This window comes from Abrus precatorius, unplaced genomic scaffold (assembly GCF_003935025.1).
Source record: "Abrus precatorius isolate BTA unplaced genomic scaffold, Abrus_2018 Scaffold6, whole genome shotgun sequence".
NCBI classification, from domain to species: Eukaryota; Viridiplantae; Streptophyta; class Magnoliopsida; order Fabales; family Fabaceae; genus Abrus; species Abrus precatorius.
In genome coordinates this window covers 12326365-12470543 of record NW_020874406.1, presented here as the reverse complement: position 1 = coordinate 12470543, position 144179 = coordinate 12326365, and the positions used below count along the sequence as shown (strand labels likewise).

The following is a 144179-nucleotide window of genomic DNA, read 5'->3' as shown; positions in this document are numbered from 1 at the left end:
ATTTATTATGTAAAAAATAATAGTTGTTAAAACGTCTCTAAAAAATATAATATTATTTTTTCCCTCAATCATTCTCTCTTTTCCATTTCTTCAACTAGTAAGAACCTGGTTGGGACCTTTGTAGCTAATGATCCTACTAGCAAGCCTACATTGGCCTTTCAATTTGGAGTATTTCTATTGCTTCCTTCTCCAATTTGAAGGGAAACTTACTAATGTTACTTCTTTTGGCATTTCCTTACTATAAAGGCATTAGGGTATGCAAATGTAATTGATTGTGAATATAATATACCTTTTATATTTGTGTGTGCTTTTAGTTGATTGGAAAAGCTAGCAATTTTTATTAATGCTTTAAATATAGTGAATCATGAAGACTTAGAGAGTAATGCACACATAGGTCAACATGTGAATGTTGTTGTTACTTTGTAAGATAGAAAATTCAAAAAACATTACTAAACTCTTAAAACATTTTTTGTGATAGAAGTCTCCATCTTTTGAAAGAATTTGTTGAAATGGATGACATTTAGATAAAAATAGTTTCCATATTGTTTAGGAGAACCAAAATTTGATGATTTTAGGGTTGACAAAATTGAAAATTGATGAACAAAACTGTATAATTAGAAAGATATCTAAAAGATCCAAAGAGAATATCTTACTCATTATTGTTGCAAAACATGATTCTCCCCTATTATTTCTTCACCAATTTCATTCAAATCAAACGTATCTTTCTCATATTCTCATCACTTTTTAGAACTCACTTAACCAATTCACCCATCAAACAAATTCTAACAAGAATGCAACAATTTTATTCATAGAAAAGATTTATTTCCAAAACTCTCTCTCTCTCTATGTGTGTCTTGTACCATCTAAGGGTTTGTTTGGGAATTTGGAGGGAGGGGGAAGGAGGTTAAACCCCTCCTTTGTTTAAATGTATAATATTGAGAGGGGAGGATGATGGAGTGTTTAATTATATAAATAATATTATGTTTTATATCTTTTATTTATATTTTTTATTTTTATTCAAAAAAATTAATAATTTTATTTTTATAATTTTTTTAAAAAAATTCATCACTTGAAAATTTAATATTTTTTTCTAAAAGAGTTAAAATCCTATTTATGAAAGAGTATTAGAGAGTGAAAGAGAGAAAAAAAAACTCCAAAATAGGGGAACTCAAAAAATAAGGGTTATGATGGTTTAGAAAAATTCTCAAAATCTTCTCTTCCTAATTAAGCAACTTTTAAACAATGATTAATCCCTCTTAACCCCTCACTTCCCCTCTCTTCTCTTCCTAAACACAACTCTCAAATATAACCTAAGGGACCACAAAGACAAAAATAGTAGAAGAACTTTTAATTATTTCTTCGTTAAAAGTACCCTTAACAAGAATGAATATGTACAAAACAATATAGTTAGATTTTATTGTGATATTGGAGAACTCGTGAATACATGTAAACTATTCGATGAAATTCTTCAACTGATCCAATACCACTATAGAATACCTCAAACACCCAAAACCAATCAATATAAAAGGTAGCACAAATTTTCATCGAAACTCAATTGCCATCAAGATCTAGCATTTACATTCCAAAACAATTTTTCAAGTTCTGATAAAATAAGAAGAGAAAATAAGTTCCTCGAAAATGGAAAAAGAATAAAAATGACACCTGCGTTGTTGGTTAGGAAGAGAAAATTAATAAGAAACACAAACCTTGGATGATTTGCTCCTACTTTTTGAAAGCTTTAAATTATGAAAAGATATTCCCCAACATAGTTGGCCAAGCAGCAGTCATTTCCGAGTTGGTTGATGAGATCAAAGCAGCATTAGAAGATCTCTTAAAAACCATTGTATTTGGTGGCAATTCATCATATAAGGTTTTAGGAATAGACATGCACAAATTTAGACCCAACGCTACCTTAGCTTTCTTCCACTTGCTTCCCATTCTTTTACCTTCAAACTCAAAAATATTGCAAACCCAGAAATTAAAAAACTTGTCCCACCAAATTCCATATCTCAAATGCTGAAAATCTTATGTGTTGGAGAGTGGTGGTGTTGGTAGGGATTGAGATTATGTTTTTGTGAAGTTGCAGAGGGTGAAAAAGAAGAAAGAATGACGTAAGAAAAGAGGTTAAAGAAGATGGACTAATTATTAATTTTTTAAAAATAATTTTTCATGGACTTTCTTGTAAATATTACTTTATAAATAATAAAATATTGAAAATAACAATCACATAATAATGATGAGTTGAACTTTTATTATTCAGCTCATCACTTAACAGAGGACAATTGACAATAAAGACTAATTCCAAACATTATAAAATATGAGAGACTAAATCATAATAATTTTTTTAAAAGACTATTTTCAAAAAATGTTATGTTTATAGGGACAAAAAATTAATTAAGCCAAAAACTCTAAAGTGTAATGTCAGTTAGCCTGATGAGTTTAGGTGTTAGCCAATTTTTTCCATTCCTTAAATATCTTTAGCTAGTAATCAAATTAGCTAATAACTAATTTTTTAGTGTTAACAAAAAATAAATGATTATAGCTAACACAAAGTTGGCATCTCAATTAATATTAGATTTAAGTTTATAAAATGCATGTGATATTCATATTAGAAGTTTGATCATCTTTAAAGCTAACTTTTTTCTTCCCCTACTCTGTTGCACCTTTAATGTAACAAAGAAAAATAAAATAAAATAATGATTCTAGTGAATCTTAATAACAATTAAGAATACAAATGTTTATGAAAATATCTATTGTATCAAAAGGGAATCATAAAAAAATGTATTTTGCCCATTCAATTAAAATATTTAATTTCACAAATGAATTGAGTATTCAACCCAAATTGTAACAAATTATATATTATGTCTAATTTTTTTTTTTGCTCTTAGTCTTTAAATAAAGAAATTACAAATTGCATTTCTAACCTCTTTTTACTCTTTATTGGAATAAAAAACATAAAGGTACAATTTCTGATTTTGTTAGAAATTTGTCTTATTAAATAATAATGAAGCATTTGTCAACTTTAAATTAATCCTTGTCATCAAGGCTAAACTGTAACACCCCTAAATATGGACTCAAATGGCTCATCTGAGTGTCTCACACCATCATGCACGAGGTAGCATATAATATTTCTATGCATGCTTGGTTTGGTAAACTACATGTGGTGGATAAGAGAATTAACGTGCATAACATATTTTTATTTTATAAAACATCTTGGAATTCTTACATAATCATTTAATACGGAATAATATTCTTTTCGATGCAGATACAACAACTGACACTTATGGTACATAAAGTATATCTCAAAATAGTTAATCATTCTATTTAGCCCTAAGACCAATTCTCACCCTATATATATATATATATGTGTGTGTGTGTGTGTGTGTGTGTGTGTGTGTGTGTGTGCACACACACACTCACACACGTATATATTCTATTTTTAATACTTGTAGAAGCAATGTTTACATATAGTTTACAAAGACATGTGATCCGTAACAAAATAAGTATTTTAGGTACACACCCACACTAAAAGTAAGCATTTTTATCCTCGTCTTTTCCTAAATTGTACTTTACTAGTTTGAAGATATTAGGTTTCAACATAATTCTTGTTAGTACATCAGCATGGTTTTTCCTTTTTCTATGAAAAGAAATCCCTTACATGTTCACCAGATGTGGTTGTACAATTTTTTTGTGTCAATGATTCTTCAGTTTATACACGGTTATCACACATTTTATTAAGACTATAATATACAATTCCTTTTGTTATTTACCTTTTTCAACTTTTACCAAAATTAAACGCATGCAGCTTCGTGTATTTATTAAGCTAAAACTTTGCCTTACATTTCCTTAGTTGTTCGTGTTTCTAATAATTATTTTATATTAAGATGAATCTTGGCACATACATTACCTACATATACCTAACTTATGATTTTAAAGTCATTAGGTGCACTCACATTTTCCTATTATACCTGATATAGTAAAACAAAATTTGTATACTTTCGTTACACATACATAGACTTAGATCAGTAACATCCAGAAACAACACCAGTATACATCAGTCCACTCATCATACATAAATTGAGTTAGTACATGTCACTCCTCAAAATTTTTATTCATACACATAGAAGTGAAGTTGGTATACATATGTAAGACTCAACTCCTTATCATAGATTTTTATTTGACATGCAGAGGTAGGAGTTATAACATATTAATTAATATTTATACATTAAATCCTTTATTCGTAATATGTCAAGTTCAGTTCAATATATATTAATTATCAGATACATCATGCAGAAGTAAAGTCTTCATGCACTTGATTTGTCTTAATTGTTAATTATATTTGGAGATTAACTTTAGAGTGTTTATTCCTATTTGGTAGACTTCCAATTTACGTTCTATTTACTATGCTAAGGACTATATCATAGAAAGAATATATCAAGTTTGGTGGTGTCAAACTTAAACAGACTCTAGTCAATAATGGACTCCCATTTACCTTGGTGAGTGAGGTAGTCCCTAGGTCCTTTTTCTTGAACTTGTCAGTATCAAAGTTCAAGATGTCTTAGTTCGTTGCATTCCTAGTTCAAAGGGGAGTCTATCAAAATCCTTTGAGTCAAAGTGGCCAAGAGCTAATATTTTTAAAAATTCAAAAACAGTCATGCACTTATGGAAGAAAATAGGAAAACTTTAGATTTGCACAATGTTTGTAAAATTAAGTGTGATGGATTCAAACGAAGTCCAAATCATGATTCGTAAATTTTGTTAGAAGGCTAAGATCCTGAGGATCAAAATCAGATTTTAAAAAATCCAATTTTATTGCACAAGAAGGTGCAGAAAAATCAACTTCATTTCTGTTCACGCAGGTTTCTAGTTTTACACCATTTTTGTAATTCATTTTGTAAGGTATTCAAACGAAGTCCAAAATTATTATAAAAATATGCGTTGGTTTGAAACAACTCTTTACAAAGGGTGTAAAATTTTTTGGTTTGAAACAATTCTTTACAGAGGGCGTAAAAATTATCTCTTTATATTGTTTCTGCAGAAAACGTAAAAATGAAGGTACTCATATATTTTACACGATTGAGGGGGCAAACAATGTCGGATCTGAACTTAAGATGCACCGTTGAAAAGATAATTTTGTAAGAAATATATAAGGATGTTGTATGTCAAGTTTAGAGACAAAAAAGATGGGAAAAATGACCTCCTTTGTTGTTGGAACAACAAAAACACTAAACAAAAAAGATATCTCATCGTTTTCATTATAACTTGTGAATTCAATATCCGTTTTGAGCGAAATCACTTGTGTTTGAAAGCTAATTCTGGGAGGGTTATAAAGAAATGTTTGGATACAAGTTTCAGAGACCATAAAAATGAAAATTAGTCTCTTTTGTCACTGCAACACAGAAAAATGCAGAATAAGAAAGGTTTTATTATTTTTCTTGTAACTTAATGATCCAGTGTCTGTTTTGGATGAAACAAGTTGGGCTGAAAAGATTTTTCACTTTCTGTATGCATGGAGAAGGAAGGGTTCAAGGTTCAAGGTTATGACTGTGGAAGGTGGTGATTTCCAGCACAAAGCTGCTGCAAAATGAAGAAAAAGTTGGAGAAATGAGAGAAACTGAGAGTGAGAGAGAGCTTGTGGAAGGGAGAATGTGGAATGAGGTGGAATGAAGTAGGAGAAAGTGAATGTGGAGCAGACACCTACATCATGCATGCACTTGGTGTTGCCACCTAATTAAATACCAAGTACAATGTGTAGTGCAAACAAGAAGACACATGCATCGTTTTCATGCATTAAACGAGTGGAGGGATCATATGTGTAACTTAGATACAAGGCCAGCTATACCCATTTCATGCACATTGTAGTGAAAAACGAGATTAAGAGAAAATGAGTGGGAGAATAAAAACCCATCTTGCATTCTATGCTATAGGAACTCACGTATACATATAATGGAAATGGAATCAACATTGCAAAGGAATAAAAGAACAAGGGGAAAATGGCATATCCAATTATGGGATAACAAAAATTCTCTCAAGTATCTTTTCGTCAAAGTTTAAGTTAATAATATGTACTAAAAGACATTTGCTAAATTAAAGTATAAATTTCTAATAAAAAGATAAGTTGAAAATTTTAATAAGTCTCTAGGTACGCCTTATAAACTTAAAAAGATCAAACTCATAAAACTAAGGATTCATAGAATTAAGGATGTTACATAAACTAACCTTAATATGAATAAAATACAATTAATTTCATTTTATTTTATTTATGTTAAATAGATAATAAAATATATAATTTGTTAAACAATGCATCAACTTACTCTTAATTTAGAGTGTCTTTCTAATAGTAAAAAGAGCACTGATTCATTAAATAATAAGAAATTAAAAAAGAGAACAAATATATAAAAAGTAAAAGAAATTTTTTTTGGCACAAGTGACTAGTTTTGGGAAGTGACAATTATGTAAATAAAAAAAAAGTTTGAGACTAAAATTTGCACACTTGAAAGTTAAAAGTGTGAAGAGATTTTCACTTCATTTATAAAGTTCTATTCAAACAATTGTATCCTTAAAAAAAACTATACATTTCATTTGAATCTTAAATCTTAATAGAGACATGAAAACTAGATAAAAAATATTAGTGTACTACATGTGATTGGTGGATTATTAACAATTTTGTAACGATGACAACAATAATTAAGTCTTATCACATTAGGCGAGACTAGCTATATGGATCACACAACGTCATTGTGCTTATTATTAATCAAAAGATCTTTTCTAATAACTTTTTTAAGGTTTATTTAAAACTTCCTCTACCCTTCCCTACTAAATTAAAAGTTATGTCATATATTATCTTCACTCGTACCTCCAAATGTCTTTTTTGTATGACACCAAATAATCTAAAACAATTTTCAATTGTATTTTTCACTATAGGAAATACTCAAACGTTCTCACATAAACAATTATTTCATATCATGTTCTTTTTTATGTGACTATTTATCTACCTTAATACTCTCATTTATCCTACTTTTTTTTTTGTATTATTTCTTTAAGGTCCAACATTCACTAGCATATAAAATAGTTAATTATATTGCGGTATGATAAAACTTCACTTTCAAGTTGATAGGTACTTTAACTCGTGATCCTACAATAATTAAACTAATTTTTTTCTTTTGTATTAGTAACAATACTAAGATGGTGAAACCTATAACTAGAAACATTAAGCAAAAGTGTTACACTAGCAAGGTGGATTGGTTGCTTGCGAAAATGAAGGATAAGACTTGGACAATTATAACATGAGTTTGCTTTTGAACTACAGTTCTAAAGGTGTGAAAAAATTTAATAATGGAGCTTGTATACTGTATTTGTTACATATACAAAAAGGAGAGAGAGATGTTGTCACGACCCCTTTTTAGAAAGGATCCATTACATACTAATACAATTTACCCCTGTATAAAATAACGAAATGTAAAAAGTCACAATTTAATCATACGATGAGGTCTTATAATAAAATTTGGATATACGTATATAATCATTCATTAACAATATTTACATCAGAGTTACTTGACATGGAGTTTCAAAAATACAAATCATAATTAAAAGTATATTTCTTAGAAAATTGTAGCTAAATAGTCTAGATCCATTGCTAAGATCTAGACTAACAAAATAAATGAAGCTACAATCCTCTCAAAAAGGCATGATGACTCCAAACATCCCTCAGTCAAACCTTCTAACATAGGAAGTGTAACATCCTAAAATTTTTAATCGTAAAATGCATATTTTATTTATAACAATTCAAGACAAAATGCTAATTTTTGCATATGATACGCCTTGTTATTACAAGTTAATAAAAGTCTTTTTATGAATAGATTTATTTATACAAATTTTTTTTCCAACTATGCCACATTAAAGGAAATAATAATAAATTTAAAGATCATAATAAACCAGAAATAATTCTTTCAAATCCAGATACTAAACATGCATTACGTATATCAAGTATAATAATTTACAATCTATTGTTAAAATATGTGAGACTTGAGATAATATTTACATGACCAAAATAATTACATCACAAAAATAATTTAAGTTGCAGAGCGGCCCCAAAATATGTCCTAACATTGAGGACTCGATGCTAGTCATTCCTATGCTAGCTCTCAATTTCTGCTAAATCCTCAGAGTCAAGATCATCATCTGATCTGAAATATAGATCCATTGAGTAAGCCATAACCTCAACCCTTGTGACTCGTTCACCAGTAACTCGAGTTGGCCATCCAAGATGGTTGTAACGCCTGAATTTTGTAATAATAATTTAATATATTAATATAAGTGTAGATGTGGATTTTCATGCATTTATATGTTTGATTTATGTATATGATGATGTATATATGTGTGTAATGACGTGGACATGTATGAATGTGTGAAAATGATTGTGAAGAGGTCTGTATAGTGTGGTTGAATTGTGATGTGGTTTGGTGATGTTGTAGCGAGAAGGCCTTGGGAGAAGAGCATGAAACTGTGTCGTTCTCGCTGCAGCGAGAGGATTCTTGCTGTAGTGAGAGGGTACTAGTAGAAAGGGGTGAAACTATTGCGTTCTCACTGTAGCGAGAGAGTCTCGTTGTAGTGAGATTCTGCAAAAGCCAAAGTGCAGTTTTCTCTGAGATTTTCGTTGTAGCGAGAAATGGTGTCACTACAGCTGTAGTGAAAGTGTCGTAACCAGAGGGGTATTTGAGGGGTTAGGGTTCGAGGAAACGGGTTATTTTACTTTTTCCTTCCCTTCTTTCGTGATTTTCTCAATCTCAAACCTTATTTCATCGATTAAATTACCTCCAAAGCCGTTTGGGAGTAAAATTGAAGGTTGAATTTACATTTGAGGCGTTTGAAGGAAGGTTTCATGGTTAGGGTTTTGGTTTCTCAACCCTATTCCTTGTTTTCTTGATTTTCCTTGATTCTCATGCGATTCTTTCATGTATTTAGGATGAAATTCATGTGGAGAGCCTCTTTATTATTAATTTCATATGTGGGTTTTCAATCCGAGGTAAGGAAGAACTCTACCTTATCTCATTTATGCTTTGAACTCTGTTAAATTGCCATGTATTGTAATGTGGTTGAGATAGAAGGTAGAGAATTGTGTGTTTGGATGGGATTGACTGACTGTGGTGAGATTGTGTAAAGTATAGTGTAATGGATGTTGAAAGATGTGTATGATGGATATGGATTGTGTTGGAAATGTTGTGTGTATGGAATGTGAAGTGAGTAAATGTGGGCATGTATATCGTGTATGAATATTAATACTGTGTGTGACTGAGAATATAGCTGAAAATATGTGTGAAAGACATGTTAAATGCAGTTGTGAATATGTTATGAATGGTTCAATGATACACTGGGGATGTGGAAGATGAGGCTGTAGAAATACCTTGGAAAAGAGAAGGTGGTGGTGGCACCAACAGTAAGCGTGGGTGTACCACAGGTCACATACTCTTCTCCTGACTCGTCCTCTGACTAACACCTTTATTGAGGGGCTCGTGATCGCACACGTTGTATCCATGAGGCGGGAGCTAACTAGCGACCATCCATGGTGTGAAACTGTGATCACAGTGCCACAATAAGCGCAGATGCGTGTGTGTGGATTGTTTGATGGTGCAGTGAACGCACCTGTATGTGGATTGGTATGAAATGCTGACAAGTGATGAATGTGTTAATTGATGCATGATTTGAATTTGGTAATGAATGTGTGTGATATGCGAAGGTGAGTCTCTGTGCTTGTGTGTGATAGTGTAGAGTACTCACCCTTAGGTTTATTTTTTAGGTGACTAAGACGATCAGCACCGGGCTCAGTGAAGGATAGATGAAAATGCTATAAAACTTAGGAATTTATTTTGAAAATTTGTTATATTAATTAAGTCCTGTAGCAATCATTGATACAAATTTGTAATCCATTTCTATTTCAAAATATTTTATTTAACTATGCTTTGGGAACCATCTGAATGAAAATTTTTAGTATTCTCAATTTTATGAAATTCATTTATTTAGAAAATTAAATTAAGGTGATGCAATGGTCGTTGTTGTGGTATGTAAATAGATATGTGAAGGCTGCTGGAATTTTTATAGTACCTCTATAGAAATACAAATATAAAGTATGATGTATCCTATTTATAAGAAAATCAAAAGGAATACTATAATATAGTTCCATCTTTAACATAATAATATTCTTAGGCACATCATCAACATGTACAACAAATTTAAAATGACATGTCCTCTGGTATTCATTAAATACATAGTTGAGTCTATTATTTACAGAACTGTCTATTAACCTAATTTTTTCCTAAGGTGCCGTCATACTGGTTTCCTAAAAATATTAGTAAGGATGAACGTCTATTTTATCATTTACAAATTATTACATCACATAATCATAATTGTAATATAAAGAAAACATATTCATTTTCATAACCCATTCACATTACACACATATTCATATATACACAACTCAACAATTTATTATACATTATCCCATTTCTCTTTCCAATACGCACTCCCAGTACACTGTGATCACAGATGTTGATGCCTCAAGTATTTTTTGAGCTTTTACTCAACTAAGTAAATAGTCACTGGTTAGCCCATGCCCATGGATACAAAATATATAATAGTTGAGCCCCTTAGCAAAGGTATAGTCAGGAAATAAGTGTAAGGTCATGTGATGCATTCACTTTCAGAAAGAGTGTATACATATACGCAAATGTAGCTCACCACTCTACGTTTCTCCTAGATTTTCCATCATTTTCAGACTCTACACTCTAGTGTATCTCTGTAACTATACACACTAGATCCAATCCACATTTGACACTTAAAGTCTTTATCAGAATTATTTCCTTTTTCACTTATAAGATCGTGCTTAGTAAAACATTTATAGACTAAGTTCATCCCATTCACACCATTAGAATATAATTTCATACCTCATGTTCTTCAAGCTAATATCATATGTTATCACAACCATAACTACTCATATACATATTTCATATAAACATATCGCAGTCAATCAATCCAGACCATCAAACATACATAACATATTTCAAACATATACTTTCAAAAAAATTTGTATATAATAGTGCTCCCTAATGAGCACAAAATAAACATTTTAATATAATGATAAAACAAAGTTCTCTTTACCTCAACTTGAGTTTGTGGAGAGATATTGATGAAGATTTGAGTTCAACTATGGAAGTTCTCTTGAGTATCAAAAGATATCTATGAGGAATGAGAAATATGAGGAATGAAAGGAGAAAATGAAGTTTAATCAAGAGAAACTTACTTGGAGTCATTTGAATTCAACGTCCAAGCTCGAATTTGAAGAATAATCAAAGTTTGAGTGAGTTTTATCTGAGTAAAGGAAGTGAGAGTTCAGAGAGATAGAATGAGAAGGGAACGTGAGGTCTAAAATGAAATAATTTTTTTATGCTGAAAATCTCTTAAATACCCCTCAGTCCCATGCGCTCTCGCTTAAGCGCGGAACAGTTTGTTTGAGCGACGGACTTCTCGTCTGGGCGAGCTCTATCTCGCCTGAGCGAGATGATATCCAGAGAATAAGACATTTTTCTTGTGAGTCTTCGCCTGAAGGACTCATCTTGCTTAAGCGAGATCTTAGCTCGCCTGAGCGAGATCACCCTCGCTTAGGCGAGGTGACAGTTGAGCTGGATTTATCCTATCTCACTTGAGCAAGAATCATCTCGCATGAGCGAGATTGTCTTGAAACCTTGTATTTTGGGCGCTTAGTCTCACTTGAGCAAGATTTGTCTCGCTTGAGCGAGACTCCCTACACCAGACTTCTTCGAAAAACTCCCATAATTCACTTCTAACACATTATAATCCTACTTAATATCAAACAAAGCATCATTTATTGAATAATGAAATAGAAGGTGTTATAGGAAGTAGGTGCCTTACCTGTCACACTTGCTTACTTACCACCGTATGATCAACATATCATACACATGCAAACACAGACAATTGCAAGGGTGAGTTTATACATAAAATAGTCATAATCATAATATTAATACAATTATCATATACTTACCTACACAACTTATTATATTAGCGATCTTCAGCAAGTCAATACGACAATTCAGCCCATTTAATGCAAATGCAATATTTCAGTTCCAACTAATTTCACAGCTTAAGTAATTCAGAAGGAACTATTTCTAGTTTGGGAGTGACTCATCCCAGTATCTAAATCTAGACACAGCACAACTCAACATTTTCTATCGTTACATGTCTAACCACCTAAACATGTAACTTGGCTCTAGAATGATAAAAATTAGCATAATGCAACACAACATTATATATATATATATACACACACACACACACACACACACTTAGTCTCAATAATACAGTCATATATTTTTGTTTAGTCTCAGCAACACAACTTTCTGTATTTACTCAGCCAGCATCAACACTTCAAATTTTTACCACAGCTATAACCGACGTAAAATATCAACACTTATCTATTTATTTCAACATTTAAGGTTCACAGTATGTGCCAAGTATTCATAATGTTTATTAAACATGTTCACATACATGTATTAACATAGCCATTTAACTTTCACAATTAGCCACTTAGACATTTGGTATTCTACCTTAGGGTTTGTTCATAACTCAATTTATTCTCAGTTAAACGACATTAGACATATAAATATCTCAGCATATGATAAGTGAATAAAGCCAGCTCAGGTAAGTCCCCTTTACCAGGAACTAGGTTCCTTAGATCGGACTCCACGTGAGTCCCAAGTAAATAAACAACACGTGAGGGCTTAGATCTTCTTACCATTAGGAAATAGAAACTTTATAGAAGAGAAGCCCAAGAAATAAGAAGTAGAGTTGGAGAACGAGATCCCAGGAACTCACCTAGATCCGCACTAAATAGAGGTTCTCACTTGCATCGAGAAGAAGTTCGGCCTTAAGAAGGTTTTCTCTAAGGGAAGAAGGTAAGAGAACAGAGAAAAAAATGAGAGGGGAAGGTTGTCTGGTGAGAAATGAATGTTTCTCTATGCTGTGGTTTCTTAAATACTCCTTTAGGTTCGCACATTCTTGCTTGAACAAGCCAACTCTCGCTTGAGTGAGCCTTGCTCTCACTTGGACAAGCTATATCTTGCCTGAGTAAGCAACACTCTCACTTGAGCGAGATTAGGCGGTCTAAAAAGCTACTTCTTTTTTCTGTGAGCGAGCTTCTCATTTCTCAGCGAGCAACACTCTCGCCTGGGTAAGGGGATAGTTGGAGTGGTCTTATCTGACCTCGCTTGAGCAAGAATGCTCCAGAATGCCCAATTCAACATGATTCAGTGTCACTTGAGTGACAACTACCTCGCCTGAGTGAGACACCCTGTCTCAAAATGAGGTAATACAAGTTTTGCTATAATTCTTAGATTCTCATTCACATATCACACATAATGATTGATCTCAAAGCCTCACAACTAATTATATCAAACATATCAACCTCTTATTCAGCAACTATGTAGCTCACACATACATAATCCAAGTCATTTCATACCGTTATTAACATACATCATCACATTCAAAATGCAACGACATCATGGTTAAATTATTACATCATCATCTTTAAAGGAAATATGTATCCATAAATACATGCCTACAGATGCAAAATTTTTTTTATATATTTTTAAATTTTCACTACATATGAAGGAAAATGGTAAAATAATATTTTTAAAAATTAAACTCTTTTCATATTTTTGAAACAATTTAAACATATTTTTCCAGAAAATAACTAAATCAAATATACCCTTAATTTTATTTTACTTTTTTGTGAGGAGAATATATGTAAATATTGGAATAAGGATACATGTTCCTTTTATTTGAGAACACCACACAAGAAAAATGAAATGTGAATATTAAGTAAGAAAAAATAAATAAATAAAAACTCAATTTTAAAGTTCAAACAAAATTTTCATTGAAAAGTCAACACAAATTTTAGTAAAAAAAAATATGAAAACTACATTTTTCTTAACTTTAGACAAAAGTTTATCTCTTATATATAACAAAACATGCTTAGAGTTTCTTATTAGAACATACGAAATAAAGTAAATTGTGTTAAACAAAAATTATTTATAAAATACATTTATAATAAAATTTAATATAATATATTAACTTAATATAAAAGTTATATTGTTTTAAAATAAAATAAAATATTATTTTTTACATTTCAAACATAATATTTATATAAAATTATCTATATGTTTAGGAGTTAAACACTGTACCAAACACAAGATTAACATAGTTACTAGACAACAACTTGTCTTAAAGATTGTTCACTCCCAATTATAACTATTATAGATTTTTCACCTTTTCTAAATTTTGGACAACTAATCAAGAATTATTAATATTAAATAGAAATTTTAAACAATTAATTAAAAGCATAAAAAAATTTATAATTTTTTAAATTATAATATTTTTTTTTAATTTGTATAACATTACACATAATTTAAAATTTGTATATAATTTTTTTTAAAAGATTACAAAATTTAATACAGTTTAATATATTGATGTTATTAATATTATAATTTTTAAGTAAAATTAATGTTTTCATCTTCTAATTTAAATGTCAATTTTAATTTTGTCTTTTAATTTTATTTTAATTTATTTCGATCATTTATCTTTTTAAAAACTTTCAAACAAGTCATCTCTGTTTAAAGTGTTAACTCTATTAATATTTTTTTTGTATTTTTTTTTTATTGTTTATTGTCTTTTTCCTCAAGTTAGGTATAATGTTTATCTTTTTTTTCTTAATGTTTCAAAACAAACACTCTATATGTGTTTCACCAACCTTTTTTCTTTGTGTTCATGTTGAAGCCTTTTGCAAATAATTTTTTTTAATGTTTCTAAACAAAAAATTCACAAGTGAGTTTTTTTTACTTTTAACTCCTCAATAAGTATACATTTAACATAGCTAAAGTCCATTATCAACTGATTTAATATAAATTTGTCTAACTAGTGGTGTTTATAGTGACAAAAAAAAAATAAATTTAAATACTTGATAGTAATCTCAAACGTCAGTGAAATTTGTACAACAAAAAGAGAAAAATGTGAGAAAAAAAAATTAAAATCTTGAAAAAGATGAGGAATAATGTATGGAAACTTGAAGAAGAAGATGATAAAAAATACACGAAACGCGACAAAAAATGGAGTTATTATTTTTAATAAAGAAAATTTATTAATTTTTTAAAGTTAATAAAGTAAAATAAAGTTAGAAGACAAAATTGAATTCAACCTTTTAAGTTATAGAAAAAATATTAATTTTGTTTAATGTTTAATAAAATATATTATATATAAATTTTTATTATATATAATGATGATTAGGTTAAATACGTTATAATGATAATAATAAATATTTTATAATATTAAATAAAATTAAATATAAAAATAAATTATCAATAAAACTACATTATGAAAATTTAGAATTTAAATTAATATTAAATTAAAAAAATATTTGATGTAAAAAATTGACACAAATAAAAAAAGTAAAATAATTTTAAAATTTTTGTTATTTAATTAAATTAAAAAATAGTTTCATTTGAAAATTTATAGTCACACATTCGATACACATTGATAAATTTATATCAAAATATTTTTAATAATAATAGCTATATAGTAACATCTTAAATATAGGAATAAAATAATGACATTTATAAACAAATTTTTTTCCTTGTGAAGGAAAGCAATTTAAGTAAAGTTACCATTTTACCCTTGGGTTGGGTTTGGCGAGTGACATGTGAAGTGACATTGACCCGTGTTTATATCTCTATCTGCATTGCCATTGCATTGACGAGGTGGTCAGAGTAATCGAGAATTGGAAATGGTGAATCGACGCTTCACTCAGGTGGCCACCAGCGACGATGAGGACGAAGCACCGCCTCAGCCGCGCACGCGAAAGAGGATGAAGCTTCTCGAAGAAGATAACGACAACGACAACGATAACGGTGACGAGACGAGGAAGGAAGGAGCGAAACCGGAACCGCCTCAGGTTCCAGATGACGCTAAACCCATTGGCGATCCCGTTAGGGTTTCGGGAAAAGGAAGAGGCAGAAAGAAGCACTTCGAATTCTTCGAGTTCGATGGCAATCAATATACTCTCGTGAGTTCTCTTTTCTCAACTCTTCGAAATTTGGGGATTTTAAGAACTCAAACTTGTTCACATTTTGCAGGAGGACCCTGTTCTTCTCGTTCCTGAGGATACATGTCAAAAGCCATATGTCGCAATTATTAAGGTACTCTATTCTATTCTATTTTCCCTTGTCAATTGCTATTGATTGTGTTGTAATTCGTGTTAGAGAATCAATCAATTCAATTGATTTATGATCGATAGACCTTTTTTTTATGCTGCATTGATGTTATTAAGGGTTTTTTTGCTTCCCCTTTTTCATGCAAGGGACTTGGTTATATTTTATGTTGTTCTGTTGTCAGGATATTACGCAGTCGAATAACAGCAGCTTAATGTTGACGGGGCAGTGGTTCTATCGCCCTGAAGAAGCTGAGAAAAAAGGTGGTGGAAACTGGCAATCGCGTGATACGAGGGAACTGTTTTATAGTTTCCACCGTGATGAGATTCCTGCTGAGTCTATTATGCACAAGTGTGTGGTGCATTTTGTTCCCATACACAAACAGCTTCCAGATCGTAAGCAGCATCCTGGGTTTATAGTACAGAAGGTGTATGACACTGTGGAAAGAAAGCTCTGGAGGCTAACCGATAAGGACTATGAGGATATTAAGCAGCGAGAAATTGATGAGCTTGTTCAGAAGACTCTGCAACGTATGGGTGAGCTACTTGACATTGAGCCTGAAGAAGCCCCTGCTGATGAGGAGGACCAAACGAAAAATAAAAAGGGCTTGAGGAGAAAGAGCGTTTCACCCCTTGATGTTTCTAGGGAGGAGGAAGAAACTCCTAGGATAGAACAACATCCAAAGCCTGAAACACCAGGGAGCTGTGGAAATAATACCTCAGAGCATTATCGTATATTGGTAGATTTCAATGCACTAACTGGAGATAACCATCGTGACAGATGGTTGGAGAGGTTGCTTCAACACATTAAGTACATGTGTAGTTCTAATGATAGCATAGGAAGAGGCAAAGGATTAGAAAATGGCAATTCTGATGAAATCAACTATGAAAGCAAGAATGGTAGTTCAGAATCAGTAAATGACTGTCAAGACAAGGGTCAGAAGGTGTGACCAACCTGTATTATTAGGCCATTTGCAACTAATCATTTCCTCTTTTTGTTTTCCCTATTTCTCTTTTTCTTAACGGATATATGAATTTATCTCACTCTCTTTCTCGCTCTGTCTCTTTCCCCACTCCACAGAGTTCCAAGTCTTTTATCTGGCCAGATGCTGCTGTTTCAGCTGTAGTTGCTCTGGAAAAAGCTTCGCATGATTCTCTCTCATCAGATTCAACGAAGTACAACCAAAAGTTGCGACAATTAGATTTTAATCTCAAGGTCTGAAGCTGGCCTTGCATATTTAGGTTATACGCTTGAGATATTTTTAATTCTTGCATTTGAGTCATCAAGAAACCTACATATTGCTGCTAAGTTCTAATGTGGGACTTTTAAACTTTGTATTGATCTTTGTCTATATTATCAATTAAAATTAATGTCTAGGAGGTTAAAAATCTGAAACAAATGTATTATAATTCTATTCAAATAAAGAAATAATAAATTGGAAGGTTGGATGATCATACTCGTGCACACTAAGTAATTTGTGGGTACAAAATGTACAATATGTCTGTTTATGTTTTTCTCCTTGATCGATATCTTCACTATTACCACAACAACCAATACTTTTGAGATATTTTTGGCTCGGGAAATCCATATCTTTGTTTATGTTTCTCTGCTGCAATAATAATGAATTGATTGTACCGTTGTGTGTTTTTTGTTCTTTGCAGAAAAATGCAGTGTTAGCACGCCGTCTATTAAATGGAGAGTTGGAACCTTCGAAAATATTAAATATGACACCGAATGAATTAAGGGTATGGTATCTGAAAAGCTTTAGTCTTTTAAAACAATTCAATTGAACTTTTAGGCTGTCTGCTTCTGATGAAATGATAAACTTGTTTCTTAGATTTTCTTCTATGTTCTAACTTCACCCAGAAGTAGCATCTTTTCCTTTTTCCATATCAGTCATTGGTCCAACCTTCTAAAGTAGTCTCCAGCATATTATGCCCATGTGACATATATTTATCCTAACAAAAGAAAAGAACACACTTCTTGCTTGGATTTTATCAAATTTAATCTGTTACAAAAAAAAAATCTTCATTTCTCATTATATACATGAAGCTGGAACATTTGCTTTCCTAGATGACTCTTTATTTTGAAAAAAAAAAAAGGAACATTTGGATCTTTAATAGGGTGAAATGGAAGATATTTTATCACCTTATCTTATGGGTGTAGTGTGTTGTAATTGATTGTAGATGAAATTCACATCATAATTTTTGCGCTCGTTCTGTTTGGACTTGCTTTTGTAGGATGACTCTACTGGTTAAAGGCATAGGGGTAGTGCGTATATTCTAAATAAAATTTTGGATAATTTACTTCTAGAAATGGCTCGGGCACTTATAAGAGTGCTTTAAAAAAATGTCTGATGTTTTAAAAAGCTATTTGTGCTGTGTCTTTTATTAATACATTGGCATGACGACACATCATAAAGCAACTATGAATTGAAGTACCGGTAACTTGTCATCAATTTCTAAAAGCTGCTTTTGAAAAGATTAAACTGGTTGTTGATGCTCGGTTTCAAATGGTCATATCCTTAATATATGAACTTCAGGAGGGTTTGACTGCTGAGGAAAAAACCAAGGAGGAACCTGCTGAGTCTCAGCACATGCAAGTAAATTTTCCTCACTACAATATTGTTACTTGTCAAGTTTTGTGAAGATATCTACTTACTTCAGCTTTCGCACTCTTGAAAAAGATGACAGATGCCCGCTGCTCAAAATGCATGGATTGTAAGGTGGGCTTGAGGGAGATTATCCAAGCTGGAAATAGCGACCGTTATCAGGTTTTCATCTTTTTTCACTATAGTCCCGAATTCCAAAGCTGTGCCCTGCACTTTAATGACTTGTCTTGATTGCCTGCTGCCTTTTCAGCTGGAATGTGTTGCTTGTGGTCACTCCTGGTATGCCTCCCGGGATGAGGTGTCTATGCCGACAATAGATGGATCAGATTCAAAGAGAAAAACATAGGCACAGCGCCTTAAGCCACTGCAAAATTTGATGTTCAGAAGATGCTAGTGAACCCCTTGTATCTGAAAATGCAGCCAATTACATCTATAAGAAAATTAGTTAATCTTATATCCCTGTTTTGGACTCCCAGAAATCATTTGACGAGTCTGGGAATGATGACGAGACATGCTGATTAGGTGGAATGTTCCATCTATCTATCCTGTCCCGTGTAGCGTTTAGTCGTAGCGAAAGTTTATGTATGGATTCTTCTCCTGTTCGATCATGCGCATACAAAAAGCGGTTGGTTTTGCGTAATTCTTTAAATAATTATTATATTTGCACACCAACTTTCTCACATTCATTTTTTATTTCTTTCTACTTTTTTAATTACATCATTAATCACACCATTTCCCATTTTTTCTTTATTAATTTTCACTGTCTTCTTTCCATCTAGCTCACACTTTAAAATAGGATGTAGTCAATCATTTTCCTTCTAATAATCTAACTGATATTACTTCGAACATCATAAAGGGTGGTGTTAATCATTGCAGTAAATTTCCAAACTTACTTTCAGTTTGAAAGCGTTAACTTATTTAGATAATTAACAAACAAAATAGAAGAAAGTAATCTACCTTTACTATAAAAGATATAAGAGTGACGCTTCTTTATTATTAATGTGAATCCATCGAAAACTTCCTTTGAAAATTATATCACGGACAATAAAAAATTGAAAATCGGTGTGATCAAGCGGCTGATTGCGCTCCTTCATTCGGCTTTCATGCACCCGGTTTTTTTTTTTTTCATGTGAGTAGATGCACCGTAATCGATGTTAAAAATATATTTTAAAAATATAACTATTCTATTTTGTTGTTGAAAATAATTATTCTTATCTATAGTGACACGATTAATTTGCTTCGAGTTTGGCAGTGAAACAAAATGTGTACGGCTGTAATCGTATCATTTCCCTCTCAAATCTCAAATATCCTTCATAAACCAAAACAGGATGCGACCGACCGACAGTATTCGAGTTCGTTTTGCCGCCCCGCCAATCCAAGCACATGCGAACCAATGTTTCGTTTCTTATGATATTGTCCTTGTCTACGTCCAAGCCATTTTACACCTCTGCCCCTTTCGCAATGCTTCCCAAAATTACTATAACACTTCACGAAGGGGCATCACTGTCAAGAAAAAATTAACCAAAACACTTTGTCAGCATCACAATATCAATCACTACCCTTTTTTCTAATAATTGGATGGTGGAGGGAGCGGGGACAGATCTGACTCAGAATTGGACAAAGCCTGATTATGTGTTCTTAATATCTTAATAATATCATATGCACAGCCTGATTTCTTTAAATTTGTCATAAAACCTTAAGATAATGAATTTGTTGTTGTTTCGGACATTCACCCTCGTAATAACTATTAAGATAAATAAGACATCCTTGAACTTCATTCACACCGTTGTTCCTTGTTGATGGCCTTATTTGTCGTTTCATATCCCTCGATTTTGTTCTGTTCTGTGCGGGTACCTGACACCGTGTCCACTGGTCCCACATGCTGATTGCTGAGTGAGACACAACTAAAGGTATATCATAAAGCAGAGAAAAGAGAAACACGCAGCATATGATTGTGCTTAAAAAGGAGAAGGACAGAGCTTTTTTTTTTTTTTATTTATTTTTTATTTTTTAAAGTAGAGACATGTACAGAAGATTATCAGCTAATGTTCCCCTCGTTCTCGTGTGTGAGAGAGTTCATTGCCTCTCTCTCTCTCTCTAGTTTCCGTTACTGTTTGTAACCACTTTTTGGCAGCATTTATAATGCTTTACTGCTTCTTCTTCACCTTCCCTCCCTCATTCTACTTTTCGTTCTGAATTTCCTACGCGCCAGCAAGGTTTGCTGTTTTCTTAGGTTATACTCTTACTTCGGATTGGAGTTGGAGACATTTGATGGTGTATTGACTCTGTTTGTTGTGTTTTTCTATTCTTCACTTCTCCAAGATCTACCTTCAGTACGCCCTTTTGCTTTTACTATCTCTTTTTTTTTACCTTTCAGTTTTCTACTGTTATGGTTTGGTATCAAAGTGAACATTATTGTTTTTAGAATGTTTTAGTTAACATGATCCTTGTAACCACCTTTCTTCTGGGCGTTATAGCGATCGCCCTGTGTTCTTTTACCCTTTTCTTTTGCAATTTTTTTGTGCTATAGATCATGTACAACTTTTTTTTTTGGATGTTGGGAATCAGAATCGTTATTTTCAAGTTTTTTCTGCAATTCAATCTCTACTTTTTAGATCACTGATGGGACGATTCCTTTCCAGTGATGGTTGTTTGCAATTGGCATTTCAAAATTTAACGGTTTAGAAAATTTGTAGATATCTGTCATTCTGTTGTACAGTGTAGGTGCCGTTTCCTACCGGCAATCCCCAATTTGTTTTGTGAAATATTCTCACGTTCTGCTTCAATTATGATTTTCTTCTAAAAATTTGGGAGCTGAACCATAATTGAATATAGTGTACAACCTTGTAAATCATTGCAGTATTATGATATTTCTATGCTGATAGGGAAGCTGAGCTAAATATAGGTAGATTAGTTGTAAAATTAAGTTTTAAAGATAGTTAAATGACAAATCAAATACAGCACTGTGTCAAATGCAATTGGATCTCTCTCTTTCAAAGTAATAATATATGTTTTTTATTTTATTTTCCATTTAATAGTTTTGCAGGGCTCTAGTTTGTGGATGGGACAAGAATTGAAGTTGGATCGAGATAACAAGTCTTCAGTGGGTCTCAGTCCCGATACTGTTCTTCCATCTCATCAATATTGTTTGAATGTGAAGAAGAGATATAAAAATGGGAAACCCACTGGGAAAGATGGTTTTTTGAAACTCAGAGAGTTTTGCTGATATAAAATTTCCTCGCTTTTCCAGTTTTTCACAGAAGAGCCTTCTATGTAAACCTCATGGAGTGGAAGGCAACATAGAAATCAGACAAGGTCCCATCTATCAAAGTTCAGAGCAGGTAACAAGTACAAAGAAAATGGGCATCGTGGGGAGAAGGAAAAAAATAGAAATTTCGTGTAGGAGTATTGACACCTCTTTTTCTGGTATTGTTGTTGATTCTCTGTGTGGTTCAGATGATGAAAGTCTAGATGAGAGACCTTCAGTAATATCTCAGGACTCAAATTTAGGTTCTCCATCTCCATCTGTTTCTGGTTCCTGGGCTTGTTTTGAGCACAATCCGTTAAATGGCTTTATTGAATTTTGCTTAGATTCAGATGTTTGGGATGAAAAATCTTGTGCATTAGAAGGAATTGGTTCTATAAATACAGAGATCAGAAGCGACGAGGTTGCTGGTTCACTACTTGATGATAATTTTCCTCTTCAAAAAGACACAGTTCATGGATTACAGAAATCACTCTATGCTATGGTTGAAATATCTCATGTTCACTCTCCATCAGAGAGTGACTGCTCATCAAGATCAAGGCCGAAAGCCAGACTCAACCCTATCAGGAAAAGGCTAAATCCATTCACAAAGTCAAAACCTTTTACAAGCCCAGTGAGTTGTGTGCTGGACACTAATGAGGTTAAATTAACTGGGACTAGAAACATTACAAGACACAAACCTTATAAGTCTTTGCTGAATGACTTCTCTAACACAGCAAAGCACTCTGACATTATTTCTGAGTTCATCAATAGAGATATCCTGTTTTCAGGTTTATCATGTTCACCTGTTCATCTTCACGGTATTCTCAAATTGAAAAATAAACAAGGACTGCCATTTTTTGAGTTTAAGGTAAAGTGCCCTGAAGAAGTCTTTGTGGCAAAGACATGGAAATCAGGAAATGCTTTCAACTGGGTGTATACCTTTCACTCAGTCGATAATAGAATGAAAAATACTGCCCCTGGCGTGGGAAGTGACAAAGACTTGTCAATGGAAGCACAGATGCTAGTTTCCTATAATGTATGTTCTGACTTAGAAAGTGGAATGTTTGGCAACTCTATGGTGGCAGAATTTGTGCTGTATGATCTTACACACTCAAGAAAAAGTGTTTCACCTGGAAAAATTTCTTACAGCGAGCAAGATTGTTCTAAATCTCTAAAAGCTTCCCGTGTAGGAAAAACTTTCATGCCAGATGAGACTTCAGCAGTTAAAAACATGCTTCTATCAGGCAATGCAGATATTGATAATTCAAATTCTTGTCCTTTGTCGACCTCAGAATTGCATTTGAACCTTGAAATTGCTGCCATCGTCTTGCAAATTCCGTTTCTCAGGAGAGAAAGCTTGAAATACAGAAGAGGGGATAGAACAAATACCGAAGCATATTCCAAACCAAGTCATCTCTTTTCAGCAGTAGAGAAGAGTAGAAAAAGCCATTGTGCCAGAAAAGTTTCGGAACACTTGAAGGTGGTACTACCAAGTGGCAACCATGGTTTGCCAAGTGCTGAAAGCCAGGGTCCCTCAAAATTACTTGATCGATGGAAACACGGTGGCGGTTGTGATTGTGGCGGCTGGGACATGGCCTGCCCCCTTATTCTTTTAGGCAATCCTAGTATTCAATTTGCTGAAGACCACCCTCTCATGGAGGAATGCCAAACATTGGAACTTTTCACTCAGGTAAAGCTTGTACTTCACACTAGTTCTCTAATTTACCTCTTTCAACTTTGGGCTGCTTTTCACATACAATGATCAAATACCATGGATTTGTTTATAGGGAAATAGTCATACCATTAGTTTTCTTTAGGTGATTTAAATCTTCTGAATTTATTTTTATTTTCTCTTCCCAAACAAAGATAGATGCTTATTCTAGAAAAGTTGCACAAGCTGGCGAAGAGTTATGGTGCCATGGTAGTTTGAACATTCTTCAATTTAGTGTGAAGAACTCTCTAATCTATTTTACTATTTGTGTCAAGCAACCATTTGATATTAGATAGAATGCATCCACCATAGGATAAAAAGCAAAAAGATACCAGCTCTATGCATGCATCAACATAAGATGTCAAATATGGTTGTGATTCCCATTGGAGCTTTCTCTGTTTCAATCAGTGTAGCAGTTTTAACACCTTCATTTATGAGATTTTGATTGTTTTTTATGGTGCATAGGGAGCCAAAGAAAGTACTCCTAGCTTTGGCATGAGGATAGTCGAAGAGGGGCAATATGCAGTTGATTTCCATGCACAATTATCCCCGTTACAAGCTTTCTCCATTTGTGTTGCCATTTTGCATGGCACCTCAGCCTTCAGCGGTGCAGGGAAGGAGAAAAAGCAACACTTGTCTCAGTGCAATTCATTGAAAATGCTTATTGAGGAGGAAGTAGAGCTTTTTATCAAATCACTCACAACACAAGAGAAGAAGACAGTGTCCAAGATTCAGAAGGGAATTCCTTCAACCTGTGTGTTAAACCCACCTTTTTCACCTATTGCACGAGTATAAAAGTGTAGTGTACCCCCTTATAAAGAAAAAAGAGTAGTGTAGGTAAGGATCATGCTTTGTAAGTTGTAAGACCAATTAGAACAAACATATCATTATTGTAATGGTATAATTAATGGGAAATTGATAAGAAAAGGTAATTGGAAAGAATTTTACTCTAGATTCCACATTTGCTGTCCTTTCCTTATGTGTTAAGTATTCAAAATGATGGAGAACATACTGGAAATTAGCCCCCGCGTATTGTTAAAAAATCATCATCGCCGTTGCCGGGGATCGAACCCGGGTCACCCGCGTGACAGGCGGGAATACTTACCACTATACTACAACGACAGCCGATGTCATATCTCAATGATAAAATGAACATAAAGCATTAAAGAATATATGAATAACCATATTGTTTTCAATATTAGAGTGTATATAAATATAAATTTGTTTCTATATGCTATAAATTGAATATATGTAGGATAATTTTTTTTTCAATACTAATATTCTGAACATTAGACTGTTACCCTTTCAAATTCAATCTCTAAAATTGCGTTTTCATGCCCTTCACGGACAGAGGAAGAGAAACCAAAACTAACTGTTGTTTTCTTGATAAATATATTAACTTTAATTGTTTTTTTTTATGTCAAGTTAATTACTTATATTTGTGTGCTAGACAACTATAATCACCCATTGACTAAAACTGTAATTATAATAATTTATAATACTACACCAAAGAATAGTGATGGATAGGATGCATCTATTTTGCACACGCCACCCTGAGCCGGCAGCTGTATGCTCTGAATCCACCAACCAGGTTGGACTTTGAGAATACAGTAAATACAAAATGAAGGATATAAATAAATTTGTCACTATATATTTTTTTACTATTTAGTTCACCGAGCACGCCATTAGCTATTTAACTTACAGAGAAATTATTTTATAATAACATTAAATTTATTTATTTATTTATTTATTTGGTAGAACTATGGTAGAGGTGTGGAGGAAAAAAAATATAAGATGAATGATGAAATAAAAAAGTAAGATATTAAAAATTTTACACAACGCTCGTGGCTCACCATTGCTTATTTTGTTCACTTTGTTTGTCCCCATTAAAAAAGTGCATGCGTATTTGTAAAGATAAGTGTAAGAACATGCCATGGGCATCACATTTTGTCTTGCATGAAGGCTTGTTCTCTAGTACGTTTTTTATCATGGTAGTTGGTACTCATCTACCCATCCTTACATCACGGCTTCACAAGTGAATGATCTCATCTTTAAGATCCAATTTCAAACCATTTATGTTCAACAAACTGAATGATATTGGTTTTGTCCAAATAAGGATCTTGGCAAGTTAAACTGAATGGTGTCAAACAAATTTTGAAGTATTGATTTGCGTCCAAAGAAGGAAATGCTGGCAGAGAACCTAAAGAAACAACTTGCTTTAGCAGTGAAAAGCATTAACTGGAACTATGCAATCTTCTGGTCTAACACAGATACACAACCACGGTACTAACACTCATTCATATTTGTGATTTTGTTCTTTGCCCTATCCCTATCAATTACTTGGGAGGATTTATCTGATATTACTGCTTATTAAGTCGTTGCTAAGGGGCCATGATATTCAAAATAAATTTTTTTCTGCCTGTTTTGTAGGGTCTTGAGATGGGGAGAAGGGTATTACAATGGAGGCATTAAGATCAAAAGGACAAATGAAACAATGGATGTCAATTCTGACCAAATAGGCTTGCAGAGGAGTGAGCAGCTTCGAAAGCTATATGCATCTCTCAAAAGTGCAGAAGTCAACTCACAAACGCAAAGACCTTCTGCTGTAATATCCCCTGAAGATCTCACAGATGCCGAGTGGTTTTACTTGGTTTGCATGTCCTTTGAATTCAACATTGGCCAAGGGTGAATTTTCTCTCATTTTTCCAACACACAAACATCTTCCCAAACTGGTGTGTGCATTAATCTTGGTCTTATCATTAAATATTTCTATGTATACTTAGATTACCAGGAAGAGCTTTAGCAAATGGCAAACCGATTTGGCTGTGCAATGCCCTTTCTGCTGATAGTAGAGTTTTTAGTCGTTCTCTCTTTGCAAAGGTAGAATTCTGTTTCTTGGCATGCCTTGTTCTCTTCTTCTTTGGGCTAAATGTCATTTATTACGTGCATTTTAGCTGTGTGGCTTGCTTGAAATGACCTTGTCTGAACAATCTCTTCTTTTTTCGGTTCTCTTTCCATAACCAATCACACTTGCAACAATGGTCCTCTCTCTTGATCAGAGTGCATCCATTCAGGTACCATTTCATTTTCCTTAACCTACCTATCTCTAATGCTATCAATGCACCGTGTAATTCATGTTTCCTTCGTCTTAACTTTCAGACAGTGGTGTGCTTTCCTTTTCTGGAAGGGGTCATGGAGCTAGGCACAATTGATTTTGTAAGCTTTCCCCTCGATTTTTAGCATAATATGGTTCTTATATTTGGCACTTCCCAAGTAATATTCACTAGAAAAAATTGCATTTGTTTTTTGTCAAGGTCTCAGAAGACCACAGTCTCATTCAATGGATCAGAAGTTCTTTCTTGGATATTCTAGATACCAGTGTTCCTGAAAGGTCGGGAGCTACTTTCAGTGCAAGAAATGACGAAGGTTTTGCTTGTGTAGCATTCAATCGTAATGCATTACAAGCCAATCGACCAGCACAAACATTCACTGCTAAAGGGACAATTGGTGGTGGCGCTTCTCAAGTGCAAAGCTGGCAAGTTTTGGGTGATGAATTGAGCAACTGTGGCCAAAACTCCATGAGTTCTAGTGGCTCTATATCTCAAGCTTTTGACAATCCTGACAAGATTACTTTTGTTACCAAGAGTGAAAATCCAACCAGCTACTGTGCAGAAGACCTTCAAGAAAGCAATGGCCCAAAAACAACTTCAGTGGATCTTCCCAGTGATGATCAACATTATCAGAGACTTCTTTCAGCCCTTCTAAAACACTCAGACCAGTTAAATATGGGGTTGCATTTTCAAAATGTTCACAGGGAATCAAGCTTTGTCATTTGGAACAGACAAGGATCAATGGATTGTCAAAGACCAAGAAGAGGAATACCACAGAAATTATTGAAGAAGGCATTGTTTGAAGTTCCTAGGATGCACGTGGATTGGCTACTTGAGGCTCAAGAAGAGAGAGATTATAGAGAGGGAATGAGACCGGAGGTAGATGAAATTGGCATGAACCACGTCCTTTCAGAAAGAAAGAGAAGAGCAGAACTAAATGAAAGGTTTTCAACTCTTAGATCAATGGTCCCTTCAACTACTAAGGTAATTTCTATTTCATTCATGATAGTTGTTCACTTGCATGCCATTTCTTATATTATAAGCATAAATTCCTACAGGATGACAAAATTTCAATACTAGATGATGCCATAAATTACCTAAGAAAGCTTGAGAAAAAGGTAAGGGAGTTGGAAGCTCAAAGGGTGCTAATAGATTTAGAAGCTAGAACTAAAAGAACACCACAAGATATGGTGGAAAGGACTTCTGATAATTACTGTAACAACAAATTTGATAGTAAAAAGAAGTCAGTGGTAAACAAGAGGAAGGCTTCTGACATTGATGAGAAAAGGCGAGGGATCAGTTCAAAAGCTCTTAAAAAAGCTTCAGCTAGTAATGTTACTATCTGCATGAGAGACAATGAAATTCTGATTGAAATGAATTGCCTTTGGAGAGAAAGAGTGTTGTTGAAAATTATGGAAGCAATCAATAGCCTTTGTTTAGATTGTCATTCGGTTCAATCATCAGAAGCTGATGGGAATCTTAATCTGACCATTAAATCTAAGGTAAGCACTTGGGTGTAAGCCCTTCTGATTTTTTGCTTTCAACAGAACATGACTCCCTAGAAATATTCTGTATGTCCCATTCTCTAGGGTGACACATTCATACATTCGGTACTCTCTTGCATGATCATTTCTGAAGCGTGACATATTGGTATTTTATCCTAAATTGAGTACACTTTTATTTGCAGTTTAGAGGACCAAATGTTGCATCAGCAAAAAGGATCAAACACACACTCCAAAAAGCGGCTTTGAAATGTTGAATCTAGTATTTCCTCAAAAACCATGTGAATGTTCAATTTAGTTCACGTAATAATTAAGAGGGTACATCTAGATTAAGTCACATGTTCCAGGTCTTGGACATTCTGTAAGAAGATTCTAATATAAGGATAATTTAGTTGTTGGACATATCATTACTTTCTACCTCACATAACACGAACTTCTCTCCAAGCAGTTCGAACATGCAAGGCTTATTTAACTTCACAATTCCTGAAATTCACGTAATTTCACCCAATTTACTTAATAACGCAACATTATGTTCATGTTTACACAAATTTCTCTCAATTTCTTATACAGATATACATATCAAGAAAAATTAAACATGTAAAAAAAAAAGTGACATTAAATATAATTCTGTTGAACTTTAAAAAATGGGAATATAATTTTCTTTTAACAATATCCAAGGTAACCTTTATACAATTAAAAAATGTTCATTCTTGAAACAAATAATTTTGTATTGTTGTTTTTTTCTCTCCCCATGAGCATACTTTTACAACTTAACAATTTTTAGTTCTCAAATTTCAGCTAAGAGTGGATCCATATTTATTAGTAAAATATTTTTTTAATGAATCAAGGTCTATTAGATCTGTCTGTCCCTGATCTCAACTATTAATAAATTCAAAATAATGCCTATTCCATGTTAAATTTCTCCTTTTCTTTTTATATTATTTTTTCTCTTCCAAACATTTGCTGCTCTTCTCCTGTATACTAAATTACGGCATGCTATCTTTTAAGTAATTCAATCTTCTTTTAACAACACATACTGGTTGAAATTACAAGGAACTTTGTTCTCCTTAAACAATATCTTAAACTTGAATTTTATGGATAAAAAAATAATAATGAGAGAGTTTCATCTTTTTAAACGGATCCACAATTCCACTGACTCAAATTAGCCTAAATTTAAATTGAGGAGTCATGTTTGTCAATGACATATTCATTATCTTTTATTTTTATATTACATTTTTATTTTACTAACATTAAACTGAATATTTTAAAATATGTTGCTTAAATTTAAAAAAATACAATTTTTTATACATGACGGGCGTGTCTTCTGAGGATTACAAAAGGCAACAGCAGTCTTCTTTGTCGCCGTGACTTTACCGCTTTATCTTTTCTACCTTTTCTTCCTTTTTTTTAAAATAATTATAACACATTTTTACGCTATTTTTGTCTTGACTCTCATCAATTATAATGCACGCATCCATATGACTCCATCACCAGTTCCCTCTGCAAATATTATTATTATTATATTATAATAATAGTAATATGCTTTTATTTCTTTATTTTATTCAATGGATCAAAATCGAGAGTTGATTGTTCCAAGACGCAGCAGCGAAAGCATTTCTTCATCTCTCTCCGTTTCAACTGCAAGTGGGTAATGGATTCATAAACCTTGTTCACACTGCATCCATGGCTTCGGAGAAGATATGCTGGATTCTTCTATCTTGTGCTGTAATTCTTCTTCTCCATCATGCTCCTTCCGTCATGGCTGGGGACATAGTTCATGACGATGATTCAACTCCCAAGAAGCCAGGTTGCGAGAACCAGTTCGTTTTGGTATACCCTCTCTACAAAGTTCACTTCTTTTTCTCTTTTCATTTCTGGGTTTCTCTCCTTTTCCTCATACTAGAAGCATGCTTATGATCATGTTCATGGAGCATCATGTTCTCTTCTTACTTGTCCAAAATTAGACATTTAAGATCAAAGTTTAGTTTCTGATTAATTAATAAGTCTCAAGTTCAATTCAAGCGGTGATTAACTCATTATTGTTATTATTGTAAGGTAAAAGTGCAAACTTGGGTCAATGGTGAAGAGGATGCTGAATTTGTTGGTGTGGGTGCCAGATTTGGCAGAACCATTGTGTCTAAAGAGAAAAATGCTCGGCACACGCGCCTTGTTCTTTCAGATCCACGGGATTGTTGCGGTCCACCAAGGAATAAGGTTCTTTCTTCTTATGTGACATATTGCAGTGTACTATGGTCACAAGTGTAGCAAAGTACTAAATGTTATCTAAACTGTCAGATTGTGGGAGATGTCATCATGGTGGATCGAGGCAACTGTACATTCACAAAAAAGGCTAATACTGCACAGGATGCTAATGCTTCAGCTATTCTCATCATAAATAACCAAAAAGGTAAAAATGATTTCCTTTGTTTTTGCCCTTATTTTGGGGGGTTTTGTTTTTTGGTAGTTGGAGGAGTTGAGTGGGTCATGTCTGGTACATACATTTTTATCTCCTTTTTCATGTCAAATTTGTTTTTGTTGTTTGCAGAACTTTACAAGATGGTTTGTGATCCTGATGAAACTGATTTAAACATACACATACCTGCTGTCATGCTACCACTAGATGCAGGTACAAGGCTGGAAAAAATGTTGACGACTACTTCATCTGGTGAGCTTTGTTTTCTTTCCATTTTCATTACTATCTCATATTTTGAGGACTTGCAATAGTCTCTATTTAATGCAGTTGGCTAAGTCATGGCCACAACATCTTTAATGCTCTGCGAAGATTCTTTAACTGCCATGTAACTCCTATTTTGTTTTTCATTATTTAATTGCAAATTTTTCCTAACAAAAATTGCCTTTTTGCAGTGTCTGTACAGCTATACTCACCGCTTAGACCTGCTGTTGACATAGCAGAAGTATTTCTTTGGCTGATGGCAGTTCTTACCATATTGTGTGCATCATATTGGTCAGCATGGAGGGCCCGAGAAGCAGCTATTGAACAGGATAAGCTATTAAAGGTCACTTTTTCCTATTCTTTTAGCATTTCCTCAAGCTTGATTCATATTTACTCTCGCAGTATGCTGTTGATCCTTATGTAACTTACAGTCAAATCTTATTTTTATAGGATGCTTCAGATGAAATTCCAAACATTACAGCTTCGGGTGTTAGTGGAGTTGTAAATATGAGTGCGAAAGCTGCAGTCCTTTTTGTTGTACTTGCTTCATGTTTCCTGTTTATGCTTTACAAACTGATGTCATCCTGGTTCATTGAGGTTTTGGTTGTTCTCTTCTGTATTGGTGGGATTGAGGTACTAACTTCAATTAAATCAGTCTAAAATTCTAAATTTTTTGCATCTGTGTGAAAAAAATCTTTTCAATATTTATGCAGATAAAATGAAGGCAGTAGGCATGAGTGCACACTATAACATCTTAGTTGCCATTGCTGAATTCAAATTCTGTGTCTTGTTCTTGCTGCATATCCTCTGCCAAGTTCTCTCTCTAACCATATTTTGTCTTGCATCTGCAGGGCTTGCAAACTTGCTTGGTTGCTCTGTTGTCTAGGTGTGGTATATTACCTTTAGTGAATGTATTACTATTTGGAAGTTATTATGAATTTTTGGTCTTAGTATAGACCGGGATTCTCTCCTGTTTTGGCGCGAACTGGACAGTCCAGTCAAGTAAAATTTTGCATTTTCGTTTAAGCGAAAATTTTTAGCTTAAGCGAAAATGCAAAATCAACGTGAGAGGACGTCCAGTTACGGGAGAGAATCCGGATCCTCTTAGTATACATCTAGTAAGATTGCCATTTACTATTTTTTGAAACAATTCCTGTTTACTTGAGAAGCTCATATAAGATCTAATGAGAGTTAACATACATTTTATGACAAAATAATAAACTATGTTGGATGGGTTATATGTTTGTGGTACAAGTGTACCCGTCGAATAGTAATAAAAGAGTTATCAAATTGAGTATTTGGAATATCGTCCCACAGAAATTGTTTTAATTACTAAGAATTTTAATTTAATTGTTTGAATTTAAATAGTGCGTGGAAAAAATCTAAGACTTAAACAAGAAAAAACATAGTTAAAAGAATATAAAATAGTGCAACTTTCGATGAGAGCTAATTGAGATAAACTTAGGACATATAATTTCACCTTTACACCTCATTATTTTCACTATTAGTTTTTTCCTATCTTTATTTTTCTATGATTGTTGATCACTCACTAAATCTTATTGACACACAATGGTCATGTAATATTAACATTCTTTTTTCTAAGCTATCACTCGTAATGATCATGTAAGGTAAAGAGAAAAAAAACATAAAGAATCAATGAGTTTTTTAGTTTAATAACGATTGAAAGAGAAAAATTAAGCTTGATTCACTTAATTCTTTATTTTATTTTTTTTTTATAGATTTATTAACTACATGTGGTACAGTCGCTTACAATCCAATTAATTATGATATGTTAAGGATGGTCAATTCTTAACATACAAATGTAAACTTACTAGGATAAAAATCAATCAATAAAGGAAACTACAATTGTCATTAACCGTAAAAATTATATAAATTGTGCATAAAATCCACGGTAGTGCTAATTATGAATTTAGCTACTCATAATAAAATAAACAAAAAAAAAAATTGTAAAAAAATCTATATCTATTTGAAGAGGGAAACAAACTAGGAAACCAAAGAGAAAGAGAAGAAAATAATTCCTATTTTCCAACTATGCTCTTAATCACTTGTTCAAACTTTGAAGGGATGTTCTTCATCTTTGCTAAGGATCTCTACTCCAAAGCACCTTCAAAACTGTTGAAATTCGGCTAGGCAAAAAGTTTTTCTAGTTGGGCCTCATTCTTCCTTAAATAGGGTTCTTAAAAACCGTTAAAATTATTTGAATTTGAATTATGTTTGGTCGTGCTAGATGGTATGCATGGCCAATGCTTGTTCACAAAGTACTCTCAGTGCTGCTTGTTAAGCAAGGTTATGCTTCCTTTTGCATGTGGCCTTGTTTCCATCAAATTTCATGTAATTGTGGCCATAATGCTTCCATACTATGTTGGTAATCTCTTTCATGCTAAATTGCCCAATCAAAAAAGAAATCAATAAAAAATTCCCATCAAATAGGGGTCAAGTGTATGAAATGAAGCTATAAAAACACTACAAAATATAGACTTATCATTACCCATTTTAATACATTTCAGCTTCATGCCTTGAGCATTGACATAAATATTTTGCCTTTTTCTAAATGCATATTTCATTAATTATTGTCGAATCTTAGACTAGAAATTCATAATGCTAGTATGTAACTCTGATATTGCTTTCACAATGAGAAGTTATTCTCAGTATTGATAAATTGTTTATGCTTACCCTTTCTAATATGTGCTTTTTTTGCTCATAATCTCCAATGAAATGTAGCTAAGCAATTGGTGAAACCTGTGACTGGGTTGATAGAAAAAATGAGCTGTAAAATCTGTAGTAGGAAATAAAACAGCCAAGGCTTATCTTCTCTTTCTTCATTTATTATTTACTTCTATGTGGAGGAATGCTTATAGTGCATTTCTTTCCCATATCTTCCATACCCCTGGGATTTGGTACTTTTCTTTAATGATTCTAAGATGATTTTAGCAAGCGAAAGCAAAGATGATGGACAAGGTTTGGAGAAGTCTGTCACTGTCCTTTTATTCTCCTGAAGACATGATGAAAAGTAATTATAATATTTTGCTGATACACATTATGACACAGCTGACTAAATGACTGAGAAAAGGGTTTTTTAGGTGTAACCTACATTCTTAGTATTTAAGACTTCATTGAACTTAATTTGATCTTTCATTTATTTTGTGAGAAAGTAATATAACATAAAATACGTGATAAACTGAATTGCTGTATGTTTTACTGACATGAGGTGTTTATAATCTTATTGCATTTTGATGTCTACAAATGGTATATAAATGTTTCAAATGATAGAGGATCAGGATGCTTTAATTACCTCATATTCTTGAAAATCATATCTATAAGGTATTCAGTCTCTTCTTTCTTCACATTTGAGTAATTTGGAAACCTGAAACGTTGAGGATGATGTGTTCTAGAATGTTTGAATTTTCACCCTTGCATCCTTTTATGTCCATTTTAATTGAAGTTGCCAATATGTTCCTCACTACCTCCATGATGTTGAGTAGTAGAAGAAACTTATTTTGTTTTCCTGTGCAGATGGTTCAAGAATGCTGGAGAGTCATACATTAAACTACCTTGCTTAGGAGCTATCTCATACCTGACTTTGGCTGTTTCTCCATTCTGCATTACATTTGCTGTTCTCTGGGCAGTTTATCGCAGTGAATCCTATGCCTGGATTGGTCAAGATATACTTGTAAGGATAATTTTTTCTCCAGTCCTAAATGCTTTTCCTCTCTTCTTCAAATATTTCATGTAGACACTAAGGTCTAAAGGAACTTGGCTTTTTTCTTTGTTACTTTTTAAAGAGAAAGAAGGTACACTTCTCATAATTTAGGTGTGCTTTATATGCATAAACTGTGCCATGGGATCCGTGTACCACCAGTATGTTCTAAAAGGAAATTCAACCACTTGTCAGGATTGTCAAGTGTGCTTTTGGTGAAGATTTTTTTTTTTGGACCCTTTTTTTTTTAATTTAACTATTTCATAATATTTTTTTGCACAACTGTACTAGAATAATAAACTTTGCTATTCCTAGATATCATATGAAAAATCTGTTTGTTTTTCATACTTAACAGAATAAGCTATCTGTCACTGCCCATTTAATCATTATTTCTTTTTCATTGGTTATTCTAACAGGGTATTGCACTGATAATCACAGTTCTACAGATTGTACATGTACCTAATCTTAAGGTAATTATTTGAGCTTACACTATCTTGTGCAGTGCTTTATGTCAACCATGTTAAAATAATTGAGTACTATTACTTCCCAATAGTAGCTTTTGTATGGAGCATTATATTTACTTCTATACCTGGAAGAGATGAAGTAGCAAAATATTCAATTTGTTTTGCTTATCTGGTCAACCATTGCGTATATTTTTCAACCCTATTTGTGCAGTGAACACTCAAATCTGTAATTTGTCATGTTAGAGTCTTTCTATATATATACTTGTGCTTTATGAAATGTTTCTTTATGAAAATTAAGATACTCATGTTATATGATTTGATTGTTTCATGAATTAGGTTGGTACAGTTCTCCTCAGCTGTGCATTCATTTACGACCTCTTTTGGGTGTTTGTCTCAACTAAGTTCTTCAATGAAAGCGTCATGATTGTGGTTAGTATTATACTTCATTCTAATTCATGACAATCCCTGGCACACCCTATGTATTTACTCATTTTAATTTTGTATATATCTTTTACTTTCTATAGGTAGCCCGAGGTGATCGAAGTGGAGAAGATGGAATTCCTATGTTACTGAAGTTCCCACGCATTTTTGATCCATGGGGTGGTTACAGCATTATAGGCTTTGGAGACATCCTTTTACCCGGAATGCTGGTGGCATTCTCACTCAGGTTTTATTGCCTCCCTCTTTTCTCCCTTGTCCCTTACTTAAGTAATGTCACCATTAAATTGTATTATTTTAGTAACAACAGTGCTCAAATTTTATGGATTAGAATTTTGCTTTGATCTGTTTTCAGGAATTTTACTTTGAGAGAATAATAACCTTAGAAACATGGGAGAGTAAAATAATTTTGGGTTCATAAAACAGCATTTTCCCAGTCCTTCTTGTAAATTGATTATTGCATTAAACCTTTTTCTAAAAGCAAAAAGCTTTTTGTTACTTTGTTGCAGTATACTTTCTAGGCAAGTTTTAGTTGATGAAAAAGCATTTCTGATCAATGGTATGCTTTGCAGGTACGATTGGCTGGCAAATAAGAACCTTGTCAGAGGATACTTCTTGTGGGCAATGTTTGCTTACGGCTTTGGTGAGAATAAACTCCCAGTAACCTTGTCTTCTACTGACTTCGATCAACCTGTTTTTTCAAATTATACAGTTTTTAATGACCAAAAACTGAGCATTTTTCTTTTATTATTTGATGTTGAAGTTACATGGTTGATTGAGCGATTACATATTATCCACATGACCTAACTTTTCCCTTATGTTGGTTAGGTCTTCTAATTACGTACGTGGCACTAAACTTAATGGATGGGCACGGCCAACCGGCACTACTATACATCGTTCCATTTACACTTGGTAGTTTTAATGATAAGATAATTTGTTGTCATTTTTATCAACAAAAAATAAAAAAGAAATTATCTAGGAATTTGCTGAAATAGTATTTACATAATTAAGTGCTGATGGTTTGACATAATGCAGGGACCTTGATGACATTGGGACGGAAGAGAGGAGATTTGAGGGAATTGTGGACAAGAGGAGAACCTGAAAGACCCTGCCCACATATCAGACTCCAACATAGTGGAGAATTAAGCCCTCAATGATATTTATTGTAATTGTAATTGTAATTTGCACCTGTTGTTATATATTTGGTGTATGTAATGCATGCCTTATATTCGGGAATTGGGACCAAAACCAACCTCACTGAGGCTTAGCATCATAATTTTATGTAACCTATCCCCCTTTAAACAAAGCAGGGGGCTCACATCTATAGAAATAGTCTAAATTTAATGTAGTTAGTTCAGAAAGTTCTTACATCATATAAATCTCTAATTATTCACTGTCATACTCTCCATGATTGTAAAATCTGCTTTGTTTGATGCTTTGGTGTATTGTATGACTAATGGTTTTGTACCTCAACTTTTCATTCATGGGTCATGCTCCTGATGTAAAAGAATGAAAAACACTAAAGCTTTTTTAAGTAATTATCATTTTTAAAGAAATATTTAAATTTTATTAAAAGAATGCAAGAACTTTTGCGAAAATAAATTTGTACACATAAACTTATTATTGGCATGTTTAAATTAACATTTTTTTAAACAAAAAATAATAGCAATACCCTCCTTGCAATTGGCTCAGAATTGTGAGTGAAGAAGAGGAGGGCATGACTGCTGCACGTGAGAGTCCACGCAGCACCGAATAGGGTATCCTATGAGGGTGAGCTGTTCGGCACAATTAAACTGGACTAGGCCCACCAAAGTTAGAATATTATTTACAGGGAAAATATTTCTTTAATGTATTTTTATAATTAGTTAAATTTTAAAAAATAATTAAAATAAATTTTAAAAAATTATTCATCAAAATATATTCCATAAAAATGTGTTACTGATATTTCTTTTATTCACAAAAGAAAAGAATAATATCTTCATGTTTCGTTATGGAAATGATTTAAAAGTTTGACTGATATAATTCGTATAATTTTAAACAATGTAACAACCTTTTTAAAGCATGTTAAAATTAAATTCATAGTTAAAACGTAGAAAGGATTAAAAAAATTCAAATGTATAAAATGAAGGTATCATCTGATTATGCTTTGAAAATAGTTTACAGTGTCAATGACATGCTGAAATAATTTTGAAAAAGAAATAGCTTATAAAAATTTCATATATTTTAGAGGCGAGACTAATCTTTTTAGACAAGATTGAATAATCAGCTAAAAATGAGGGACAAGAAAAACGAGGCATTTTTTTAGGGGCTGTAGCACAACAACGTTGTAAAGTGTTGCAACAGTTTGATTAGGGACGCCACGCCAGAAAGTAAAAGCCGTTACCCATGCCCATGTGCAATGCAATGGTACCACCTCACTTTCCCAACGGTCATCACCAAAGTTAAAGATCATACATCTTTGGGATAGTATCTATTAAACTCAGGTAAGTGTAAAGATTTATACCAAATTTTAATAGTATAAATTAAATAATTTAATGATTAAAAAATTATTTAAAAAATATGTAAAAAATAATAATATTATTAAATTATTTAATTTATACAGTTAAGATTTAGTGTTAGTATCAATAGATCCTATCTCATCTTCTTTATATTTATAATTATAATTTTTTTAATATTTAAAAATTAAAAATATTTATATTTTTTAAAAATAATTCATTAACTTCACTGTTAATATAAATTAATAATAATAATTATTTCACATGTGAGATAACATAAAATATACTTTTTAATTTATAAAATGCTTTAAAAATTATCTTTTTTTCTTGTAGTCCAAACAGATTATTTTTATACTAAAAATAATTATTAAATTTTTTTAAAAATTAAGAAAATATGATTTTTTTTTAAAAATTGGTAAAAAATTATAGATGACGTTTTACTAGTACTTTAAAAAAATTATTTTTTAAAAAATTGTCATTTGACTTTTAAAGTTTATAACTTTTTAGTTTTTTATTTTTAAATCTCAATAACTACGTTAAAAATCGTTGTTGACAATTTTTAAATATTAATTTTCTGTAATTTTTCAAAAATTTTATATTTTAGTATATATAATTTTTAAATATTTTATATTAAAAAAATTCAGTCCAAGCTGCTCATATTTTATTTTTTATAAATTATAAAATGGTTACACATAATGCAAATATAGATAGCGGAGTTACACAGTCAGTTTTGAATATCCAATAATTAATTTTTCTTACCTGACCCTCTCACTCCAACCTTCAAAATCACTTTCGCATTGTACAGATCAGCTTTTTTTTTTTTTATCCCCGAAACCCTGTGGTTGTAGGGTAAACTATTGAACCATAGTTCTCTACATAACAGGGAAGGATTGTAAAGTGTTAAAATTTATTTAAAATTACATTCAATTTCTCTCAAATTAATATTATTAAATAAATTTTAAAAATAGAAAGAAATTCTCTCAAACTAAACAGGTTGAAGTTTTTTGATGTTACGTTTTCCAAAAACAGATATAATGCCACTTGACAAAACCTTCCCTTGGAGTACACACATGTATATACATATAGACTGTAGTTTACGTACTGAGGTATCTCTTTATTCACATATTATTTACTCACTCAATTAACAATGCTAAGCAAAAACTCAAGCCACTAGAATGGAATGCTACCAAAAACAAAAAAAAGCCATTAGAATGGAATAGTTGAGGAGTTTGGATAATTTATATAAGGTTATGGGATTATGCTTCATTATCACTGTTGTATTTTTAGAAAAAAAATTACATCTGTCTCAGTTACCAAGGCTATTGAATCACTTTGCACAAGTTATTAACATAATTTGACTCCATGACAATTCAAGAACTTCCTCCTAACACGTATGGTATAGCTTTTTGTTCTTGCCTCTTTTTTTTAACATTGTTTATGAACTTATTCAGTGCGCGTGACTCTATTAACTTTATTTTTGGAACGAATCAAATGGCTCCAAACAGCTAATCACAAGGCATATAAAAAATAGAATATATTAAAACAATCATTTATAACTCCTTGTTTATCTGAGGAGGATAAGATAAGAACAACCTAAAGATACCAACCAGAACCTGTCAACATCCTCTCGCTCTTTCCAGAACAATCCCTCAATAAGAATGCAGTTATGTTTAACGTAAACATTATTTAATGAATAATTAACACTTTAACCTCCCCATTGTCTTGTTTTCAAATTCTAACAGGCCCTATCAAAAGCCAAAAAAAAAAAAAGGTTACACATTCTTAGCTCAAAAGAGAAATAAAAAGCAAAAGTTATCGTTGTTTGCCATCATTTGCCAGCGAAGCAAATAATACACTCGAGCTTTTTCTCACTTGCACTATAAAATGACCAATCTTGAAGACAGGAGTTATAGATAGGTGTTTTGAGTTGGCACTTAGGTGAAAAGAGAGAATGGAGAGAGAAGAAGATGTGAAGGTTGGAGCAAACAAATATTCAGAGAGGCAAGGGTTGGGCACAGGAACTCAGAGTGACAAGGACTACAAGGAAGCACCCCCAGCACCCTTGTTTGAGCCAGGGGAGTTAAAGTCATGGTCTTTTTACAGAGCTGGGATTGCAGAGTTCGTAGCCACCTTCTTGTTCCTCTATATCACAGTTTTAACTGTGATGGGTGTGAACAGATCACCCTCTAAGTGCTCCTCCGTTGGCATTCAAGGCATTGCTTGGGCTTTTGGTGGCATGATCTTTGCCCTCGTCTACTGCACAGCTGGAATATCAGGTTAACATTTTTATTCTTATTTTTCTTTCATTTGGAATTTGGAGTGTTAAACTAAGCAGAAATGTTACGTTATGCACAGGTGGGCACATAAATCCGGCAGTGACATTTGGATTGTTTTTGGCTAGGAAGCTGTCCCTGACAAGAGCGATATTCTACATTGTGATGCAATGTCTTGGAGCTATATGTGGTGCTGGTGTGGTGAAGGGCTTTGAGGGTAATGGTAGATATGAGATGTACAAAGGTGGAGCTAACTTTGTGAGTCATGGATACACCAAGGGTGATGGACTTGGAGCTGAAATCGTTGGTACTTTTATTCTTGTTTACACTGTCTTCTCCGCTACTGATGCCAAGAGAAAAGCTAGAGACTCTCACGTTCCGGTATATGTTCTATTCTTTCTTCTCACTTATGCTTTTTGTGGAGTATGATATGATGCATTAATGTGGTGTTGGCATGATATAATTGGTAGATTTTGGCCCCTCTTCCCATTGGGTTTGCTGTGTTCTTGGTCCACTTGGCCACCATTCCCATCACAGGAACTGGCATTAACCCAGCTAGGAGTCTTGGTGCTGCTATAATATACAACAGAGACCATGCTTGGGATGACCATGTATGTCCTTTCTCTTTTTCTTCTGCTTAAAATTTAATTTGTAGAATGACTTATTGAATATTTATTGTGGCTTACAGTGGATTTTCTGGGTTGGACCTTTCATTGGAGCTGCTCTTGCTGCTGTATACCATCAAATAGTTATCCGAGCAATTCCTTTCAAGACAAGGGGTTAACGATTACTCACTCCTTCCTTAGTTTTCAATTATCATATTACGGAATCTATTTTTTTAATCCATCGTGTGTGTAAATTATGACCTACGTATTTGCTACTTCTATTGTGTGAACTCAAAATGTGGATGGATTGTGGAGATTCTTCATCCTTTTATGCCTAGTGCTCGTGCCTTGTAGCTTTTATTTCCCAAATTTACATACACCATTACTAATTTATATTCAGTGATCGCACTAACCCGTCGCTAATTTGAAGCTAAAATTACTTAAAATTTATTGTTATATTTCGTCTCAAATAGCTTAGACATTACCATTGTAAATTGTTGCTCTTTTTTACAATATCTAACAACACACTAAAACGCAGCTAATCAATCCCTTGTAAAGAAATTAGCAAATCCATCGTAAAATAATTTGCCAAACTCAATTTCGTCTCTAATCGACAACAAATTTTGACGAATATTTTTTAAATTAAATGTTTTGCCATTAATCCTAATAAAGTTTATAAACACCAACCCCTCACTCAAATCATGTGTGTGTGTGTGATATTTTAACTTTTATGTTTAGTATTATCGTCTTACGTACCACAATTTATGTTAATAGCAGAATATTACAAAAAAAAAAAAAAACTTTTAAGTTGGAGTTCGAATTGTAATTGAGAGATTTTTTGGCTCTAAAAAAATTAATACTAATTAACTCTGAACCAAATTAAATGTTTACTCTAATGTTTTATAAAGGCCACGGGGTACAACCAGTGAGGGGTTCAGCAAAGGCGCGAGTCAAAATGAAAAGGCTGCAACACCCTGCAACTCTGGCAACCCCTGCAAACCATCTGATGGCCATGGCTCATTAATTCTATGCATCTCTCATGGAAGTGGAAATTTATTTTAAGAACGTTAAATAGGCGAAGAGATTTGAAACTTGTGAAAAAAGAAAAAAAAAATTTGATAAAAATAATAAATAAAAAGTATGAACAATAATTGTTATACATATATCTCTCGAAATAGCCATAAAAACAATTAATTATTCCTTCAAACATCGCAGGAGGAAAGTTGTTCCAACATTCGTACAACTTATAATTATATAACAAATGTTAGGAAACTTTTTTATTATAATAATAACATTTTTTTAATGAAATATTTTTTCAAAATATTTAAATTAATTTTAGAAGTTGATGCAAACATCGTCGTCATAATAATAATAATAATGGTTGTTACAGCATTAACAGCGATCGGCGGGGAAGCAAGGTGATTATAACAATCCAAGCAACGGGAGGAAAATATTGCTTAAATTCAACTTGAATTTAGTTCCTACCCATCTGTACAATAGATATTTTTGTTTTTACACTTGGGCCTTTGGCGCCACCACTATTTTCGGGCTAGAATGATCAAATACAAAGCCCAGTGGCAGCACCAAAGTTGTTAATGTACATTTTCCTGACATGCCAAAAAAGTTGTTATTCACAAGACTGAGGCTTGCATATCCTAGGGGATCCACTCTGTAGAAATGAGTATTTTGCACCATCTTTGTGGAGCCAAGGAATACCTACGCTATGGAATTCAAAATTAGTTTGACGCTTGAAAGTCATTCAAGGAGTACATACATGTTACTGCACTCCATGAGCCATTAGCTTCCAAACATTAGGATTAAGATTTAGGAATGAAATTTAGTCTTACATGATCCCTTAACAGCTGTTGTGACACACAATCAGCTACATATGACTTACCATCATAAAACTCGGTCGATAACCCCTGGACAAGCCTCCTATTATGGTTTCCAAGAGCATCATTATTAGATGGAACTATGTCCGGGCAAGCAAAAGTAGTTTGGAGAATCCCCCAAAGTGGGTCATGCTTTGGCTCCTGATAAGCATTGTTTGCATTTGAATAACGACTATTTTGAGGCCTGTGGATCACATTGACTCCTTCATATGAGAATGTCGGCTGCTTTGTTTGATGAAATGGGATTGCACCAGTGCCACCAGTGAGCGGTGTAGATGAACCAGATGCAGTATGAGGACTAGATATAGGAGATGGAGACATCCTTCCACTCATGCTGTGATCTAGATGGAAAAAGTGGGCTCCCAGTAGGAGACACAGGACGAGAGATGTTCCTTGGTGTATGGGCATTGCTGAAAATAAGTGATGGAAAAAAAATTAGCTCATTTGCTGTGACGTCAGAGACAATTCTCATGCCCATGTATGAATAAACAGTATGACCAGTTTTCCTCATGGACATGACATCAGTATCCTAATAGTCACTTTTCCAAGTTAAGAAAATGTTGAAGCTTAGTTATGAAAATACTTATATCAGGCGAGTAGTATTAAAAGCACTGCAGGTTCCTAACCTTATGCTCAAGTTTCCTTTAACAAAAGGGAACTAATGGCAATTTTGTAACATGATTTTAATAACTCGATTGATACAACAATCATCAGGGATGCAAGAGTTAGCACAAGAATGCATATACTGTGTGTACCCTCATATTGGCTTTATTTATGCATGTGATCTTTCTCATGCGTGAGGGTGTGCAATTTACAGTAGAGAGAGAGACAGAGAGAGACCTTGTTCCTGAACCAGCTCTTGAGCTTCTTGACAAATGTATGCTAGCCGCTACTGAATCTAAGCATAAATTATGTTTTGTAGGTCCAATGGCCTAAAAAAATGGTTAAACAGTAATAGTAAAGAATTCAAGAAATCTGTAAAAATTCACACAGAATAAAAAGGCAGGCAAACAAAACAACTATTAGTGTGCTTCCCATGAACACTTCCAGTTGCTTTTACCAGAGATCTCAAAGCATTTACAAAAGCAGGTTTAGCTTCTGAAGGATCAGCAGACAGAAAGGGTCTTTCCGGTGTGGCTTTTCTAACAAATGGATGCAGAAGAAGTTGAGCAGCAGAGGGACGATGTAGTGGATTCCTTTGCAAGCAAAGCTTGACAAAATCTTTTCCTTCTTCTGATAGATGATCTGGGATTGCAGGAAGTTCCTTGCTGTTTCCAATCTTAAACATAGCTGCAACCTAACATGTAGTGCAATTAAAGAAACAAAGATAAGCAATCAACATTCTGTACAAGAATGTGCTCCAACTAAAGAGATTCATATATTTGAATCAGAAAATAGATTTGAAATAAATATGAAATAGTATTCAGTCTTTTTTAGTCAGTCGTCAAAGTTCCCTAACCCCTTCATATTGACTCCAAGGTGGTTTTGTTGTCGCCATCTCCAAAACAGTGCAGCCAAGGCTCCATATATCAACAGCAAGATTACAACCATTAGAATTTTTTATAACCTAGACAATCAAAGCAGTGTCACAAACAAAAATATTACCTGAAAAGCATCAATAACAAAAAGTGCTAGTTAACAAGGAAACCATACTGACCTCAGGTGCCATCCAGTAAGGACTTCCTTTGAAAGATAATGGACAGGACTGCCCGCTTATCTGCAATTGGTTCCAATAGAAAAAGTTAGAAAACAGTATATGTAAGTTAAGTCACATTATCCAATGCCTTAGAGGCACTTCCTTTATCAACACAAAGATAAAAGTTGCATGGCATACACATCAAAATATCTTTTAAAGGCTCTTACATGCTTTGCCATACCAAAATCTGCCAATTTTACCCTCCCATTAGGATCCACCAATATGTTTGCTCCTTTAATGTCTCTGAGCAAAATCCAGCAATTAGACAAGAGGATAATTAGTTTACCAACAAATTCATAGTAAAGATGATAATTGAAACAGGACCTGAAAGAAGATAGTCAAATGATTATAATGCTCAACAAGACTTACCTATGGACAGTGTTCTTAGCATGTAAATATGCAAGACCTAACAAAATTTGCCGAGTATAATTACGAATAGCAATTTCACCAAGCTGGCCATATTGTTGAAGCAACTTATAGATTGACCCACCAGAGACATACTCCAAGTATATGTAAAGTTTGTCATCTACCTGTTTATTATAAAGAATCATAGAGCAGTTAAAACAATCTGATGTATCAACACATTTCTTAAAATTTTAAGAGTGGTGACTTCATTAAAAAATTTAAGTATTTCCCAAAACAGAGTAGCAATTATAGTTGCTGCCTTATTTGTAATGTGTAATTTCCTGAATTACAGTTGTTTGCATAAATTTGGAAACCCTAAAGCAAAAATAGTGTTACTTTGTTATTAGAATGATCCAATAAATATACCGTCTCAGATCCATAATATTGGACTATATTTGGATGCCTTAAGCGACTTAGCAATGCAATTTCCTGCAAGATGCAACAAGTATGAGTGAGTAAACATCTTCAGTCCACCCACACATAGACATAAAGAGAAAGAGTCTTTTACAACCAAATGGATTATCCATTTCTAACATTGTCCTCAATTTTTTTTTAAAAAAAAAAGGGGGAAAAGGTAATGGTGATTGGGAATATTAGGTCAATTCTTCACTTTGTAAATGAGACACGTGTGTAGGAAGTGTTTCACCTAATCTACAAAAACAAGCTTACTTGGCCAAGTTGTTGAGCACTTTCCCTTGATTTAGCATCATCTGAAAAAAGAGTTACCTCCTTCATTGCACACATCTCACCACTTTCACTGTGGATCAGAAGTTAAACTGAACTAGATTCAGATGTAAAAGTAGAAACCATTTAATGCAAGAAAATCATAGCCAACCCACACCTCAAGATATGAATATCAGAACAATTACAAATATCAAATTGGAATCATGGCCAGCATGACATTAATAGATTAAGCAGTGCAGAAGTCAAATAATACAACAAAATAAGCTAAAGTTAGGATTCTAAAATCATGAATACAAAAAATCATAATATCAATATGATCATAGGACCAACTGTAGAATATATATAAATATGTGCTTGGAATAACAGTTGCTAAATACCTGTTAAAACCAAGATATACATGCCCAAATGTCCCCTGTCCAAGCAGTTGTCCCTTTTTCCAGCATGAACCAGGGCTTGGTAGATTTTCTGCTATACCAGGACTACGAGGTGCTGAAGGAGTAGTAGTTGCAGTTGGAGAAAATGGACATGATTTAGTGATTGTTAATGAAGGAAGTGGTAATCGGTGAGTCTGTTGTTTTACATCATCACGACGTCTTGTGGGTGATTCTGTTGCAGCACCTCCAGCTTGTGGATGAAGAGGGGTGACAGCACCACTGTGTATCCTGGAACTGAAACCAGGGCTTGTCATTCCAGGACTGGGTATTGGAGAACACTCAGGGCTGCATCTGCTCTGTGGCCAACATATCTGCACTGACAAATCCCCACCAACTGAATTATGCCCAGAATTATGGCCTGAACCTGGACTAGAGCAGTGCCCAGAAGCTATATCTGGATACAACTTTCCTGTACAGAATCCAGGGTTCAAATCTTGCTCAGAACCAAATGTTCTCTGTGGACTTTTAGAAGGACTTGACATTGAACTATCTGGAGCACTCCATAAACCACCTGAACAAGCCATTTGCAGATTTGGCAGATGCAAAGCCCCTTTGAATGTGTTAGATAGAAGTTGATGATTGCACAATTGAAGAGCCGGTTTTGAGGATACTCTTGAGCTTTTTTGGACAGTAATATCTGATTGATCTTTATGCACCACCCTTTAGGGGAAGAGAAATAAACTTAATAAGAGAAGGAACAGAAATTAGGGGAAAGCATGAAAGGATTGAAACAAAAAAAATGCATGTAAACGGAAGTAAACCCACCTGGTTGTACTGTGAACAATAGCTCTGTTTCCATTTTCACAGTCAGATGCCAGAGGACTAAGGAAATGTGAGTCACATTGGTCATCATCACTATAAATAGAGCTGTCACTAGAAACTGATGCAGTGGCTATATCTTCCTCAGCATCTGTAGGTTCTCCCCTGTTAGAAACATGACCAGGTTTTGGTAGGGGGAAATATAGAGATGGCTTTGAGCCTCTGGTGTTTTCCAGTTTTGATGTTGCATTAATTCCAGAATTTGCTTGATTGATGGAGGGAAGGTGCATCCTGGGGAGTGGGAGTGGCTGAGCTTCAGGCCTTTCTGCAAAACTTTGACAGCGGGAGACATGTGTTGAGGGTGATGGTGATCTTGAAGGAACAAGGGACTTAGATCTCTTCTGTGATATAGTGTCACCACAATGTCTCCTAGACCCTCTTGATTTATTTAATTTCCTTTGTATTGCATCAATAATACTTTCCCTATTTTCTTTCCTCTTTCCCTCTTTGGATGAAGACTTTCCCCACCACAATGGCATCTCTTTGAGAAATCTCACAAAAAACACACAGAAATGACAGGAAATATCTACCAACTTGGGGTGCAAATTCACATTTGGCATTAAATAGCTGCCATATGTGCACCGCGGTTCATCCAATTGTCCACTGAAGAGTAATATTCTGTTCTACATTATAAAACATGAAGAGCAATGTGTAACACCATAAGAACCTGAACAGAAAGTTCCAATGTTAGTTTAATTCATAACCAAAATTAACATTTAATAAACAATTTTGAACGCATACAAGAGACAAGGTTGTGTGAAAATGACTGACATCACATAATTGATCATCAGTGTTCATAGGAACCTTTTTGTCCATTAAAAGTTCAGATTTAGCATTACTGCATGCATAAAGTGTAAGAACAACTTCAACAATCATTTTTAGGATAAGTACAAAATCAAATGAGGCACTGGACGCTTCAGTAGAAATAGGGAACGGATATAAAAAATTCCAATTATAAAGAAAAACTACATTAAAATTTACCATAGTAAGGGAAAATATCCATAATAGAATATTTACACATTCGATGGCAGATTATTATGCGCTTGCAGCAAAACATGATTATTAAGTAGGAAAAGTTCTTCTAAATGGTATCCTGATCAGAATTACCAAGAAAAAAGCACAGAAAGCATTAAAAATTAACTACTAAGAAAATAGCACATCACATGTTCTGGTTTGTGGCAATTATTGGATCTTAACAAAGGCCAATGTATGTTTAAATGCTTTCAGACTCTAAAGATAAGTCCAGGTAAAACCGTTAATGTTTCTCTAATTAAAAATTAGAACACACGTTGCTGAAATCATAACTAAAGACAACGCAGACATGTCATCCATGATAGTTTATTGATTTAGTCTACAATTAATGCTGCAAGTGTCAATTAAAAGCCTGGACACCAGTTCCATCCCTCCAGTGAACACATTAACTCCAACCAAAGCTGAATTTCAGTAAACCTTGTTCATTTTAAATTGAGCATACATACCAAAAGAAAAAGTGAATATGTGGAAAGAAGCATGCTCTATACTCTTGAATTTAAAAAATGACAAGACAATCAAAGGAACAGGTATTGGAAGATATGATTTAGCAAAAAAACAATTAGGCAGGACTTGCATTTAAACACAGTAGAAGCACATGTGAAGTTGGATGGTTCAGAAGGGGCATTACATAACTCTGCATTTGACACACTGTGTGATTTTACTGAGGCACTAATGAAATTCCAAACAGTAAACATAAGGGCAAAATTTCTTCCTGCCTCCTTCTTATGTACCCTAACTGTTAGAAGAGAACTGAAGCAAAATAGTCTCAATTGTTGACAACAAGTTTGTTGATTTGAAAAAAACAAAAATCTCAATTTTCTTCTTATGCGTTCTCTCTGCCCTGGAACTAGGACAACCAGCAGCAGCATTATATATGTACATGAAATTTTAAAGATGGAAATTAAAGAACCCAAAGATAAGGCCCTAAACTTAGGTCTACTTGCTCAAACAGTTCTCTTAGAGTGAAACAATTCGCATAATCAACCAATTTTATGAAGAAATTGCAAGCAACAGTAAATCTCCTTCAAATTCAACTGAATAATAAAGTACAATAGTTGCAATTCCTGTCTGAACTGTCAAGAAGTACACCAAAGAACATACTACAAAGTTTAAATTCTAAAAGAAGCATGCAACCATCACAGTTGGATGATGAACATATAGTGTTCAATTCAGTAGAAGAAGTGTAGAGTGTAGTCATATGGTAACTCACTGATAAAAGTCGACATTCTGGTGAAGAATCGAAGCAGAATGTGTCCCTTTGCCCGCGGGGACACAGTGAGAAGAAGCTGAAAAGACACACGGAGGAAAGGAATGGAAAGACTGGACCGCAACAGATACAAACTCTGAATGTCCTAAAGTGATGTTTTATCCAGTAATAAAGTGGCATAAAAGATCCTAGCCGTCCATTGAAATTTTGCAATACAATTCATGTGGCAAGTACTCTATTTATTTTATAAACTAAGATATTTCATTATCATCTTGCTTTTTTTTTTGTAATTAATCAACGTGTATTAATTTATGTAGTATGTCTTTTATTTTCTCTAAATAACATCTTAAATTCAAGTTTTGTATGTAAAAAAATTGTCAAAAAATTAATTCTACTATGATATAAATATTTTTAATTAAAAAATGTAAAATAAGTATGATTATAACTAGCTAAATAGTTTATAATTTTATTAACTCAATCTTAACAAAATTATAACCTTATCATGCAATTAAAATTTTTATTGTTGGAAGTTATAGTTATTAATTATTAATGTATAATAACCTTTTTTTCTAATATTTGTTATTTAACATGTAATGAAAATTTATATGTAATACATTTTTATTAAAAATATAAAAATTAATATATTCATAATATTAAATATTTTAATTTTTGAATATATTTTTTATTTTTTATTATGCTATCTTAAATATATATACTGATAAAATTGATAACTTTTATGTGCAATTCTTTATTTTTAAAAAATACTACTGCTAAGGTGTGCTTTTTTTAAGGCTATGGGTGTGTCTTTGAATATCTTAAATGTTAATCCATCTACAAAGATAGCAAACTTTCGTCTACAATCTATTTACTCTTATCTATTTCTATAAATTTATATAAGAATTTAATTAAAATATATTAATATAATTTTGTATTATTTAATCAATAATTATTATATTGGTTACAATTATTTTTTAAATGAAAAATTTAAAAATTTTATTTATAATGTATTTGTATTAGTTATCCGTGTAAATTTTACATGTACATCAAAATTTAAATATTTTTAATAAGTAAAATTAAATTAAATTATAAAAATTGATCAATAGTTCAATCAATTGTGAAATAATAAATATCAATTTTAATGTTATAAATAATAATTAATTATTACTGCTTGGCTGTACTCTTAGTATTTCCTTTCTCATTCTTTACATATGAAAAAAAGTAGTTTTATTTAGTTTGGATCAATTGATTAATAAAATTTTAATATTTTAATGTAAAATAAAATAAATAAAACTTTTAAAATTTCAAAATAAAAATTTAAGAGTCACTTAGGCATAAAAATATATATTAATATTTTATAATATTTGTTTGACTAACACAAATATATACACTAATAAACTGGTGCTGTTGTTTTAAACGAAATGATTTTAATTCGTGCTGGAATTTTGATTTTTGCTCTCACTCTCACATGGGTGCACATGCTCCCATCTACTACTCAAAAGAACCTTTCACACTAACACTTTTAAGTCAACAAATGGTCCTTGTGCTTGTCACCTATGCTCATATTTATTTATTTCAGAAGAAACACAATTCTTCAGTGAAAAACAGACCATCTAATCTCTCTCTCTCTCTCTCTCTCTCTCTCTCTCTCTCTCTCTATATATATATATATATATATATATATATATATATACTTATCAGAAAAATCAAAGAGTCTCACTAACATTTTCATCTTTTAATATAAACTTAGTTCTGTAACTCTTGCCATGTATAAATATTTTATTTTAAAACAAATATAAAATATTTAAATATATTATAAATATTGCAGATAAAAAATTGAAAATTTTGTGTAATTATAAAATTATTTAAATATAATATACTGATAAAAATTAGATTAATCAATTATCATGCATATTTCAACAAAAATATAATCTATATGTATCATATCGTGTTAAAAAAAATTTAACTGTAATATATATATATATATATATATATATATATATATATATATATAATTATTTATGAAAATTTTGAAGTTTATACAAAGTAATAAAGATAAATTTCTAAATATAAATATGAGTATTTAAAAAAAATTGAAAGTTTATATAAAGTAATAAAGATATTTTGTATAAATATAAAAATAAGTATTTGTGTAAAATCTAAAAATTTATAGGGAGTAGTAAAGAAAAGTTAAATAACAGCTTAAATTTTTAAAATTTAAAATAAAATTAACAAGAAATTAATAAAATCATTACAATAATAAAAAATAATAATATATGGTGAACGCAAATGAGAATAGCTTCATATAACATTTCATTTCTCAAACAATAGGTTTTGACTTATATTACATAGACTATATTTGTATTATAGAAGTTAATTTGAGTTTTAATATAATTATCTACTTTGTTGTTGTGGTTAAATTTGTTGTCTATTTTTTTATTTTATATAAACTTTTTAACTTTTACTGTAATGGTATGGTAATTTTGTTAGAATGAGTTTTTCACCCAACTCTGTTACAAATGACTATTTGTCTATTTTAAATTTGAGAAACTAGATTTGTCACATAATTGAATACTAAGAGTCATTTTAATTCGACCCAGACTTACATATTTTTTACATAGTTATATGTGTTTCTTTTAAATGAAGATATATGGGTATGGAGAAATACTCATAAATTTCAATAGAGATGGGTGTGAGTATGGGTACTTAAGTAACTATCCCGTCCCATACCTGCATATATTATTATTATTATTATGTTACTTATGTAAGGGAGACCTTAACCCAAAAGTCCATAATGAGAGAAAATTAGGGTTAATATTTTATATATTTGGCTAAGTCCTTTTTATAATCGTTGACAATTATATAATCATATGAGTTGTCCCACAATTTGTCCTATCGAGAGTTATGCTTTAGGAGTGTGACTTATAAACAAAAATCCTATCACTTCTCATAGAATTCAGAGATCTAGTTCAACAAATTTTATACAAACACAAGTTTTCAACAAGTAAGTCTAAAACTCTATTATAATTATTATTAGTATTTCTAATTTTTTTATTGTCCTAATTTCATATAATCTAATTTGAATAATTTTTTACTTACAATAGAGTAACTAAGAATTTAAGAAAATAAGAATTTAACCTACTTTTATTTTTTAGAAAGTTTTTGTGGATGCTTTTTTAAAATTTTGGTCAGGATAAAGATTTCACTATTTATTTTATATAATTTCATGTCTTACATTTTTAACTCAGTTCATAGTTCTTTGATAGGTCATATTCATTTTATTTTATAATACTATGTTTTCAAAAAAATTTCTATGCAAAATAAAAAGTTGAGAAATTTAATATAAATATTTGTGTTACTCAAATAAAAGAATGCATATTTAAAGATATAAAAATATATTTAATTAAATTTGTTTTATAAGATTAACATAAAAGTATATTTACCAATAAGTAAACCATAAAAGTAATTTTTTATATTTTTAATAAAAAAAATTATTTACTATTTTATGTCGTTTAACTAGACTAATAAAATTTAATTATTACATGGTTGATATAAGATTGACTTTGTTAGATTATTTTAATAATGTTATTATAGTAGTCTATATAACTTATAGCATAACTCTTATTAATGATTTAATGTGATAGTGGTTAAATATAAAATATAGAGTCATTGAGGGTATAATTGTAAATACAATTATAAGGAAACCCTCCCCTCTCCCTTCAGATAAAATAAAAGAGCGATTACCAAATAGAGGTCACTGTATTTCTCTATTTTCTATCACTTTCCCGATCTCTAAGTGTGCTCACGGTAAAGGCAAGAAAGAAACTTTCTCTCAACCATTCGAGAAGAGCTAAAAGAGGAAGGAAAAGTTAGAGAAAATAAAAAAAGTTCAACAACTTCAAAGAGAGAGATAACATCAAGTAACAATGGATTCAGGGTAGTGTTCTCTAAACTCTTAATTGTGCGAGAACCATGTATTGTATTGTGAGAACAACATAATTCAAGATCATATGGGAAATGATAATTTCATAATGGATTTATTAAATAGAAATTACATATGGAATAAGAAGATTCTAAAAGTTGGTATCAAAGCAAGATTGTGAATTTCGTTGATTCTCCATAAAAGATTAGTTCTCCATTAAAATTTTTCCCAAATTACATGAACCCTAGGTATTTTAGATGATGAATTGACATAATTTTGATGTTGAATAATTGTTTTGGGTTCAATAATTGAAAAACCTAGGGTTTTGGAAGCTAGAAACATAGGTTTTGAATCTATAATATGAGCAAGGCCATGTATCAGTGAGCAGGGCCATGCATTAAGAACAAACATAGCCATGCTTCAATGAAGCATGACTTTGCATAATGGAAGCAAGGCCATGCATTAGGAAGCATGACTGTGCATCAAGTATAAGCACGACCATGCTTCAGAAAGCAGGGCATGCATCAGAAATGAGCATGGTCATGCTTCATCGAAGCACGACCATGTATCAAGTAAAAGCACGACTATGCATAGTAATTTTATGGTAGAATAAAGAATATAATTCATAAAATTTATAGATCATTTTAGAATTATATCAAAGTGAATTTTACTCACCAAAGTGATTAAATTCTCAAATCAATTAATTCTAAATTGTATAATCATAATGGAAACCTCACAATTTAGTGCTCAATTTTAAGGGTAGCTTATTAGTCACCAAAGTAGACTGACTTTAAAAGTTTGTTTAAGCATTCAATTGTGTATTGTAAATTGTTCAAAATTATTTGATGCTATGTGGTAATATAAAGGGTGAACAATTTAGCTCATTAATTATAACGCTAAAAGATCACCTTAAGGTGGATCACTGCATATGATTAATGACATTAAGGAGACATGAATATACTTCATAATATGTTTGTATATCCAAAGATAACTTGCATATTGGTTTGAGTGACTGATTGTCAATTAAAGTTATTTATTTAGCATTATTATAGATAAATTGTGTATTTAGGCATTACCCAAAAGTAAACTTAGATACATAATTGATGACGGTTGGTTGTCTGAATTCATCAAGTTTATTCAAAGCATAAATATTTAAGCATGTGTTAAATAATTTAGTCCTTATGAGTACGTATGGCATGAGCAATGGTGTAGTCAAGTTCAATGGGCTCAATTATGATGATTGGGTTGAACAAGTTCGATTTCAGCTAGGTGTTATGGATTTAGACCTAGCAATTATTATGGAATAAGAGCTTGCAACCATTACAGAAACCAATACTGAAGAGGAAAAGACTCTTTGTGAGGCTTGAAAAAAGTCAAACAAGCTGACCTTGAGCTTGCTGAAAATGACTATAGTTGAAAATGTGAAGCCATTAATGCCAAAGACTGAAAATGTTAGGGAATTTATGGCAAAGGTAAAAAAAATATGCACAATCGGACATTACTGACAAGTCCGTTTCATGTACTCTATTAACTGAGCTGACTACTAAGAAGTTTGATTGGTCACAGCCTATTCATGACTATGTGACAGACATAATCAACCAAGCAGCAAAGTTGAAATCAATGGGCATGGAGGTAAAGAAATTCTTTCTAGTACAATTCATTTTAAACTCTCTCCCTCCCGAGTTTGGTTAGTTCCAGGTAAATTACAACACCATTAAGGATAAATGGAACATACAAGAAATTAAGGCCATGCTGGTTCAGGGGGAAGGGAGGCTGAAGAAGGTGAAAGAACACTTCATCCATCTCACATTTCATGAAGGGGCTAGTAGTAGCAAGGCTAAGCCAGATAAAAAGGACAACAAAGACAAGAAAGATAAGACCTTATTAAAGGTTCGTGAAGGCTGAATCCAAAAGGGTCAGAGGTGCTTCTTCTACAAGAAGACTGGTCACTTCAAGAAAGATTATCCAAAGAGAAAGATTTGGTTTGAAAGGAAAGGTATATATTATGTTTCAGTATGCTTTGAATCAAATCTTATTAAGGTACTTAAGAACACCTAGTGGTTAGATTCTGGTGCAACTACCCATGTATCACACGTAATGTAGGGATTTCTTTTGATCCAGCCTATAAGCGAAACTGAAAAGTTCTTGTATATGAGGAACAAAATGAAGGTACAGATAGAAGCAATAGGGACTTACAGATTGATCTTGCATACTGGTTGCTGCATAGATCTAGAAAAAGTGTCTTTATGTTCCTGAATGTGCTAGAAATTTGGTTTCTGTTGCAAAGTTGGACGAATTTGATTTTAATTTTAAGATTCAAAATGATATTTTTTCTTTGTATAAACACTCATACTATTTTGGATATGGTACATTAATTGATGGTTTATTACGTTTCAATCTTAATGTTAAATTTGCTGAATTTCTGTTTCATAGTGAGAATGTTGTTAGTAGTAATTTGAATGTGCGTAATGAAAACTCTGCTTTCTTGTGGCATCAAAGGTTAGGTCACATATCCAAAGAAAGAATGGTAAGGTTAATGAAAAGTGAAATTTTACCTCAATTGGATTTTGTTGACTGGGATGTATGTGTGGATTGTATTAAAGGAAAACAAACTAAACATATATCAAAGAATCCAGCCACAAGAAGCAGTCAACTCTTAGAGTTGATACACACTGATATTTGTGATCCATTTGACATCTCATCTTGGGATGGTGAAAGATATTTCATTACCTTTATTGATGACTACTCATATTATTGCTATCTGTATGTGTTGCATGAAAAATCTTAATCAGTGGATGTCTTACAGATGTTCATTGATGAGGTGGAAAGGTAACTAGATAGAAAGGTAAAAGTTGTGAGTTCAGATAGAGGTGGTGAATATTATGGAAAATCTGATGAAAGTGAACAATGTCTAGGTTCATTTGTGAAACTTCTAGAAAGTCGAGGCATATGTGCACAGTATACTATGCCTAGTACACCACAACAAAATGGTGTGGCTGAAAAGCGGAATCGTACTATTATGAAAATGGTTAGGAGTATGTTGAGTTACAGTTCTGTACCTATGTCTTTGTGGATGTACGCATTAAAGACCGCTGCGTATCTGCTTAACAGAGTTCCGAGTAAGGTAGTTCTAAAGACTCCTTATGAACTATGGTAAGGAAAGAAACCCAGTTTAAGACATCTTCATGTCTGGGGTTGTCCAGTAGAAGTAAGAGTGTATAATCCACATGAAAAGAAACTTAATGCTAGAACCATTAGTGGTTATTTCATTGGCTATCCTGAGAAATTAAAGAGATACAAATTCTACTGTCCTAACCATAGTATGAGAATAGTTGAGTCTGGAAATCCAAGGTTCATTGAAAATGGTCAATTTAGTGGGAGTGGTGAAACACGAAAGGTGAAAATTAAAGAGACACATGCAGAAACTTCTGTAGTTGGTATCTCTTTTCAAGTTGTTATTTCTCTCGTTGTATCACAGTCACACAACATAAAGAGACGACAATTTAATGTTCCAAACCCACAAGAACAACATATAAAGAATGAATCAGCTAACAATGCACAAGTCACAAACGAGCAAGAAGAAGGTGAACCACAAGAGATAACATTAAAGAGGTCTATAAGGAAGAAAAGGTCTGCTATTTCAAATGATTATGTGGTTTACTCACTTGAGCACGAATGTGACTTGAGTATTGATGAAGATCTGGTCTCTTTTAAGCAAGCTATGGAATGTAATAATTCTGAAAAGTGGTTGAATGCCATGAAAGAAGAGTTAAAATCAATGAGTGACAACAATGTATGAGATCTAGTCGAGTTGCCTGAAGGTTCAAAACGAGTCGGTTGCTGATAAGTCTGTAATTAGGCCCTATTTTACAACTCATATATTCATATTTGACCTTTAATTTATTTGGATTTTATACTAATTTATATATTAATTATATAGTTTGGTATAAAGAAGTTACAAATGGATTTTGGGTGCATTCTAGGCCCAAATTGATGGAAGATTAGAGCGTCGCAGCAATCAGTATGCCCAGACCTATTCAATAAGAACGGGGTGCTTCAAGCCCATGTATGGTCGTGTTAAAGGCCTTGCATGGGCATACTCATCTGCGGGCAACCCAATTATGAAGAATATTTAGGGTTTTTAAACCCTATTAAAAGGGAGACTTCAGGCATCGTAGCAACACCATTTTTTTACCTTGGCTTTTGCGCTGAAATACATCTTATCTCGTTTCTCTTGTACGGGAATCTTTGGCACACTCTTAGTGGGACTTGGAGCTTCAAGCGATCATATTTGAAGACCAGGAACACATCTCACACTCTAGTTTGCTATTTCTATTAATTATGGCTTTGTTTATGATTGTTTTAGGTCCTTTCTTTAGCATAAGTAACTAAGTCCATAGCTAGGACTATGAGAACTATTGTTCATGAATTTATGGAATTTTGACGTTTGAATCTAAATTTAATTTCTATTTCGTGATTAGATTTTATCCTATTGCGCTTTTCTCTTAATCTTAATTAATTATATCGTCAAGCGATTGTACTTCAGTTAATTAAGTGAATCAAACCAATCTTTCTCTTTTAATTGTTATTAAATTAACAAGTCCATAGGTTCCTTAAGTTTTCTTAAATTGATGTCTTACATGACCATTGAGGATGTTAATTTCGAGAAAAGAATATTAATATTACATGACCATTGAATATTAATAGTATTTATACGAATGATTAGTAATCACAAGGAAATCGGATTTAGAGTTGAACAGAAAAATAACATAAAGGATTGAATGAGAAAACTCATATGCTCTAAGTTTCTCTCCGATAAATTTATCCAAGACATGTATTGTATTCTTTGCTCTTAGTTTTATAATTGATTTTATAAATTCTTGTTTTAATTAATTTCGTATCTTTGAAGCTTAAACAATTGAATTAGGAAATTATTAGTAATTAAAAATCAATCCTTGTGGGACGATATTTCGGGAACTTAATTTAAGAACCCTTTATTACTTTTTAATGAGTACACTTGCCCTTCTGAACAATTGCAAGTGTGTTTTTAAGACCAAATGTGACTCAAAAGGCAATGTTAAGAGATATAAGGCTAGACTTGTTGCTAAAGGATACACTCAAAAGGATAATATAGACTATAAAGACACATTCTTTCTTGTTTCAAAGAATGACTCTTTAAGAATTATTATGGCTTTGGTGGCTCATTATGCCTTAAAGCTCCACCAAATGGATGTAAAGATCGCTTTTATGAATGGTGACTTGGAAGAAGAAGTTTATATGGATCAGCCAGATGGCTTCTTGACCACAGGTGAAGAAAGTCTAGTGTATAAGTTAGAGAAATCAATATATGGGTTGAAACAGGCTTCCAGACAATGGTATCTTAAGTTTAATGATACCATCACGCCATATGATTTTGTAGAGAACATTGTAGACCGAAGTATCTATATGAAGGTTAGTGGGAGCATGTTTATCATTTTAGTCCTGTATGTTGATGACATTCTTCTTATTACTAATGATGTTGGGATGTTGCATGATGTAAAAGAGTTTCTCTCTAAGAACTTTGAGATGAAAGATATGGGTGAGGCCTCCTATGTGATTGGAATAGAAATATTCCGTAATAGATCACAAGAATTATTACGATTGTCTCAGAAAGACTACATCAACAAAGTATTAGAGAGATTTAAAATGGAAAAATGCTTATCAAGGGTAGTTCCAATTCAAAAGAGAGACAAGTTTAGTGAAATGCAATGTTCCAAGAATGAGTTGGAACGGAAAGTAATGGAATCTATTCCCTATGCATCAATGGTTGGGAGTTTAATGTATGTTTAGACATACATTCGACCTGATATTAGTTTTGCTGTTGGAATGTTAAGCCGATATTAAAGTAATCCTAGAATGGACCACTGGAAGGCTGCAAAGAAAGTCCTTAGGTATTTACAATGCTCCAAAGACTACATGCTTGCTTATAGGAGATCTAGTCACTTGAAAGTGGTTGGCTACTCGGATTCAGACTATGTTGGATGTGTAGACTCAAGGAAATCGACCTTTGGCTACATTTTCTTGTTAGCTGAAGTTGTGATTTCATGGAAGAGCGGAAAAGAGTCCATTATTGCTACGTCTACCATGGAAGCAGAATTTGTGGCATGCTTTGAGGTCACTATTCATGCTTTGTGGCTGCGGAACTTTGTCGTAGGGCTTGGTATTATTGACAGTATAGAAAAGTTACTAAGAATGTATTGTGATAATTTTGTAGTCGTCTTTTTCTCTAAGAATGATAAGTATTCAAATGGAGCAAAGCATATGGGCTTAAAATACTTATCAGTGAAAGAAGAAGTGCGGAAACAAAAAGTGTCTATTGAGCATATTGGTGTGCTTAAAGTAAACGCAAGAAATGAACTTTCTCTCAACCATTCAAGAGGAGCTAAAGGAGGAAGGAAGAGTTTGGGAAAATAAAAAGGGTTCAACAACTTCAAAGAGAGAGGTAATATCAAGTAACAATGTATTCAGGTTAGTGTTCTCTAAACCCTTAATTGTGCGAGAACTATGTATTGTATTGTGATAACAACGTAATTCAAGCTTATATAGGAAATGGTAATTTCATAATAGATTTATTGAATAGAAATTACATAATGGAATAAGAAAATTCTAACAGACTTTTTTAAAAAAAATTATTTATATATGACACATACAAAATGTTTAGAAATTTAGTGATTAAAATTATGTGATATTATATTGACTTGGGTCAAATAAGATTTTTTATTTAAGTTCTTGCTTTGATATAGGTAATAACAAATGCAAAATGTATGTGGAGTAACTCCTTCAAAGGAATCTAAAAGTAGCTCTTCTCAAATTTTTTCCATTATTCCCACATAACTTGAAAATGTTCCTAAAAGTATACTTAATGATTCTGGACCGGGTGACAGTTCTAATATTAGAGGTCAATTTTAATCTCAGTCTGATACATTTCCTATTTCAATGGATGGAGATGATTGTGGTGCAACTGATGATGAAAAAAAAAAAACAAGAAGGATATTGGTTGTATGGAATCACTTTAAGAAAAAAGTTATTAATAGAGAAGAAAAAACTATATGCAATTATTGCAACAAGCAACTAATAGGTAGAAGATTAAATGAAACAAATCATTTGCATAAACACTTTCAAACTTGTAAGAGGAGGCCATATATGGATATAAGACAATCAATCTTGTTGCGAGAACAAAAGAAAATAGACAGATCATCCACTTATTTGAGTAATTATCACTTTGATCCAAAACAATCTAGAAGAAATCTTGCTTATATGATAATAATTCATGAGTATCCTTTCTATGATAGACCATTTGGGGGGGTTTAGAGCATATTCTTAAGGCCTTCAACCTTTATTCAAGGTTCCTAGTCAGAACAAAATAAAAGGTGACATTATCAAAATATATCAGAATGAAAAGTTGAAGACTATGGAACTCTTAGAGAAGATTGAAAGTAGAATTGCTTTAACAACAGACATAGGGACAACTAGCAATCAAAAGAAAGGGTTTATGGTTATCACAGCTCACTACATTACTGATGATTGGGATATGCAAAGTTGCATATCAAGGTATAATTTTGTGATCATTGTATGATATATTCATTTACTAATTATTTGCATATAATATTTTATATTATTTCAACGTTATATATATATATATAATTTATTTTTACATTAATAGGTTTGTATATGTGGAATGTCCACATATAGCAGAAGCTCTACCTAAAGTGTGGGTTGAATGCATGCTAGATTGAAATATTGATAGAAAGTTATTTACCATTACCTTGGATAATTATAGTACAAATGACTCTTTTATTAGTTTGTTACTAAACAAACTTGATTGTTCTTCTCTTATGCTTGAAGGTTAGTTGTTTAACATGAGGTGTTGTGCACATATTCTCAATTTAATTGTTCAAGATGGTTTAAATATTCTTAGAGATGACATAGAGAAGGTTATAAGTAGTGTTACTTTTTGGACAGCTACACCTACAAGAAAACAAACCTTTAAGGAAGCAGCACATCAAATCAAAGTTTTCATTACAAAGAAACTAGTACTTGATTGCAAAACAAGATGAAATTCTACTTATCACATGCTTGTTGTTGCATTGGCTTATAAAGATGTTTTTATTTGTTTGAAAACAAAAGAGCATATGTATACATGTATCCCTACAACAAATGACTGGAAAATTGCTTAAGAAATTTGTAGTAGGTTGGAAGTCTTTAATCACGTGACTGAGATATTTTCTGGGACACAATATCCTACAACAAATATTTTATTCCAATTAGTTTGTGAAATAAAGTTATTTATGCAACAATGGCAAATTTGTTCAATTGAGGCTATTAGAAATATGGCTACAAAAATGGTAGCCAAATTTGAGAAATATTGGTCTGTTATACATGGAATCATGAGAATTGCCATTTTCTTGGATCCAAGATATAAATTAAAGTTGTTAGAGTACTTCTTTCCCAAATTTTATGGAAGTTCATCTTCTTTTTAAATTAACAATGTGAAGAAATTATGCTACTTGTTGTTTGAAGATTATCAAGCTAAAGCTATGGGAATAGTAGAAAGTTCAGTTAAAAAGTCTAATGAGATGGAAATGAATTTGGATATACTTAATGTTAACAATTTTCTAAGTGATTATGATTCATTTGTTAATGATACAAATGATATGCAATCAAAGTCTGAGTTGGATATCTACTTGGAAGAGAAGGTATTACCTAGAAGTGCTAGTTTTGATATCATTGGGTGGTAGAAATCAAAATTGCTAAGGATATTTTGGTCATCCCAATTTCAACTGTTGCTTTACAGTCTTCTTTTAGTACATGAGGTAGATTATTGAATCCCCATCATTCTTAACTTCATGAGGATACTTTGGAAGCACTTGTGTACACAAGTTGGCTGAAACATGAAAAATGAAGGTACTGAATACTCTATTAATATATTTGTTTAATTAAATATTTTTGTTAATTTTAATTTGATAGCTTAATTATTATTTTTTTTATTATGTACTAGTATGTTTTAGTTTTTATTGGTATTGTTGGATCAAAGCAATATGTAAACCTAAAAGATAAACATTTGCAGTCATTTGGAGAGTCTAATTCTGATGAAGAGGTAAAATAACTTAATTATATTATTTTAACTTTACAATAAATAATTAACTAATGTTATTTTTTTTTAGGTCTTGTAGAGTAAGACTCTAAACTTTATGAGTTGGTTGCTTTATAAGATTTTAAAAATTATGTGTGCAATTTTGTTTTTGATTTTTAAGTACTTTGATTTAGAAAGTTGATGTATTAAGATACACTTAACACTTATGATCTTTAAATATTTATTTTTTATTTATGCTTAAACTTTGTTCGGTAAAATTATATAAGCATATTTTTTTATAAGTGGTTTTTTTTCTTAGACAATAACGGGTAATAGGGGTGGATATGTGTATATGAGTACTTGGTATATGTACGGGATTAAAAATACTATTCATACGGATATGAGACTGGATACAATTTTTTTTAAATCGCGAATATAGAGATGAATACTATAACACTCTACCCATACCCTATCCATTATAATCATAATTACATGAGTTTTATTTCTACCAATGTAATTTTCCAAAAAATCTGTGAAACACGATATTGATCTATGAATCAAATTAAAGTAGATCAATTTGAATTATAGATTTCAGTTTCAAAAATCATACGTTTAGAATAGTTGACAAAACTTTTTAAAATTGTGACATGATTTAATGCAATCTTAAGATTTTTTTAATCAAAATCTTTAGAAGTCCGAGACAATTCTGGGAAAGAAATCAAAATTTCAATACTTGAGATACTAGTTCATGACATATCCCAATAAAATATTGTTTAACTGAGACATAATTTCAAAAAATGAAAAATTTTCAGGATCAAATTAAATCAATAAAAAAAGCAATTAAAAGGACCGGATTAAAACTAAATTAAAGTTATTGAAAAGATGCTATTTTTATCTTTTTTTTAAAAAAAAACTTTGTGAGAAAATTAATACAACAAATTTAAACTAATCTATACTTTTATTATCTACGTGTTTATTTATTATAATAATTATTAGTATTTTTCTGTAACGGTTTGAAATTTTCATTTTAAAACGGTCTATTAGAAAAAAAAAAAAAAAAAACCTGGATCGTACGACAATTACTTACAGACTTGAGTTGTTTTATAAAATTTTAACACAGCTGAGTAATATTACAAAAAAAAAAAAAAACTTGATTATTTTTTCCAAAATGACTCTAAAATAAAATTAATTGTTTTATAAATATTATCTATATAAAAAGTATGAGAAGAGACGATGCCTAATCTAAAATAAAGAAAATCATTGTACTCAAATACGTATAAATTATAGGAGTAATGGGTTCAGTTTAATAAAAAAATATTTGAATTAATTAAAATATAATATACTGAGATGAGTCAATATGTTTTTTTTTTTTTGACATATAATTTAAACTCGACTATATTTAGTTTAAAAATTGGATCTATATAATTAAAAATGTTAAAATGACATATATAAAGTTTAAATTTTCAAATCAAATTATAAAAAGTTATCAATTTTTATATGAAATTTTTTTATTTTTATAAAATAATAATATCAATATTTTTTTTAATAAAATAGGCATAAAGTAAAAAAGTAAATATTTATTTCTTATTAATTTAAAATTAGTTAGATGAAATAAATATATGCTCAAATTCTCAATTTACTTGACACTTAATTTTATTAAACATTTTAATTCCATTAATTAACTTGTCAACTTTATTTTTTTTATAAATTTTAAAAAGTTAATTAACATTTTAGCTATGACTTAATTTTTTTTAATTAGTTGTGCTAAACACACCTCTCTCCTTTTCAAAATTAGACCCCTTTCAAACATCACATGTCTAATGGCCAGATCTAAGAATAACTATGTTTCCTTATTTTGACTTTAATATCAGCATACATCCTGAGAAAAAATAAAAAAAACTAAAAATTTGAGGAAATTTAATTTTAATATAGTGTTTTTTTGACATATTTACTGGAATATGAACTTTTCTATATAATTACAAAAGTATGATATTTGAAAAATCGCCAGAGACGATTTTTGCAATATCTTTTGAGCTTTTAATTTTGACTCTCCAATCTTTAATTTTGACTTTTTTTTCCAGGATAAAATAGGTACAAGCAAGCTTATGTAATTGGGTACAGGTGCTATGCAAAGCTAGTAAAATTGCAAGTGACGGGTTTTACTAACTCTCATCTGCAACTGAAAAATCGTGGGTAGTGATTTTTACCAACACAATAATACATTGTCCTGCAACTAAAAAATAGTGTATTGAAATATAGCGAATGGAGTTAGAATTATGCTTATAAATAGGAATTGCATCATGCTATATATGTGCGGATGAGAAAGGGAAATACGAAAAAAAAGAGAGGAAGGAGCTTACAGAAAAACAATATCAAAGAGGGGAATAAAATGGTTCAAGACGTGACTATGGAATTGCACAAACATATTTCACAACGTATTCGTACTCAAAATGTAAGTAAATATTTATTTTTTAATACATGCAATGTAATATAATAAAAAATTTTCTTAATTTTATTTGAGTTATTTATTTTTTAATTAATGTAATTTATTTTAAGTTTGTATAAAATAAAGATAATTATTTTATTCTAAGTAAACATAATAAAATTTATAAATTTTTAGTATTGGATAATTTTTATTATATTATTTACTTTTAATAAAAATTATTATCATTAAAAAATATATAATAAATTATTCGTACTAAGTGTTAATATTAGCCATTGTATAGTATTAAAATAATAATAATAATAATAATAATAATAATAATAATAATAATCATAATAATAATCATAATAGATGTAAAAATAAGTAAAGCATAATTTATATTAAAATAATAATAATATTATGTGCAGGTATAATTAAGTAGAAACATATCATTTTTTTAAAGTTAGTTTTTTTATATTTTGATATATATTAAATTCATAGATTATTGATAAATTACTGTTTTTAAATGTCAGGTAATGAGAGTATTACGACCACGTCACTTATCTATAATGCCATCTAGGCCTAAAATAAATGAGATTTTAGGAAATACTAGTTTTGATCGTATTGTACAATTATGTCAAATGCATATAAACAGTGGCCTTATAAATGCACTTGTTGAACGTTGGAGACCAGAAACACATACATTCCATCTTCCTTGTGGAGAATGCATAATAACATTAGAAGATGTTGCTATGTTGCTTGGACTGGGATGTAATGGTATAGCAGTTACTGGTTCTACTAATCCAAATACTTTGACATTGCAGAATATGTGTGAACAGTCGGCCCGAATCAAATGATGTTGAAGGTTCTGAAATAAGATTAAAGTGGATCACACAACACTTTAGTTGGCTTCCTGCTAATTCAGACATTAGGATAGCTCAACATGCTCGTGGATATGTACTTTCTTTATTGGGACATATTTTAATGCCAAACAAGAGCAACTCTATGGTATATGGAAAATTCTTACAATTGTTGGTAAATCTCTATGAAATTGGAATGTACAGCTGGGGTTTAGCATGCTTTGCTCTTCTGTATTGAGGTTTGGATCGTGGTTCACGACATGATGCTAAAGAAATTTATGGATGCATAATATTATTGCAGGTATGGGCATGGCACAGGCTCTTGTGGTTGGCTCCAATACCTGGTGAACTAGTAGTATTTCCACTTATACTCAGATGGAGACGTCTTCGATATCCAACCAAGACTCCATATAGGGATCTTGGAAATGTTAGACTAGCATTAGATAAAATGGCACTACATGATGTACTTGTTAATATATTTATACATTTCTTAACTATTTTTATACATGTTTGAAATTATTTATGAATAATAATTTTTGAAAATGCAGTTCATGTGGCGACCATATGAGGATAAAGTGATTGATGCCTTTGTTCCACATTATTTGAGAGAAGAACGTTTATTGTGGTCAACTGTAAGCCCGTTGATATGCTTTGAGGTTGTAGAGTGGCATGCAACTGACTGTGTGATGCGGCAATATGGACTTGCTCAACCTATTCCTCTCGCGCCCCAAAGTCCTGACGGAGTCCACAACAAAGATTTACGTGGATTAAGAGAACCAAAGGACTGGAGGTTGATACATGATGATTGGGTGATGATGTGGGAACAACGACATCAGCGTACATTACAAGGAATGGCAATTGACCAGTATTACCCGTTCAATGAGTATTGGAATTGGTACACATTGTATGCAATGAATTGATTATGGTTGTCTCCACAAATGGAACAGCCACCACCCCAGCAACAACAATTTTTGATAGATGAAGAGCTTATGTCCTCGCCACTGTCCGAGCATTAACAAGGGATTCCACCACCGTCAGTTCAACCAAATAAGGAGTTTTATTGGTCACCACACACAAACCAATGACATCCATTTGAATGGGATGAAGAACCCCCACAACAACAACCTTCATGAATGTCTATCAATAGAAGAGATAATCGTCGTGGGTCAACAAGCAATGAATCACGTCGAAGGAGATCAATTGATTGCAGTAGTGAAAGTGGGACATCTCGTGGGTTACTTTCTACATATGACTTTCTCATTGGGGATGCCAGACCTTCTCTTGACATTCTTGCATGCAACTTTGACCTTAATGAGAGCGCAACTGTGAATGAAGGGAACTATGATGATGAAGATGTTTATCGACCAGAACTTGTGACAACAGAGTGTGGTGGTACTTCTCAGCAAACATTTTCATTAGGTGAACAATATTATGAGCCAATCATGTCTTGGGAGATGACACAACAGCACAACATATGTACAAATACATCTGAAAATGTGGTACAAGCAGAACCTATAGTTGATGAGAGAGTTACACACGATGCCACCAATGATCAGGGTGTTGGGGATGACGGTCCTATCGAAGGAAGACAAAGGGAATTTTTTTCGCGCATGTTACGTCTCTTCACCTATGTCCCTGATAGATATAGCCCCTCATTAATCAAGAAGAAAAAGGGAAAATGATGTTTGTTTAATGTTTATGTTTATGTTTAATTTATGTTTTCATTATTGTCTTTATGTTTAAGCATGGAATGTTATTTATATTATGCAACTTTGTTTGTCAATAAAATATTTAATAAAGGAAGCTTTGTTTGTTAATTAAATATTATATGATTTATCATCTCTTACAGCAGATACTCTTTCAAAATATAACAAATATTGCATATGACCCTTAATACTGATTAAACAATACTACTTCATCTTACATGACGATAACAACTTAATCATCAAGAACAACAACAACAACATAAATTAAAACTACATAAAACAACAACATCAACCTTGCGAACTTGACCCAGGAGCATTTGGACATGTTCTTCTACTATGGCTTTCACCTCGGCAAAGAGTGCAACGTCGGGTTCTTCTCATCTCATGCCTATCCATTTCATTTAGAAAACGTGTTGATTTTAGACGACCTCTTGTTATGCGCTTTAAATTTGGGCTAGGAATCAGTTTTGAGCCTCTATATATCTGCCACGTACTTTCATTTCCAATGACTCCAAACTCCTTCTTATATACTTTGTACAACTCATTTATCTTGTAAACATCTTCGACATAACAACGTCAATCAATGTTTTGACTAGAGCAAGCAGCAATGACATGACGACATAGATATCTATCAGTCTGGATGTCACCACAAACACAATACCTTTGCCTGTGTTGGACTTTATATTCTTGATTGTTGTTTACATCTTGAACAAGAAAAGTCTCATTTCGTCTATCAAATACAGTAACACAAAGGTTTCTAGATGCTTGCTCATTTGATTGAAGTCGAGTCATCATAGCTTCAGAGAAAATATGTCCAGCCTTTTTTTTGCGCATATGCCTCACAACCTTTACGTGCAAATAACTCAGCCAATCGAAAGTAAGTTGCTCTAACCAGTGCTGTTATTAGAAGATTACGAGCGCTCTTTAATACTGAATTAATGCACTCAACAAGATTGGAGGTCATGTGACCCCATCAATGCCCACCGTCATATGCAAGAACCCACTTCTCTCGTGGAATTTCATTAAGTCAGTCTGTATATACCTCTCCACGTTGTCTCAACCGCTCATAATGAATATTAAATTTTGATTCAGTTCTTGAATAACCTGCATACCACAAACTCATTAATATAAGCATGTCAACAACATATAAAATTTATAATTCAATGTAAATATTATTGACAGAAGAATAATGTCAATTACTCATGCAGACGATAAGTTTATGCAAGTAAGGTGTCTTAAATATTCGCAAAAAATTAGCAGCAATATGCCTGATACAATACATGTGAAATGCCTTTGGAGGTTCCCATTGTCTGTTACTTCGTCTTATTGCTGTATTAATTAACTCGTGCCGATCAGAAATAATACCAACACCATCCTGCGTCACGACATGTTTGCGTAAATTCTCAAGGAAAAAATGCCAACCATCTGCAGTTTCTCATCGGCCAAATATTCTGATAGTCATCTTGTGCAACAGCTACCAATAAAGCCCCCTTGTATTTTTCATATAAATGTGTCCCATCAACCTGCACAAGTGGTTTGCAGTGTTTGAATGCTCGAATGCACGGAGAAAAACTCCAAAAAATATGACGTAATATTTGAATATTAGGAACCAACTCATCATTGCGATATGCTTTAACAGCATTCAATTGAACAATTGGCCCACGAACAGTGTCACACATCGCTACAGACCATTGCGGCAGGGCTTCATACGAGGCTTCCCACTCACCATACACTTTTTCAATTGCTTTTTGCTTTGTCATCCATGCTTTTCTATATGTTGTCGTATATCCAAATCGAACTTGAACTTCATTAATCACAAGTTCAGATTCTACCATTGGCTTAATACATTCTGCAATTGTGTCTGTATCCAACTTGCTATGATCCTACGAAATCCTAGCCCTCATACAAGTGTGTAGCCCATTATACTTCTTGATTTCCCAAAAATATTTGTTTTTCCTCAAGCTAGCCCGAACAATCCAATCACAATCTATGCCATAGCTTACACATTTACAGTAAAATGTATTTGGTTCAGACTCAAATACTTTATAGTCCACTCTTTTTGATATACTATAATGTTTAATTGTTCGTATAACATTTTCTCTGTCATTAAATTGCATTTCAACACACAATTCTCCTACTACCTCAGAATTACCTATCAAACACATAAATTTTAATTAAAAAAATTAATTTATTAAATTAAACATAAAATGATAAGGGTATAATTAAAATATTTCAAACATCACATACCTAAGTTAGCATATTCTGGAAATTCAGGTGCTTGCATACTTGTAAAATCTAACGCACGCATGAATAACGGCTCCTCAAACGGATGTTTGCCAATCATTGGACTTGATAAATAGGAGTCTTCATCAACTCCCTCATTTCTGATTCCTCATCATCACCATCTTCATCAAAGTCAGGGTCATCACTTTCAGTGCTATTTTGTTCCCATTCAATCTCTCTGTTGGTAACGATGCTCGCATAGGCTTCATCTTCCTCATCGCTACCTTCTGCATGTGTATTAGCTGTAATTTGTTTAAAAACAATATACAGCTCAATGGTAGGAGTTGGAGCCCGACGCTCATTATGTATTTGAAACATTTGTTGAATATCTTTGTCGGTTGTTATTACAACTCTTTGGTATTGCATGAAACCTCTAAAAATAGAAATCAGACACCTATACGTTATACTCTCTACTATTTTTGGAGTCTCCACTTCAATATATTGACAAAGCTAATATTTTAGTGCTTCATATGATATATTATAAGGAATATGCATACAAATTAGCTTCTCACGTATAAATCTCACACCTTCACATGTGTTTGTAATAATTTCACCATTAAAGTACACCACTATATTTGTACTCATTTCTTTCTTCAACTATAAAAAAAATGGTCAAATTTGACAAACAAAAAAATGCAAATAGCAGAAATGCAATAGAAAGCTTTAGAGAGTGGAGAGAATAGGATTACGGTGCAATTTATTACAAATAACAATGACTATATATAGAACGAGATTTTAAAAAACGTCACTGGCGATTTTACTTTTTAAAAATTGTCATAAATGATTTTTACTATAAATTTTTTTAAAAAACTTGCCCATGACAATTTTTGACTATTTTTTAATTTTTTTTTAAAACTCACCAGTGGCAATTTTTACCATCATATAACATTACTTTTTCTGACATTCAAAAATCGTCACTGGCAATTTTTTAATTTTCCTATATTTATGTAATTTTTTTCTAAAGTCCATATTATGGTAATTAAGTAAAAAAAATCCCATATAAAAAAAAAACCCAAAATCTGAGTTTTCCTTAAAAAGGGCACAAATTTATTGTAATATTAATGCATGAATATTAAATGTTTTTAACATACCCAAAAAGTAATGTTACAAAAGTGGAAAAAAGGGAATTCATGCACATTGTTTTCATCTTTGACAAATATTTTGGAAATATAACTGAGATAAATCCTTTTATGAAATGTTGATAAAGTAAAGTTTTTTTTGTTTTTTTTTCAGAATGACAATTTTAACTTTAAGATTCAAATTATTGACATTGGAAAATTTTTTTATACTCACGATTTAAGTTATTATATTTTTTGTTAATTTATAAAAATAAAATGATTCTGTAAATTATCTTTGTCACCAAAGAATCTTAAAATATTAGCATATTAGTATGAAGTTTATTTTTTTACAATAGGGCTTCGTTTTTTCTTTTTGGCAATTTAATATTACTTCAAATTTATTTGGTAGCAAAGGCCATTCACTAAAATCCTTTTCTTAGTAAAATTAAGGAAACCATACATAGTTTATGTATATTTTTAATTGCTAACATACGACTTATTTTAAATTGTATCACTGAAGTTGTATATAGAAATCATAACTCAGTAAACTACGACGAAATCATGTCTAATTATTGCAATTTACAATCAAGATTTAATTTTTTGTATTAACAAAATGGTAATCATAGCCCAAAAAATGGTAATCGTAAGTTACAACTTCTTACAGACTGTCTTATTTAATAAAAAATCACCAAATTGATTGAAAAATAAACAAAGTTACACAAAGGGAAATACTTACAAAGTAGTATTTTGAAATCTGTTTGATTTTAAACTGGATTCCACGGGACCAAATTTGCATGAAACTATTTAGCTAACCAATACCATTGTTTTCTCCTAGTTTCTTCGTTCTAATAACTCTGATGCTTTGACTGTGGTTCAATTCTAATAGAATATTAAAAATAATGGTACACATGTGTTAAACGACCCACGTTAAAAAAATTCAAAAATAATTTTTTTATTTAAAATTATAATATTTAGTATATTAATATATTAAATTAGTGATATTTTATTATTTTTAGTAAAAAATTAGTATATATAATATTTTGTTAGAATACAATTAAGGAAAAACTGTAAAAAGAAAACCACTAGAGAAGTACAGTTGCAGAAGCGGAAAAAGAAATGATAAAAGGGTGGCAGGGCAGAGAAAGGTTTGGTTCCTAAAGAGTTACAACCTCAAAACGTCAGTCACCATGTCACACATATTCTACAAAGTACAAAACCTCACGTTTTGCTTTTCACTATCTTAATCAAAGTTGCCTTTTAAGCACCCCTACATAGAAGAAAAACTTTTACTTTTAAACAACGGGAATGTAAATGCTGGCAAATTACACTGCTGAATATCTGCAAATTTAACAGTGGTATAAATGGTTGTGGAGCCTACTGCCACTCCAACCATACCCTACTCAGATCCCTTCTTTGGTCCCATTGCCTTCTTCCGACGGTGCTCCTTCCCCTTCAGACCACTTTCTCAGTCTTGCAGAAACACCCTCACACACAAATAAAAAGAAAGTCATAGGAAAAATAAAAAGCAAGTTGTTTGAGAAAGTCACAGGAATAATAATAGAAAGAGTGTGAAAGGGTGAGTTAAGAAAAGAGTGAGAGACAGGTTTCAGTTATATACTTACAAAAGAGCGTGCTTATCAAAAAACAGCTAGAGTTTCTGAACCTCCAAGACTTGTTCACTCCCCTTCTGATAAAAGGTACAAGCTTTTCCCTTAATTTTCAACGACTTTTTCCTTGTTCTTCTTTTCTGCAACTTCTGTATCTCAAATACTCTCTCACCCCATTATTACTCTCTTTACTATCCTTTGTCTCACTACTTTTCATCACTTTTCACTCAATACTCAATACTTGTGTTGTGTGTGATCCCTTTCATGCGTTGATTATATGTATATTGTATGCTACATACTATACATTTATACACTGTTCCGGGTAATCATGTTCTTTTTTAATTTTCATAGGTGGTTAGTGTGCCTGAGTTCGTTATTTCACTGTTGCTGTGCTTTTAAATTTGATTTGAGTTAATCGTTACGGCATGAAGCGATATTGATTTGTTAGAGGCACAACAGAGAATCTGCGGAACTGTGTTTCGCTTTGGTATCTTTGTAAGTATTCAGATCTGAAGCACAATCATGCAGTTTTATGTTTCTATGAATTCCCTCTTTCTCTCTCCTCCTTGTAATCCGAGATGGGGTTAACAATATAATTTTGTTCTTTATGATGATACCTTTTTCTTTGCTTTTGAATTACTTAGACACGAATTATGCATCAAGTAAGCAAAGTTTGTACCTCTCCTTCCCCCCAAAATTACTTTTTGTAAAGTAAGTATTCCGTTTTAGTTGAATCTCTTGCTTCCTACTAATGATTTTTGCTCTTTCTGAATTGACGATTTTTTCTCTCTCTCTTCTTTTTTCCTCGCGTGTGTGTAATTTTGAGATGTATAACTTAGACTATGATGCTACTATTACCATTTTTCTTTTTATATTATTTTAATTTGAACTACCATGAATATAACACGAAAAACATTCAGTTTTGCCTCATTTTTCCATACTGGTTATTGGAATTCATCTTGTGACTGACATGGATATGATCCAAACTTCAGAGAGGCTGTTCGTTCGAATCTTGTGAGTGCGTGCGGATTTGATATATCTCGTGATTGGGAATCATACCACTACAGGCATGGATATTCAAGAAGAGAACTCGGTGTTTGGGTCCTTGACAGCCATGACTACAAGGAACATGTCATCATCATCTTCTGTTTTCTTTTCAGCAAACCAGTCACCATTCTTCTCTCCAAGATCACCATCATCATGCCATTTATCAGAATCAACCAGACTTGATGCACCAAGTAACAGAATTCATTTAGATTTGGGTCCCCCTTGCACAAGTTCAGGGATTCCAGAACCAAAGTCACTAGTAAATGTTAGAAGTACCTTCTCAGATGTATCTGCATCTCCAGCTGGATATAATTCAGGTGATTTGCAGAAACTTGATCGTATATCTTCCTCATTTGGCATCTCAACTAGCAGCATATCTAGCTACTGCCATCACCATGAAAATGATTATTCTGGACAGAAAGAAAAGCAAATTAAGAAAGACAGAAACCATAGAACATCATCAACTCATGGTTCCACATCATTTTCTTCTCATAGACTGAGGAGTTGTGATGTTTTCATAGGATTACATGGCTGCAATCCCCCTTTACTGCGATTTGCTAAATGGCTTCGTGCTGAGTTAGAAATTCAAGGTATCAGTTGCTTTCTATCGGATAGAGCTCGATGTAGGAACTCTCGCAAGCTTGGCATTGCAGAGAGAGCCATGGATGCTGCTTCTTTTGGGATAGTAATTATAACAAGGAAGTCTTTCAAGAATCAATACACTATTGAGGAGCTGCAGTTTTTTTCTAGCAAGAAGAATTTGGTCCCAATATACTTTGATTTGAGTCCTGCTGATTGTCTTGTGAGGGATATAATTGAAAAGAGAGGTGAATTGTGGGAAAAACATGGAGGGGAGCTTTGGCTTTTGTATGAAGGGTTGGAACAAGAGTGGAAAGAGGCCATCCACGGCCTGTCTCGAGTTGATGAATGGAAATTGGAAGCACAGGATGGAAACTGGCGAGATTGCATACTGAAGGCTATCACATTGTTAGCAATGAGGTTAGGGAGGAGGAGTATTGCAGAGCGTTTGACAAAATGGAGAGAAAAAGTAGAGAAAGAAGAGTTTCCTTTCACTAGAAATGAGAATTTTATTGGCAGAAAGAAAGAACTTTCACAATTGGAATTTATACTTTTTGGTGATGTCACAGGAGATGCAGAGCAAGACTATATTGAACTTAAGGCCAGACCAAGGAGAAAGAGTGTGAGAATTGGTTGGGGGAAGGGTAATTTGATAGATGAAAGATGGAGGGAAAAATGTATGGGAAATGGCAGCAGGAAGGAAAAAGAACCAGTTGTGTGGAAGGAGTCAGAAAAAGAGATCGAAATGCAAGGTGCTGAATTTTCACATAGGCACAACCATCCAAGGCTCAAGCGTGGAAAATATAGTAAGAGGAAAAGGGGAAGGAAGATTTTGTATGGGAAAGGGATTGCTTGTGTTTCAGGGGATTCAGGAATTGGAAAAACAGAACTTGTTCTTGAATTTGCTTACAGATTTCATCAGAGGTACAAGATGGTTTTATGGATAGGAGGGGAAAGCAGATACATAAGGCAAAACTATCTAAATATCAGGTCCTTTTTAGAAGTTGACGTGGGAGTTGAGAATGGTTTGGAGAAAACCAGGATAAAAAGCTTTGAAGAGCAGGAAGTGGCTGCCATTTCTAGAGTTCGTAAAGAACTGATGAGAAACATTCCTTATCTTGTGATTATTGATAACTTGGAAAGTGAAAAAGATTGGTGGGATCACAAACTTGTGATGGATCTTCTCCCTCGTTTTGGGGGAGAGACCCATGTAATTATTACATCGCACCTTCCTTGCATCATGAACTTGGAACCTTTGAAACTTTCATACTTGTCTGGAGTTGAAGCAATGTCTTTAATGCTAGGTGGTGGCAAGGACTATCCAGTAGCAGAAATTGATGCTCTGAGAATTATTGAGGAGAAAGTTGGAAGGTTAACTCTAGGCCTTGCCATTGTCAGTGCAATTTTGTCTGAATTACCCATAACCCCAAGCAGGCTATTAGATACCATAAATAGAATGCCTTTGAAGGAGATTTCATGGAGTGGTAAAGAAGCTCACTCATTAAGGAAGAACACTTTCCTCCTGCAAATTTTTTATGTTTGTTTCTCCATTTTTGATCATGCAGATGGCCCTAGAAGCATGGCCACCAGAATGGTACTAGTAAGTGGATGGTTTGCACCTGGTGCCATTCCTGTTTCTTTATTGGCACTTGCTGCTCACAAGATACCAGAAAGATGTCAGGGAAAGAGTTTCTGGACAAAAATGTTGCAATTATTAACATGTGGATTCACATCCTCATATAACCAAAAATCAGAATTAGAAGCATCTTCATTGCTGCTAAGATTTAATATTGCAAGAAGTAGTACTAAGCAAGGGTGTATCCACATCAATGAGCTTGTCAAACTATATGCTCGGAAAAGAGAAGAGACTGGATCTGCACAAGCAATGATTCAAGCCATTATCAGTCATGGGTCAATATCACAAAATCTTGATCATTTATGGGCTGCATGTTTTCTATTATTTGGATTTGGTCATGATCCCGTGATTGTTGAGCTCAAGGTGTCTGAGCTTTTATATCTTGTTAAAAAGGTGGTCCTGCCTCTTGCAATTCACACATTCATTACATATTCTCGATGCACTGCGGCTCTTGAGCTTTTGCGCCTGTGCACCAATGCCTTGGAAGCTGCAGATCAAGCATTTGTTACCCCAGTTGACAAGTGGTTTGACAAATCACTTTGCTTGACATCCATCCAGACTAATGCTCAGTTGAATCCTTGCCTTTGGCAAGAGTTAGCTTTGTGTAGAGCCACTGTTCTTGAGACTAGGGCCAAGCTAATGCTAAGAGGTGCTCAATTTGACATAGGGGATGATCTCATTAGGAAGGCTGTTTTTATTAGGACTTCAATTTGTGGTGAAGATCATCCAGATACCATATCTGCTCGCGAAACATTAAGCAAACTTACTAGGCTTAATGCAAATGTCCAAATTCATGCTTCAACTTAGATTTTGTACCTTGTAAGGAAACTCTAGAATTATACAAAGATTTCTGATAAAACATATGCACACTATTTCATGGGACTTTCTACTGCATTTTTAAAAAGTTTAAATTAAATGCCTTCGGTTTTAAAAATTATTCTTTTTTGGTTATCTTCGCATGCTTAGTAGCATCCCTTGTAGAAATTCTCTAGTGATCTTTCTTTTTGTTTTTGATTTTGTAATTTCCCAATTCCTACTAATATTCTAATGAAACAAAGGATCAAATTGTTTGTTTTTACCGGAAGTCTGAGGCATTGATATGCTTCATCTGGAAAGTAATTTAAGGATCTATCACATTGATGCTACCATGTTGGGATTCTAGCTACTATTTGACAGGTGAGAGCATTTTCATATTTCTAATGCGTTATCCAGATGACAGCATTGATGAAATCTTCAATGTATAATTCTTTGGTTACCTTTGATATCCAGACAAGTATCTAATCCCTGTTATATGAGTTAAAATTTTATCTTATCTGATAAATTGCTACTATTAGTTCAGACTCAAAATACTTTGAAACAATGCTTTAAAGCTTCTTCTTTGCTGTATGGACTGTAGGTTTGTAACCTCGTCAGTTTCTTCATTTCTCTGTAATAATTAAATTTATATAAATAATTGGAACTACAATTCCGCTTGCTTTCCCATGACGACGTAACATTTACCAGCAATTATATAATTAAAGCCTCCATTCTATCGTCCATTTTGGTTATGCAATATACTGTGCTGTATTTATAGATATATACATCTATGATATATTTACTTAGCTTTGGTGGAGTGATGGATCAGGGTGTAGGTATGGAATTTTATACTAATTATTGTTTATTCATCCAAGCTAGATTAAGTTTAATCCCTTTCCCTCTATATGTTATTTAGGGGTTTATTTAATCATTGAATTTATTTTGGAAAGTGTCCAAAATTTTGACATGAGTCAATCGTGTTTCGCTAACTGCTAAACAATGATGAAGATACTGCTTATCCCCATGCATTCTCATCTCCAGTTGGTGGATATGTAACATCTTTGTTCTTGGAATTATGTATCGTTTAAAAACTGCTTCTCTTGCGATGGTGCTCCTTCGGATGTGCTATTTTGGATAAAGAAAAAAATATATCTTCTTTTGAAAAAGATTTACATATTTGGATCAACTTTTATTTTATTTTATTTAAATAAGATAATGCACTATAAAAATACAAATACTTTTTTAGATGGAGTTTTGTTTTGTTAATTTGACCTTCCGAAATGTAACTGAACGCAGCTGCTTAAGTTTTATTTTTGGATATGCTCACTTTATCTTTGGTCTATGTTCTTTGGATTACCGATATAGTTTTGATGCATTGAATTAATGGCAGACTTCAAATGAATGAAAAACTTTAAATTACAATGAACAAGTTGATTGTACTTATATTCAATAGTATGATATATCGTTCAGTGTACTCAGTTCCATTCACCTGGCCATAATCGTGATCATCATATTATTATATATAAACTAAATAGAATCCTACTTATAGTTTAACCAGATAGGAACAGTAAATGAGGATTACCACCGAAGACACGGAATCAGTTGGTACAAGATTATTTTAATTTAATTGGTAATTTATTTTTAATTTTAAATATGTAATTATACTAAATATTTAAAGAAAAAATTTAATATTCTACTTAATTTGAATAAGGTTATTTCTATTAAAATATATTTATAATAGAAAAAGTGAGCTAGTTAAAATATAACTTTCATAGCATTTTGAATAAATTATTTAAGGGTGTTTATGAATATGATTTTTTTATTACAATTTATATTTAAATTTAGATAAAATTAATATTTTTGTCTTTTAATTTTGAAATAGGTTTTGATTTCATTCTTCAACTATTTTTTTTATTTTTTATTTTTTATAAATATTTTAAATAAGTCTTTTTACGTCAAAATTGTTAACTCTATTAACATTTTCTTTTATGTATATTGTTTTGCATTGTTTATCATATTTTTTTTCTAAATATTCAATTGTATTTTATTTTTCTCAAAATGTTCCATAAATAATTGCATGGTTATTTCCTACATTTGCATCAGGTCACTGTCACTTGCGTTATTTAAACACAAAATATTTAGTCTCATTTTCATGATTTTTCATATCTCAGTCTTTACATATACTTGTAGCGCTTTTTGTGTGAAACTCTTCATTTTAAAAGTAGGTTTTCTTTTTGTAAGATCTTTCAATTACTAGATGTTTTTTACTTGTGCATATGCAACTAACAACCACTTGATTTCTTTCATTTTTCTAAAGTTATTTATCAATATGCATATACACTTTAATAAGTGTTGAATGCAGTGAAAAAGGATCCTGATCCTCTCCATTTAATTTGAGAACTAGATGTCTAATTTTATTTTTGTTATATTAATGTTATACATCTATTTTGCCAAACTTCTTAATGTGACACAAGGTATAATTGTATTTCAATATATGGAAATAATATAATGAGAAGGAGAAGGATCTTCTTACACAATGTAAGTTTAAAAACTCTTACACTCGATCTGAGTTTTTCATTTAACTTACATCTAACGGTTAGTAAAATAATAAATTATAACCTATTAGATGTAAGTAAAATAAAAAACTTAGATCGAGTGTAAGAGTTTTTAAATTTATACTAGTATAAGAAAACTCTGCCTTTAGTGAGAGTATTTTCCAATATTTTTATCTTCATATACATAATCTATGAATATAAAATTTTAGCAAAAACAATAGAAAAATGCATAAAATTAACATGACACATGAACAACATTATCAATACTAAAAGATCATAATTGAAACACTCAAAGTCAAAGACTTCAAATTAATAACAAATTCAGTTGAACACCTGTACTGTTGCCACAGTTTAAATGCTTTTATTGCAACAAAAAATTAGTTAGCCTTATCTAGAGCCAACATTGAGTTTCTTTAAATGTGATCCAAAGTCACTAGATAAACCTTTTTCAATATTTGTATTTTTTCAATGTTAATTTCAAGTACATCATTTATGATGTAAATAACATGTACAACTATAAAAAACCATAAAAATGAGACCAACTATTTTGTGCTTAGATGGTGCTGATTGATAGTAACATGATGCAAATATAGGAAATGACTATGCATATCATTTATGAAATATTGCATAAACCTAAGAAGAAAAGAAAAAGGAAGATTTGAGAAGAAAAAAAAACAATGAAGGATACAAAATAATATCCATGATAGAAAAGACAAAAAAATTAATGAAATTAATATTTTTAATAAAAAATAACTTATTTAAAATATTTGTAAAAGTTTGGGGATTAAAGTAAAAAAAAAATAGAATACGAATTTAAAACCTAACTTAAATTTGAAAAATATATATTAATTTTACCTTAAATTTATTTGACAGTTAAGATAAAAAAAATTAAGATATGATAAATTTATTTATTTTTTTGCATTTTATCTTATTCTTTTAGTATAAATTTTATTTTAATGTGACACTAGATTAAAAATAAACAGAATAACCTAATGTATTTAGTTTGTAATTTTGATGCATATTAAATGTAAAATAAGATAATAACTTTTTTTTTTATTATGCAACAATTTATAATTAAATGATAATATAATTTTTTTATATTATTAGTATAATTTGATTTAATTCTTATTTAAGTGGATAAAGGGGATAATTTGCTTAAATATGCCCCCACGCAGGATCGAACTACGGACCTTCAGTTTACAAGACTGACGCTCTACCACTGAGCTATAGGGGCTGATTGTTAAAGTTGTCGAATAAAGGCACCATATTTAAACATCAATGTTCAAGAATTTTTTATACAATCACGTAGAATATGATTTTCTCAATCATAGACTCTTAAATTTTAATAATTTCCTACACTTTTAAATTCTCTAGTTTAATAAATGAGAAATATTATTAGAAAAATACAGTTTATTTCAATAACTTTTACGTATCTAAATTTTTTTTTTTATTAGTTAGAAAATATTTTGATACACACATGAAATTCCTTCTAATCTTAAATAATAATTACAAGATCTTTCTCTAATATGGTTAAGGCATAAAAAATATTTTGTTAAAAAACGTGTAAATTCATTCACTTTCATGTTTTTTCTAATGCAACACAAAATATCTTTTCAATAAAATTTTACTATTTATTGATTCATTAATCAATGTCTTAAGAGTATTAATTAACAACATCCTATCTTTATTCATCAATTCCCTATATTATGGAAGAAGAATATAATTAAGATATTATATGTAAAAAAAATACATACACAATAAAAAGAGTTTAGTGCTAAGTTTGTTAATGAAAAACAATGACAACAATTTTTTTTTAAAATGTAAAATTCCTATCTTTTATCTTATAAAATCAAAAAATCAAAATAATTTTGAATAACTCAAACTGAATAAACTTTAAATAGAGATCAAAACCAAAACAAATGTTATACTTTCTTGGACCAAGTGTATAATTTAAGCCTAAAATGTAGAATGTACGACTAAGATAAATGTGCACTTTTCATTTGGGAATTAACGAGCAGTGTGCTAATGTTGTCGGGAGGAACTGGTTGACGTTGTAAACAAGAAATCAGGATTTAGCACAATACGTCGTCACTTCTGACATACAAGAGGACTAAGATACTCACATATCACGTCTAATCTATAATCTTAAGTGTGCGTTTGTTTTTGCATTATGGAGCTTTAAACATGCATTCATTCATAATGTTAGGTAAAGTAGCGTTGAGTTGTCCATATTCCAACTCATTATCAAACGCATGATAATTCATTAGATTATGAGTATTTGTCACTTATATATTATTTAGCTTCTTTATTTAAATTTAACGGGAGATTTTTTTTACTCAGATTTACTATCTCAACACTCTGTAACTAAAAGTCAATAACAGTGTTTATTCACTTATTTGCACATACTGTAAGATTAATACAGTGGACTTTTTCCTTTGTTTTTGTGTTTTGGCTAAAATTTAATAGTGGAGTTGAATTGAACTAAAAAAGAAGTGCGGCGCAGACACATTGAAACGTCACCAATTGCGTCTCTATCACAAAAACGTTAATACTTGAGAGAGAGCCCACGAGAACACTTCTGAATGATAACGAGTTGGTGAGGAATCTCTTGTGCATGCGAAGACCTAGGAAGATCTAGCACTTGACTCCTAGAACATTCCCTTTGTTTTTGCCTTTAACTTATGCAAATTGCATTTGATTATGAATTATGAATTCCATGTGCCAATAAAAAGCAATCATCATACATTTGCCAAAGAGCTTCCACAGCATTCGTGGAAGTGCTCCATTTTTATTTATTTTTTATTTCTAACATGGTCATCATTGATTTCAAATGTTCACACCTTAAACGACAACTTCCTCACAAAAACATAAAAACAAAAAGAGGTAATTAATGCGGACTGTGTTCCTGATAATGCAGAGAAAAACACTTGGATTGTTACTACAAGTCAACCCTACTTTTTATCATAGGAGATAAACGATTATTTACGCATTTGTTGCGGCCAAGTGACTATGGTGCGGCTGTTTGAAAGTTGTGCGTGTTTAGGACAAAACTTTATATATATATATATATATATGTAAGATAATTCTTCAAATTAAAAAAGGTTATATATCGAAAATCCTCTCCTAATTACTGCTCTAAATTTTTAACTTTACAGAAGGTTGCCATATATGAACTGACTTGTCCTGTTCATATGGCGTAAAGACGTTTTGTTATTGCTAATTGTTTGATGACCATGTTGCTGGATTCTTCACCCATTGGGCAAGATAAAAATGGGTAACTAAAGTTTTGATATATATATTTTTTCAGGATTACCCCAGACAAAAGTTCCATAATCAAAGGTACAAAACATCTTTTTTTGTGCGATGACATATTTTATAACTCTAGGCCAGTCCACTTAGGGCTTAGACCATGCCATCGTGTGTAAAAACAATTAAATATACATTTTCTTTCTGTTTGATTATCGTTAATCAAATCGCTAGAAAACTATTCCAAAGGAATAAGTACGAATCAAAAGGATTTTTGTTGGACTAAACAGCCAGCAGGACAGATCCATTGGACAACTTTCCTAAGCACTCATTTTCTCCTTTCGTCTGAAAAATTCCATCTTTGGGGGTCTCTGGTACAAGGCATGGCTAAAGGGAATACAGACTTTTCATCTTATATCTACTGCAATGCAATGATAGGATGTTGAAGTGGCTTTCAATATTCATTTTGGCTAGGCTGCTAGTCAAAAGTGGGTGTTTGGAATCAATTTGGGTTCTTATGATACTTTTTATTAACATTTTTTCTTTTTCTGCTCTGCCCATCTCCCTTTAATTTCGATCACTTTCTATTTAATAATAGAAAGCGTCGCAATGGAAGGCGATTTGAAAATTTTAATAAATGTGTGAAATAAATAATTTTAAAGCTTTGTATTTTTTTTTAAAGAAACTAACAGTAAAAGAAAGAAATCATAATTTAAGTGTATTGGGCGTGTCAATTAAGTTAATTTTTTTTACTTATTTTCTTAAGTTATAAATTTATTTAATAAACACTTTGATTTAGTAAGGTGTTTAATAAACAAAATTATTTCACTAGTTTAAGGATTATAAACAAGCAACTTCAACTAGCTTATAGTTAACAAAGCTATTAAAAAAGTTAGCTTAAAGGATATAAATCGTTAGTTGAAAATTTATGAGTTAGCTTATTGAATTAAAAATTAATTATTGAAATAATTGATAAATATAAAATAACATAAAAGATCACATATTTATATATACTTTCACATAAATTTTCAATATTATTTTATATAAATTTTCTATATATAATTTCAAAATAGTATTTGAATTTATAATTCATCATTCTTATTATTTTTAATATTTATATCTAATATTTTAATAAAAATTCTCTTTTATCTCATGCTAACAATACACTGTTTATTTTAATATATTTTCAATTGCATATTTTATTATTGTCTTTAAGTACTACATTATTTATTTAAAAAGTTACTTGATCATTAAATAAAAATAATTATCATTCAAAGTCAATTAAAAATTAATTTCATAAAATTATATTTTTATAATAAAATAAAAAATGTAAAAAAAAAGATAAATATTTTTTTTATATTTATTAATAAGTTAAATAAATAATTTTACTAATACTTTTAATTCAATAAATTAATCTAGTAGTTTTTTTTTCTTTCAACTAACTTATCAATTAAGGAAATAATTTTTGAATAAAAAAAAATAGGCGATAAAAGGTATTCCTTTGGTTTTGAAGTATATTTTTAAAATAGGCATACATGGGAAAAAAATAAAAGTATATAAAAAAGAATTCAATTAAAATATAATGATACCATAAAATTATTACATTATTATTTAACCATAAATTATTTCGTTATCGACAATTGTTAATTTTTGTAATAAATATTTTAAAACTTATATCTATGATAATTTTTTATTGGCTGATGATATAATTTTTTTATATTATATGAGAATAAAAGATACTATATTCATTTTTTATTTTAAATAATAAAAATGTACTAATTATTGTGAAATATATGCTTTGGAAAATATCTGTCTGTTTACATATAATGTTGGTGATGATAATACAACAAAATTGTACCAAAAAGATGCAAAACTTGATGAGGGTATGGAAATGGATATTATTAAAAAGAGGAAACATGCAATGTTTATATCATGATCAGAAGCATCTCTTTGTACTGCCACCTCCTTATATAAGAAGGGAATCTGTAAAAGCAGTCCAGTCCTGGTATCTATTATCTAGTCGTCTATGTTACATCTTCAAGATTTTTTTAGTTTTTTCTTTTCTTTTCTTTTTCTCACTTTTGAATATAAAGTTTTTCATCCTGCGGATAGCTGGAGTTCCCTTCCACTATTCACGTAAATATAGTGCCTTTGCGATTGTGAACATTAACCTTGCCAATCTTTGTTTCAACACATGCTACTTTGCTTTATGCTATCTTCGTGATAGTATATAGAATAAATTAAAAATCACAGCATAATATTCTATGCATCTTTTGGTTATGCCATTTTATATCTTTATTTAAATTATTTAAGTTAATCGTAGACAGAAAAAATAAAATCTTTTAAGATTTATTTGTGAGTTGAATTTTAAAGAGAAGAAGAGTAAAGAAAGAGACTTATGTCACGATCCCAGTTTGTGAGTTTTTAAATGATAATTTTTTTTTTATAAACTCTCAAAATTCTTTTGATCATAATTTTTTTTTTCAAAATAATTTTAAAAATTCTCCTTACTCTTTCTTTGTCTTTTTCTCTCTTATCTTTCATAGTCTTTGATTTTTCTCTCTTTTAATTACATCTTTTTAAGTTTTTACATTTTAAAAAAATTTATATTAACCCTTATTCTCTTTCTTTTTCATCTTCATCTCTTACATTTTAAATCCTTTATTTCTATTTGCCTGTGTGTTCTTAAACAAAACTTTACTCTTTTCTTCTCTATCATTTTAGAAAATCTATAAAGTTGTAAATATTTTCTTTAATTTATATTTAATCTTTAATAAATCATATTTAACTATGCTACACTTTCTAAAAGAGTTTCACTTTTTTTTTTATTAATGGTAGCTATATCAATATCGCTATATTTGAAAAAAATGAAAGAAATAATTAAGGTTAAGAAAGAGATTACAGAAAATAATTTTTTTTATAAAAGTAATTTTAAAAATTTCAGATAATTTGCTAAATTTAAAACTATCAATTAATTTTAACAAGCTTTTTAAGTTTGTATGAATCGGTTAAAATGACTTATTAAATGGAACAAAGAAAGTATTTGGTAACACACACTACTAATGGATTTAAAAAATTCAACTTGTTTCTAAGTCAAACATTAAAAATTTACATAAATCCTTAAATTTGTCTTATTAATTTGACAACAGATCGACAGAATAATATTTTTGAATGCAAAAGGTTTACACCGAATTTTAAGAATTACAAATATTAATTATTTTATTTCTTATGACGAACATCTGAATCCTTATAAAGAGGATTAAGCCTGAAATTTGTAATTATTAATAAAACATTATTTTTTATATTTCATTAAAAAGTTTATTATTTAGTATTTAATACCAAATATGTTTAGACATTTTTAATTGAGAAATTGTATTAGCACAAAAGTTTCGTATGAAATATTATACAACAGAAAGAGAAATAATATATATATTAGAAAAATTATTATATTAATTTATTACATAAATAAGTAATCTCATTTTAAATTAGAGTTTGCCCTAAAAATTCCATACTCAGCTCACTACTTATTTAAATTTTTCTAAAAGTAAAATACTTTACTGTCAATAAGGTGTATTAGATTATTAGTTAAGTACCATTATGGAGCTATAGGGTTGGAAGTTGTGTTTTGAAATCGAAGCTAACTATATAGTCCACTTTTTCTTGAGATTATTGTGTGCTAAATATAACTATGCCCAATGATTTGACAGCATAAAAATGTGTAAATATAAAATAGTGATTAACCGTCCTTTATCCTTGGAATTTATTTGACTATTGTTTGATTGGAAAAGATCGAGAAGTCCCACTTAACAAAATTGTTATCTTGAATTAATGCAATTATACTATATTTGCCACTTCAATAGAAAAGGAATTATTACTTTAAGTGGATGCTTTCCCTAAAATGTTAGGTATAAAGCCTCGGTTCCTGTTTCCAGGAAAGAACCAACGAGAATAGCATCCAACCAAGCCATCATATGCGTAGTGCAGTTGGTTCCCAAGTTTGATGCTTCACTCAAACGCTGTACTCTCAAATTTTTAATGTTGCTACTTGAGTTTTAGCACATTAATCTCAGTTTCTTATAGCCAATTTTCATTTATTCATCGTACGCCAAGTTGTACAAGCAATTGTTCATGTAGTAATTTAACCCATCAAGAGCAAAATTTTTAATGGCCTTTTGCAAGCAAATTGTGTAGATCAACTAGGAATGATTGTCCTCTTAAGTCAAGTTGGCGATTAAAACTACACTGTCACGGTAGCCAAATAAAGAAGCTATCTAATATATTCCATGCAATAAATTTAATAATATTTATGACAATTTAGAAGAACTTATGAATGGCTTATAGAAAATAGTTTATGAATTTTATAAATTATTTTCGACTTATTTTTATAAAATTTTTAGTATAATATTATATTTTTCCTTATGAATCGCTATTCTGACTGAAAAGTTCTCTCTGAAATGCCCAAATTAAATAAATTGTAAAAATTATTTATGACTTTCCGAGTATTTTGACGCATTTGATTTTACCTTTTTAACCTCGTCAAATATTAAATTTTATATTAGTTTTAATCTATTGACATGAATTAAGATCATTGAAGACTATGCATATCAAGGTCCAAATGTTTTATGATTGATCACATTTTATTTATTGAATCTTCAATGATCTTTGTTGATTTTATTTGAACAGTGTCATTCTAAAATGTAATGAGCTGAGCATTCCAACCTATAACGTCTACAAAAGGTACAACCTCTTAAATTAAATAGGACTCTCTAAACTTTGAAGAGAATATACAAATTGGCATCAATTATAACTTTTGGATTAAGCGAGGACAATATAAACATAGTTACATTTTACAAATTTATGGAAATACATTACCTGATAATTGAATATGATACATGGTTATATACATTGAACAAATGAAAACCAGCAATAGAAAAGAGAAATCGAAATCAAATACAACCAAGCAAAAAACTAAGTGGAGGCAACCTCCAACAACCCAACTAACGTTTGACTTTCATGGCATCTCATGATCTAAATATGGTGACTTTATTAATAACTTTAAAATAAAATGTTAAAATCGAAAAGCCTTTTTGTCGTTCTTTTTTTGCTTACAAAAGCTGTTTTGTAGTCAACAAGAAGTACCTATCAACGGTATCAGCCAAAACTTCATAAAAGGGTCTTCCAGAAAAGATGCTTCTGTCAAGAGACTCCAAAGACAAAGCTACCGAAACCGAGGTGCTACATAACTGTTTATGTTTCTACTTTAAGAATCTAACCCAGAGGCTCGTCATTTAACCCATCAATGAATTCAACCTACATAAGAATCTCCGAAATATCAAATTAACAATGTCTAATATTGCTTGAAATTTAAGAAGAGCATTTAATAAAATCACATTTACCCAGAACTCGTCTTCATATTCTTCTGTGGTTGCACATGGGGCTTTCGGAATTGGAATCTCGATGGTGTCGTCGTTACGTGCGAATCTGCCACGTATGCGTGTTCGATTGTCGGCTAGTGTCTTTCGGCATGCATACTGGTTGGTACCACAGAAAACAACAAAGCAGCCACATTCATATCTTTTTTCTTTTTTTCCGTTTATCTTTAATTATTTTTTCTTCTTAATCATTCATTCGTATATATTTGGCCAAAAATTCCGTGCTATCTTTATTCTTTTATAAACTAACACATCATTCTCATTCTTTTCCTTCAATTATTAGCAATAAAGAAATAGTGAAATAGCTAGTGCATGCTATTTTGTATTTTCTTTCTTTACCTTAATAATCTTGTTGAACTTCCTCTGGCTTCTCTTGGCTCTATATTTTGAGATTCTTTCTTTTCTTTCTTCGGCACTGTAACGCCCTACTTTGAAGTTTGCTTCCTCCAAAAAGGGGCTCTCCGTGTGAGACATATCCGTGGCTTTCATGTTCTGAACAAAAAGTAAATTAAAACAAAGTTTAATTAATATAAATAAAAATCAAGATGATAAATTAGGGTGCTATTAATATTATTGAACCTGCAAATCTCCTGTGCTGCACACCCTCCTCATTTCTCCACTGACGAAAGTGTTCTCAGGAGAGTTCAAAGCATGCCATTGAAAATTTGGGAAGTCCATGAGAGTGGGGAAACTAGGTTTCCCATCAAAAGAGTTACAGCTGAAGCTCCTTTGCATGCTGCCACTTTGAGAAATAATGTGCTGATTGAAGGTGTAATCCACACCCATTTGGCATTCCTCACTTATCACTTCAGGGCCATCAAAAGCAGCAAAATTTCTAGACTCACCCTTTATATTTGAGCCACTTGAGTGATTAGTCTGGTAGAGCAATTTGTTTTCGGGAGGAGAAAAAGAAAAGGGGTTCAGAGAATTGTCGAAACTCCCTAGAGGTACATCAATGGGAGAAGTGGTGAGAAATGGATCAGAGAAAAACACAAGTTGTCCACTGCCATCATCATAGTCAGGGCTTGAAAGTGTGTGGAAAGAAATATCTAAAGCATAGAGATGAGAAGACATTGAAACAGAGTTGAATAGAGTGTAGGTTTCTGAGAAGCTACGTTTCTGAATTGTTTAATGGAAGGCCTGCAGCAGCAACACAGTTCCAAACACTTGTCTCTGTCGCTCTGTTTTTAACGGCGTGGCAAAGGAAAATACAGAGAGTTCATGCTGCACTAGTTAATTAATTCGCTATATAAAGAAGTCATTTTTTCCGAATATTGCTCTTCTCATTTTTATATTCTCAAAACCCTCAAGTTGCCTCTTTTCAATGGTACCCTGTCCCAAAAATTTCCCTCAACTTTTCTACATGTCATTGTAGTGTTTATTTCAAATTTAATTTCTTTGTGGTTGTGTATCAATAAATTTTTTGGCAACTAATTTTATTATATTATGTTTTGTCCGACCTAAAGTAAATATGAAAGTTGAATTCAGTAATTAAGTACATATAAGAAGTGTTTGTTCGAAAAAATATTTATTAAAACAATATTTTTTTAAATTAGCTCAAAAAGATATTCAAAAATAAATATTTTTAAAAAATAAATTGAATTAAATATGTACTAAAAAATTATATGCAGGTATATGTGTGTGTATATATATATATATATATATATATATATAATCATTAATACATGACTTGAAGCACACCGTAATAGAATATTAAACTAGTGTAATCACAAAACTTAGTGGACGGGCCCAACCCAACTACCCAACATACTTGGAGCCTTGAACTCTTAATATTCTAAACTTGTTTTGTTAAATATAAATATTTTTTTTAATGAACCTTAAATATCATACTCGAAACACTAATAAGCCATTATTAGTATTTAAAAAATGTGTTTATCAAATTAAAGGACAATTACATAATATAAAAAACATTTAGCATTATTAAAACAAATTTAATCCTTAAAAATATTTTTATTTAAAAATACTTTCGTTTAAAAATATTTTAAAAATTGCTCGATTAATACTTATAAATCATATATAAAAAGTTAATTTCATCACATTTAAGGTATGATTATACTAACTTTTGAAGAATAAAAAAAATTATTTTTAGTTATAAAAAATTGAAAACAGCAAAGCAAAATTACAAATTTGATGATTAATTGTCATAAATTTAAGAAAATAGTTGATTTTAAAAATTTGGAAACAACGTGTTGAGCACACTAATCTCTTTAAAAAAAAACAAAGAAGGTGTTTTTGTATTTGACTTTATCGTAAGGTTTACTTCTAATGCGTCTTATCTATTACGACAATGATAACGAGTCAACAATAGGCCATCTGGTCGTGACTTCAAACTTGAAGGTTCAAAGTCGTCTTCGTTTATATCGTCGAAACCCTCTCTCATCTTTCCTTATATTCGTTATCATTGGATTTGGTCTCCATTGTAGTAGTTGTTGTTAAGGTTTTGATAATTCCTGAAGCAGTGGAAATGGCCTTGCAGCGGCACATAGAGAAGTTGCAGCTCCGCCAGAACTACCGCAATCTCTGGCACACTGATCTCTTAAGTACCATTCAGGCCGATACTCCTTGTAAGCTGTAACTTCGTAATGCTTTCTCATTACACACACACACAAACACTCTCATTGTTTCTAAATTTTTATTTATGTGCAGATTGTTGCTTTGCGTTGTGGTGGTAAGTCTTCTCTACCTTTCTGCCTGCAATTTTTCTATCTTTGATCAACGTTGACTTCCATTGACTCCTGATCATTGAATTTCCTCACTCTTTTTAAATTCCATTTGATATTTTGAGATATATAAAATTATATTTGTAAGTGCCTTAGTGTATGTCTCTTCTACTATGCAGTTGAGAAGGATGTAACTCTTTTACAACATGTTAGTATCATCAGCATGTATCAATCATCTCAGTATTTAATCCCATTTTGTGCTTGTCGATTCAGTGACCTTACAATTTTAATGGACTTGTATTGAAGGCATATATATATATATATATATATATATATATATATAAATGTAATTATTTCATGACTGATTTTCTAGTGTCTCATTTCAGTGCTCCATGTGTATCATATCTGCTCCGTAAACGTGCTCTTTACGATGATATGTCAAGGTAACTGAGGTTGTTTAAGTACTCTCAAGCTTCCAGAATGAAATATTTGGTCTGGTGGTGTGATATGGTTTTGTGTTGTTTTTTTTCAGATACACATGTTGTGCTGGTTACATGCCCTGCAGTGGTCGGTGTGGAGAAAGTAAATGTCCTGAACTCTGCCTTTGCACGGAGGTATAGCATTTTTTTACTTGTTTTCTTTTATTTTTGAAACAAATATCCGAATATACACCTCTCTAGTCTTTATGGATGAGGGTTGGGCTGTGATGCCTTAACCTTTACTGGTTAGGTGCTATAGGCTTCATGGGTTTTTTTTTTTTAATCACAAATTTGATTGGTGAATCAATAATGCCTTGCCCCTATTTGCCTTCCTTTTCTATTGCCATGCAAATTGAGGTCAATCTCTTCTTTCTTTATAGATACATTCTTTGTCGCACTGGTGCTGATAGATCATTACATTTATGACTGAATTTTTTTGCCTTGTAGGGTTGTTTGATTTGACACACCAAAACCCTTGATTATACCTATCTAATTTCTATTATAAATTTTGTGATGATATAATTTCTATTTTTTTAACTGAAAAATTAAATCGGGTGGTAATGATGATGATATATATAAACAGTGATTCATTTGTATTTAACGTTTATTCTTATCTTTAATGTTTGGTTTTTCGGTCACTACATAGTTAAAAAGATGAAAATGCATTGAAAATCGTTAGATAAAGAAAGTTGATTGATTTAAATGAGTTTAAAAGTTCAAAGAATGCGAAAAATTAGAAAAAGAACATTTTAGCTATTATTTTGAAGTTTGTATTTACCATTTAAATAAAGAACATGGAAGATTTCTTTTAAGTTTTTTCCTGGATGTGTTACGTGTATTTTCTGTGGTTATTTAACATGGCATTTTTTGTTACATTTTTATATTTATTCTTTTTTTTTCAGGTTTTCCTCTGTTTCGGAAATTCAGTGGCTTCAACTCGATTTCTTTTGCAAGATGAGTTCAATATTCAAACTACGCAATGTGATAATTGCATTATTGTACTCTCCCACCCTCTCTCTCTCTCTCTCACACGCTCACGTTACACACGCACATTAAAGTATATATCTTCTGATATTTTGTTGACTGATTTTTTATTTCTTATGTTTAGGGTTTCATGTTTTTCCTTCAACAATTTGCATGCATATTTTCTATTGTTGCCTTAATTGTGGGAAATAGTGGAATTCGAGAGGCTTCTCAGTGGCTATCGTGTTTAGCTGACCTAGTGTATTGCACGTAAGGCTTCCTTTTTAGCGTTTTTTATATTGTATTTTTTCTCTTTACTGTGCACTCAATAGCGGAACTTTTTATTACTAAATTTATGCGCAATTTCTTTTCTGTAGGGTGTGTGCCTGCATGCAGGTAAATTTGTTACTACTCACAAATGGTTAATCATCATGTTATAAATGTTTAGAATTAATTTACATCATAATAAAGAAAATGAATTTTATTGACAGACACAGCACAAAATTGAGATGGACAAGCGTGATGGCAAGTTTGAACCCAATCCAATGGGTGTTCCCTATGTTCAACAAATGTCACGCTTTGATCAGCCAATCCCTCCTTTTGTTGGGTATGCACCACAGCCAGCATATGGACACGCCTAAGAACCTTATCATGGTTACCCCCAACAGCATATCCCCTTTCTGGCTACTTTTGGTGTATGTTTTTCATTAATAATGCTTTATGTTGGTCTATACCGCCAATTTGTTAGGTTGAATTACCATCATTTATGTCAAAACATCATACATGGGAAGGATTAATGGTGGTAAAATATAGTAGTTACGTTAATTATCAGGTTGATTTCCCCCAAGTAGTTAATTTGCCTTTTTATTCATTGATGTCATATTGTCATTGCTTTTCACGTATTTTTCCTTTCTTTTTTTTAACTTTTTTGTGTGCAATGTGTGTTTCTGCACTAAAATAGTTAAAGGAAGAAGAGTGGATTTATGGGCTTACAAAGTAAAAAAAAAAAATTGATAAAAAGAAGAAATTAAGCCAAAGCAAAGTAAACAAAAGCTAATATTTGATTGAATTGTTAATACTTAATAATCTTAAAACATTCAAATGACACATTTATTATACTTGCTCAAGTAAAGTGATATTTTGATACATTAAAAGTGATAAATTATAGTCGAGTCCCAATGTTTTTAATCTTTTACATGTCATATTAAAACGGAACACATGTTCTTTTTATCATTAATAAACCATCCATTTTAGTGCAATTCTTATGAGAAGAACATTACTTTTCAACAAAAAATAAGTACGCTTACTTCACCCTCAATTTTGGAGATACTCTTTCCAGAAGAAATAGTTGAGATAACAATTCACGTTGCAGAGAATATGGGAGGCTGATATAGCACTTTGAGTAGTCATTTATACTTCTATTAGTTTTGTCTTTTGGGCTTCTTTTTGTACTCCAGGCGTATATTTCTTTTTCACATATATTATTTATTATATTTATTTTTACCTATGCTGTCCCTTTTATGTTGGGCTAATATACTGCTAGCTAGGTTATTGGGTCAAATTCTAACTCAAACATCTGGAAACTCATTTTATCGAATCTTGACCCAAATAATGTGGAATTAGTTTAGTTAGCATTCAGAATGTACAATCTGATATTTAACCTGAAAATGATCCGGTTCTACTATTTTCAATTCAATTTAACCTAATCATTTGAACCAATCCGATTATTTTTGTTTATGTTTGAATTGAATCAAATTAGCAAGTTAAATTGGAGGTGATTAGGGCATCTCCAAAAGGAGGTGCTTAAAATAATAGCTAGAGTTGCTTATATTTTACATACAAGAAGCGTTTGTATTATTATTTTTTTCTTCTTCTTAATATGTCTTACAGTTTTTTGTTTGGTATGCTGAAATGACCTTTTTTTCTTGATTTCTTGATAATTTCTTAAAGGCCCATGATTGCTTTTGTTAGTCCATTAGTTTTACCGAATCTGCACGGAGGAAAAAAAGCTTTTACCAATCCAGGAAAGGATTAGCCCAGTAAACAATCCAAAATATTTTATTTATATATGCTTTTTACCAAAAAATTATATTTGTTTGATGTTTAATTTTTTTAAAAAATATTGGAATAGAATAAAACAAAAAATAAAAGACCTGATAGAAGTCTTAAAAATTGTGTGTCAATAATTTAAGAAACACCTTTTGTCTCGTCAAAAATACCGTGCAAAAATTAAAAGTATTAAATATTGTCTTCATCTTTTTTGTTAAATAATCTTCTTTTCTGGAGCCTCCTTTGCTCCCTTAACCTTCCTTCTCCATCTTTTCCACTGCTCTCCCTTAGTCAGTTTATGTTGCACATCAGCCATGGGGTACTTATATTAAACTACCATGCTTGTATAAATTGTTTCTCAATATTAAGAAATTTAAAAAGAAATTTTGGTTAAATAACTCGTTGATTAGTACCTCACAATCAATAATAGGTATGATTTTACTAATTAGGGCCTATTTAACGAGTATAAAGATTTAGAAACATATATAAATGAATAAGAAATAATACTTAATAATTGAAATTTTAAAAATGATAATTTTCATAAATATTTTAAATTTTAATGCCCATGAATGGCATAAGATTTATAAGAGTATTTGTCTAATAATAAGGGTCAGGAGTACCAATCATTGTTATATTTGATTCTGGAGAATCTGGACGAACTAATCTAACTGTTGACCGAAAAAAAGGGAAGTAGAGAATAATTAATAATCTAAAATAATTTCTCAGATGATAAATGTCCTAAATTTGCGAGTTCAAAGAAAAGAAATAAAGTATAATTATAATTGTTAAAAAATAAAGACGATAACTTGTTCCGTGTCATCAATGAGAAGTCTTTATTTTTTTTCTTACAAATGCAAAATGTTTAAATATATATTTTAACAATTAATTATATTTTTAATAATCCATTACAGAAAATAAATATTTATATTTAGATATATAATTTTTAAAATATAAAGCCGTTAAAAAGAACATTGTTGAGAAGACAAGAAACCTACGAGTATGGGTACAGTTGTGATAGGCGCTACACGAAGTTACCTTCTTCCTACGACTGAAAAATTGTCAAATCTGTACGGCATCCATTCAAATGCAATTAAAGGACGCCATCACAATCCTTCACCAATCAATGCCAATCCAAATCAAACTCTGTCTACATCGTTATCTCACTGAAACCTACCCTCTCAACATTACATTAATGAAAAGATTGCAAATCTGAACACTGGACTGGTAAATGCATAGGTAAAAAGACGACTGAAGAGAGTAGAAAAATGGCCAGATCCCAAGTCTGAAGAATAAAATCACCCAAATAAAATGCGCATATAATCACAGTTCTCAGCTTTGCATTTCTCTTTGTATTAATATATACACATACACAAAAGCAGCAACGACAACCCGAACCGAAAAGAAGAACATTCGCTTCCCTAACTAAATCTGGAACCTTTTTAGTTTGGTCGGAAAGAAAAAAGAAAAGTGGTGTAAAATATGCAGAGGCTATTCATGGTCGTAGTAATAAAATTCAGGAATACCCGAAGCTGCCCATAGTCTATCATTGAAAGTAGCTTGCATATCGTGCGGTATAAAAGGTGTTCGGCACAAAGGACACGTTCTTTGATCGTACCCCATCCAACGGTCCAGACATCCTCTGTGGAATATGTGGCGGCAGTTCGTGAGCCGTCGGATCTCGTCCTTCCCCTCGAACTCGTAGAGGCAAACGGCACAACTCTCCGGCGGGTCCACCACCGCCAGCTCCGAGAACTTCACGACGGGGAGGATTTCCCGGATGATGAGGGCTGACACGGATTGGAATTCGGGCACCCCTTGGGCCCACGCAATGTCGGGCTCCAGAAAATCGTGGAGGCCCATGTAGCATAAGAGGATGGTTATGAGTTTCCTGATGAAGCCCAACACCGATAGAAGATGCAGAAACAGCTTTGGCAACACTAGCTCCGTGTACCCCACTGGAAATCCCATGCTTCTTCTTGTGAAGTTTAACACGAGAGAGAGAGCAATGAGTTGTGGTTTAGATGGGTGCTTTAAATAAATAGATAGGAAGAGATTTTGATGTGGAAATGGCAACAATGGGCTTTGGTTTTAAGGGGAATGAAGACGAAAATGGGACAATATTTTCATCATAAAGTAATGACCCAAAAAAGCCTGTCCTCTACACACTGCTTTATGCTACCTTTAACTGCTGTCTTATTCGTTGGTTTCGCCTATCAATTTTTATTTTAATTTCATCTTCGTGTCTTTCTCTTCCGTTCTACTCCATTCAGGCCGAAAATACTGTTATGCAATTAAAAATTACAATCGCAACTGCACCATCAGTTTATGTAATTTTTTGTTCCTTACATTTAAGGTGTGTGTGTGTCTAACGAATTTACGTGTGATGGGATACGTCTGCTATTATTATTTTAAAAACGAAATAAGGAATTTGCTAATGTTTCTTTTAGTACCCTTAATATGATAATAAAAAGATATTAATAAACAAATACCATTGTTAAAGATTTTTACCCAATATGTTAAATCACAGTAGAAGTGACGCTGACAGTAGGCGTAGATTCATTCTGGAAAGGACTTTACCTAATCACTATTGTTAATCTAATTGTTATTTTCACAGTTTTATCAGTGAAGATTTTATATTTTTATCAAAGATTAAAATTAATTACACGTCGGTTTATTCAGTATATACTTGTAGTATAATCAATCTCCTATCTTTCCATAACCATATAGAGTAACTGGTGGATGATATCTTTGGGTGAGCTTTAATTAGAATTAGAAGTCATATCGCCATGTCCACATTTGTAATTTACAATTACATGAAAGAGGCCATGTTAGTCCATGAAATGACATGTCATTAAATAACATGTCCTCACGAGAAATTACGTAGCAATAAAAGGATTGGAGGATCCGGCTTTAATAGATTGTAGATAGACGTATGCAAAATTTTCACGTGAAGTGATGGTTGTTAGCTTCGAATTAGGACTGAAGTGGAGCAGTCACAGACTCACAATAACTAGCTTTCAATGACGCCAAGAAACTCCCTAAACCTTGTTCATTATGACAACAAGAAGATTTTCTTCGAAAACCCTGGAACCTTGGATGCATTCTGTCTTTACACTCACTGTTTTTTTAACCTTTTTCGGTACATTATTCTGTAGTCTTAACCGCTCAGCATTGTCTATACCGTACGCATGCACGAGAAACACAACAAATTAAACAATACATTAAACCAAAGCTTAAAATGATTCATAATTATAGCCGATTGAATTGCGCAAGGTACTCCATTTTGAATTTTGAGAATCCGTTGTTGGAGCGGAAAATGTCAAAAATCAGAAGGCTCTTATATTGAAAACAACGGCTTCGATGGTTTCTTTGATCATTTGATATTTAATTAGGTGATAAATCGCTAGCTAGGTATATCGTTATACTTAATTGAAAATATCTTCTTGACCACGTCAATAATTTTGGGGCCAGAGAGGGGGCTTGGAAGTCTAAATTAATCTCCAGATAAGATCATTAATCTGTGTAAGCGTTTGACTACAAATTATGATGAAGTTTGTCATTGCATTTTCCCCGTTTTATCCGTTACGTCCCCTTTTCTACACTTTCAAAATTTTAATTGCTAATATTTAATTTTAAAGTGGTCAAATTGTCTACATGATTAATAGTAAAATTTTAAAACATTCACGATGAATCAAGCGAGAAGAGTTGTTTTAACTTAAGACTTATAATTTCAAGTATGAGTTTAACTCAACATACCTTATAAAATTCTTATCATATTCAACTTTTAAATCATTAAAAGAAAGAAAGAAACGTATCAAGAATCGCTCACATATACATGAAAAGAAGGGTATAAGTGGTTTCCACACCAATCTTCCCTGTCGGAAGACCACTTCTCCACTTACGAAAACAGAAAGTGGTGCCGATGAAGCAGGTGAAGAACACGCCAACGAATGGGAAAGGAGGAACAGTGATTGACATGCTTGAATGGGGTTAGTGGTGGGGTGTGCGTGCGAGCGATGATATACAAAAAGATGGGACCTTTTAACGCATCACTGTTCATGGAGTCGCTGTCCCATTTCTATTGGGCCATCACTAACATATCAGATGGACTTCTGCCTTGATTTCAGACCAGTTTGAAAGTTTCATCCTTCTCTTTCTCTCTCTACTTCTTTTTATTCTGACACTGTTATGCACTGATGACACATACACTACAACCGGTTTAGTCTTTTTCAATTAACAAGTATTCTTTTTTTCTTCTGATAAAAAACAGATTCCTCAATCACTCTATCCTTTGTATAAATTTATATTTATTTTAAAATTGTTAGTTATAATGCTTTTGTTAATATTATATTTATAAGCTTAAGTTTATTGTTATCCGAGATTTTGGCTTTTCCGGAGAATAAAGATCAATGTAGAATATCAAAAGAAATAAGTATATGTTTGTCAAATCTTTGTGAGTTAACAGAACCCTAAACCAAATGGAGAGCATGTAGATGCATACGAGATCCATTAACCAATAGTATAAAGCTTTCCCATAATAAATGCTAACTTGCGGGGGTCCATGACTTGAGCCTCGTTTCCATATGCGTTTAAAGCATGTTTCAGAATTGCAAGTAGCGATAAATTTGAGGCACAAAAAGATTGGTGGCGATAAGTCCACTTAAGAGCGAAACCCGTGAAGGCATTAATATCACTCTTTGGCCATTTGGGATAGGGAGTCAAGAGATAATTATCATTCAATGGGACTTGACGGTGACAACGTTCTCGAACCCTTTTACTAACTTATGTTTTTATTATTATTTTTTCTAATCTTTTCTCGTATTTATCAATTCCTTTCCACAAATTAATAGAGAATCTTCTTAATCTTGACGATGAAAATTTTATAATTTATATTTTTTTTTGTTAGAGCTAAATATTTAATCGAGATTGAGTAGTATTAAATGTTAACAGTTTTTTTTAATAATAATAATATCTAAGCTAGTAAAATACAGTTAAAATGGAGAAAAAGGGTTGTAGAAAAATAGTTTGCTTCGAATAATTAGTTCGAAACTTCTTTTGATAACCATACCTTATATAAATTATTTGATAAATGATAAGTTTGTTTGTATACTGAATATAACGTTAATATTTGACATGTTATTTTACAAGAAAGTGAATTGATGTTAAACTACCATAAAATGTATAGCAAACTATGCGATAACTTAATTAATTAATACTTGTTATACATTGATATTAAACATACAATCCGAAATTTATTTAACTTTGTCAAAATGTGGTGTAAAAATATAAAATAAAATTAGTTATAAGGAAGTAGTATATTGTGTTAAATAAACCGATGTTTATGTAATGCGTGGAAGTAATATTATTTGTAAAAATAAAATAAAATAATACCAAAATTATTAGAATTGTAACTTGAAGTCAGCCACTTAGTTGAGGGATCAATCGCTCATTAATTGTAGAGCAAATTGCCACAGGCTCATAATAGCATAATTTTGTTATACTCTAATTTAAGATTCTCATAAACAGATTTTAAAGGGTTTCAAAATTATAATTTTGCTTTCGCCATCATTCAGTATCTTAGAAACTGTACAAGAAGTAAAAGTAGCACGACAAAGCAAGCAAATCACATTTACTTTAGTAATTACCACTACTGTCGGTGTTAATAATTGAAATGAAAATAATGATTTTGACTTTGACTTGAATCTAAACTTTATACATAAATTAATATCCAAAATCTGTATGACCATAACACTAACAACAGAGACATTTGAATAAATTGAATGAAACGAAGCAGGACAGAGTGAAGATGGGGTGTGATGGAGATGAATTACTAGTTGCTTACTTTGTTTGGGTTAAAAAATAAAATGTGGGGGAGAGAGAAAGAGGAAAGGGGTGTGAAATGATTGAGTGAGATGGGGAAATGAGGAAGGGAGAATGGGGTGGAAAATTTGGAAGGAAAGCAGGACAAGAGAAGGCGTGGCAATAGTTTAGGAGAAACTGGACACGGGGCGCAAATGTTTGGCCACCAGTACCACCCACCAGGCATGAGGCATCTGCAGCACCAAAGGTCCTATTTCTAATCTGCTCTGACATGGTGTCTGATGCGGCCAAGACACTATTGGTCCACATTCATTGTTCCTCTTCCTCCCTCAATAAATTAATTAATCATGTTCATACTCCATCTTTTACTAATACCCATCCCCATTCACCCACCCATCATCTTCCCTTTTGTCTCATTCTTTGTCTACCCCTTCCTCACTATCCCAATCACAATCTCACATTGCCACTAAACTTTCTTCTCTTTATTGTGAAGTAATTTTATGTTAAAGCCTAAAATTTGGAGAAATACTTGTGCCTTGTATATGTATTCTTTTAGGCAGGCTTGATGGCATATTTGGCTGTCGTTGATTAAAACTAGCGAGAAATATCTCTAGTAGAAAATGGCCCATCGTTTCCTTAAGTATTTTCTTTGATAATTAATGGCGTAATTTATTTAAATATTATAATCTAAAAAACAAATTATCACTTTATAACAAATTTGAAACAATTTCTCACTCTGGAGTATTTTAGGTTACGTGTCTATAGACTCGTCTAGCGATTATAATTTTTAATTATAATATTGTTAATTAAATTTTGCCAATTGAATTACAAAATTTATAAGCATTTGACATGTGTCACATAAAGTAGAATATTACATATTTGATGGCAAAAATATTTTTTTAATTTATTTTTAAATTAATTTCGCTACAGAACTGGTGAAACAAATGAGAGGTTGACATGTGTCAACATGTTGTCTAAATTCACCATTTTAGTGGCGAAATTATCAAAGAAATCACCAGCCATGCTGCAAAACTTACAGACTCCAATTCTTTTCGCCAAATATATGGCAAAATTTGAATATTATATCTACCCCAACCCTCTTCTCATTTTCACCGCAGAAGGGCACATTAGAAGAAAATCAAGTATGTGTAATTTAATAATTTTATTATTTAATTTTTAATGTATGAATTTAGTTATATTTAATTAAATAGATTGTTAAATTAATTAATGAGTATTGTTTATTTTATTTATGTTAATTATTGTAAAGTTTAAATATTAAATAAAGTTTATTTGTACAAAATGCAGGATGAGTATGATTGTTATTATTATATATTGGAATGGTAAAATCTATGAAGGAAATGAAGGAGTAAGTTTTGAAGGAAGTAAAAAAGTAATTTAGATAAAATAAGGAATAAGTTATGGAACATTGATAAGAAAAATTCATCTGAAACTTAATCTTAATCATAATCAAGTGATTTCTAGATTAATTTCTCATTTTTTGATTGATGAAAATATTAGATAGTATACAGCTTTGGATATATGTGATGATGAAGATATTGATTGCATGATAAGTGTATTTCAACAACAATCTAGTAGAAATATTATTGAGTTATACGTAGATATTGCTGTTGGTGAAAGTTCATCAATGTCTTTACAGACGATAAATTTAAATTTATCACTTTCACAGCAAAATGATAGGACTCTTGTGAGTCGTGATTATAATGAAGGTAAAATTATTTTTGTTCTAATATCTTTTAAGTAATATATATAATTGATTGAATTAAAACTGATAAATTTGTTACAATAAAGGAGTTAGAAATGATGCTGATGAAGATAATGAACACTCAGACGAGAGTTACATTGACGGAGAGGATGAAACAGAAATTTCATTAGGCAGTTCTTCTTCTTCTGATGTTGAAGGCGAGTTTAATTCCAACTTACATATATAAGTAACCGAAAATGTAGGAGGTAATATAAAATAATTATAAAAAATTTATTTTTTGTGGTTATTTATTTATATATTAATGATAAATATAATGCAGGAGATATTGTAATTCCTTTTTGGAAGGTTACTCCAAAGTATAAGTATATTAATTGGGAATATCCTGATTAAGAAATGAATGCAGAACATCTTCAAGAAGTCAATTCATGAGTTGAAGGAGATCCTTTATTTGTTGGCTTATTATTTGACAGTAAAGAAGAGGTGAAAAATGCATTAAAACATTACGCAATGAAGATTCATCAAAGTTATTTTGTAGCTGAGTCGAAACCAACATGTTTGTACCTTAAATGCTTAAACCATACCTCTGGTTGTCCATGAAGAGTGAGGGCTTCATTGTTGAAGAATTCAAACAAGTGAAAAATTACTAGGTGGGGTGGTTCACATACATGTGTCAATATGAGAATTTCTCAAGACCATCAAAAGTTAGATTTTGATTTAATTTGTTCATGCATTATTGGTAAGTAAAATAACATGTTTTTTATTTTATTTTTACAATGACATTGTTATTAACTTGAGAAAATTTATTTTATGTAGGAATGGTGAACGAGGAACCATCAGTATATATTTCATTGATACAAAAGCGAATATGTGCTCAGTTTGGATATAAAATTTCATATAAAAAAGCTTGGAAGGCGAAGCAAAAAGCCGTTGTTAAAGTATTTGGTGATTGGGATGAATCATATGCTACCTTGTCTCGTTGGTTAGAATACATGCAATTAGATTCTCCTGGATTTGTTTATAAAATTGAAACAAAAGAGTATGTGGTTGGTCATCAAGTAGATAACAGGTGTAGAGTATTTGAACGACTATTCTAGTCATTCGAACAATGTCATGAGGCTTTTAAATTCTGCAAACCTATATTACAAGTGGATGAGACGTTCTTATATGGTAAGTATTATCATACGTTGCTCATTGCAACAACTCAAGATGGAAATAATTGTGTTCTTCCAATAGCTTTTGCAATTGTTGAAGGAAAAACATTGTCAGCATGAGAATGATTTTTGGCATTGATTCGTTTGCATGTTATCGATAGAGCAGGAATTTGTTTGATATCATATAGACATCAAAGTATAAAAGGGGCTGTGTCAAATCCACACATTGGGTTGCAACCTCCAAATGCGTATAATGTATATTGCATTCGTTATATTGCCAGCAACTTTAATCACCGGTTTAAAAATATAGCATTGAAGAAAGAGTTCATCAAATTGGGTATATTTTATTTTTTTTATCTAGATTATTGTTAAATTATTAGATAACCATCGAATCCGTGGATACATCTTTTAATGTTTTGAATGTTGTATATGTAGGTTATACAACATCGAAGGTCATTTTTCAGCAAAAGGTAACTAGATTTTGCAATGAATCTGAAGATATACAAAGGTGGATTGACAACATATCAAAAGAGAAATGGGCATTATCTTATGATGATGAAGGACGACGTTATGAACACATGACTACAAATCTTTCAGAATCAGTAAATAAAGTGTTGAAAGGTGCTACAAACCTGCCTATAAATGCACTAGTTAAAGCCACCTATGGACGATTTGTTGAATATTTTGTGAAGCGTAGAGAAGAGGTCATCTCTGACCTTCACAATGGAAGCATGTTTTGTCGTAAAGTTATGTTGCAAATTCAAAAAAATCAACAAGAAGCTTCATCACACCAAGTTCGTCGGTATGACATACAAAGAAAAAGTTTTGAGGTTGAAGAAGTTTTTAATCCAATAATACAAAGGGGTTGACACAAATGGACAGTTATATTGGATAATAGATTCTGCGAATGTGGAAGATTTCAGTCTTATCGATTTCCTTGTTCACATGTGATAGCGGCTTGTATATCCATGAGTATCAATTTTTGGCAATATGTGAATCCTGTTTATTCAATGCAATATGTTGTAAATGCATACTCCCCACAGTGGAACCCTCTAGGAAATGAATGCAACCCCTTGAAAATATATAAGTGGCACCACTGTCCTCCATAAGTCCATACCGTCTCTACAAATAGGTGGTAATATATTGATGAGTTCCATATTGTATGGCACTCACACAATCTGTATGATGACATAAAAATAGGATTAATAACAAAATAATAAATTAATTAGTGTAATATACCCTATTTATAACATGTTATTTAAATAAGTAATTCAGCAAAAGTTGGCTATAATACCTCATCACGTGCTAGACGATCAAAAATATATTTGTAGTACTGGACATCTTTCTTTCCCTTTCTGATACCGTGGGATAACCATCTGCAAGTAATTTTGACCATAAAAATATGAAGCCAAACAAATAACATTATAGAACACCTATAAATGCGTAGAAAAACAATAACAATACCAACTTACCTAACACCGTATGAAAGATAAGGACAAGTATAAGGAGGATTGGTAGGTGCTATATGGGGAAATCTATCCCAAGCCCATATCACAATCAACGCAGTAAGTCCTCCAATAGCAACACGATCAATGTTGGTGGGCATGCATAGCTCTCGGTACAAATAACCTAGAACTGTAGAACTCCAACTATATTGACCGGTCAACTCAAAATCTTCAAGTAAAGGCAAGTACCTCACAGATACCCTACTACTAGAGTGATCAGGAAGCATGAACCCTCCAATAAGCCTCAATATATATGCCCTAGCAAACTGAGTAATCTGCAATGGAGTCTGATTATGCATGGCAATATGAGTGAAGTCTCGTCCAACCAGCTCATCTTCAAGAAACTCCCTACAAAAGCCTCTGATTCTGGTCTCATACCTAGGCTGTCTTCCACAATCTGTGCCCAATCACCCCCAGTGGGTGCTATAACAAGTCTCCCATCTATGCGTAATTCTAAGATAATAGCAACATCATGAAGGGTAATAGTACACTCTCTAGGAGACATGTGGAAGGTGTGCGTCTCGAGCCTCCACCTCTCTACTAATGCAGTAATCAATCCTACGTTTACAGGAAGCTGAGACAAGTTAGCCACTCCAACAAAACCCACTAACTCCAGATGTGAAATAATCTCTTCCTAACCATCTTCTAAACCCTACTTTGTTGTGAAGATGATGTCATCTATACAACAACAAAAAATATTAGTAAAAAAATTTCATTCAATAATAATAATAATAATAATTTATATTTTACTAACATATTAATAATACATATTTTTATAAAGGTTAAACAAATTTACTAACAAATCATTATCACATTGTAATGACATCAATATATATTCATTGCAATATATTATAAATGCAAAAATCAGGTATATAAACAAAATTAAATAAATAAATTCTTTTTAAATATACTAACCTATATTCTATACATATTATAATTTATGCAGTATCAGTTTTATTTTAAATAAATAAATTCTTTTTACATTTTCATACATATAACTAAAGAAATATAAATTTTTAATTATTCTAAATTTTCATATTAAATTGTATTTAATATAATTTATATAAATAATGTTACGTTATTTAAATACAAAACTCTAATTACTAGCATAAAATTAAATTACATTTTAATTTTTTTATATTTTCAATTTAAATCTACATAAATTACATTTAGTTTATAATTATATAAATAATATTACGTTTTTTAAAGTAAAAAATATTATTATTTACATACAAATTTTATATAAATACAAAACTCTAATTACTAGCATAAAATTAAATTACATTTTAATTTTTTCATATTTCCAATTTAAATCTACGTAAATTACATTTAGTTTATAATTATATAAATAATATTACTTTTTTTAAAGTAAAAAATATTATTATTTACATACAAATTTTGTATAAATACAAAACTATAATTACTAGCATAAAATTAAATCACCTTTTAATTTTTTCATATTTTCAATTTAAACATAAATTACATTTAGTTTATAATTATATAAATAATATTATGTTTTTTAAAGTAAAAAATATTATTATTTACATACAAATTTATATAAATACAAAACTCTAATTACTAGCATAAAATTAACAATATAGGTGTAAAAATTATTTATTCCAATCAAACTAAGTAGTATAAATTATTATATTTAGTTTTATATAATTATTTTATTTAACTCAATTTTTATTATTCTATATTTTAATAAATATCTATAACAATTCCTGCAAACAAATTTTATAAATCTTAATTTAACCTATCTTCTTAACAATTAATTATATTTTTACATTTTAATCAACTATATCACATTTCATTTTTTCTAAAAACATATTAATCTATATACAAATAAATAAAAAACTATTTAAATTTTAAATTCTTTTTTACTAATCTTTAATAAACTTTCAGCAAAATCTTCACTCACTCTCACTTAATCACCGAATCACCTGCATACAGTTTAAAAAAATTACAATATTATTTGTTGCCATTTATCAGATTTTTCAATTAACAAAATTAAATTAAAAATAATATATAAATGCATATTAAGCTCGATACCTCTTAAATTCGTAACAGTATTTGACCCTTCATAATGCAAATCAAAACAAATTTTGGAATTTTTGCGTACACGACGATGGAGGAGCGGAGATGGAGAAGAGAAAAATGGAAATGAAGAAGGAGGAAGAATGTCGGTCAAGGCTACTGAAGAATTGGCCACGTGTCAATGTTTGAATGGTTTTGCTAACGGCAAGGCGAAATAGACTTTCGCCAATAGCAGCGCGAATTATCTGAGATGTTGCCACATGTATCAAAATCTCCCCAGCTGTCCATTTTGAATTCATTTTTATTAATTATTTTTAATTTTATTTACTTTCGCTATTCAAATGGCGAAATAATGATAGTTAGAGTCAACATCCAATTAATTACACTCTGGCTGTGGCGAAACTTAGTAATTATTTCGCCAATTTGCAAAACTAATATGTGTTTCACACGTGCTATTATCTTATTTATTTCGTATTTTTTGTGGCGAAATAAATATAAAAAAAATTAAAAATAAATTACTTTTGCCAGCTATTATGGCGAAAAATAGATCCACGTGACAAAAAAACTCCAGATTGAGAAATTGTTTCAGATTTGCTATAAAGTGATAAATTATTTTTTAATTTACAATATTAAAATAAATTTTCCTAATTAATGTGCATATATATATATATATATATATATATATATATAACTTTATAAGGATTTTTACGTTCTTAATGTAAATTACACAACTGGAAACATAATAAACATTAAATAAAATGAATAGTTTTAAATTAAATTCAGTAAAGTTATTGTAAGAAAAAAATTAGTATAAAAAATAAATAAAATTTTACTCTCTAAAATTTGAAAAAATAAAATATTTTTAATTCATAAAATATTATTTATTTTTATACTAACTTTTTTCTTTGCTTCAAAGACTTCACAGAAAATTCAGCCAAGCTGGCCTTAAGTCTTTTAGACATTCCCTACTTAAAACTTACTCTAACACAAGCAGGTCATTAGGCCAGCTAAATCCACCTATAGTGACTCTGCTTGAAGGACGAAAAGTACCAGCGTTTGATCGTTTATTTCCTACTTGTTTTTTTTTAATTTGATTCTCACTTGTGATTAATAGCATGTCAATTTGGTCATTCTAAAGTAAAAAAGACTGATTTGTTCTCTATTGATGCCAAAAACTTGAGTTTCAGCGTCAGAAGCTGCCTGCCACTATAGGTTAAAGTTAATTAATTAGAAACAGAGCATCACAAGTGAGAAGTTGGAGATGAAATTCCATACAACCAAGCTTGTCCGATCTTTCTGCTCCTCATGAGTCATGACAATCGACAAAGCCAAGAAAATGGCTTAGGAGACAATTAACAACAACTTGCACATATCTTGTAACGCAAACAAATGCAAATTGGTTCTGTTTCGTCGCTGGTCTCCTTCCCATTACTCTTAAAATTCACATGTGAGAGCACGTTTTATGATTGGTGAGGAAGGTAGAGAATGTTTAAATATAGAAAGAAAAAAAAAAAAAAGACAAAGCATGGAAGTGAAGGCAGAAGAGGACCGCGTATATGCACTTTCTCCCTTTTTCGCAAGTCCTTTTTTCTCTACGATGTATTGAAACACTGATCATCATGCTAGGGAACTAACAATTAATACATAAACTTTAAGCCTCTATTGTAATTAGGGTAATGTCAAATATATCTCCACAAAATAATTCTTAATTTTAAGGATCTATTGTAATCAGGGTAATCTTAAATCGACTTGTCTCTAAACTAATTTTGATATGTTTGGATTTTTAAAATTAAGCTTGATACATTTTAGTAACAAATTCAAAATATATTTTGAATTATTAATTTTAACTTGATGCAATTAATTATTAACAATAAAACTTCTTTGCTTAATCAATAGTATTTTGAATAGCATATTAAATTTGTATTTATATTATTTATCTTAATTAAAATACATGTTGTAAAACAACTTTACTTTTAGTTTAATTATACACAATATTAAAGCTTATATATTATACTGATAAATCAATTTGACTTGAACTTGTTCCATGCATTATCATATTGCATATGGACCACTGTAAATTCATCTCTAACACTTTTTATAAATATCTAACACTTTAAATAAAAATAAATTTTTTATATTTTAAATACAAATATTTAATGTTTTGTTTACTAATCAGAATAATTATTAAAATTATAAACAAAATTTAAAGTTGTAAAGTATCTAAAATATATTAGTTAAATGATGGATTTATTTATTACATTTTGAAATATTTATTCATAAATTAAATTTTATTTGGCTTTTAAAAAAAATTCAAATTTCGGAGCTGAATCCAAATAAATTACAGGGACACAGATGCATGGTCTTAGAGCTATGAGTCACTAGTTATGTTACAGATTCCGGCCACGTGGCATTCTAGCGTTCTAACGTTCTCACTTCAATAATTATGATGTTTCGACGTAAAGGATGGTGCAAAAAATAACATATACAATGACAAAAACACCTGCCTAGCCCGTAGACTCCTTTCCTTTACATCATAGTTAGAAGTTAGAACCCCCGTTTTCTTCAAAACTGCCATGTTATCTCATAGGCACAGCCACCCCCACGCACTCGATATTTAATTCATTAAAATTAATAAAAATAATTATATATCATAAATATATTTTTTTATTTTAAAAATATTATAGTATTAAATAGTTAAATCGGTATGTGTTATATATTAAATAAATAAATAAATTTATTTTCATTAGTTAAGAGTGAAAAATTTGTTAACACCAAATTTATAATAAATAAAAATAAAATTTTTAATGATTAATATATTTTAAAAAATATTAATCATTATTTTTTATAAATAGGAGAGTTAGTGTTTCACTCTACACTTTATCTTCTCTTCTCATTTTTCTTATTATACAAACTGTTGTAAAGAAGCAATTTCAGAGTAAAATGTATGTTAAGGAAACAACTTGCACGAGTAATCAATTGATGTCTGTACTGCACATAGAAGTGAAACGCCAGTAATAATAACAATAATAATAATCTACATGGTATCTATAAAAACATGCATATAGCTAGGTAGGTAGAAAGTGACTCATAAACTGTAAAAAAAATTGCATCGTTGTGGATGTGAGCTTAAGAAAAATGCTAGTACGTCCGATCTGGGATTAGCTTCTAAAATAATTTTTAATTAAGCAGAATATTACTGTGTCTGCACGTTTTGTTTGTGGAAAAAACCCGTGAGAATTAGTGAATGGAATCTTTCGACAGAGCAAGAGCAGCATGTTCTAAGGAATGAGGAATAATAGTTTATTAATTGTAAGTGAGAACTTTTCAACGCATGATCATTCCAGTTAATTCCAGCCCTGGAAGATCAGATAGTTAATTATTGTGGCTGATTTATGATAGGATCGATTTTGGAAAAAGAAAGTATTAGTTATCGACTTCATCTTAAAAGCTTACTACATTATTTCACGAAGAACATGAATATATAAGAACTAATTTTAATATTTAATGAGCACATGAGTAAACTAGGTTGCAGCATATGTGATCAATTGATGGAGGACATATACAGGTGCATCTGGCCTCCACCTTACGCTCCTTATCAGTCAACAGTTATCATTATTTTGAAGAATCAGTCAACAGTTATGAGTAGGACAATGTGCTTGTGCTTCTCCTTTTTCATTTTTTGAGTAATATATATGTCAAGAGATTTTCAATATGTTAAAAGCAATTAGCAGGAATTAGGTAGGATTCTCATCAGTTATGTGTAAAAAAAAAACTTTTAACTTTACTAACAAAAAATAGATTGCAAGATTTTGAAATCCATAAAAAAAAAAGTCAAGAGAAACCAAAAGAACTTTAAGATTTTTTTGAAAGGGAAATATGAAAATGTAGGAGTGGGATAGTCTAAAAAATAGATTTGTAGGGCAAAAACAGTTGGGTGAGAAATGGACCCTACGTTGAGTAAAGGAACTACAGTGAGAGGAAGGGAAGGGTACCTGATTTGCACTGCAAGGGAACCATATTAAGACACGTGTTGAAAACTGGGTCCTGTACGCATGTGAGATGTCTGCCGACGCCCGTTTTCTTGCGCCGCTTGTAGTGGCTGTTTTGCTTATTCATATACAGATAACACAAACATATATTCTTATTTTTATACACATTTTTCCTTTTATTTAAAGCGACTCGTGCGTTCTAAGGCTTACATATATGATAGAAATATACAATTTTTTTTAAATTAATAAAAAATTATATTTAAATAAAATTAAAAAATATAATTTAAGGAATATGATGATAAAAAAAATAATAATTGGATTATTACATACATTTGTTCAATAGTTTTGACATTGATACAATTTAATGTAAAGGTTTCGATCATCCCCATCACCTCACATGTACTGTATAATTTGTTTTTTTTTTAATTTAAACATTTAAAGTATTTCATGTAAAAATTTCAATCTAATGTAATCGAAATATTAATGTCAATAATTTAAATCGTGATATATTTTTAAGAAAAATTTTCATCCCCAGGTGATGCAATTATAATCATGGTACTGACTTACAACAATTTTTAAAAAATAATTATAAAACTATAACGAGACTATACTCTTTAAAATGTTAAGATAAAGTAAAAAAAAAATGGAACGTTTTGATAAAATATTAAATTAAATTGATATTTATGTGTAATATATGTATCATAAATAATTGTAGAATAATGTAAATAATTATGGAAAGTTGGGGTACAGCAGTGAGAATTTTTCAGATTGTAAATATTTTCCCATATATTGAGATAGGATGTGTAGAATTAATGTTCGTTTCAGATGAGCCCAATGGGCAAGCCCAACGGATGGACTAAATGCATGATCCATTATCCACCTGTAAGCCCAACCCTGACTATGTGAGTCCTAATATGTTTTGGAATATTTCGGCTTTTCCACGTGAAGCTCACACCTCAGAGCTATGATTGGACGGTAGCACCAAATTTGATTACAGTCAAATGACTTTGACTTGTTCATCTTTTTATTTGAAATTGACTTTGACTTGTATGTCAAATCTTATAAACAAGTCCCTCTCAACAGAATTAAGCATACATAGTGACACAAACTGGCGTTTGTATCAGTTCACAATTTAATAATTTAATTATAATCGAATAAATAACATTTAGTACATTTTTATATATTATATATCGTATTAAATAGTAATTTTACATAAATATTTTTAATATTTATCCCTTTAAACAATTTTTACAGACCATCAAAAGAAATGTTTGATACTCCTGAACCACGATCTCCCTCCCCGAAGTAAAAATACAAACCGCAATCCCTCTTCTTCAACCTAATGCATCAAAGTTTTGTTTAGACACTGGCGAACAAAGGAAAGAGAGAAAAAGCTGTAAACAGTAAGACAGAAAACAGAACTCACTCATTCCGTCCCTGGCATTGCCCTAGCCCAAAGAACAAGAAACACAGAGCACGGTACGGCTACATTTGGTCATCAAGATGAAACCGAGCCCAGCCATCGATTAACGTTACCACCTTCCTTCCGAACCACCACCGCACTCATCATGGATTTCAGCCACGACTCTTCCAGCTTCACCAAGTTCAACTCCGCCCTCACCGCGGGCCTCTTGAACCCAATGTCGCCCCCACCCCCAATCGACAAGGCCCGATCCAGCCCAACCCTCTTCGAAATGATGGCCACCGAGCCCGATCTCCATCCCCGAACCCACACCCACGCCCCCACGGCCCATCAAACCCATACTCTGACGTTGCAGCGAATATCCGACATGCTGGGGAATCGCAGCCCCGGTAACCAGTTCAACGACCCTTCCTCCAGCGACATTGACCTCACCCTATCCTCCAAAGACGGCATCACCGTTTCCATCAAACTCCACCGTCATATCCTCGTCGCCCACAGCAGATTCTTCGCCGTCAAACTCTCCGACCGCTGGGCTCAGCAGCAGGGCTCCACCTTACCTTACATTGTCGAAATCGCCGACTGCGACGACGTTGAAGTTTACATCGAAGCCTTAAGTTTGATGTACTGTAAGGACCTTAGGAAGAAGCTCATGAGGGAGGATGTCTCCAGAGTCCTCGGTATCTTGAAGTTAAGAGGTAACTAACTATGTGTGCTCTGTTTCATTCGCTACGTCAACTCTAGGGTTTGTTAGGTAGAGACTAGAGACTTTGAATTTGGGATTTCGACTGTTTATCGAAGTTCTGTTGCGATTAGGTTTCTGCTGCGATTGGATTTGATGCTGGGGTTTTGTCTTGTTTGGAGTACTTGGAAGCTGCTCCTTGGGTGGAGGATGAGGAAGATAAGGTGGCATCGCTTCTTTCCGAGCTTCGTCTTGAAACTGTGGGAGCTGGTGAGGTTATGAAGAGGGTTTCGTCTCAAGTTTCCAACGGGAATGAAGAGGGGAATGACAATGAGCAAGTTCTTCTGAAACTTATTCGTGTTGTTCTTGAAGGCAAAGATGAGAAGGCCAGGCGTGACATGAAAGGGTTGGTGTCAAAGATGCTTCGTGAAAATTCAAATCAGAATGATCTTCGGAAGGAGTCGTTGTACTTGGCATGCGACGACTGTATGCAATTGCTTCGTTGCCATTTTCTGCAGGCTGCAGCTTCAGACCTGCTTGATGTTAGTCAAATTGCACGGCAGGCGGATAACTTGCATTGGATCTTGGACATTTTGATTGATAGGCAGATTGCTGAGGATTTCCTCAAGACATGGGCATCTCAATCGGAATTGTCGGAAGCACATTGTAGAGTGCCTGCGGTTCACAGATTTGAGGTTAGCAGAGTCACTGCGAGGTTGTTTGTTGGGATTGGGAAGGGACAGCTATTGGCTTCGAAAGATGTCAGGTGTTTACTTCTGAAGACGTGGTTGGTACCTTTTTACGATGACTTTGGTTGGATGAGGAGGGCATCCAAAGGACTTGACCGGCACCTAATTGAGGACGGTCTTAGTAGCACCATTCTCACTCTCCCACTCTCCTCGCAGCAGGACATCTTGCTTGCTTGGTTTAACCGTTTCTTGAATTCTAGTGAAGATTGCCCGAATATACAGAGAGGTTTTGAAGTTTGGTGGAGAAGGGCTTTCTGGAAGCGAAATGGGGAGCAAGAACGGAAACAACAATTACGAATAACAACAACAATTGAAAACTCTTGAAAGCTGACAGCTGCAGGATGCAGGAATTAACAGCAGTTTACTGGGTGTGTCCCCTTTTATGGTGATTATTTTATCTGGTTCCTCTTGGTGATCATTATTTAAATCTATGCCAAAATCCTATATAAATGATCTTAGGTTGATAGTTAGTAGTTACTTGGAGGCAAAAGCTTCTATCTTTTGCGGGTGACTCCATATTGACTTCTGATGTTTGATTCTTTTCTTATTGATGGTAAATTTCAATGAATCAAAAACTGAATTATACATATCTTGAGTACATCTTGCACAATGAATAGCAATGTACCATGTGGAAGCTGACAGAACTAATTTCCTAACTGATACCTAACAGACTATCGAATTACAATGACCAACTTAACTGAGTTGCTGACAGAATCATAACTCATCACATTCTGTAATAGTTTCTGTTCTGTGACATAAAACTGTTTTACATTTCTACAAACGTAACCTCGCATGATTATTTTATCCGATTCCTGATTGTGATTATTACCTAAATTTTCTGTCAAAACATGGCAGTTCAGTAATGAAATCGATTAATGGATTGAAATGTGTTACATTCAAGGCAACTTTACGTAAAGTCATCCTATTTCATAATTTGCAAGTAAATTTGAGAATTTTCTTATTTTTGTTATTGTAGCGGAAGTTCATAATATTCCTTCTGCACGCGAGTTGTATATACTTTTGCTAGGCATGTGCCTCAATACTTTTCAGCATATTCTGTCAAAACTCTTACCTACTAGTTAAATTATCTGTAAACAATACTCTATGGTTCCATAGACATTTCTTTTTGTTCTGCCAAACTTAATTTTGTTTTTGCAATACATTATATTTTTGAAGAAAATATTCAGGCAATAATATCTTATTTCTGCAGTGTATTTTTGTCAATTTAAATCAAATTCCTGAACAAGAGTTCAAGTTCATGGAATTTCTGTGAAGAGTGAAGGTAGTTTTGGCCTTCAATTAATCAGGTTCGTGGCTGGTTAAGATAATGAATTGACTTCTGGGATGTTAAATCATGAAGCTAATTTCTTTGGCATCCAGTAGCTTTGTTATGCTTCGAAACCTTGGCTTTGCTAATGAATTTAGACGAATTCTTGATATGATTAAATATATTCAATCCATTGTTTAGGAAATAACTTAGGTGTACAAATACAAACATTGCTTTTGGAATATAATTGGCTTCTTTGTTGTGGATCATGGATTCTTCAATTCTATACTGTCAACAAAGTTTGAGAGATCCAAAAGCTCAATAATCATGGCACGGGCGTATAGGCAATGGTGGGAATATCCGTTCTTTTCACCAAGAAAAATGAAGGAAAGAAGCAGCTCTTCTTTTTTCTTTTCGGACACTAGACAGCTGAAAGTTATGAATTTGTGTCTTGTGAACGAAAAAATAGGCATTAGAAGAGTTTTGTACTCTTGAATGGACCCAATATAACTTCTGAACACCATACGTGTAGGATTAAAATAAATAAATAAATTCACGAATTATTTCAGTTTGAAATTTTGAATTGTAACTGTTTTTATCTTACTAACCCTAACCCTTGCAGAAGTTTTCTTTTAAAAAGAGCTTACAAATGAATAATCCGTCGCCCCTAAATACAAACTCTTGGATTACTCTCAGCCAAGAAGTTTCTAATACATGCATAATATTATTTACACTATTGCTAAGCTCTAGACATGCATGTAGATGTTAATATCTCTACATTTTATTTCATAATAAAGACTTATTTTGGCTTGGTTAATATAATTTAAAATAATAGATAATATTGTCCTTTCATTTTTAAAATTGGACAGATGTCACTCTCCCCCATCTATGCATAACAGTTGATGAAATATCGAACAAAATGTCAAGAAACAAAGGGAGCATGTCAACCTTTCTCATTTTATATTCGTGAAAATTTAGATTGAAAATATGGTAATTTGATTGATGTTTTTGTTTAATATCTATGACCTTGCTACTGAATTGAATCTTTACATTAAATTAAATAACAACAAAATACTTTTTTCCATTAAAATATATAAATTTTAAGTAGGTCTCAAATTACAATGGGGATGTAGCTCAGATGGTAGAGCGCTTGCTTAGCATGCGAGAGGTACGGGGATCGATGCCCCGCATCTCCAATTTTGATAGCTTATTGCTATAATTAGTGTACCTTTTAAAATAGCAGCATGAAACAAGGACAACAATTATGGCTAGCCCAGAAGCGCTCTGATGATTCTTTTTTTATTGGTCAATAGATTGACTTTAGCAAGGTCCACACCCATCGTGGATTATATATATATCATTATAAATCAATTTTTTAAGAAATATGATCACCTTTACCTTTTTATTACATTCGCAAATTAAATAATTATGTATTGAAGGCTTGTTCGTTTAAAGGCTTACGATTGCATTTTTCCTTCCACAATATCAGCGTCTAAATCCCTTAAAAATGCATAAAAACAGTGTCAGGGTTCTGTTATTTCCAAATAAATTGTATTTCCTTTTCGATTTTGCCGAAATGACAATGAAAAGTTTGGGTTTTCTAATTAGTTTAGGACGAAAGAAACATTGGTTAGAAGGATCTGTCAGCCTAAAGAATAGCAGAGAGGAAGAAATCTTTGTTAGTTTCAATGTTGGGAGTACCTGAGAAATTGCGTAGATATTTGTAGTCAACTTAGCCAACAAGCATTGCTTTACCAACTATATTACTATACAATAGCCATTCTAGGAAACTAACAAACTACTTAATCCTATCCAACCATCTATTAGGCATCAGCATTTACTTATTCCTTTATTTATTTTTGGGTACAACTTTTTCAACTCATCATTACGCTCACAGAATTTACTCAATGTGGTAATTTAACCGTTGAATATGACTCAGGTTGCATTAATTTCGGATCACCCTCCTTGTTCACATTTGCTTGTTGCTTCATTGAGGTGGGGAAAGAAGGAATTCACCATGGGACAATCATAATTTAGATCAGCAGGACTTGCAAATTTTTGCCTTCACGTGTATCAATTAGCAATGAGATGAGACATCCAAACCCAAAAGCCAAATTAGAAGCCTAGAAGATAGGAATTAAAAGGATCATGGATAAATAAAGACATAGTTGTTTTCTTACCACTCCTGATCAATTAGCATTTCATCAGTCAATCCAAACCGTCTTAACTCTTCTTCTTGGTGATGCGCCAGTAAGCTATACCTGTGTTTTCAATGCCTACTCATCAGTCTAGATTTGCATAAGCTATTCATTAATATGGAAACTAAATAAAGGTTGATGTACCTTCCACCATAACCCTTTTCCATGACAAGCATATCTCCGTTGCCCAAGTTGGTGAGACCCTCGAACTGTTGAACCGTCCACTTGTACCACCTCATCAGAAATACTCTCAGTGTTAGACCGTGCGACACGATCACCAAGTTCATCTCTGTTCTCCTCTTCCCAGGTGCCTGATACCGTCCGATATTGATGTCTGTTCTCAGCGTTTCTCTGAATCCTTGTACCATTATCATATATACATCAGTTCTCTCAACTTAACTTTTCAAGTTTCCATTCCCAAAAGCACTTTTTTACCTGTGATTCTATCATATACATCAGCCGCCGATTCTCCATCTGGAAATCTGTAAAAGAAACGACCGTATAGCTTGCGTAACGCTTTTTCCACTCGCATCTTTTCTCTGTTTTGAAAATTCCCTTTTTCAATGAATAAATCAGGAAATTAGTAGTGAACTCAACTGGAAACATGATACTGGTGAGCAGAACTTAAATAACACGCTCATTTTCATATTTTAATCAAAATGGGAATTATAACAAAAACTACGGAAAGGCCAAAGTTGTTAATACCGAAATCTTGTTCTCGAATGCGAGGCTCTTCTCTGAAGCCAGCGATTCTGGAGCGTTCAAAGGGACGAGCGAGGCTCTGCAACGTTTCGAGGGTCCTTCTGTATGGGGATACATAGAAGTAAATTTGCCAATTTTCGTCACCGTCTTTCTCAATCATCTTCTTGATTCTGTGGCCACATTCCTCTGCTTGGGCCTTGCCTTTGTCAGTGAGGGCTATCTTGGGATCGGGTATTCTGGTGTACACGCTCTCATCCACGTTTCCTTGGCTCTCTCCGTGCCTAACCAGGATTATTCTTCGAGGCCTGGGTGGGACGAAGGGGGTGGAGGGTGCAGAGTTGATGAGAGGATTCTTCTCTGGAAATCTGGCATGGCCGTTGCTGTTTAGTTTGATGGGTTCTGTTTGGTTGTGGCAGCATTGGACTATTAAGGACGTGTTTGTGTTGGACTTGGAATTGGGTTTGGTTTGAAGTGGTTTTTGTTGAGATGAGGGGAGTGATGGATAATATGGGAGAGGCAGCACAGCCATGCCCATGGTTTGGTGGGTAATGGTTAATTACTTAATTTACGAGAAGCCGAAATGCAAATAATAAGCATGAATATAATGAAAAAAGAATATGCTTGTTGTAAGTTCCAATGGCACTTGGTCTCATTTTTCTGACTTCAAAAATGCTCATTGTGTGTTGCCATAGCTTCATTTTCACCCACCAACAAATAAGCAATTACAGCCTCAAGTGTCTAATGAGTGTTTGCGGTGGAGATGAATCAACGGTTCTCAACTGTTTTGGATGAGTGGGGATTAGACCCAGTCCCTCACCCTTATCATGGAATGACATATGGCACCACAGCTGCGGCTCCTTATTCTTTCTTTTGTTCTATTCTATGTTTCAGAAACCCAAATTTTATGTGAGTAAAATAATATTTCCTAGTTAGGAGGAACTTATTGGCATACATCACAATTTTAGTTACGTTTCTTTTTGGGTCATGGACCTCAACAGTGACTGCCCAATACGGTGAAAAAACAAACTAAGCTAATAGCTTCATGACCCACTATTGACTTTGTGTAATTATAGTAAAAAACTACTTTAGTTTGGGCCCTTGTTCAGTGCTTAGAGACTTTAACCGGATTTGACATATGGCTATTGGATTCGCTATCAGATCTTCCAAACAGGTAAGGCTTTTTCTAATCAGTGTGGCTCTGATTGCAAAGCAGATGGTGTATGTACATGGAGCAATGCACTACTTTTATTTATTTTTATCTGTTTTTCAAGAAAATATTTATTCTTATATATATATATATATATTATTTTTAATTTTTAAAACATATAAATTATTATTTTCTCATTATACTTTTATAAAAAGAGAAAAAATAATAGGGTACAAATATCAAAATAATAAATAAGAGAAATCAAATAACATATAAAAAATTATGAATGGTTTTAATACAAATGAGAACATCAATTATTTTTCATTCTTATGGGTTTGAAGATTAATTCACTATTCAAATTAATTTAAAGGTGAAATTAAGAGTTACTTTATCTGTTTTTTATATTTTGTACACTTAGGAGGATATAACATTTATTGAAAAACATAATTAATAGTTTTTTATTTATATTATTTTTAATATTTTAAGATGATTTTCACTATAATAGGAGTTTGATCTGAAAAGTGTTGAGTGGAGAACTTGTAAAAAGATTCACTAAATTGAAGTTGACCTCTATGGTTGGCTATCTAGTCCTCCACGTGATGCATGTGCATCTCTAGCCTTTGAAGTTACTCTATCATTACTGCCATGGATGTTTTGATGTGTAGGTGCTGATTTTGGTTAAGCTGGTGGAGGACCTCCTAGATCTTAGGGTTGTTCATTTCGGTTGATGCAATTTTTTTTTATCAATGGATGACTTAATCCTCTCAGAAGGTGCTACATCAACCCTATAAACACACATAAAGTAATGATAAGGACCAAAAACTCCAAAGATCTAGTGGCTTGGTTTGGATTTAGATTTGATGTAACATATTTTATGTTTATATTTAATGTTTTATTTTGATTAATAAACACTTTTTATATGCTTTATTTTTATATTTTTTTTTACCATTTTTTACTTATTTGAATAAATTGAGCCTATTACAAATAAATGCTTTAATTTCATATTTTCGGTTATTCTGACCTCTGATTACTTTTTTGGCCATAACTTTTTCTACAGATATCATTTTTGGCTGATTCTAGTTGCATTGGATTTTACACATCCAGGGTTTCAAAATGCATATATGGATCGCTGTATTTGAAGTTACTTTCAATTTTTTATAATTTTTTGAAGTTGAGACATATTTGCTGAATATTGTTACGAGATTGTATTTGAACCCTTATTATTTAATAATTGTATTTGAGCTTTTAGATATTATTGAGGCCTCCATTTTGGCCACTTAGTTTACCCTAATCAAAACTTATAAATAGACTAATAAGATTTTGAATTAGGGGAGGTGATTAGACACTTTGAGATTTTGAGATTTGGCCTAAATAAGAATATTTATTTTTACTTTCTCTTAAACTTTCTTGTTCTTTTTCTCATTCTTGCATGAGTTAAGCATTTTGATGGAAGGCTAAACATCTCGTTTAATCCACGGAGTCCAAATGCTATAATTCTAACTTGAGTTCTAAGCTAATTGCTCTGAGTTTATTCTTTTTTTCTCTCTAATTTCAGAATTTTTTATTGCGATCGTGATTGATTTTTCTGTTGTTAGATTTTAAATTAGGACTCAATTGATGCTCTAATTTGATAATTAATGTGAATTAAGTTAAATGATTATTTGATTTAATTTGTAACTCTATTCAATTAGGTTATTCAATTGAATTAATAATTGAATTTGATGATTGTTCAAACGTGGATTTAAATTTTTAGATACTGGATAGTAAGAGTTACACGTAATTGGTATTCTGTGAATTGATATTTCTTAATTCATTTTTTACTCACTTTAATTCTGTTCGTAATTTAATTTAATTAATTGCAATTTTTAAAATCCCAAAAACCTTATTTGCATTTTTTAAAAGAAAACCTAAAATTAAATTTGACTGAGAATGTGTCTCCATGAATTGACCTAGGTTTGACTCTATACTACAAAATCTTTAGAAAACTTAGTTGTTTTGATAACGACTCGGCAATTGTCTATCAAATTGGCGTCGTTATCGGGGACGCATTGTCGATTTTGATTCATTTTAGGGTTTAGTATTGCGTTTTCACTTTCTAATTTGTAATTTTATTTTTGTCTTTGTTTCGTTTCTGTTTCTATTGCTGCGATTCAATATTCTTATTTATTTGTTTTATAGAGTGTGTTTAATTTCAATTTTTGTCAATTTGTTTTTGTTTCATTAAATTTTGTTGTTTTAGTGCATTTTGAATTTTGGATTTATATTTTATATTTTATATTTTTTAAATATTAGATTAATAGCGTATTGTTATAGAATTGCATGATTTGCAGAGATTTTGTGTAGATCTCATAGAGATAAGGAGCAGCGAACAAGGATCCCTCAAATTTAGTTTAGATTCATTTTTTAAAAAAATGAAATTTAAAATTTAAATTATTTTTAAATTTAAATTTTAAATTATAGTTAAGATTTGATTAGATTAGATTTAGTTTGTTTTGGGGTTAAAGATAGGATTAGTTTTTTTTAGATAGATTAGTTTTAAATTTAAATTTTGAAAAAAAAACAAACTTTATCTAATCAATTTTTAAATTTAAATTTTGATTTTTTTATTTATTTAAAAAAATTTATTTTGAAAATAAAATTTAATTAATATTTTTCTAAAAAATAAAATAAAAAAATAAAATAAAAAAATAAACTAAAGTAATTTCAATTTCTATTTTTTTTATCGCATTTTCTATTGTAATTTATTTAGTTGAATTTTATTTTTATTTTTTTCCTTGCACATTTTTATTATTTGATTTGTATAAGATTTGTTTGTTTCCTCACATACCACTAATCATGCATAATATGGGCGATGTCCTATACCTGAGTCTGAGTAAACTTTAGGTTTAGTAGAGTTGTGTAATGATTACAATTTGGATGAACGTCCTGTTTGTCTATCACAAGAACTTCAGCTAGAGCTTATCTTATCTATATAAGTCCTTTCATCTAGTAAACTACCTACTGATTGAGGATAACTTTATGAAATAGATTTTAACTCTAGTGACCTTCTATCTTTATGCTTACAAACTACTCAAGGTAAGAATGCATGTTGTAACTCATTAGGTTAAAATTCTAGGAGTGATAGAACATTGTGGGAGCATATTCTTATATTATATCACTATATTTTTTTATTATTATTTTGTGAGTTGCGAAAATTATTGATATTATATTATTCATTTTACCCGCGATGCTCCTCAAAATCACAAATTCTATCGTTTAGATCACTTTTCTAAATTTATTTTTATTTTATTTTCAATATTTTTTTATTTAAATTTTTATTTTATTTTTGATTTAGGACAAGAAAAAAAATCACAAAAAAAATAATTTTTTAAAAAAACAAATCTTAAAAATAGAAAATAGCACAATTAGGTTGACTTTGTTGATCCTGTTGACTTCGACCGATCTACTTCTTGGTGCATGACTAGAACCAATTCTGGTCAATTACTCGCATTTGATCTTGAGATTGAACACACTTGAAATAGGTTGAATAGACTTAAATTGGAAGGTAGTGTGCATAGTCATTGTAGTGATATCCTTGATAGTGTTGGTGTGCACTCTAATTGTGATCATTTTGACAGTATATCTGTGCATTTTGATATTATGACTAATAATTAACACGAAATAACTCTTAAAGAATTGGCTGCACTAGATGTCATATACCAACCATTAAGCATCCAATATCCTGATGTAGATGCTTCATTTGAGTTAAAATCCGGTCTAATCCATTTGTTATCTAAGTTTAATGGTGTGCAAGTGAAGATCCTCATAAGCATCTGAAGGAGTTTCACATAGTTTGCTCAATAATGAAGCCTCAAGGAGTTCCAGAAAATCACATTAAGTTGAAGGCCTTTCCATTCTCCTTAGATGGTGCAATGAAAGATTGGTTATATTACCTGCAGCCAGGGTTTGTCACTTGCTGGATAGACATGAAGAGTGTGTTCCTGGAGAAGTTCTTCCCTGCTTCCAAAGCAGCCACAATAAGAAAAAAGATTAGTGGCATTAGACAGTTCAGCCAAGAAAGCCTCTATAAGTACTGGGAGAGATTCGAGAAGCTATGCACAACGTGTCCACACCATCAGATCAGTGACTAGCTAGTTATTCAGTACTTCTATGAAGGCCTTGCTCCAATGGAGAAGAGTATGCTTGATGCAGTAAGTGGTAGAGCTCTCGTGGACAAGACACCATCTGTAGCTAGAGCACTGATTGACAACATAGCACAGAACTCTCAACAGTTTAATACAAGAGCCATGGCACCAATGAGAGAGGTGCATAATGTGCAGCAACCAAACCATATGGTAGCAAATTCTAGCAGACTTGAGAGCAGAATTGAGGAGCTTACTACTTTCGTGAGACAGCTAGCTGTTGCGCAACAAACTGTTCTACAAGGAGGGGTGACTAGAGACTGTCATATTTGTTTCTTCATAGAGCACACTTCAGATTGTTGTCCTTTGTTACATGATGGTAGCCAACAAGAGCAATGTACAATTCCAACAGAATGTCAATGCCTCTATTCAAGACCTGCAGACACAGATTAACCAACTTGCTACCACTGTAAACCAGTTCAAGTCTCAAGGTTTTAAACAACTCTCTTCTCAACCAGAGGTTAATCCCAGAAATGTGACTGCCGTAATATTGAAGAGTGGGAAGGAGCTGTCAGGCAACCAGAAAGATGAAGAGGCACAAGATGATGTGGAGACAGAGAAGCAGCAAAACACAGAACAACAAACTACCTTTAGCAGTTCAAAAATTATGCAGAAACCACCTGTTCCCTTTCTGAACAGAGTGGTCAAGCCAAGGCCACTAACAAACTTTGATAAGGAGCTTTTTGAGACATTCAGAGGAGTAAAAGTGAACATTCCACTGCTGGATGCGATAAAACAAATTCTAAAATATGCAAAGTTCCTTAAAGAGTTGTGCACTAACAAGAGGAGACTAAAAGGGGATGAAAGAGTCAGCATGGGAAGAAATGTGTCAGCCCTCATACAGCCCAATATGCCGCAGAAGTGCAAGGATCCTGACACTTTTATTGTCCCTTGCACTATTAGAAATTTCACCTTCAGCAATGCATTACTTGATCTTGGTGCTTCCATAAACGTGATGGCTATATCAATCTACAGGTCTTTAAGCCTCGACTCTCTGAAGCAAACTAGTGTAGTCATTCAATTGGCAAATAGAAGCACTGCATTTCCTATAGGAGTAGTGGAGGACGTGTTGATGAGAGTGGATAAGCTGATATTCCCTGCATATTTTTACATTCTGGACATGGTAGAAGAGTCTAGCATGCCTACACTGATCCTTGGAAGATCTTTCCTGAAAACAGCGAGAAGAAAGATTGATGTGCACTCAGAAATTCTATCCATGGAGTTTGGAGACGATGTTGTGTAGTTCAACATCTTTGACGATATTGTGCATAGTGCATTTTATATAGATATTATTAATGTTTTAATTGAGAAGTTTTGTATTGATTTTTCTAATATTTCTAGTTGTACATGCACTGTAGGAGATTTGTGTAAAATTTGTGCTGAAATAGATTCATATTTAATAGCTGATGATGTTTCATGTGATGCAGCAGCAGGTTTGGAAAGCTCTAGCTTGATTACAGCAAATACACATACCCCTGAACCTGCTTAGATACATGCTGCAGAATTAGACTTTTGCACGAGGACATTTCCCTCTATTATGCAGCCACCTGCACTTGAACTGAAGCCTCTGCCCAAGCACTTGGAGTATGTATTTTTAGAGGCTGATAACAAGCTGCCAGTGATCATTTCAGCAGATTTGGATGCTGCACAAAAGGAGAAGTTGTTGCAAACTTTACCAACCCACATAAAAACAATTGGGTGGACTTTGGCAGACATTCCAGGAATTATCCCATCCACTTGTATGCACAAAATTCTGCTGGATAAAGATGCAAAACCTGTGAGACAGCCCCAAAGAAGGCTGAATTCCACCCTCTTGGAGGTGGTGAAGAAAGAAGTTGGCAAACTGTTAGCTGCTGACATGATATACCCAATCTCTGATAGAGAATGAGTGAGTCTGATTCATGTTATACCCAAGAAGACCGGCAGAATAGTCACAAAGAACCAATTTGATGAATTGATTCTGATCAAAATTCAGAATGGGTGGCGAGTCTGTATTGATTATAGGAAGCTAAATCAGGCGACTCGGGACTATTTTTCCCTGCCTTTTATTGATAAGATCTTGGAGCGGATAGAAAGAAAATTTCATTACTGCTTTCTAGACAGATTTTTTGGTTACTTTTAAATACACATAGCCCCAGAGGATCTGCATAAAACTACCTTCACTTGTCTTTTTGGTACCTTTGCTTATAGACGGATGCCATTTGGACTGTGTAATGCACCTGACACTTTTCAAAGGTGTATGATGAGTATATTTGCGGACTTTCTAGAGACCTCACTTGAAGTTTTCATAGACAACTTTACTGTTTATGAGTCTTTGTTTAATACATGTTTAGATAGCTTATCTAGGGTATTAGATAGGTGCATATAGTTCAATTTAGTTTTAAATTATGAGAAATGTCATTTTATGGTGACTAAAGGGACTGTACTAGGGCATGTAGTGTCAAGTAGAGGTATTGAGACTGATAGAGCCAAGATTGATGTAATTGTTTCTTTACCTTACCTTACTTCTATGAAAGAAGTGCACTCTTTTCTTGACCATGCAGGTTTCTATAGGAGCTTCATCAAGGATTTTAGCAGAATTGCGTCCCCATTATCTACCTTTTTGCAGAAAGATACTAATTTACTCTTTGATCAGACTTGGAAGGACACTTTTGATGAGCTGAAGAGGCGCCTCACTTATACTCCTATCATTCAACCTCTGAGTTAGGAGATTCCATTCAAGCTTATGTGTGATGTTTCGAACTTTGCAGTTGGTGCTGTCCTTGGTTAAAAAGTGGAGAAGCAACACCATGTCATAGCCTATGCTTCTCAAAAATTGGATAAAGCAGAAGCAAACTACACCATTACAAAAAAAGAACTTTTAGCCATTCTTTTTGCTTTAGATAAATTTCGTTCATATTTACTTGGCTCTAAAGTAATTGTTTTCCCTGATCATGTAGCTTTGAGGTACTTGCTTAAGAAGTCAGATTCTAAACCGAGACTAATTCGTTGGATGTTTCTTCTGCAAGAGTTTGACATTAAGATCAGAGATAGAAGTGGTGTAGAAAACTTAGTGGTAGACCATTTAAGCAAAATTCAGCAGGCACTAGAGGATCTCCCTATTAAAGACACCTTTCTAGAGGAGCAACTTTATCACATTGGAGGGCATGATCCTTGGAATGCAGACTTGGTGAATTATTTGTCTGCCAAAGAGATTTCTACATACTTTTCCAAAGCTCAAACTGCCAAGCTGAAGAGTGATTTCAAGTACTACATTTGGGATGATCCATACTTATGGAAGATGTGCAGTGACAAGATTATTAGACAATGTGTGCCCAAACCTGAATTCTAGTTTGTGCTTAGATTTTGTCATTCCTTGACTTGTGGTGGACACTTTGGACCTCAACGTATAGCCCGAAAGATTTTAGATTCTAGACTATATTGGCCTACAATGTTCCGGGATGCACACAACTTTTGTAAGACATGCAAGTGATGCCAAATGACTAGAAACATTTCGCGCCAGAATGAGATGCCCTAACTACCTCTCCTTTTCTGAGAGGTGTTTGATGTATGGGGCATAGATTTTATGGGTCCCCTTCCTATTTCATTTGGCTATACCTATATTTTTTTTGGCAGTGGCTATGTCTACAACTGGGTGGAGGCAAAGGCTATTCGTACTGATGATGCTTGTGTTGTAGATTTTGTGAAGTCACATATTTTCTGCAGGTTTGGACTTCCCATAGCATTAATCAGTGACCAGAGATCACATTTTTGCAATTGTACAATGGCTGCTTTACTTCGAAAGTTTGAGGTTATGCATAAAGTTTCTACACCATACCACTCTCAGACTAACGGACAAGCGAAGATCTCTAATTGGAAAATAAAGGAAATCTTGGAGAAGACTGTCCAATCCAATAGAAAGGATTAGAGTCTACGCTTAAGGGAAGCTTTGTGGGCTTACAAAACTGCCTGCAAAACACCCATAAGAATGTCTCCTTATTCGGGTGTTTTTGGCAAGGCATGTCATCTACTAGTAGAAGTGGAGCATAAGACATTCTGGGCAATCAAGCAATGTGACCTAGATATAAAGGCAGCTAGCTCACATAACAAGCTTCAATTACAAGAGTTGGAGAAGATTCGTAGAGAAGCATATGAGAACTCCAACATCTACAAAGAACGCACCAAGGCTTTTCATGATAAGCTAATAGGGCGTAAAGAGTTATACATTAGTGACAAAGTCCTCTTATATAATTCTAGACTTAAGTTGATGCCCGGTAAATTGAGATCTAGGGGGGATGGTCCCTTTCTTGTTATTAATATTTTTCCTTATGGTGTTGTTGAACTTTAGGATATGGGATTGCAAAGGAGCTTCAAGGTTTAATGGGCATCGGCTCAAGGTTTTTCATGAGAGCTTGGTTCATTCACTTGATTTGATAAGTTCATTTGTCAATTTGAAGTGTAAGGATTGATTTCCATTCTAGCCATGATATTTGAATTTAATGGGCTTTGTACATAACCTAATTTGTTTTAGGTCCCTTATAGTTTGATTTTGTGATTTGCCCCGGAGGGCAAAATCTTAAGTGTAAGGGAATTTGATGTAATATATTTTATATTTACATTTAATATTTTATTTTGATTAATAAACACTTTTCATTTGCTTTATTTTTATATTTTTTTACTATTTTCTACTTATTTGAATAAATTGGGCCTATTACAAATAAATGCTTTAATTTCGTATTTTCGGTTATTCTGACCTTTGACTACTCTTTTGGTCATAACTATTTCTACAGATATCATTTTTGGCTGATTCTAGTTGCATTGGATTTTACACATCCAAGGCTTCAAAATGCATCTATAGATTACTGGATCTGGAGTTATTTTTGATTTTTTATGATTTTTTTTAAGCTGAGGCCTGCATTTTGACCACTTAATTTACCCTAATCAAAACCTATAAATAGACTAATAAGGTTCTGAATTAGGGAGATGATTAGACACTTTGAGATTTTGAGATTTGGCCTAAATAAGAATCTTTATTTTTACTTTCTCTCAAACTCTCTCGTTCTTTTCTCATTCTTGCATGGGTTAAGCGTTTCAATGGAAGGCTAAACATCTCGTTCAATCCCCAGAATCCAAACACTGTAATTTTGACTTAAGTTCTACGCTAATTGCTCTGAGTTTGTTCTCTTTTTCTCTCTAATTTCAAAATTATTTATTGCAATTGTGATTGACTTTTCTGTTGTTAGATTTCAAATTAGGACTCGATTGATGCTCTAATTTGATAATTAATACCAATTTAGTTAAATGATTATTTGATTTAATTCATAACTCTATTCAATTAGGTTATTCGATTGAATTAATAATTGAATTGAGTGATTGTTCGAACACAGATTTAAATCTTTAGATACTAGATAGTAAGAGTTACACGTAATTGGTATTCTGTGGATTGATATTTCTTAATTCATTTTTTACTCACTTTAATTCTATTCGTAATTTAATTTGATTAATTACAATTTTCAAAACCCTAAAAACCTTAATTGTATTTTTTAAAAGAAAACGTAAAATTGAATTTGACTGAGAATATGTCTCTAGACCTAGGTTTGACTCTATACTATAAAATCTTTAGAAAACATAGTTGTTTTGATAGCAACTCGGCAATTGTCTATCAGGGTTCCTTCCAGCCTGTGATCATAAACTAGTAGAGCTCCTTTGAAATTACCGTTACTATGTCCACACAACAACAACACGTGATGCAGAACAATAAGTAGTAAGTAGCAGCACGACATGTTCAAATCTGAAATGTTTTTGATTGGTGACAGTGATACTAATGTTGAATCGGGATAAAAAAAACAACTAAGTTTCCCTAAATTTTGCAATATAGAGTTCAACTTAGGTCGATTGATAGAGATACAATTCAGTTTTCTTTTCACTTTAGTTTTGTTTATTGAAATACAAATTGCACAAGTTATTGTTTGGGAATTTTTTTACCAGTTTAAGGAAAATATAGAAGTATCTAACAAAGTATAAAAACATCGATCCACAGATCCTCATAAACATGCAATACAGATTATCACAATAGCTTAAAATTCAAATATGAAATTGAACAACAATCAGTGCAATTAAACAATTCAATCAAATAGTAAATCAAACCAATCTACGAATTAAATTGAAATATCACCCCACTAATTCATTAAAATCAATCAAATTAAGCTATCAATCAATTACCTAATTCAGTGTTTAACTCACAAAAATGCATATCATAATCATGATTAACAAATCCAAAATTAAAAGAAAAAGAATAAAATTAAATTTGATGATTGTGAAACAAAACTCAAACTATAATTTGTATGATCTTAGGAACTATGAAACGATTCAGGAGTTCACCTTCTATAGCAGTGAAATTCATGATTACAAAGAAAAGCATAATGAAGATTCAAAGGAAACAGAAGAAGAAATATTAAAAAGAGGAGAACCCTAGAGTTGAGTCTTGAAATTCACTCTCAAAGCTCGCTCTATCGCTCTAAGAGTGTGGAAAAGGAAAAAAATAATAAATGTCTCAAAAAATCTGAGTTTCTGACTATTTATAACTTTTTGTGCTTCTGGTGTAATTACTTTTTGCCCAAAAAGTGGTTACGTGTATAGTGTACAGCACTGAAGTAGACACTTTTCATGATAAAAGTGACTATGTGCAAAGACTTTTGCATAATAAGCTTCAGTTGTGACCACTTTTGACATAAAAAGTAACTATGTGTAGGATAACTCTTCAACTAAGCTTCTTTAACTTTTTATCCTAATAATGACATCAAAAGTAGCTACGCGTAACACGTTCTTACTTCAAAGTCTATGTAGTGTTCATTCTTGACCTTCAAAGTAGCTACGTGCGCTAGATATTCCCTTCCCAAGCCTCTAATGTGACTACCTTTAACATTGAAAGTACTTACATTCAACATATTTGACTCCCTAATTCTCTAGAATGCTTACTTTTTGCACTGAAAGTGACTACGTCCATTTATCAATTGATTTTTAGACCTCTAAAATTTTCACTTTTTGCACCCAAAGTGATTACATTAGACCCCTTTTACCTCTTAAAGCTTCTAATTCATGTGTTTCTCTTGAAATTTCCTGCAAACTAATTCAATCAATCAACATTTACAGAAAAATTCTATTCAATTTAAATAGATTGGGTTACTAAAATAAATTTTAAATTATTTGAACAATTATATATTTTGGTGAGATTTTCATCTTTCAAATTACACTTTCCTATTAAAAAGATAAAACTAACTAAAAATCCAACAAAATATAAATTCATCAATTGGCACTATGTTGGCTAGTACGAAGGTCCACCACATCTGAGTAAGGGATTTCATGATCTCTTTCAAGATTTTGAGTACTTTGCGTGATAGATTTACTTCATATGATCTACAAGCACAAAGTCTGGGCTATCTTATGATCACTAAAGTCGCTTAATTGCCTTTTCATCCATAGATATGTGCAACGGTACGTTACTCAAGAACCACATAGGATTTCCTAAAAATTTATTGATCGCATTTCTATCACATGGCACCTAGTGTCCACAAACTTTAGACCTCCTATCTATTACACCTATTTGGGTAGGCCAATCATTTGCATAGAACTCTTTCACAATTGCTGGGTCAAATTTAGGCATATTCTCATGAAAATTAGGAAACTCACCTAGACCTAGGATGACCTTCCTCTCTGGGATGAAGGACCATTTTTGGATAGTCTTATAATGCTTTTGCCTTTCTAGACTAAACTCTCATTTTAGTCCTCGAGAGAGTTTGAGTCCAGCATTTTAGTCTTTGAAAAATTTAAAATGTCATGTTAGTCTCAAACTTCCTTCTCCATCATTTATTTTAGTCCCTAGACTCAGACTTCGTTAAAAAACATTAAGAGAGAGTTGACTTATCACATTAAGTGTCATGTCAAATGTCTAGGTGGCAAGAAATGACGTCATTTGGGAAATAAACGTAATAAAACACATTTAATTGTAAAAGTAGAGTTGTTCTGGTAACATGAATTTGGATGATATTATAGCATATACACTTAGGGTTCTTCACAAATATAATCTTAGATCTCAAATTATTATACTCTCTAACAATAAAGGAGAAATGCCCCTTCATATCGCTGCTAGGTATGGACAGTACAACATCACAAGGTTACTAATTGAACATGCCAAGCCTTTTCTTCTTGACATTAAGCATGAGATAGGAGCAGACATGAATTACATTAGAGCCAAAAATTGCGATGGGAACATTGCATTATATGAAGCACTACGTAATCATCACATTAATGTAGTCAAGGTTTTGCTACAAATAGATCCTCGTTATTCCAAATCTACTAATAAGGCCCCAAAATTAGAACGGCACTGCATCTTGTCAGAACAAATCGAGGGTTCCTGCACTTTTAAAGTGATGGCACTATTGGAGTTTCTTGGTGGGTTAAATTAGCAAACTCTGAAATTATTGGATCTGAGTGGTAATAACATTTCTCCTCCTTTGCTTGAGTTTAGGAATGGCTTGAAACTTGTTGTTGTAGGGAATCCTTTATTCAATGGTGGCTCTAAAGTTCCTTCCTCATGGGCAACAACCCTTCAACCAAAGTCATGCAAAAACAATGTTATTTTAAATTATTAACGGTGTTTTGCCACGTTCATTTCCTAAATGATGTTGTTTCTTGCCACCTACATATCTGACATGACACTTAACATGATAAGTCAGCTCTCTATTATTGTTCCTTAGTGGAGTATGAGTCTAGAACTAAAATGAATGACAAAGGAGGAAGTTGGAGACTAATGTGATATTTTTAAATTTTCAGGGACTAAAATGCTGGACTCAAACTCTTTCAAGGACTAAAATGAGGATTTAGTCTGCCTTTCTACATCGTTGAAGAGGTTTCTGTTTAGTGGGCTCTCATCCCCACCCTCAGATGATCTTGTTCTCGACCTTTTTCCATAAGCTTTGAACATTGCAGGCTTATTTTCGCCATTTAAAGCTTTCTTACCCATTCTTGAAGACAACAAAATACTTCTCAGAAATTCAAAATTAACCACTATATCAATGACCTTGATGCATATATGACAATGATGTAGACTAGGATTCCAAGAAAACCAAATTACCAATGTAAGATTCCTTACTAAGCAACTACGAGAAAGACTTATATATGCTCATGTGCAATAATTTACAATTAAAACTTAAGTGTTTTAACCAAATGTTTACCATGTATCATGTAGAATGCAATTACAAAACAATCAATAATATTGTATATGCAGGCATATGATTGTCATTGGGACTTAAACATTATATCTGTGGTTTCTTCAATTGACGTTCACCCAACACTATAAACAACTCCAAAATTGCAAGGAAAATTAGCTAGAAGTACATAGCATAGTATTAGCAATTTGACAAACACTTGGTGGGAAATCATAGGATTTTCACATGTACCCATTCCTATGAATCTCAACAAACTATTATTTTAGAGCAAATGGGAAAGAACTTTGAAACACACAACAAACATCCACAGTAAAACAAAACAAAAAGTAAGTAAAATTATGAACAATGTACCTTGGTAGTAGTTAGGTTGAGGAGGATAAAGAAGGGAGAAAATATTTGGATGAGAGAACAAAAGAGAATAAGAGTGATGGAGGTTGAGGGAGGATGCTCTGGGACTTTTGAGGGAGTGGGAAGTTTTGTTTTTGTTTATTTAACAAATAAGCCCCTTTCTCTTTGAAAAAAAAAAAATATTGCAACTTCTCGCTAAGTGAGACATTTTTGCTTTAGTGAGAATGGTCCAAAAAGATTCCTCCTTTAATTTTTGAATTCTAGCATGAGCGAGAGCATTTTTGCTCCAGAGGCTCTAGCTTCAGGCTTTTAAATTCTTGCTTAAGTGACATGATTCTTGTGTGAGCAAGAATGGTCCAGAGACTCCCCTTTCAAATTCATGAATTTTGGCTTAAACGAAATTATCATAAACAAATTATTCCCCTTTTATTGATATTCTCACTTAAACGAAGGATTTTCGCTTAAGCAAAAATACTCCAGAAATCACCCGTTCAATCTCTTTAATTCTCTCGAAATTAAGTGTAGTTTTGCTTGAGCGAGAATTGGACAATTTTTTCTATTTAAAATTCTTTTAAATGTCATGGACTAAGCTTTTAACCCTTTGAATCATATAAAACACACAAGACACATGAAACAATGATTGTAACACTGAAATGATATGCAGAGATAATTATCCTAAATGTTATGAATAATCATAGCTAAAAATACCTTGAACAACTACACAAAAAGAAGAGACATTAATTGACTTGCAAATTAAAAGACTGGGCTGGAGCTTTTGTTTAACATCTTAAGTTTGACGCTTGATAATTTAGGGGGTCATCCAAGTGAATCAAAGTGGTGAGTCTAACTTACCACCAAAGTATAGGAGTGCTCAATGATTTTACACCCGTACGAAACCAGCATCACCGCTGCAATAAAATTGATCAGAAATTGAGTCGATTCGGTAGTAGATTTTATTAGGTGAAAGTGACAGTTATGATTAGGTATAAGAGGTCAGTTTCTAGTCAAGAATATAAATTTCGTCGGCACTCGAAATAGATCGAAATTGATTGGGCATTATATTTTTACAATAATAAATTTGGGTTAGGCTTAATAAAAGTAATACAACACTGCAAATCACACAACAATCTATTAGATATCTAGCCAGCCCTAAATTTTTAAGTCCAGACCTCAAACTGAAAACCCTAGAAGTGTTATTCTTTCTCCTTTTTCTCATTATTGTATTTTTACTTCTGTGCTGCTAAGATGCTCTGTTAGGATTTTTGATTTTTTTCATCTTCCTCTTCAAGGTTGGCTTCCAATAACACTTTTGAATCATTCCTTTTTGTTTCTCTCTATATTCATTTGTAAAGGAAATTTCTTTTTCCCTCAAACTCTGAATGATCTTTATTTCTTTCGATTTTGTACATATTTTGCTAATTTTGATATTTTCTCATCTTGGATCTACAACCTCTACTCTGAGTGAGGTGAATTTTGTATAATATTTGGTATGTGCTGTTGCATCTATTTATCTATGTCTAAATTTTTGTCATGTTCATTGTTCCCTGGAATAAAGTTCTGGTTGTATATGCATCCCAAGGTTTAGTTAGTGTAGCTTGTCATTTGGCTACGATTCTTTATTTTTTGTCTGTTTCTCACAGGGCATTTACTTTTTGCGCTATCCAGTGTAGGATTTCTTAAGATAGAACAAAATTGGAAAGCTTTTATGGCAAGTGTTTGGCATCAGTGTTGCAACTTTGTGCCTTTTTAGGGTTCCTGAACATAAAGAAATTATGCTGAATTCCTTTAAACTGGCATATCTCACTCTTGGTTTACATCAATTGACTGTGATTGTGGGTGTTATTTATATATGTAGTCAGATTTCAACCACAAATTCATATTCTTGTGTATATTCTTTCTACAATTTTTTCTTTTTAATGTTTCTTGGAGAGTTTAATGTTGCTGACTCGTTCAGCTTCAAAAATACTCAAAGAAATAAAACATTTCATGCCAAATTTAGACATAGATAAATGGTTATATTTCTTCATTTGGAATGAATCCTTATTATGATAGTATGGTAAACTTTAAACTGGATTACTAGTATCACTTTAGATACTGGTGTATGATTTAAATTAATATTTTATCATTGCTATGTTAGATATTCTTATTCTTCATGTTTTAATGCCTGGCTGTAAATTTACCTTAATTTAGGAAAGAACCCAACAAGACTGCAATTTTAAAACACAGATTTTGTGCAAGTGAACTTTTTTTATTTAGTTTATGAATGAACATCTGAAGATGAATCATCATAGAAGAAATGGAAGGAAGAAGAAGAAGTTATTACAAGGAAGAAGAATTGAAGAATGCTAAAAAAACTCAAATAGGGTAACAAATAAAGGTTTTATAATATGTACATTATTTGTAATTATGCATTTGATTTTCATAATTATGATTTGATTATACTAAACTTGTTTTGCTTTATAGTTTTAGCTATATATGCATTTTAAGAATATGATAAGTTATATTTTAATATATGTTATTTTATCATTTGTTTTGATGTTATGTGAAAATAGTAATATCGTTGCTTCATTTGTAATATTACCTTTTAATAAGTTTTTTTTTTCTCTATTTTAGTTACTTTTATACAATAATTATTGTTGCATCTAACAAACAAGAATGACCTTTATAATTTAAATTTATGTTAGTTAACGTGTTAATCATTCATAAGTTCAATTAATCTATTGATTCTTATAGCTTATTTTTGGATTTCTAACTAAGTTTTTGTAGTTTAAATTTTTTAATTAAAATTTTAATAATTAACATCATAATATCTTTATTAAATAATGATAACCTAATTAAAAATATATTAATTTAACTTTATTCATATAATTAAACTGTAAAGTAATATCTAAATTTGTTTTAAAATATATTTACTTAATAGTAAGTACTACTTTAAGCATCTTTAAGCATATTAATTTTATAAAATTTAGATACATTAGGTACAGATTAATTAACAATGACTTGTTCATTGAAGCAGCAATGGAGCAATTAAGATATACTTAGAAAATAAATTTGGCCTCAGAAACAGAAATTTTGCAGTGCATAGTTTATACCCTATACCTATCTGAGCTCGAAACATGAGAAAGAAAACTTAGAATTTTTTACGTTTTGCAAAAACTTTAAATGACCCATATAAATATACAAGTAAGGGATTTGAGAAGGGAAGCTTTTTGCGGGAAAGAGAGTGAGAAGTAGCAAAATTTTTTAAGAAAATTTAAGAGACCTGAGAACAGAAGAGAAAGAGAGCAAAGTTTTAAAAGAAGAGATCTAACTAGAGAAAGAAGAAAAACTTCAAAGATAAAAAAGGAAAATATATGATGAAAAGAGAACTGCTCCGATTACCACTGTTAGATCCACCATAGTCGGTAATCCTTTCTTCCGTTTTGCCATTCTTGACTCTATCCTAGGTACTCTTCTTCTTTGAATATAAAATCTATTTATCGCTGTTGTATGTTTGTGCCGTATATTTGTTATAATAGAAATAAGAAAAAGTAATAAAAGTTTCGTAGACTTTAAAGTGTTTATATTTCTTTTAATATTATAATATTATAAGGCTGACATATGCATGGTATGCACGCAACCTACTGCATAAAATGAAGAAATGCATTTTTTGGTGCTATTTTCCTTTATTATTATATATACATGTTTTTTTGGTTTTTTTAGTGATATCATATGCATATCTATAAAAGTAAACCTGTATATGGTATATACATTTAAATTGGAAGTGCACTCTTTGCACCGACCTTGTAGGTCAATTTTATTTTTTTTTTATTTTTTATTTTTATATTATATATATTATTTTATTTTATTTCATTTTTTTAATTTCACATTATAATTATAATGATAAAAGAAGTTTAAAATTAATTAAAATATAATGTTAACTTTCATTGTATCATATTTGCTTTTTATTTTCACTTGTCAAATTTATCTCTTTATTAAAAATTATAAAGGATTGGTGGCATAATAATAAAAAACAAATTAATAATTTGTATGCTTGTGTTTATATTTAGTTTAGTTTTTTTATTTTTAAGATTATGTGCTCTTTAGTATTATTATTATTATTATTATTGTATTGCACAATTTTATAATGTTAATGTAATTTAATTTCATGTTTAGTAGTCTCTTGTCTGTTAGTTAATGAATTACTTTTATAAATAGATAACACAATAATTGTATCAATTTATGATACTAATATATAGTTTCTCTATTGTCATATATCATAAATTAATAAAGCTTATGTGTACTAATGTTACCAAAGTTTTAAACATATAATTTATCATGCATTATCTCTAATTAATTAGAAATTTATCTTAATAATCAATCAAAATATATTCCCTAAAATTACTATTTTACTAATCAATCAATTTAAATAGAAACTATTTTATTAATACAATAATTTATAATGCTAATGTGTAGCGACTCTACCGTTATACGTTATAAATTGTTAGAACCTATATGTATCAACGTTACCATAGGTTCTATACAATATAAGTTTATCAGATGAAGTTTTAATCTTTTTTATTAAATGATTTTTCTAATCAATTCAAATATATTTATTCCTTTCATTAAATAAAATTAATTTCCTATTTTTAATTTTTTTAAAGACATATTTCTAACTTTGATTAACTAAATAACTAAATACTTAACTTTTTCATTTTACTATATAAATTTTTACAACATCAATATGTGATTTACATTGTCTTTAATTGTCCAAAAATTATAAGAGATTTATGTATAGCTTATGCTATCTTAATTCTCTTTCAACATTAATTATAATTCAAATATAAATATAAATATAAATATTTTATTTACAAATAATTTTTTTAAACGATTTGCAATATAGTTGTGTGATCTTCCTTCACCTCCCGTATTATTTCTCATAGAATACATGTATAATCGTGTTATCTTGTATCATAAATATTATTATCTTATAAATTAATTTTAATCTCAAAATAAACTTTATTTTACTAAACTTAATTTAATCAACCAATTTCACAATGTTTTAGACAGAACTACGTGGCTTTGAGTTTTCCATTGCACATGGAGATACGTAAGAGTGGGAATCAAACCCGTCAAGTCAAAATAATTTTTTCTTTTTTAATATACGAGTTAACATTTTGATAAATAATTTTTCTTCTTCTAAAATAAAAATAATTATTGTTTAGGGGTTAAATAAATATTTTTCAAAATTAAAATGAATTTGCATAATTAATTTAAGGTAATCATTTTTAAACGAATGTTATAAGGTGCTAATACTTTTCCTACACATAAATGACTCCCGAACTCATTTTTAGTTTCAAAGATCATTTTTCAAATTTTTTTCAAGGTTTTATTTAATAAACTTTGGTGACAACTCCTCTAATTTTTTAGAAAATATTTTTTTTATTCTTAAAAGGTGTTTTACTTAATACATCTTGGTCGTACCATTGCGATCGCTTGGTTGCGACACTGCACCTACATCATGTCAAATTGAAGGGTTACAAATCCCAACATTTCTGCAACTATAGCAGGATGTGGTGGTGAAAGTCAACCCAGTTCTCAATCAGTAAATATAATTGAAGCTATATTAACTACTCATAGCAAATATAATTGAAGCTATATTAACTACTCCTGCTCTTCCTTTACCAAAAACTTCAAGCAAAAAAAAATAGGAAACCAAATGCTAGTGGGAGTAGAACATTGATTATGTGGGAACATTTTGTTAAATTGCTTGAAAATGAAGCTAAAGGTCCAATGGCCTCATGTAAATATTGTAATAAGTTATATCATTGTGACACTAAAGTACATGGAACTTCCATTATGTTAGGTCACCTTAAAGTTTATCCTAAATATACTTATGTTATCAACCATGATCCTACCCAAACAGTCATAAGTTTTAAAAGTGAAGACAATGATTTGATTATTGCAAGTGAGAGATTTAATTTTGAAGCTTGCAAGAAGGCATTGGCGAGTTTTGTTATATTACATGAACAACCGTTCAAGAAAGTTGATAGGGAAGGTTTTATGTTTTTGTGTAAACAATTACAACCACAATTTGCAGTTCCTTCAAAGAACATAGTGGCTAGAGATTGTTTTAGGTTGTACACAAATGAAAAAGCCAAGTTGAAAGCTTTGTTTAGATCTGATTGTACTAGGGTTGCCCTCACCACAGATTGTTGGACATCTATTCAAAACTTAAATTATTTGACCCTAACAGTACATTTTATAGATAATAAATAGAAATATCATAAAAGAGTCAAGTTTTTCAATAGTTCTAACCGCAAAAGAGAGACCATAGGTAGGCAAGTTTAAGAGTCATTAAAAGAATAAGGCCTGAGGAAGATAAGGTATCTTAAAATGATATTGTTGTTTGATATTTGAAAAGAAAATTAATAGCTTGAATGGATTAGTTTTGGATAGACAATTATTTCACATGAGATGTTGTGCCCACATCTTAAATTTGGTTATTAATAATGGTTTAAAAGGCTTGCATAACTCCATCGCAAGCATTCGGAATGCAGCAAGGTATGTGAGGTCTTCACCTCCAAGACTTGCCAAATTTAAGAAGTGTATTGAATTTTCTAGGATTTTGTCTAAAAAACTAGTGTCTTGATATTTCCATTAATTGGAACTCAACTTACATGATGCTTGATGTTGTGGAGAAGTTCCACCCAGCATTTGAAAGGCTTGAATTTGATGAATGAAGTTATGGAGAGTATTTCTTAGGCCTCACTGGTCCACCTATTTCTAAAGATTGGGAGAATACAAAGGCATTTGTTAAATTTCTTAAGATTTTTTATGAAGCCACCAAAATTCTTTCATCCTCCTCACATGTTAGCATTCATACTGCATTTCACCAATTAGCCTTAGTTTACTGTGAACTTAGGCAGACTACACTTGAGTATTACTTTGGTATCATTATTAATCCTCGATATAATCTAAGGTACATGGACTAGTCATTTGAAGATATGTACAAAGACGACCTAATTTTTTTAAATAAGCTCTGTACTTATTTAAAGAACAACTTATCCAAAATGTATAATTAATATACCACAGCACATGAGCAAAAGAACAATATTACACAGTCATCTCATAGCCTTGAAGAAGGGAGTTCACAGGGAGAAAATTTTGATTCTACTGTAATGTCAACATATATGGCCAACACTGATGCTTTTAAGCAACATTTAAGGGAGACAAATTCTATAGATCAGAAAAAGGAGCTTGAGAGGTATTTAGGTGAGGCTTGTGTGGATGGGGATGACAAGTTTGATGTGTTAGTGTGGTGGAAACAAAATTCATCTCGATTTCCCATTTTATCAAGCATGGCTAAAGACATTTTAACCACTCCTATTTCAACCATGGCCTTTGAAAATGTATTTAGTATTGGGGGTAGGGTTTAAGACACATTTTGAAGCTCTTTATCCCCAGAAAATGGCAGAAGCACTCATATGTGGGCATAATTGGTTAAGATCCTTTCTTAGTTAATTCAAGGATCTTAATATAAGTGATAAGTCACAGTTATCACAGAATGTTATAAAAAGGTAAATAATTATTTCTACTTTTGATATGAAATTATTTTTTATAGCATGTATTTCAGTTATAAGTTAGTAAAATAATTTTTTTATTTTAATTTTTCAAGAATTTCAAGTTGTACCAACAAGAGTTGGTTCACATGATGGAGCTAGTTCATTATCTCAATCATAAATAGTGAGTAATTAGCTGGTTAAAGTTTAAGTTTTATTATTAAATTATTGAATATTATTTATAAGTTTTTGTTTATGTTATGTACTAATTGAGTTTTCGTTATCCTATTGTTACAATGACACTTTTTTTACCTTTTAGTAGTCATTTATTGTTATTGACTTATAGTAAATCTATTTTGAACCAACTATCTATTGTGGACCAATTATGATCTTTTTGCAGGTTAGTCATTTATTTATTTTTTTATATATAGTTTAAAGTTATTTTTTTCTAATATAATTTACTTGTAAGTTAGTTATCTATTTAACTTTTGTTGTTATCTTTTCAAGTTCATTTTTCTCATCTATTTTGGATTTTGCAAATTGTATGTTCACTTTGCATGTAGGTATTTTTTATAATAATTTATATCTCTTTAATATGTTTTTTTTAGCTCATTGAATTGATTAACATATATGTAATTTTGTTATAACCTTATTAAAGTAAGCTTTCTATCGAGACTATTTATGTTTTGTATGTTTGGAGTAAGCATAACTTATAGACACAACTTTTTGCTTGCACCAACATGGTATGAATGTAATATTGATATTTAGAATATTTTATCTGTTATCACACTAAACTTCTTTTATTTAGTAGATAAATTTTAGCGCTTACTTTTTATTTTACAGTGTTGTTTCTTAATGTGAGAAACATTATGTTGTTGCTTTTTAACAAAACTGTGTATTGGTAAAATTCCAGGAAAATTGTAAGAGCACAAAAATATGTTTCAATTTGTATAAACCATAATCATTTTAGCAAAAAGATTGAAATGATTTAGTAAAATTATTTTGCAGGTCCACTGAACACATGAAACTAATGGAAAAAATGTTTTAAAATTTACTTTAGATTGAAAGGTAGTAACTTTTAGTTTGTATTGGCAATTTGTGTTTCTTTTTTCATATCTTATATTTTTCTTAAATTACTTTTTTTTTTCAGGATTTAATTATGGCGATTTAATATTGCTAGAATTGATTTGGAAGTGATATTAGATAAATACAACTCAATACTATTATGGGATTTTATGATTGACAAGTTGCTTCATTATCATTTATTTTATAATTCTACAGATATTATTTTTAACTTATTTTTTAATATAACTTCTTTTATCATGTCACTGTTGTGGTTGAAAATTCCAAACAAATTATATAGAATTTAATTATTAACTTATTATCTGGACTACAGCTCAAGAACTATTGTGAATAAAAATTAAAAATGAAGCATACTATAAATCTTTTATTAGTATGTTAGGTGTTTTGTTTTTTACATAGGGATTTACTTTTTCAATACTATTCATTTTTAGGAATTTATTAAATATGTATGCATATTATATTAAATGTATGCCTTTTTTGCTAAAATTTAATTTAAATGTTTAAAGATTTATAAATAGTCAATTGAGAAGTTTAATTTTAAAAGTTGTTTTAAAATGGAAATCTCATTCTATTTTCATTATAATTATAATTTTAAAAAGTTCAATAAATATTCTTCTTGCATATTTTTTAATATTATTTTACAGAAATAAATTTAGTCAAATTTATACTTAACCACAACCGAATAAAACTGTTCGACTAATTAAATAATATTTAATAATAAATTTGGACGGAAACAGTGTTCGCTAATATATGATCGAGTTTCGGCGATTCTAGATTACTAAGACCGAACTGCACCAAAATTGACCAATGCTGAGTCCTACCAAAGTAATGCCTTGGTCTTTTCTTTGTTAATTTAAGAACTTTAGTGGTCAATATGCTTTGTGTTCCAATTCCAGTTCTACTGGAAGATGACAAACTTTATCATAAACCATATGAAATAGAGATAGACCTATAGATGATTTGAATGCAGTTCTATAGGCCCAAAGTGCACCATCCAACTTGCTTAATAAATCCTTCTTGGAAGATGATACAATCTTTTCTGGGATTCGCTTGATTTCTTTGTTTGAACCCTTTGCTTACCCATTTGTCTATGGATGGTATGGAGATGCCACTTTGTGTTTAACTCCATAATGCTCAAGAATTTTTTGAAATTGATTATTATATAAGTGAGAACCTCCATCATTGATTAAAACTCGGGGAAAGGGGAACCTATTGAAAATGTTTTCCTCCAAGAACTTGATGACAATTTTGGCATTGGCATGTGGAGTTGTAATGACTTTTACCCATTTGAACACATAATCAACTATCATTAATATATACTCATTTGATAATGAAGAAGACAATAGTCCAACAAAGTCAATACTGCAGCAATCAAACACTTTAACTTCAAGAATTGTGTTAAGGGGCATTTCATGCCTTTTTAAGATTCATCTAGTCCTTTAACAACTGTCACTTTGTTGAACATAAGTGAACATGCTTTGAATAAAGTGAGCTAATAAAATCTAAATTGGAAAAATTTTGCAGCAGTTCTCTATTTATTAAAATGGCCTCCATCTAATTAGTCTTAGTTTGAAATGAGATTTATTTAGCAAGTATTTTATGGTAGCATGGTTAGTGAACACAACTATTTTAGAGCCAATCAAGAAAGATCTAAATTTTTCCAATGCAGATACTATGTACAACAATTCTTTCTTAGTTGTTGCATAATAGACTTGTGCTTCATTCGAAACTTTGTTGACAGTGTATAGCATGGAAAACCTTAGATCTTCTTCATCCTAATACTGCCCCAATTACATAATCAGTAGTATCATACATTAATTCAAACTCAAGATTCTAATTAGGAGTAGTAATAATAGGAGTATAAATCAATTTTTACTTCAATAATTCAAAAGCATGCAAACAATTAGAATCAAAGGGAAAAGATGTCTTTATTGAGCAAATTGCTCAAAGATTTTGCAATTTTTAAGAAATCTTTGATAAAATACCTAAAGGATCCTAAATATCCCAAGAAGCTTTTGATTCTTTTGACATTTATTGGAGGTGGTAGTTTCTTAATGACCTTCACGTTAGGCTTGTCAACTTCTATTCCTTTGGAAGAAATCTTGTGTCCTAACATTATTAGTGTATTAGTGTTTGCTTTAGTACGGTGTCCAAATTATCCAGGCAATGATCAAATGAACCCTCAAACACCAAAAAATCATTCTTAAATACCTCGATGCATTTTTCAACAAGATCCAAAAAGATTGCTAGCATACACCTCTGAAAGGTTGTAGGTGCATTGCATAGTTCAAAAGATATTTTCTTATAAAAAAAAATATCGAATGGACAAGTAAAGGTTATCTTCTCTTGATATGCTGGATTAACTGCAATTTAATTGTATTCAGAGCACCCATCTAGGAAAAAATTAAAAGCTTATCTTTCAAGTCTCTCTAACATTTGATCCATAAAAGGTAATAGAAAATGATATTTTCTAGTGGCCTAATTCAACTTCCTGTAATCAATTCACATTCTCCATCCAATCACAATTCTAGTATGGTAAATCATTTAAGCATCTAGTAATTTCATTATCTCTTTCTTGACTACCTCCTTCATAGTTAGATTGAGGCGTCTTTGTGGTTAGATGACAGGTTTAAAGTCTTGTTCCACTAAAATTTTATGCATACAATAAGAAAGACTAATTCCTTTCAAATAATCTAAACTCCATCCAATAGCCCTTTCATTCTTTCTCATCACTTTCATCAATTTTTCTTCTTCTAAGACTAACAATTTGTTAATCACTGGTTTCTTTCCTCTTTCTTTAAAAAACATATACTTCAGATGAGATGGTAATATTTTCAGCTTTAACTCATGTTCTTTTGGTTTTGATTCTTCTTTTAAATCTTCCAAAATAGCTTTTAATGGTAGAATTTCTTTGGAAGGATCCAAATCTTTTAAACATGCCTCAATTTATTTCTCTTCTTCTTCATTTAAAAGATCAAAGGTTTTGATTAAGGATTTTTCTACAGTACTTAACCTATGCAGTTACTTTCTAGTAGAAAGGTGCAAATCATCTAAGATGTCCATTCTAAAGCATTCTCTCTTGTCAGTAGGATGTTTAAGAGCTTCAAACACATTAAAGTTGACTTCATCGTCCTGTATTCTTACTTTTAACTTTTCATCATTCATATCAATAATTACTTTTGCTGTCTTCATAAAAGGTTGGTCCAGTATTAGTGGAATTTTTAAATTCTCTTCCATGTCTATGACTACAAAATCGACTAGGAACATGAATTTATCAACCTTTACTGAAACATGCTCAGCTACTCCATAAGTATACTTGATATATCTGTCTACTAGTTGCAAAGTCATTCTTGTGGGTCGAACATCCATTTTCCCAATTTTTTTCAACATGGATAAGAGCATCAAATTAATGCTAGGTCCTAAGTCAAGAAGAACTTTGCCTAGTGGTAGATTATCAATAGTAACACAAATAGTGAAGCTACCTGAGTCTTTTGATTTTTTAGGTAACAACTTTTAAACTATTGCATTGCATCCAACCTCTAATTCAATTATCTCATTCTTAATAAATTTTCTCTTCTTGGTAAGGAGTTCCTTCATAAATTTAGCATAGGTAGGCATTGGTCCTAAAGCCTCTAAAAATAGAATATTAATTTGCAGTCTTTTGAAGATATCCATAAACCAAACAAACTATCTTTCTTTATCCTTACAGGAAG

The 144179-nt window shown here is 31.8% G+C and overlaps 14 protein-coding genes and 3 non-coding genes across 23 annotated transcripts; 10 read left to right on the top strand and 7 right to left on the bottom strand.

Annotated features, from left to right (window-relative positions):
* Positions 1 to 15820: 15820 nt before the first annotated feature.
* On the top strand, positions 15821 to 22253 carry LOC113868864. 2 transcript variants are annotated; one of them, XR_003505428.1, is made up of 9 exons: positions 15821 to 16126; positions 16197 to 16259; positions 16456 to 17214; positions 17352 to 17486; positions 17933 to 18016; positions 18814 to 18873; positions 18958 to 19044; positions 19133 to 19507; positions 21921 to 22253. XR_003505428.1 is itself a non-coding variant. In XM_027504822.1 (8 exons), exons 1-8 carry the CDS (start codon positions 15848 to 15850, stop codon positions 19226 to 19228), a joined length of 1563 nt encoding a protein of 520 aa, XP_027360623.1. In that variant the 5' UTR covers positions 15821 to 15847; the 3' UTR covers positions 19229 to 19544. The 2 variants fall into 2 exon arrangements, 1 of the variants encoding a protein (XP_027360623.1); XM_027504822.1 differs by lacking the exon at positions 21921 to 22253 and having other exon boundaries at positions 19133 to 19544.
* On the top strand, positions 20903 to 24667 carry LOC113868863. Its single transcript, XM_027504821.1, has one exon. It carries the CDS (start codon positions 22242 to 22244, stop codon positions 23889 to 23891), a length of 1650 nt encoding a protein of 549 aa, XP_027360622.1. The 5' UTR covers positions 20903 to 22241; the 3' UTR covers positions 23892 to 24667.
* A 223-nt stretch (positions 24668 to 24890) lies between these two features.
* On the bottom strand, positions 24891 to 24962 carry TRNAD-GUC. Its single transcript has one exon. It is a non-coding gene; the product is annotated as a tRNA-Asp (tRNA).
* Positions 24963 to 26025: 1063 nt separating this feature from the next.
* LOC113868862 (transcription factor EGL1-like) lies at positions 26026 to 28709 on the top strand. The gene is made up of 8 exons (XM_027504820.1): positions 26026 to 26123; positions 26271 to 26525; positions 26624 to 26720; positions 26900 to 26914; positions 27000 to 27056; positions 27155 to 27934; positions 28009 to 28452; positions 28638 to 28709. Exons 1-8 carry the CDS (start codon positions 26026 to 26028, stop codon positions 28707 to 28709), a joined length of 1818 nt encoding a protein of 605 aa, XP_027360621.1.
* A 1214-nt stretch (positions 28710 to 29923) lies between these two features.
* On the top strand, positions 29924 to 37173 carry LOC113868753 (signal peptide peptidase-like 2). 2 transcript variants are annotated; one of them, XM_027504618.1, is made up of 14 exons: positions 29924 to 30282; positions 30508 to 30666; positions 30748 to 30859; positions 30998 to 31117; positions 31318 to 31469; positions 31577 to 31759; positions 31978 to 32012; positions 34661 to 34817; positions 35261 to 35314; positions 35645 to 35737; positions 35833 to 35975; positions 36319 to 36389; positions 36575 to 36658; positions 36782 to 37173. In XM_027504618.1, the coding sequence occupies exons 1-14, from the start codon at positions 30136 to 30138 to the stop codon at positions 36901 to 36903; spliced, it is 1632 nt and encodes a 543-aa protein (XP_027360419.1). In that variant the 5' UTR covers positions 29924 to 30135; the 3' UTR covers positions 36904 to 37173. The 2 variants fall into 2 exon arrangements, with proteins under 2 accessions (XP_027360419.1, XP_027360420.1); XM_027504619.1 differs by having other exon boundaries at positions 29932 to 30282; positions 35645 to 35741; positions 35837 to 35975; positions 36782 to 37084.
* A 2846-nt stretch (positions 37174 to 40019) lies between these two features.
* Positions 40020 to 41468, top strand: LOC113869856 (aquaporin PIP1-3-like). The gene is made up of 4 exons (XM_027506356.1): positions 40020 to 40517; positions 40597 to 40895; positions 40985 to 41125; positions 41203 to 41468. Exons 1-4 carry the CDS (start codon positions 40193 to 40195, stop codon positions 41296 to 41298), a joined length of 861 nt encoding a protein of 286 aa, XP_027362157.1. The 5' UTR covers positions 40020 to 40192; the 3' UTR covers positions 41299 to 41468.
* A 1056-nt stretch (positions 41469 to 42524) lies between these two features.
* On the bottom strand, positions 42525 to 49440 carry LOC113868763 (mitogen-activated protein kinase kinase kinase YODA-like). Of its 3 annotated transcripts, none has more exons than XR_003505420.1 (12): positions 49292 to 49440; positions 46996 to 47716; positions 46174 to 46890; positions 45782 to 45869; positions 45449 to 45541; positions 45077 to 45237; positions 44875 to 44950; positions 44669 to 44728; positions 44471 to 44578; positions 43852 to 44308; positions 43017 to 43421; positions 42525 to 42835 (listed from the first exon to the last, which is right to left on the bottom strand). XR_003505420.1 is itself a non-coding variant. In XM_027504635.1 (12 exons), the coding sequence occupies exons 2-12, from the start codon at positions 47607 to 47609 to the stop codon at positions 43310 to 43312; spliced, it is 2328 nt and encodes a 775-aa protein (XP_027360436.1). In that variant the 5' UTR covers positions 47610 to 47716; positions 49292 to 49430; the 3' UTR covers positions 42559 to 43309. The 3 variants fall into 3 exon arrangements, 1 of the variants encoding a protein (XP_027360436.1); XM_027504635.1 differs by having other exon boundaries at positions 42559 to 43421; positions 43852 to 43943; positions 44072 to 44308; positions 45479 to 45541; positions 49292 to 49430; XR_003505421.1 differs by lacking the exon at positions 45449 to 45541 and having other exon boundaries at positions 42548 to 43421; positions 49292 to 49418.
* An 18443-nt stretch (positions 49441 to 67883) lies between these two features.
* LOC113870188 lies at positions 67884 to 69142 on the bottom strand. The gene is made up of 4 exons (XM_027506785.1): positions 68786 to 69142; positions 68508 to 68682; positions 68350 to 68411; positions 67884 to 68204 (listed from the first exon to the last, which is right to left on the bottom strand). Exons 1-4 carry the CDS (start codon positions 69140 to 69142, stop codon positions 67884 to 67886), a joined length of 915 nt encoding a protein of 304 aa, XP_027362586.1.
* A 2984-nt stretch (positions 69143 to 72126) lies between these two features.
* Positions 72127 to 76393, top strand: LOC113869140. 3 transcript variants are annotated; one of them, XM_027505309.1, is made up of 4 exons: positions 72127 to 72345; positions 72607 to 72750; positions 72900 to 72966; positions 73248 to 76393. In XM_027505309.1, exon 4 carries the CDS (start codon positions 73325 to 73327, stop codon positions 76322 to 76324), a length of 3000 nt encoding a protein of 999 aa, XP_027361110.1. In that variant the 5' UTR covers positions 72127 to 72345; positions 72607 to 72750; positions 72900 to 72966; positions 73248 to 73324; the 3' UTR covers positions 76325 to 76393. The 3 variants fall into 3 exon arrangements, with proteins under 3 accessions (XP_027361110.1, XP_027361111.1, XP_027361109.1); XM_027505310.1 differs by having other exon boundaries at positions 72607 to 72966; positions 73248 to 76391; XM_027505308.1 differs by lacking the exon at positions 72900 to 72966 and having other exon boundaries at positions 72300 to 72345; positions 73248 to 76324.
* A 3636-nt stretch (positions 76394 to 80029) lies between these two features.
* Positions 80030 to 80101, bottom strand: TRNAT-UGU. Its single transcript has one exon. It is a non-coding gene; the product is annotated as a tRNA-Thr (tRNA).
* A 7280-nt stretch (positions 80102 to 87381) lies between these two features.
* Positions 87382 to 88619, bottom strand: LOC113870187 (zinc finger protein CONSTANS-LIKE 10-like). Its single transcript, XM_027506784.1, has 4 exons — positions 88125 to 88619; positions 87885 to 88037; positions 87510 to 87644; positions 87382 to 87423 (listed from the first exon to the last, which is right to left on the bottom strand). Exons 1-4 carry the CDS (start codon positions 88617 to 88619, stop codon positions 87382 to 87384), a joined length of 825 nt encoding a protein of 274 aa, XP_027362585.1.
* Positions 88620 to 89988: 1369 nt separating this feature from the next.
* On the top strand, positions 89989 to 92497 carry LOC113869637. The gene is made up of 8 exons (XM_027506068.1): positions 89989 to 90130; positions 90213 to 90234; positions 90613 to 90669; positions 90759 to 90840; positions 91608 to 91703; positions 91814 to 91938; positions 92046 to 92064; positions 92160 to 92497. The coding sequence occupies exons 1-8, from the start codon at positions 90031 to 90033 to the stop codon at positions 92307 to 92309; spliced, it is 651 nt and encodes a 216-aa protein (XP_027361869.1). The 5' UTR covers positions 89989 to 90030; the 3' UTR covers positions 92310 to 92497.
* Positions 92498 to 94998: 2501 nt separating this feature from the next.
* LOC113869772 (E3 ubiquitin-protein ligase RHA1B-like) lies at positions 94999 to 95774 on the bottom strand. Its single transcript, XM_027506242.1, has one exon. The coding sequence runs from the start codon at positions 95683 to 95685 to the stop codon at positions 95206 to 95208; it is 480 nt and encodes a 159-aa protein (XP_027362043.1). The 5' UTR covers positions 95686 to 95774; the 3' UTR covers positions 94999 to 95205.
* Positions 95775 to 111510: 15736 nt separating this feature from the next.
* On the top strand, positions 111511 to 113117 carry LOC113870185 (BTB/POZ domain-containing protein At1g63850-like). The gene is made up of 2 exons (XM_027506783.1): positions 111511 to 112035; positions 112179 to 113117. The coding sequence occupies exons 1-2, from the start codon at positions 111511 to 111513 to the stop codon at positions 113115 to 113117; spliced, it is 1464 nt and encodes a 487-aa protein (XP_027362584.1).
* A 2066-nt stretch (positions 113118 to 115183) lies between these two features.
* On the top strand, positions 115184 to 115256 carry TRNAA-AGC. The gene has a single exon. It is a non-coding gene; the product is annotated as a tRNA-Ala (tRNA).
* Positions 115257 to 115718: 462 nt separating this feature from the next.
* Positions 115719 to 117669, bottom strand: LOC113869099 (phosphoglycerate mutase-like protein AT74H). Its single transcript, XM_027505242.1, has 5 exons — positions 116964 to 117669; positions 116694 to 116813; positions 116403 to 116616; positions 116241 to 116321; positions 115719 to 116122 (listed from the first exon to the last, which is right to left on the bottom strand). Exons 1-5 carry the CDS (start codon positions 117493 to 117495, stop codon positions 116017 to 116019), a joined length of 1053 nt encoding a protein of 350 aa, XP_027361043.1. The 5' UTR covers positions 117496 to 117669; the 3' UTR covers positions 115719 to 116016.
* Positions 117670 to 124692: 7023 nt separating this feature from the next.
* LOC113870184 lies at positions 124693 to 126195 on the top strand. Its single transcript, XM_027506782.1, has 3 exons — positions 124693 to 124990; positions 125228 to 125618; positions 125904 to 126195. The coding sequence occupies exons 1-3, from the start codon at positions 124693 to 124695 to the stop codon at positions 126193 to 126195; spliced, it is 981 nt and encodes a 326-aa protein (XP_027362583.1).
* The last annotated feature ends 17984 nt before the right edge of the window (positions 126196 to 144179 follow it).

Coding starts and splice junctions, on each gene's coding strand:
- LOC113869140 (XM_027505309.1), top strand. CDS start 73,325: ATGGATATTCAAGAAGAGAACTCGGTGTTTGGGTCCTTGACAGCCATG.
- LOC113868753 (XM_027504618.1), top strand. CDS start 30,136: ATGGCTTCGGAGAAGATATGCTGGATTCTTCTATCTTGTGCTGTAATT. Junction 30,283..30,507: donor GCGAGAACCAGTTCGTTTTG/GTATACCCTCTC, acceptor TATTATTGTAAG/GTAAAAGTGCAAACTTGGGT. Junction 36,390..36,574: donor AATGTTTGCTTACGGCTTTG/GTGAGAATAAAC, acceptor TATGTTGGTTAG/GTCTTCTAATTACGTACGTG.
- LOC113869856 (XM_027506356.1), top strand. CDS start 40,193: ATGGAGAGAGAAGAAGATGTGAAGGTTGGAGCAAACAAATATTCAGAG. Junction 40,518..40,596: donor CTGCACAGCTGGAATATCAG/GTTAACATTTTT, acceptor CGTTATGCACAG/GTGGGCACATAAATCCGGCA. Junction 41,126..41,202: donor ACCATGCTTGGGATGACCAT/GTATGTCCTTTC, acceptor TGTGGCTTACAG/TGGATTTTCTGGGTTGGACC.
- LOC113870188 (XM_027506785.1), bottom strand. CDS start 69,142: ATGGTAGAATCTGAACTTGTGATTAATGAAGTTCAAGTTCGATTTGGA. Junction 68,683..68,785: donor AATACAAGGGGGCTTTATTG/GTAGCTGTTGCA, acceptor GTCGTGACGCAG/GATGGTGTTGGTATTATTTC. Junction 68,205..68,349: donor GGTTGAGACAACGTGGAGAG/GTATATACAGAC, acceptor TTCTAATAACAG/CACTGGTTAGAGCAACTTAC.
- LOC113868862 (XM_027504820.1), top strand. CDS start 26,026: ATGCTGGCAGAGAACCTAAAGAAACAACTTGCTTTAGCAGTGAAAAGC. Junction 26,526..26,623: donor GAATTCAACATTGGCCAAGG/GTGAATTTTCTC, acceptor ATGTATACTTAG/ATTACCAGGAAGAGCTTTAG. Junction 27,935..28,008: donor TGGTCCCTTCAACTACTAAG/GTAATTTCTATT, acceptor AAATTCCTACAG/GATGACAAAATTTCAATACT.
- LOC113870184 (XM_027506782.1), top strand. CDS start 124,693: ATGGTGACTAAAGGGACTGTACTAGGGCATGTAGTGTCAAGTAGAGGT. Junction 124,991..125,227: donor TCCTATCATTCAACCTCTGA/GTTAGGAGATTC, acceptor CTGATCATGTAG/CTTTGAGGTACTTGCTTAAG. Junction 125,619..125,903: donor GTGCCCAAACCTGAATTCTA/GTTTGTGCTTAG, acceptor TTTTTTTGGCAG/TGGCTATGTCTACAACTGGG.
- LOC113868763 (XM_027504635.1), bottom strand. CDS start 47,609: ATGCCAAATGTGAATTTGCACCCCAAGTTGGTAGATATTTCCTGTCAT. Junction 44,309..44,470: donor CTTGGAGTCAATATGAAGGG/GTTAGGGAACTT, acceptor ACTACATGTTAG/GTTGCAGCTATGTTTAAGAT. Junction 43,944..44,071: donor TAAATGCTTTGAGATCTCTG/GTAAAAGCAACT, acceptor CCATTTTTTTAG/GCCATTGGACCTACAAAACA.
- LOC113868863 (XM_027504821.1), top strand. CDS start 22,242: ATGGGCATCGTGGGGAGAAGGAAAAAAATAGAAATTTCGTGTAGGAGT.
- LOC113870187 (XM_027506784.1), bottom strand. CDS start 88,619: ATGTCTTCTCATCTCTATGCTTTAGATATTTCTTTCCACACACTTTCA. Junction 87,645..87,884: donor AGTTCAACAAGATTATTAAG/GTAAAGAAAGAA, acceptor GGTACCAACCAG/TATGCATGCCGAAAGACACT. Junction 87,424..87,509: donor AATATGAAGACGAGTTCTGG/GTAAATGTGATT, acceptor ATTCTTATGTAG/GTTGAATTCATTGATGGGTT.
- LOC113868864 (XM_027504822.1), top strand. CDS start 15,848: ATGGTGAATCGACGCTTCACTCAGGTGGCCACCAGCGACGATGAGGAC. Junction 17,487..17,932: donor AATTAGATTTTAATCTCAAG/GTCTGAAGCTGG, acceptor TGTTCTTTGCAG/AAAAATGCAGTGTTAGCACG. Junction 18,874..18,957: donor CTGAGTCTCAGCACATGCAA/GTAAATTTTCCT, acceptor CTCTTGAAAAAG/ATGACAGATGCCCGCTGCTC.
- LOC113870185 (XM_027506783.1), top strand. CDS start 111,511: ATGGATTTCAGCCACGACTCTTCCAGCTTCACCAAGTTCAACTCCGCC. Junction 112,036..112,178: donor TGAGGGAGGATGTCTCCAGA/GTCCTCGGTATC, acceptor TGTTGCGATTAG/GTTTCTGCTGCGATTGGATT.
- LOC113869637 (XM_027506068.1), top strand. CDS start 90,031: ATGGCCTTGCAGCGGCACATAGAGAAGTTGCAGCTCCGCCAGAACTAC. Junction 90,235..90,612: donor TGTTGCTTTGCGTTGTGGTG/GTAAGTCTTCTC, acceptor GTCTCATTTCAG/TGCTCCATGTGTATCATATC. Junction 91,704..91,813: donor AATGTGATAATTGCATTATT/GTACTCTCCCAC, acceptor TCTTATGTTTAG/GGTTTCATGTTTTTCCTTCA.
- LOC113869099 (XM_027505242.1), bottom strand. CDS start 117,495: ATGGGCATGGCTGTGCTGCCTCTCCCATATTATCCATCACTCCCCTCA. Junction 116,322..116,402: donor GAAAAGGGTTATGGTGGAAG/GTACATCAACCT, acceptor TTGAAAACACAG/GTATAGCTTACTGGCGCATC. Junction 116,123..116,240: donor ATGCTAATTGATCAGGAGTG/GTAAGAAAACAA, acceptor ATACACGTGAAG/GCAAAAATTTGCAAGTCCTG.
- LOC113869772 (XM_027506242.1), bottom strand. CDS start 95,685: ATGGGATTTCCAGTGGGGTACACGGAGCTAGTGTTGCCAAAGCTGTTT.